The sequence below is a fragment of the Pinus tabuliformis genome, chromosome 7 (genome assembly GCF_031772625.1).
Source record: "Pinus tabuliformis cultivar Carrire ecotype Pingquan chromosome 7, CPIR1, whole genome shotgun sequence".
Taxonomy (NCBI): Eukaryota; Viridiplantae; Streptophyta; class Pinopsida; order Pinales; family Pinaceae; genus Pinus; species Pinus tabuliformis.
The window spans coordinates 357,191,012-357,335,190 of NC_142293.1; positions in this window are offsets into that span (position 1 = coordinate 357,191,012).

Here is a 144,179-nt window from a genome sequence, read left to right on the forward strand (position 1 = left end):
ATCTGATTAGAAACATCTAAAGCACTTGATCAAGGTTTTTGACAGGTGTAGAAAATTTGGGATATCGTTGAACCCTAAAAAGACTTTGTTTGTTATCAAAGAAGGAAAATTGTTTGGCCATATAATTTCAAAGGAAGGAGTGGTGATTGATCCCAAGCATGTGTCTGCCATTGAAACATTGATGTTACCTAGAAATAAGAAAGAAATTCAAGCTTTTCTAGGCAAGATTAATTTTTTAAGGAGATTCATCCTAAATTATGCGGAGATTGTAAAATATATAACTGACATGCTCTGAAAGGATCATGAAGTTAAATGGACTGTCTCTTCCAGGCTTTCATTTGATCAAATCAAGAAAGCTATCTCTGAAGCTCCCACCTTGGCCAGCCTAGATTATTCTAAACCATTCAGTATCTTTTCTTTTGCCTCAGAAACAACCCTTGCTATTGTTCTATTACAAAAGAATGAATATTCCCATGACCAGCCCATAGCCTTTTTTAGTAAGGTTATGAGAGATGTTGAGCTTAAGTATGACATAATCGAGAAGCAAACCTATGCCCTCATTCAAGCCTTGAAATTTTTCAAGATGTATGTCCTACATTCACCTATTACTACTTATGTTCCTAATGGTGCCGTAATTTTTTTTTTAACTCAACCTCACACTGATGGGAAAAGAGGTAGGTGGATCACTCAAATACTTGAGTTTTATCTAACTATTGAAACTACAAATCTACTAAAAGGCTAAGGATTAGCCAAGCTTCTAGTAGAATCCAATTGCAAAGTGCTTGGAATCAATTCTATTTTAGAAGTACAAGGGAAGAACGCACATGAACCTTCTGCCGTTGCACAAGGGAAGAATCCACAAGAACCTTCTGTCCTTGTAGAAGGGGAGAATCCACAAGAACCTTCTCTTCAACTTGAAGGAAAGAATCCACAAGGACCTTTACGTTTAGATCAGATCATCCCTTTACATATTGATGACAAATTTCTATTATCAGATTCGTATCAAGACATTGTAAATTTTCTTCTCCATTTTGAATGACCAACATCATTCTCCAAAGCCCAGTGTAAAACTCTTAAGTTGCAAGCAATCAATTACTGCATCTTAAATGCAAATTTGTACTGGAAATATCCACTTAATGGTTTTTTATTGTGTTTAACAGAATTAGAAACTGAAGGAATCATTGATTAGTTTCATACAAGATTTTGTGGAGGAAATTATGCTTGGAGAATAAAACTATACAAGATTTTAAGGGAAGGATTTTATTGGCCAACATTGTTCTTGCAGGTAGGGGAAAAAATCAGAGATTTTGTTCCTTGTCAAATGTTCACTAGTAAGATAAAACTAGTAACTCTTCCACTAGTACCATCAATAATCTCAGCACCTTTCCTTCAATGGGGATTAGATTTTGTTGGGGATATCCATCCCACATCAAGTAATCAACACAAATGGATCCTCACAACAACATAATACTTCACTAAATGGGTGGAAGCAATTCCAGTAAGAAATGCTACCCATTCAGTAGTAATTAAATTCATTGAAGAAAGCATCTTGTCTAGGTTTGGTTGCCTAACTAAAATTGTCACAGATAATGGAACAACATTCTCTAGTGTTAAAATGCTTGAGTTTTGCCAGAAACATCAGATTCTATTACATCATTCAACTCCATACTACCCTCAAGGTAATGGCTTCAAGGAATCCTCAAATAAAAGTCTGGTGAAGGTAATCAAAAAGACCCTAGCAGATCATAAAAAGAGCTGGGATTCTCATTTAGTTTATGCAGTATCGACAAACATAATAACTTCAAAAAGATCTATTGGAAAATCTCCTTCTCAGTTAGTCTATGGGAAAGATGCAATTTTTCCCACTAATTTGGCTTTCCCAGTTTTAAAGTTCTTGCAGGACTAAACAGATGAACCTGGTGATTTTTAAAGAAGGATAAATCAAATTATTGAACTAAATGAAAATAGAGATTAAGTTCAATACAAATTGAAGAAATATCAAAATAGGGTGAAAAGATTGTTTGACAGAAGAGCCAGGGAAAGGGACTTCAGGGAAGGTGACCTAGTTCTAAGATGGGACTCCAGGAGGGAGGAAAAGGGAAAGCATGGTAAGTTTGATAACCTATGGTTTGGTCCTTTAGAAATTGCTAAAGTGGAGGACAACAACACCTTTGTTCTACAAAATCTCGAGGGACTATATTCCACTTATCCTGTAAATGGAAGGTTTCTTAAACATTTCTTTCAATACTAAGAAGTTGGAATACATTTCATTGTAAAATCTCTGGCTTCTTTTAATTTTCAAGCTGTCAGTGAGATTTTTTACAGTAAAGGATTCCATAGCCCAAGGAGAAGGCACATGGATTTGCAGGTTCTCTGCATTCTATAGGAGAAAGCAGTCCCGAGTTGGAGCCAATGTTGTAGCATTTTTTTGGTTTTGACAAGTTATTATAAATTAGACAAAAAATGAAAATATATTTACAAAATGTTAAGATAGGATGTGGACAAAAAGAATATTGAATAAAAAATGTTAGGAAAATATTTTGATAAATATGTCCATATCAAAGAAAATGTTAGGGTAGATGCTCTAAAAAATGAAGGCAAAAATAAAATGTTAGGTTAGGCATAAAAGAAAAAGAAAACAACTCTGAAAGTGTTGCACATCTAAATGCCACTACTTTGTCCTAAATTTAGTTTGAAAAATAATAGTTGTGTGCAGTTTGTTTAGATGCCACACTAGGTTATTTAATCCAACTATACAGTTGCATCATAATTGGATTTGTTTTAAATTATTTCTCATAGGTAGAAAATAAATTGGCTCAACAATTTAATCTGAGCCAATGGAGGGAATAAGGTATAGAGATAGATTGTTCATAAAAAGAAAACATTGGGTTGCTAGTTTAAATGCACTCTGAAAGGATAAGTAAAATTGTTAGGAATAGAAGGGAAGGTAGAAATGTGAAAGTTTGAGATGTTGAAATGGTTATTTCATAAAGATCAACACATTAGGTAACATATTGATGATGGGAGTTCAAATAACCAAAGTTTTGACTTTATGTTATTTTATTCATATGTTTCACTCCATTCATTAAAACACCCGGACCCATAGTTGCCGCATCCTCCTATCATATCGCAACCCATCATTCATTCCCCACTCACATGTTAAACCCCCTCCACCCCACTTCTCATCTCGCACACTCCTCCACAATCATACCACCCACACTCCCTTTCGGCCCTCATTCGCCGTCCGAAGTTTATCGGCAGGGGGGACGAAATGGGCAATCATTAATACCACCCACATAAACCACAAGAAGTACCGTTTAGTCTTTTAAGACTAAAAATCCTAAAACCACAAACTGCTTCCTCTTACCCCTGAATGCGTTATCCTTCATAGCCGTTACCACTGCCCCATGTCACCTCCACGTCACGTTTCACTTCATATCTCCCGTCCAATCATCTGTCACCTATCCATTTCCCATTCATTTATGCTCCCAAGCGTTTATAGCCAAATGTCTGTTAATCAACGTGTTAGATAATTAATGAATTTTCAAACATTCAGCGCCACCCTCCCACTCCATTTTCCTTTATAAAAACTGTGTCATTCATTTCAAAGGTTACACAGTTAACTTCTGTGACCAATATTATTCTTCAAGCCGACGTTCCAATACAACTCAACCACTTGTCCTATTAGCAAGCACATCTTCTAGGTCCACTTGTTAGTTGCTTGTCTCCACTCTGGTAACTCTTTTTACCATTTTTTCATTTACAGTCCACAGTTTCGTCTGAAAAAATGCATCCCAATGGAAAAACAGTTGTAGAAATTTCAAATCCTCTAATTCACCCATAGGTTGATTTCCACCATACTTCATTAGTTGATAAGGATTGCAAAATCATTGACACTTCTTCTCAATTTGACTTATTTGAAATTTATTTCTGGTGGGAAGAGCAGCTAATTGACCAGAGTGATGAAATTGGGCTCTGGGAATCCCAGTTTCCCCACTATATTCTTCCACAAATACACAGAGCCCCAAAGTTTGTGAGAAAATGCCATGAATCCTATGATCCCAACCAAAGAGCAATTATCTCACCTACTGTAGAAATCCTCTATCCCATGAACACTGATTCAATTGAGAAAATTTTGCAGGCCCTTGCCACTCCACCAACACATCATTTTTCTCATGAAAAATTGATAGAAGCTTATAACAAACTGGAATTTACCAAGAGATCCTAGATCCTAGAACTGATTTTAGAAATTGGTAGTCCTCTACCAAAGAGAAATCCCCCTTATGATTCATCTATGTTTCCTAATAGAACCAGGCATATTACCACTATCCTGTCCTATTTCTTGGTTATCACTCTGATCAGTCTGTCAATGAAGCCATCCTTGGTTTCTTATCAATGTTTTCTTCTGATTCTAGGCCTACTGTTATTTATGATTTCAGTCATTTCATAGCTGAAACCATACATTAGCAGTTTGTCAAATTTAACACTAAAGAAGTATTCAAGTATGCTTCAGTACTTATGTATCTTTTTATATATTTTGTTAGGCTAGGAGGTAACTCCTCAAATGTGATTGTTTTATTCATTCAGGTTGTTCATTATTATATACAAGAGGGAGAGATTGTTTAGTTCATCTCCCCATGACTCTCATTTCCACTATTATTTATTTACACTAATTACAGCTGTTCACCCAATCCCTATGATTAGGTGTCAACATTCCCCCGCTTAATTCTGAAGATGTCTGCAATCTGTTCATTAGTGGAACAATGGCAGAGATGGATTGTTTTGGCCTCAACATGAAGTCGAATTAGATGATATTTTGTATTGATGTGCTTCGTTCAATCATGGAACTTTGGATTCTTGGCTAGCTTTATTGCCAAGGTATTTCAATCATGAGTGGAGCCGATTATACTTGTTTTACCTACAAATATTCAAGAATTTTCCTGAGCCACACAATCTCTTTTGTTGCCTCAACTGCTGCAACATATTCTGCCTCTATTGTGGAATCCGTTGGAACTGATTATTTTTGTGATCTCTAGGAGACAACTCCTGATCCAAGACTCATATCATAAAGTGAAGTAGATACCCTAGTTTCTTTGTATCCATCAAAGTTTGAATCAGAGTATCCAATCAAGCTGAAGTCTCCCATCTGTGTATACTTGATTCCAGAGTCTCTAGTTCCATTCAAGTGCTTTAGAACTCTTTTTGTAGCAGACCAATGTCCCTCACAAGGCTTTTTCATAAACCTAGAAAGGATTCCAACAATAAATGAAATGTATGGTATGGGAGTAGTTAGGTAATTGAGACTTCCTACAAGTTGTCTATACTTTGTTGCATCCTCAAATTCGTTTCCCTGAATGGATGTGAGCTTTAAGTTTTGTTCCATTGGAGTAGTCAGAGGATTGCACTCAGTCATGCCAAATCAATTCAAAAGATGTCTAGCATACTTCTTTTGAGAAAGGAATATGGACTTTGGATATTGAGTTACTTCAATACCAAGATAGTAATGAACATAGCCCAAATCCGTCATTTCAAAACCTTTCCTCAATTCCTTCTTTATGGATGCAATGTAGCTCTCATTGTTCCATGTCATCAAAAGATCATATACATATACCACAAAATATACAACTGTTTTTCCAACCTTCTTGACAAATAAAGTTGCATCATGAAGATCATAATGTTTGAAATTGAGTTTCAGAAGATGCTCAGTTAGTTTTTCATACTAGGCTCGCGGTGCTTATTTGAGGCCATACAAGGATTTCACAGGTTTGCATACTTTGTGTTCATGTCCTTTTATAGCAAATCCTTCAGGCTGGGACATAGAAACATTCTCTTTTAGATCTCCATTCAATAAATCGGTTTCTACATCCATTTTATTGACTTTCCAACCGTTCTAAGCTGTTAGGGAAAAGAGTGTCCGAATGGTAGCCCATTTTGCTGTGGGGGAAAAAGTCTCCTCATAATCGACCCCTTCCTTCTATGCAAAACCTTTTGCCACAAGCCTGGCTTTGTGCTTGTCAAGTGAGGCATCAGCTTTATACTTGTTCTTGTAGACCCACTTGCATCCAATTGGATTGGTTCCCAATGGAGGATCAACTAGCTTCCAAGTGCCATTCTTTATTAAGGCATCATACTCATTTTGCATTGCTTCTTTCCATTCATCATGAAAGGTAGCTTCTTGGAAGGAAGTTGGTTCAAAATTTGTAGACAAATTCAATTCACAATCATAAGAAACATCCATATGAACAGGTGAATCAGAGTCATCTACATCACCTCCATCTGGCCAGTTTGAATTTCTAGCTCCTATCTTTCCAACCTCATCAGGATGAACACTTTCAAGTGTCTTTGTTAGCCACTTTGGGGCACCTTTCTTAGATGGTCTAGGCTACTCCGTTGATTTAGTTGGGGCTGAATCAAGATCGAGTCTAACATTTCAGTCAATCACATCACTCAAAGTATAATTCGTTGTTGGAGTTTCATGTGGGGGAGAGAGTGCTTCAGAAGAACATTCCACATGTTGATCTAGTATAGGAATCCCCCCTTCAGGATGTGGAATTTTATTATCAAATTCTTGAAATGATTTTGCATTTGTGAATCTATCCAAGCGATCAAGTTGCCGCTCAACAACATTGTCAGTTTTGGATGATTCAATAAAGATTACATCTCTAGATACAACAAAATTTTTATTGACTTCATCATAGAGGCAGTATGCTTTGGAGGTGTTTGAATACCCTAGGAAGATACACTTACAACTTCTTGCACCAAGTTTGTTTCTATGTACCTTTGGTATCAAGGCATGACATGTGGAACCAAAGACCCTGAGATGCTTTACCGAAGGAATGTGCCCATACCACATTTCATAAGGAGTCTTCTTTCTAATAGTATTAGATGGACATCTATTCTTTACATATACAATACATAGAACTGTATCAGCCCAAAACATGAATTTTACATTTTTGAAAAACATCATGGAGTGCACCATATTTAAGATTGTCCTATTCACTCTTTCAGCTACTCCATTATATTGGGGATTATAAGGCACAATTGTTTGATGTTTGATCCCATGTTGGCAAAGATAGTTTTCAAATTCATTTGAAGTGTATTCTTTTCCATTATCAATGTGAATAGAGCCAATATGATATTGTGCATCATTTTCAATCCATGTAAGAAAGTTCTTGACTGTTTGAAAGGCATTAGATTTGTTCTTCAATAAATAAACCCAACACATTCTGGTGTAGTCATCAATAAATGTCATCATATATTTATTTCCATTTGCATAAGGAACATGCATTGAACAACATAAATTTGAATGACTGAGTTCAAGTTTTATATGTGCTCTGGAATGTGAATCATGAAAAGACTATTTGCTATGCTTTCCTAGAAGGCAAGCATCACATTGCTTAAGTTTCCTAGGAATTGTAGGCAAACCAGTAACACCATTTTCTTCAACAAGTAGAGGCTTTCATAGTTCAAGTGTCCAAATCTAGAATGCCATAATAAACTTGATGGAACTGTACGTTCTTCATAATGATAATTGTATGAGAAATTTTGTGCACGAGCAAAGGTACCCTGCAGCCTGAGAAGCCTTTCTTCTTCTATCTCCATCATGACAAGTGAGTGGTCTGACGCTTTTCTCACCTCAAGCTTGCCATCAAACATATGAATGGAGTGTCCTTGCTAGTGGATATGGACCAAGGAAAACAAGTTTCTCCTCAGCTGTGGGAGATATAGAACATGATGCAGAAGAAAGTCTGGAAGACCTAGGCAATTTAAGCCTGATTGTGCCAAGCCCTGATGGCTTGCGTTTTGATTTGTCTGCAAAGTATATTGCTCCATCAACATTGTCAGTAAATTCTTCAAAAAAATCTCTTCTAAAATTCATGTGGCAAGTTGCTCCTGAATCAAGCAACCAATCATTTTTCCAAGAAGCAAGTGAAGCATTAAATAATCCTTCATTTACTCCAATATTACAGTGTGCCACAACATAGTGAGAGAATTCAGGTACTTTACCTTTCTCTTTGTCATTAGTTTTACCTTTGGGTTGGTTTCTTTCTTGCTCAATTCTGTCCCAAGGTAATTTGCGTGTGGATGCATCATGTGATCCATCTCTTTTGCAGTGTATGCAGTGAAATTCTAACTTTTCTCCTTGAGAGTGTCTGCCCCCCCTGCCTCTAAAATTTCTTCCTCTTCCTCTGCGACCACCTCTTCCTCTATAAGAATCTTGAGAAAGATTCTTTTCTCTATGAGAAAGGCACAAAGCCTCTTCAAAATACTGAGGAACTATCTTCTTCCTAAAGTATTTTTCTCTTTCAACAATTTTTTTCACAAGGGAGTCAAAGGTAATATCTTTGAGGTTTCCATTTGCTTGCAATGACTCAAGATGATTTGAGTAAGTGGGATAAATTGCCTTGAGAAATGCTACCAAAGGAATATCGAGTTCAACATTAATGACTTTGATATCATGCATAATATATTTTACTTCTGATGCTGGAGCAAGAGGATCATTATTTTGTAATTCAAGGTGAAGATTTTAATCATGAGTTGAACAACTTCAAGTGCAGAGTGTGAGTCATAGAGTTCCTTCAATTTTTGTAAGGCTTCAAAAGCATTTGAAAATGGCGAAATACGGCAACTCACCTCTTCATTTACTGATGCTGCAATCAATGCATAAGCCTTGCTGTTCTTATTTTCCCGAATGGCGAATTGCTTGTCTGAGGTAGGTTGTTCTAGCTCTTTGTCTTTGTTTCCAACACACACTCCTTTCCACAGCTCATTAAAAATGAGTGTGTGTTTGATTTTCAATGAAAATTATAGATAGTTCTCCTTCCCAATGAGAACCACTCCCACAATAGATATCAATGAATGCATTTTTTTAAAAAAATGTACCTTGCTGCCAATATAAAAAAATGCACTTTTGATGGTTAAAAATTGCACTTTGATATATTAAAAACAAAAGTATTATTTTGGGGAGGTAATATATGGGGAAGAGAATATTTAGGGAAGGTGGTATATGGGGAAGGGAGAATTTTGGGGGAGGTGGTATATGGGGGACATCGTAGGAGCCAAACACAACGATGAAATAAGCGTTATATATGAAACAATGTTATATAGAATTGGGAGATAGTGTTATATATATACCAAAATTATATATATGGAACAACGTGTTTAGGTAAACGTTGTGTGGGATATGAAGCGTATTAGTTGAGTGGTATTCGAGTTTGGTGGAGCGGTGTGATGCCACACCATAATATCGCAACATGGGAGGTGCTATACCACATACCACATGACTGTGTATTCTCAGATGGGTTGGAAACCAAGTCTCGTTGTTTGCAGAGTTTGGTATGGCGGGTGATACCATATGGCTCTGTTGTGCAGTGGAGAGGAGTCCGTAGAGGTCATTTAATACATTGCAACAGAAGGAGAGCGAGGGGACTACGGGATAGTGAATACACTTGTGGGAGCCGAGGGGAATGCGTACATAGTCACTCTAGTGTACAATGCCATTCAACCGACTATAAAATTCATGCATTCAGGGGGGACAAATTCCCATTTTCTTTGCAGAAACTTGATGAAGAAGGACAACCGTAGTCAGTGATTTTCTGGAGTTCAATAGGGATGAAGGAGAAAGAAGAATTCACATATGATCAATAAATAGAATTGTTTATTCATCCAGCCCTCAGCCTTATGAGCAACACTCCATTACCAAGGGCCAGTGAAAACATTTTCAAAGAACTTCAGTTCATAGATCAAGCTGGACTAGGAGACTGATATTGCTACCAAAACTACATAGAAATCAGGGTTTTTGGCTGTGAGCTTCCACCCTACAAACTGCCAAAGTATCTCCCTATTAGAATCTTTGCACTAGAGTACTTGAGGCAAATATTGAATGCAGATGAAGTACATTTTGTAGCTGCCAAAACGAAATTGCAATTTAAGCTCAAAGCTCAAGTTGGTCCCTTCATTTGTAATACTAGGGAAGCAAGGGAGGAAGTTGATAAGATGTTAAAAGAAATGAAATTTTCTCTCAGTTTCTCTTGGTCATATGACCCATTGGGAGTCATCTCCAAACTCAGGGTGGAAAATAAGTTCACACCATATCATCATACAGCTAGGCCTGAGATAGAACACTTAAGGAATCAGTTGGAATGGATAGAGAATACCCTCTAAGAGGTAAGGAGTAGGTAGTCTCTACATCAAATATGCAAACTCCAATTGCACAGGAAAAGACAACCAAGAGAGGGAGGGAAGAACAATCTTCACCTGCAATAGAGGCAATAAGCCAAGGCTTCAAGGTCTTTCACAGGAAAAAGAAACAAAGGGTCTCTATGAATATTGATCCATAGTCTGGTCAACAGTCTATACAATCTCCAACTCAGTCTACCACTTCTCATGAACAACATATAGTTCAATCTGTTGGAGGCATTCGAGAGAATAAAGAAGAAGACATTTTCCATGTCTTTAGTGAAATCAAAAGAAATAATGAATAATTGAAGTTGAATACTTACACCCAGTTCTGGAAGCATTCTTCCAACTCTCAAGCCAGGCTTCTTTTAGTCTTTGAATCTGAGAAGGGGAAGATGCAATTGGCTTTCTTGCAGGCCCAAGTTCCTCAACCCAAACTACAGCAAAATACCAGAAACACACTTCTTTTGAGTTCAATGTCAACGATGTGCATCCAATTGATCAAATTGAGATGCACAAATAAACTGGATAGATGATTACTTCAACTTTGAAAAATACTGCTATGAGTTTGTCAAAAATTCAAGTTACATTTGCCAACATTCAGTCACAACTAAAGTTGGAGAAGGTCTCCTCATTAGCAAAGGATACCAAGATTCAATCCTTGGAAAATCTAGTGCTAAGGATGGGATATGATCCCACAAATATAAATGCTGCAGAGGAGCACATTAAGAAAAAGAACAATGAGGTTGAAACATTAAAGAAACAATTGAAGCTACTAGCATCGAGGATCCAATTGCCAAAGAAATCGAGGAGACAAAGACTCAAAAGTCAGAGCTGATGAAGCTCATCATAGAACATAATTTGAAAATAAAACAAATGGAGGAGCAGATGGAGAAATTGGTTAAGGAGAAGGAGGAAGCTATCAAGAATATTCAAACTTCAATGGATGTAATCTCACTTGTAGCAGTTCCCATCACCATAGTTTATATTTCAGCCACTACATCAGCAACAGGTACAATAGAAGGAGCTGAACAACTTACTGAAGTTGTTCAGAACTTTTCTATCAAGACAAGAGAAATCAATAAACTAAAGGATGAACTCAAGGAATTACTGCTTATGAAGTCTATATCAAACAGTTCACTTGCAACTGAAACAAACAGACTCAAGGGCCAAGTGGAAATGTTGAAGAAAGAGCTAACAAATTCCTTCATAGGAAACAAGTTGGGTTTAGAAAAAGAAATTCTGTGGGAAGAAATCACAGAAGAAATCAAGGAGATTTTTCACTCCATTAAGATAATATTCAATCATAAAGATTTCTTGGAAAAATCTCAGGAAGAAGTGGAATCCATAACTAAGTAGCTGGAGGATATGCTAGAGACTACCTTAGATATAATCAAGTTTCTAAATTCCATGGATGATTATGAGCTTGAGGAGTTAAGAATAAGTGACAGAACTGCAACAATATTAGAGGTAAAGAAGATTATCACTAAGAAAAATCTCACCCTTCAGCTACAAGAAAAGTGCAACAATGTTAACAATATAGTTCAGATATTTTTCAACAAGATTGAACCATTGGTCAGAAAATGTTTACCTTCTATGATGGTTATTAATGATAAATTGATGCCAATTGAGGATTATGTCAAAACGTTAACAGAGATGGGCACCCATGCAGCTTCAGTAGCTAATATCAAAAGATCAACAACACCATCTCTCATAGTAAAAACACTCAGGGATTCTTTCTTCATCCTGGATGAGATTAAGCATATATTTTTGGTAAAACCCACTTTTACTAAATACACCGAGATGGATGAAATCTACAGGAGGGTAACAAAGATTCTATCCCAGATAAGAAACCCTGGAAATAATTAACATATTTACTTGATTAAGGACAATTGAACAACATTCAATTTTTGAGGGAACAGTCACCCAAATTCAACTATTTTTCAACTTTTTCAGCAATAGTCATCAAACAGCGCAGCACCAAAATAGTGCTAGATCATTAGACAATTTTATTTTTGATTGTGTAAATAGTCTATTTTTGTAAAATAAGTCTAGGATATTTTTTATCCTATTGTTGTATAAATAACTCTCCTCACGAGTTATTAGGGGTTGCACCCTTGAAGAGGCATTTATAGACATCTGATGTAATTAATATTTTTGGATCATTAATACGAAGCAAAGGATTCTGAATTCTGTTTCACATAGTTTGTGTGTTATGAAACCAGCTCAAGAAAAGATAGAAAAGATAGATCAACGCCTTAGAATTCAGCCTCTTCGAGGGGGCAACCTCCTTTACATTACATAAATGAACAATTATTCGATGATACAAATGAAAAGACCTCCTTTCTATATATAGGAGTCTAAGGGGTCATAACATAATCAGAGCCGACATAACAATAATAATGTAAGGGCACAATAATAACAATAGTGGGCTTCTATGTGGCACAATAGTAACAATATGGGCACTACATGGGTACATCAATATAATAAGTGGGTTGTACTAATAACAATAAGGGGTTACACTAGTAGTATAGGGGCCTAACATGCCCCTCTCCTTCAAAAAGCGTTGTCCTCAACGCTTGAGTAGTTCTTGATGCTTTTGTATAAAATTATTGTCCTCCCATGTGGAATCTTCAGCGGATAAGTTCTTCCACTTGATGAGATACTCTGAAATTGATCAATTTCTTAGCTGTCGGGTTCTTTTTTCTATGACTGCTCCAGGTTCCAATATGATTTTTCCTTCCTTTTCAATTTCTGGCAATATTGTTTGAATTGGGATCTTTTGCAACTTTTGAATAAGTGGCCATACTTCTTCCTCCTTCTTCCATTCATACCTTGCTTCGTTTATCCAGTCTGGTTGGATAATAGAAATGGCACAAAACAATGCTTCCACATCCTCATCTTTGAAGAGTCTTCCCATTCGGTAAGGTCACCATTTTTTAAGTGCATGTAGTATTGCCAATATTTCCTTCTCATAAATAGCTTGCTTGAGATGTAGCAGTAAAAATACCTTTCGTTTGATTTTGCACTGAAGTGGTGTTATCCTTTAAAAGTTGGAGAACTTGTTGTTGATGCTCGATGTGATATTTCACTGCTTGAACCTTTTTCTTCTTGATATGTCCTTCTATCTCTAAAGTTTGAGGAGTGGTAAATTCTTCCAATCCTTTACAAGATATGGTCAGATTCATTTCTTGATGCTCGATGTGATCTTTCACTTCTTAAACATTTTTCTTATTGATATGTCCTTCTATCTTGATAGTTTGAGGAGTGGTAATTTCAAACAATGAATTATAAGATATGGTTGGATTCATTTCTTCTTTCTTGATGTGATCTTTCACTTCTTGCACATTTTTCTTCTTGACATGTCCTTCTATCTTGAGAGTTTGAGGAGTGGTAATTCTTGCCAATGTTTTACAAGATATGGTTTGATTCATTTCTTCTTTCTCTGGGTGGGATCCTGGCGTATATCTTCTTCTTTTGATGTTTCTTGATCCTTTTCTTCCTCCTCTTCATATTCTATGTAAAATAATTTCTTCTCAGCACACTTATGACCTTTAGTGCATTTGCTATCACAATTGTAACAAAGCCCTTTTTCTCTTTTTTCTTCCAATTGTTGTGGTGTAACCCTTATAAGTTGTGGAAGGCTAGGAGAAACAACACTTCCATCTTTATAGTTGTGAGGGGTATGCTTCCCGGTTTCCATAATTTTTCTTTCCACTATGTCACAAATCCCTTTTACTCTTTCCAATTGTTGTGATGCTGCTCTAAAGAAGGTGTTGCTCTTTGTATCCTCATAATCTGCTATCATTTCCTCTGTGAAAATTGACCACGTAACAAGTTTTTTCCGAGAACAAAGCCCTTTGTACCATAAAAATTGATCTGGTTCTAAATATGAAGATGCAATACATACCTTTTGTAACAGTTGTACACCATGTAGATCAAAATATTGCTCCATATGAAGTATCCAATTTACTGGATCCTTGCCATCAAACTTCCTCATCTTGATTTTTTTTTATTTTAGGAGCTCGACCTTTAAACGACTATAACTCTGTACTTTCAGATCTTTAAGTTCTGAAATTACGACCTATAGTAGCCCTCTGTGTCCTCTTTCCAATGCCACCAGTCCGATCCAAATTGGATTCTCTAAGAAAGAGTTATGCACAATCTCCCAAGATGACCTGATTATAGACCTTTCCAGAAGAGCGAACTTGTATGAAGTGCCACGTGTCACTGTTTCGATCTTTGGATCTAAAAAGGATATACAAAAAACTACAATCCGTCCTCTTTATGTACCTTCTTACGAAATTTCAATTCGATCCCTAGAGAGAAAGTTATGACGATTTTCCCAGGTCACCTGTTTTGAATGTAATTCAGGAGTCTGCAAAAAGACCTACTTCCTCAGATCATATCTCCGCAAATATCACGCAAAAAGCTCTGAAATTCGGACCCAAGGTTCATCGTGATTTATTCTCAAAAGGGTTCTTTTGGTGACTTCTAAAACGTCACAGAAAAAAGTTATAGCGAAAATGCCATGATGACCTGTTTGGAGCAGCGAAACCCTAGAATCCAAAGCTCTGGTACCAAATGTTATGAAACTAGCTCAAGAAAAGATAGAAAAGATAGATCAATGCCTTAGAATTCAGCCTCTTCGAGGGGGCAACCTCATTTACATTACATAAATGAACAATTATTCGATGATACAAATGAAAAGACCTCCTTTCTATATATAGGAGTCTAAGGGGTCAGAACATAATCAGAGCCGACATAACAATAATAATGTAAGGGCACAATAATAACAATAGTGGGCTTCTATGTGGCACAATAGTAACAATATGGGCACTACGTGGGTACATCAATATAATGAGTGGGTTGTACTAATAACAATAAGGGGTTACACTAGTAGTATAGGGGCCTAACATTGTGTTTCCTGTAAGTGTTTCCAGTGTCATTCATTATGTTTTTTTTCTTCATATACTTGTGTCTTGTAGAGATAACTAGGTAGGAATAATTGTATTTCAATCTATTCCTATAAGCTTTCTAAAGTGATAATTTATAAAGAGAATGAATTAATGTACTGTTTGTTTAATTAATTCCCTCAAAATTAATAAATCATCAAAAGCTTTTGTAAGCTCATGTGTATTTTCTCAAACCTTTATACATAGTTTAAAGGTTTTCATACTTATGATTATTTAGCTTTCAATTTGAAAACTGTGGCAATCATATTACTTTTCAGTTTCTACTCATCATCATAAAATCTATTTTACTGTGTAAATATTTATAGCAACCCTCTGCTGAGATGTTGATATTATTCAAGAGGTTAGGCACATCAGTTCTATATATGTTTCATCCATTGGTCTCCTAAATTAAAACAAAAATCCCAAAATAATTACCGTAGATGCTTTGGCATAATAGCTGACCATCATTATATCAGAGATACAATAGGACTAAGTGCTATTGGTACATCACATGGACTAAGAATCTCTCTGATTAGTCACTTATTTATCAATTCTTGTACTTGTCTTACAACTTCTGCATTCTCTTGAGGAGTTAATCTGTATGCTGCTTTGTTTGGAAAACTTTCTCCAGGTATTAGATCATTGTGATGACTAATACTCCTGATTGGTGGAAATACATTTGACAACTCATCCATAATAATATCAACAAAGTCATTCAACAGAGTTTTGATTTCTTCAGGTAAATCATCTAAGTTTGTGGAAGTTAAAATTACCTTAGGTATCCCTACGACAGAAAAATGCATTTCTTCACATTTTCCAACTTCTTGCAGCAATTCTTTCCCACTCATCAGCATAACACTGTTTCCACGTGCTTCTTTGCCTACTTCATCCTTCAATGGAAGCAGTGTGTATTTATTTCCATCCTTCTCAAAAGTGTAAGTATTTCTTCTCCCATCATGAATAGCTTTTCGATCAAACTACCAAGGTCTTCCCAACAACACATGGCATACATCCATTGGCATTAAATCACACAATATCACATCCTTATAAGTACCAATATGCATCTCTACCATGCATTGTTATGTCACAATAATCTGATGTCCTTTTTGTAGCCATGATACTTTGTAAGGAGTAGGGTGTGCTACTTTCACTAGTCCTAACTTGTCCACCATTTTTGTAGAAACAAGGTTATCAGTGCTTCTAATGTTAATTATCACTTTGCAGCATTTTCCCTTGGACTTGCACTTAGTTCTGAATAAACGTTTTCTCTGAGTTGGTTCTCTTGTCTCTTTCTCTACCTTAAGCAATACCCCTTTCAACAACAAAGATTCTCCTTCTTCAGGTGATTCTTCCTTGTTTGTAATTTGACGTTTTTCTTCCTTTGCCTTAGCCACATTCACATTCCTCTGACTTGTTACTTTATTATGAAGGTAGTCCCATGATCCATGTCCCCATTCTCCACATGTATAACATCGAATATCTCTTCCTCGACCTCTTCCTCTGGGTGCAAATCTTCCTCTATTAAAGTCTCCTATCTGTGGTGGTCTACTACTTAAACTTCCTGCTTCAGTCTGATGATGCTGAAATCTTGGTCTGGTAGTTCCTCTACCTCTTGTTGGAATCTTCCCTCTGTTCCTTTGATTTTTCTTCCTCAACATCTTCTCTTCTGCCTTCAAAGCTGATAGATAGGGATCTTCAATTGTCTTCAGACTAAACAACCTGATCTCATCCTGTATGTCATACCATTAGCCATTGATATACCTAGCTACCTTCTCTTCATCATCCTTTGCATGTCCTACTCTAATGTTCAGTTTATAAAACTCTTCTATATATTCTTTGACAGTCATCCCTTTTTGTCTCAAGTTTCGTAATTGTCTAAAAATATTTAACTAATAATATTTTGGCATAAATTTGGCTTTCAATTTGCTTACCCTTTTATCCAATTGTTTGACCTTGGACTTTTGTTTTCTTCCTTTGGATGTTTGTAGTTCATCCCACCAGATAGCTAAATGACCCTTCAATCTGGTAACTACAAATTTCACCTTCTTTTTGTCATAAACCTCCTCCTCATAGTCAAAATACTTGTCCAATGAACTGATCTAGTCCATCAACTCTTCTACATTAAGATTCCCATAATACAAAGGTATTTCCATACTTGGTCTTCCACTTGCTTTGGCCAACACTTTGAGAACTTTGGCAGCTACACTTTCAACCTCTTATTCTTCCTCAGAAGATTCTTCTATTGCACTGCCATCTCCTTCATTAGTTGCTCTCATCTGAGCAGTCTCCATTGTCTCCTTCCTTGTATGCAAACTCCGGATCTCATCCAGCAGAACTATATTTGCTACATGTCTCCCTTGATCTATGCCATCTCTTCTTCTCGGTGGAATGTTTTCTGTAGCAAAACTTAATCTCTGCGCTCTGATACCAAAATGACGTAGGAGGTTGACAAAATGACATGGTAGTCTGAAAATAGACTAATGGTTAACTTTATAACCAATCAGCTGTGCTTAAACAAATGTTCTTTACGTGGATTTTCCCTTGAGTGTCCCGCTTTTCTATACTATCATCGTCGATCCCACTTTAACTCTTCCTCTGACCGAGTGCTTTAATCTGAATTGTCAGTTTCGCTCCTTCAGATCCAACGACTATCGCGTTGTATCATGCACTAACTAGCTGAGCAATCACCACCGTCAATGGGCCCCACTTGATCTAACAGTCATCGCGCAATCTCACGCAGACTCTAGCACGATCATTATCATTTCGGAAGCATGCGATAAAAGTAGTTTTGGCATGCTACGTGTCCACCTTTAAGGCTAGTCGCGCGGACTTGTAACAGTACCACTTACCACTTCTTAAGCGCACGATATACCACTTCCCACTTATCAAATACTAACCATGTGTTTAAATCAAACCTTTTAATAAAGGTTCTTAAGGAAAGTTTAACACTTAACCACAATATTAACGCTTAAGCACAATATTAACCTTTAACACTTAATTAACTATGATTTATGAATAAAATGTTTAAACAGAGGAAAATACCCGATTAAGTCCAGAATGTCGGTACACGGATATGAATGAACTTCTGCACCAAGATTAACACACAACACCACACTTAATCATTTATTCAACAAAATATAAATTATAGAGTCTTGGCCCTCTCGGATCATTTACAACAATTTGTCTAACCTCTGTTCAATCTCAAACCCTATCTCTGTCACACAAACTCTCACTTACTCTGTTCTCTCAATCCCTCTCATCATTACATTCTTTTTCGCTTTTATGAATTGAATCCTATCCTAACTACATTAACAACTCGATCCTATTTTAATCAATCTAACAATTAAATCTCTATTCTCAAGCTCTGTTACACACCTATACTAACAACTTATCTCTTAGTCTAAAAATAACGCAATATTCTAAGTATTACAATAGTGAAGTAAAGATCATTTTCGAGAGGTCCAACCCTCTCTACTAAAACTGACTTTGACCACTCAGGTCAATGAAATTCGTGTCTTGTTAGCCACAACATGTGAACATATAATCACATTTCTGGCTACGTCTAGATGCTCCTGCATCATGATACAAGCTTCACACATAGCAACATTCCTTTAGAAATGGGGAAATCCTTTAACCATTTCATCTACATTAAGTTTGCTAGGGCTATCAAAATTCAAGTGGCCAAATCTATAATACCATAATATTAGAGAATTAGATGATGAATCCATTGATGATACTAATTATTGTTTATGTTCCTCTTAACCTTAAAATTTTTTCATTTTCATATGCCTTCATTATTGTTTTGAAGCTTTACTTTTCTAGTTAATAAAATTACATATCTCAAGACACTTTTGTTTATATATATATATATATATATATATATATATATATATATATATAGATATGATTTCTTTCATTAAACTAATATAAAACACTTAGTATCAAAAATCCTTTTTTTCAGGTCTACCACTTTGGAAACCATACCAATTGAAAAAGTTAATGTCATTTATTCCTCATGTCTGTATACTAACAAGATACATGCAAAAAAATTACTTACCAATACTTTGTTATCAAATGTATTATGCCAAAATACTCATAAATTCAAAGTGAAGTAGAACAACCATAAGTTAATTGAAATCATCAAGAAAACATGGAAATATCAATAGTGCGCGAAATGACTAGATTGACTAGAAATACATGATTTGATTTTTTACAGAATTGCTTTTCGAAACTATTGTGTTCTTCGTGCTCTTCCCCTAATAATATATATATAGATATATATATATATATATAATATATCGCAATGTTTTATTTTTTAATATTGCTTCATTAAAATTATATATATAATATATATTAATGATTAATATATAATTAATAATCTATTATGATTTATCGTAAATAGATACTATTAATCTAAATTAATTAAGTTTAACTATATAATAATTTTGTTTAACTATATTAAATGTCATTATGATTGACTAAAATTGGAGACTTTTTAGTTTTAAAAATGAGTTAATCTACTTTTATCGAGATATAATGTCAAAGTTAGAACAATTAGCAAATGCACGTTTAATAATAAATTGATTCTATAGTGAGACTAATAAAACATATTATCTGAACTATGAAAGAACCACCTTAATTTAATTTATTCCTAAGTTTGAAAAGTTTTATAATTATATGTCATTGTGATTGACTAAAATTGGAGACTTTTGGTTTTAAAAATTAGTTAATCCACTTTTATCGAGGCATAAAGTCAGAAAAGTTAGAACACTTAGCCAATGCAAGTTTAATTTAATAATTGATTCTATAGTGAGATTAATAAAACATATTATCTAAACTATAAAATATTCACTTTAATTTAATTTATACCTAAGTTTGTTAACTAAAATTGATTTTTTTTGAAATTATATTGGTTACTAAACCAAATTATTATTATATTGATAAAAAACAACACTCTTTTGTTATTATGTACATTGATATCATGATCAATATTTATTAAAATTTGTATATATTGGGAGTTATTTATTTTAAATAATGTGAGTTAATAAGTTTTATATAAAAAATATTTATATTATAAAAATAATTTCTGAAGGTATAAAAGCGAGGTATATCTGAATTAGTAATGGACATTTTTAAACAAAGGAACGACCAAGATTGCAACAATAAAATTTATAGTAGAGGTATAGATGTATCGATGTTTGTTCTATTGTGATGATTCATGTAGGTAGATGTGATTGATATTTTGCAATTTTTTTGTCATTGATGATGGATGGTTGGTAAACATTATCAATTGAGGATTTAGTTTTGGTTTTTTTCTATAAAGGTTTTTTTTTTGCAATCAGTTTTTACAAACATAGTTCTTATTATTTTAAAATATAAATATAACATTATTTTAAAATATAAATATATAATAAAATTAAATAATGGAAAATAGAAAATCAAAATATGGAATATGAAAAATATGGATAACAGGATAAGAAATTTCATTTTTTTCATTTGTTTAGTAAAAAAATTTTATAAATTAAGTTTTCATAACATAAATTTGATAATTACATGAATATTATTTTAAAATATAAATATAACATTATTTTAAAATATAAATATATAATAAAATTAAATAATGGAAAATAGAAAATCAAAATATGGAATATGAAAAATATGGATAACAGGATAAGAAATTTCATTTTTTTCATTTGTTTAGTAAATAAATTTTATAAATTAAGTTTTCATAATATAAATGTGATAATTACATGAAAAGTCATTTGTCGATGTTTTTGGAACTATTTAGTGTGGTTCATCGTCAGGATTACATTGGATTGTCCGAAACGTGTGTGGTTCACTACATAGTTCGAAACTCCTGTGGTTTACTCAATAGTTCGAAACATGTGTGGTTCATCCCCAGGACTACATTGGATAGTTTGAAACGTATCGTCGACAAATGACCAAAAACATGTCTCAGAAACTTGATATAGTTCACAAAGACCTAAATTCAATAATATAAATGTAGACTACACTGGATAGTTAGAAACACGTCGTTGACAAATGAATTTTGATGTGATTATCACCGAAAACATGTCTCAAAAACTTGATATAGATCACAGAAACCTAAATTCAATAATATAAATGTATTTAAACTTAATTAGCCTTTTCCTATAATACTACCAAGACCACATTAATAAATGTGATTGATATACACCATAGACGTCAACTTAATATATAATATATTATAAATCTAATATGCTAAATTAATATATTAAATATTGTTAATTATATTTATTAATATAAATATAGTTAATTATTTAAATAAATAATACAAGATTATCTACATAACTATTGCTTAATGTATATAACGCCTTAATTTAACAATTTCTCCCAACTATACTAAATATTATAATAACTTATATTAAATATTATAATAACTTAATTTAATAATTTGTTAAAAATATATCATTATATAATATTACAACTTGATGTGTATAACACCTTAATTTAATAATTTCTTGAAAATATACCATATATTATAACAATACAATTTAATAATTTCTCAAAAATATATAATTATATATTATTACAGAGATAATCTTCATATACATAAAGTCAAGCATTCACATTCAAAATTTGGACCTCCTTAGAGAAGAGAACAGTCATCTCATCTTTAGCATCTTAAAATGGATCACATGGTCTACAAAATCTGTGAAAAAATCGATTATATCACATTCAGATCTAATATTTGGATGACATCTCAAGATTGACAAAGTGTTCAAAGAAAATCTCAAAAAACATCTATTATGTCATATTCATATTTAATATTTAAAGTCCTTACAAATAATAAAACAAAACACGACATATCTCATCTTGGGCATCCGATGATGGACGAAGGGTTTCCAAAATCTAAATAATATACATACACATAAACATAATGGTTCTCCTTTTCATTTGCCTTTTTAAGATATGAATATATGGCTTGCACACAAAGTGATCGAATCATTATACATATCTCTCAACTTCCACTTTTTGTCCCTCGTCACATCGTTAGTGACACTGAACGGAACCTTCTCCACTCCCTAAGAACACTAGCAATGGTGATGGTTCATTAGCGAATTTTTTATTATTTTAATATACAGAGATGATCATACATTTTAAAGTTAATTATTATTTAAATTTAATTTTCTCCTTTTAATTTTTATCAATATCTCTGTTCATATTAAATAATATTAATATATTTAATGTTTGCGGGGTATTTTAATTGGTAATCTAAATGATATGAAATTATAAAAATTATAAAATTTGAGATTTACTTTCCGGAAATAATTCAGTCCAACAGATTATAGAGCCTAAAAGTATACCAATAGAAACTACTAACCCAATTATAAATTATTTTAATTATAAAAAATAAAAACCCAATTATAAATTATTTTAATTATAAAAAATAAAAATATTTAATTGTTAAATATAAATATAAAAATCATATAAAAAATTTAATTTAAATAATAAATATTTTAAATTATATCTAAAAAATAATTATTTGATCTTTTAAATTATCTTTTTATTACACATTTTAATTTGTTTATATTTATATAAGTACAAAATCAAATATATCCAAAATCTTCATTCAAGTTAAATAATGAAAAACCATTAATATTATGGAAATTTATAATAAATAATTAAAATCAATTTGCATTTATATCTTATTCCTATAAAATAAAACATAATATAATTAATGATAATAAATATCCAACGTCTACTTATAGAATTATGTTTTACTTGTATTAAAGTAAGTGCGATATTTTAGCCTACTTATATTTTAAGTGAACTATAGTTTACTTATATAAAAATAAGTTTGATATTGTAGTTTAATATTTATTTAGAGGTTAAAAAGATATAATGAATAGTTAAATTTAATATAATTAAGTGTATTTTGTCAAAAGTTAATTATTATGTTAGTGTTTGTGCAATGATATTTATGATTGGTTAAGTTTTATTAGTTTGTTTATATTGCAAATAAATTCCATTTTTGTATAGTTAACATTATCTTTTTCCTTGAATTTTTCAATTGACGTCGTTGCATCTGTGGTTACAAGTTTTGAAGGTGGATGTCATCACAACAACGAACAATTCAGTCTAAGTACAATACAATTATGTCGAACGTCATCTCACATTAAATGAGTCATCTCGTCTTTCCGCCATTCTGTACTTTTCCAAATTATGTTTTGAGTGGCGACCAACAATGTTTATACTTTTTTCTGCATTATTAAAGACTCTCTTGCACACCCTAAGCTCATTATTTTTGGAAAGATTATTTATGAAATGATAATGTACAAATGATCTGAAAATGCGTGATTGTCCTTTGACACTTTGCAAGATTTTAGAATTATGTCTTTAGTTCATAATTTGTCCACTTATGAATAATCGAATTTTAATGAACTTAAAGATGGAAAATATTCAAAGGATATAAAAGACAATAAAAGAGTAGACACAACCATTTGATGACTGAGTTCACCCCTCCTAGGCTACGTCTCCGGGGCGTGCTCAAAGGCTAGGCCGCTTTATTGATCTGACATGGAAAGTGAGTACATCAATAATCTTTGTCTCTTTAGAGTCAGACTGTCAATAGAGAGGCAATGTTTTCCTTTAGGAAACATCCTCCTACAGAGAAATCTCACCCTTGAGTGTCTCAATTCTACAAAGTGATCCAAATGGGATCATTATATTATTTTTCATCCATATTGATGCATTTCAAGTGGACAAAGTGGAGGAATCAGCTCACGGGACCGTTTTTACTGGCGGGATCCAGTTTTGGAAAGTAGGTTCTGAAACCTTTTGAGAGAGTTTTGAGGCATCAAACGACATTTTTTGGGGGTAAAAATTTGCCACTCCTATATATCACCTTTTCATTTTATTCTATACACGAAGAGATTCCCAACGGCACAAGAATCACATCAATCAGAGTCCTCATGCAAAAGTTATGCCACTCAGAAGTTGACCTTCTTGTTTTCACACCTATAGTTTGGGAGGATGTCGCGTTAGCCCCCATTATTCATGGAAAAGTGGCTAACCACATGTTTGTGATGGAAAATAATCTAGAAGAGTTTATTTTGTAACTCTAGTGAAGAGTTGATGTAGTCAAACTTAACCACTAGTAGGTTATCAGATTCTGTTATAACCAAGCCACTAGGAGGAGGCATTCCATTCTTTTGGAAGCATTTTGTTCTATAGACGATCATAGATATCCATGAGAGATAGGAGGTAGACAACACCGAGGGGATGTGTGCATTGTAGCATCCCACATGCCGCAAACATTACTTCTTTATATCTGTAGCCATATTTCTAGACAGAGAAAGAGAGTGAAGGGGCCTCACCTTCTAGTTGGGTTTTCTCTAAAAAGGGTTTCCTAGAGAGCATATCTTGTGTATTATGTGTGTATGAGATTTTTTTTTTCTTCTATTCTTCTTTATTTACTTTTACATGCATGCACTAATTACAATTACTTTTACAGATCTAGAAATTAAATAAAACTGTAATAGTGCAGAATCTCATATTTTAAATATAATATTATTAGATATATTGTGATGAGCTTTCCAGTGGAATATCCATGAAATTTTACAGATCAGAAAGAGGCGATTATGCCTTTACAAGGAGGACTACACAACAATGGTCCTCGTACTGAACTGAAGATCATAAAGAAATATGTTATCTTTAGAAAGTCTCTCTCATCAAATTCACCATTCTTGAATGCAATTGCAGGCATCAATGGCTATGGTCAGAAGGTAGGCCTCAATCTTAGCTTCCCAATGCAACTGAAAGATCTCAAAAAGGTCCAATATTGGCAAAAATATGCCTCAAAAGGCATTTACACGCACAATATGAATTAGAGTTTCTCTCCTCACAACTCTTCTCTGACCTCAATCTATAAATATCTCCTACTGCAAATGACAAAAAAACTCTACCAGTGTGTCCGAGGCACAACGAAGCCCCAGTTTTGGTTCTTAAACTTCTCAATTTGTCTTCCCTATGACCCTAAAAAGCCAATTACAATTTATGCTCCAAAGCTAGCTCACAACCCACTTCTCACTTGCCTTGCTCTGTTGCATTGTCAATATATTTATATGGTTTTTGAAACTTTAACTTTAGAGTTCGGTTGCATCAACATTGCAAGCATAGCAATATGTTTTAATTCATGGAAAATTGGTTACAACTTCTGCACTAGTTATATATTGTTTTAACTATATTCATACCATATATATTATATGGTTGAAACTTTAGTGTATCAGCAGATAAAAATATCGTATGTATAACATATTGTTTAAACCATAAAACTTCCACACCATATGAAACAATACATCTGACATATGGTTAACAACAATGTTGCTTGGGAGCAGGAGTGAGAGCGACCATTTTCAGAAGCTCCCAATTTGGGAGTGAATCCGGGAGATATATATATATATATATATATATATATATATATATTATATTTTTTAATTTTTGATACATATATGTCAACAAAAACATGTAGAATGATGAATTAGACATTAAAAACATAAAAAAACATAGATTAATCATTGAACCATATCACATCAATAATCTAGAAATTATAATCGTCATCAACCATGTCCACAAGTTAGTAAAATACATATTACAACTGCAACATATTGAGTCTCATGAATCATGATTCATCAAATTCAATCTTAAAGTTTCAACTTCAAGCTTTCAAAATTGAGAATTCAATAACATTTATCATCATTGATCACCAAAGTTGTACTTGTAAGCTATGTTTAACCATTACAAGAAGTAATATCTTAGATATTTCTAAGTCCTAACTTCTAACTGTTAACATGAAATGAAATGTTATAAATTTATAAAATGAAACATGAATAATGAAATGAAATGAAACAACTTTAGTCTTTCACGAATCATCATATTCATAATTCACAATCATTACCAATGAGTTATAATTGCCAAGGCCCACCTTCAAACTTCAGATTTTCATTGTCATAGTGATATATTGTTTACAAAAAATATCATTACGATATGAAAGAGTCAAGAGTCAAGAGTTAAGGACTCAAAACTCAACAGTTATGAAAACTAAAGTCTAATAGAAACTAAAAAAGATAAGTAAACTATAAATCTACATGTGGCCCTTGCCACGAGAGTCTCCATGAGTATAAGTAGGTTGTGGGGGTCTTCTAGGAGTCTCCCGCACAGACTGACGACCAGAACTAGAACCTCCACGTGAGGGTGTAGATGGAGGTGGCGACAGCAAAAGAACAAGACTCGGAACTCGAGCACTGCAACTGGATGGTGGAGGTTCAGGTGGCATGTCTGCTGCAGCTGCTTCATCTTCATCCCTTACAAGTTCCTCTTCCAGTTCTTCAAGATGTACAATGCCATCCTCCAAGTTGTCATCCTTTGGGTGATTGTCCAAAATTTTATATGTGGGATCCTCATAAGCCCGATCACAGTAATGACTCAACAACCTCAAGTTGTAGTGCACATAAACCAAGCTTTCTGCTAAGTTTTCATTGAGTCTGTTTCTTTTCACATTATGTATGTAGCTGTAGGTGCTCCAACACCTCTCTGCAGAAGAAGTATTTACAACCTGTGAAAGAAATTTTTTTGCCAATTTTGGAAAAAGTCCCTGGCCACCATATGTTTCCCACCATGTGAGAGTATCAAATCTATCTCTGTCATCCATTGCATGGAAGTTACCATACAATCTAGTGCCACTGAAGTATTTTCCTATTTCAAGGCGCATAGCTACACATTCCTCCCTGTCAGGTATCAAATTTTCTAATGCTTGCAAATATCCACTAGTTACCTCTCGATCTAAATGGGGTTTGGTCCTAATCCCACACCCTGGTGCAGGTTGGCGCAACCAAGATGTAGAGTATTATTTTGGCGTAAGGATATATGCCAAGCAATGTAGTGGAAGATTAAGTCTGTTCCACCATTCACACACACAATCGTGAATCAATTTGTACAAGTCATGATCTCTGTTATGAACAATATCTTTTATTTGCCCCAACATGGTATCCATCCGCTCATACACCTCGCCAATCATTGGTTTGTCTGTATCTGTAAACAGAATCATGTGATAAATGGGCTTGCTGAAATCCAATACTTGCCTCACACTTGTCCAAAACTGCCATCAAGAGCGGCCTCCTCCAGGTCTAGTTCAAAACCTTGCCTGTCAGCTGCATTTGTAGCCCTTTCCTTTAATACCTGCCAATTTGGACTTGATACCATGCTAGCCAATGAATCTCTTACCTTCAAAAGGCGCCTGAAGGTGAGGTAATAGCTACCAAATCTGGTCTTTGCAATCTTCAACAACTCCAATCTCGAGTGACTACGGAAAAGGCCATGGGTATTGCTGTGATTTGTAATACATTTTATCATTTGTTTGCGTTTCTTGTACAAATCAAGAATCCATTTGTATTGTGCATTTTTGTTCTTGAAAACATCATGCATCAGAAGGTTCAATGTGTGAACCAAACATTTAGACCAAAATATGTTGGGGTATTTATCCTCAATAATTGCTCCTGCTTCCTTACAATTAGGAGCATTATTAGTGATGACCTGGATGACATTGTATGGCCCAATACAATCAATTGTTTCAAGTAATGCTTCTGCAATGTTGATGGCAGTCTAAACTTTCTAACTAATCATCTGCAATTAGAAAGATGGGACAACTAATAGACATAGCAAGAACACTTATCAATGGCTTGCCTTTTACATTTGTCCATCCATCAGATATAATGGACACCCCATGGTCAGTCCAAGAACCTGTCATTCTATTCAAAGAATGTGATATTTTTGCTTTTTCATGATCAAGGCCAACAGTTCTTGCCTTGTCATACCCAGGGCTCTTGTATCCTTTAGGGGCATCATTTATGGTAGAAACCATTTCGTTCAAATAAGGTGAGCAAAGAACATTGAATGGTATCCCACATGCATAGAGAAACTTATAAACCTTTGAATCCACATCATTCCTACACCCCTCATCAAGGAAATCTGGTATGGTTCTATGCCTTAAAGCTGATGACCATGTGCCTCCATATCCACTGCCTTGGGAGGATGTTGAAGGAGTTCATTGTGATTGTGAGCTTGGTTCAAAGAAACCCCTTGATTTTTTTGATTTGTATTGGGCTTCCTCCTCTTCCCTTATGTATTTGGCTCTATCTGTTGCTGACACCGGTGGACAAGCTTTGATTCCTATTTGTTTGTCTCCATCCCATGGCCTTTTCCCACATAGGTTTCTTCTAGCACAGGTGTATGAACCTATGTAATCATTGTTGCAATGGGGGCAATGAAATTTAGTGGTTCCACCCCCTCTCCCTATTTTAGCCTTGTTAACATATTTCCACAATGGGGTTTGGTCTTGTTTAGTTTTTTGAGGGTCATGTTCACCCTCCTCCAGCTCCTCCTCACTCAGGTTTTCATCAATTCGACTTTCTCCAGCTTCTTCATCCCCCTCTTCAGTTTGGCCCCTCTGTTTCCTACTCTCCAGCACCATAATAACCATAAAAGGGACCAAGAAGAGGAAAATGCCAAGAAATATAGCTAGGTCCATGGTGTTTGATATTTGTAGGCTTTTGAATCTACAAATTAATTTAATTTATTTAGATGAATAAATTTAATTTATTAATTTAATTTAGATTCATGATTTTTAAACTAAATAAGGTTAATAAACTAAATAAATTAAATTAAACTAATTGAATTACTACCTAACTAAATTAAACTAACTAAACTAACTAAATTACTAAGTTACTTACCTCTTTGCAGGCTTGCTCTTTGCTCCTCGCTTCTTCTCGCTCCTTTGCTCTTGCTCTCTAGCTCTTCTCAACTCATTCAAGTGATAATGAATTTTTTTTTGGCCCATTGGGATTTTAAAACAATTTTTATTTTTATTTTTAAAATCGAAAATATTTTGGGGTGCGCGGATTTTTTTTCCATCAAAATGCTCCCGGTGTTGCCCGATTCACTCCCAGAGCAATTTTTTAAAGGTCGAGAGTGGTCGGGAGCGATTGTTGTGCGATCACTCCTGGTTTTTAAATTTCGCTCCGGGAGCGATGGGAGTGACGCTCCCAACAATGCTCGCAAAATTGGCAGGGAGCGAAATTTTTTTTGTCAGAAGCTTGCTCCCGACCCGCTCCCGAGCCGCTCCCGCCTGGAGCATGGATTGGGAGTGGGTTCGGGGGGGGGGGGGGCGCTCTGGTTAACAACGTTATTTAGTGGAAATACCCTGTGGAATATGACATGGCTCTGTGGTGTCTTTCTGTTGGATCTAGCACAACAAATCGTTAGAAACCATGGTGTCTGATCCCATGGAATGAGTTGTAACCCCTCCACGCCAACTGTGGTGACATAACACAATAATTCCACAATGATACCTATGGAAATATTTGGCATATCACATAGGACTGCAACAACTCTTGTGCGGTTATGACAAACATTGACGACAATACATAAATGTCAACCTGTGGCTTATATTGTAACCTCTGCATACTGTCTAACATACTCTGGTGTTGTGGCAACATAGAACCTCGTCCCGTGGCATATCACCATTCCACCTTCGCGCCAACTTAGTGCTTCCCTGCAACTGCGGTCATGTGGCTCTCGTATGCCTTGCGGCTTAAAAAATCCACTCGTTATCATTTTTCCATTGTCGTTGTTCTCATGAACATGCACATGCCTTGTTGGCTAGACCCTTAGGGGCTGACCCCCTTCACCAATAATGCATGCCTTTTTATATAGTTTCTTCACTCTATGAAACAAGGAACAATGGGTGGCATCATGGTAGAGAGGTTAGATGTTGATAGTTGGTTCATGGTTAGAATCTTCCAGAGACCCTGCAGGCTCATACAAAACTTTTAATATACCATGAGGAGGCCACATGGCATCTAGTCATTGGCCCACGTGGTGCTCCATTATTGGTCAAATTCAAAATCGAATCAACCAATCACAAACACAAGAATTTTGATAAACTAGGAGAAGACACTTGGCTGAATCTAGACGTGCCATGTATCGATTGGAACCATGAGTTTTGACTAGAAGAACCAGGCATTGACCGTCGACCTTAACCAGTGGACTTTTACTTTTTACTGAGCCTGAAATCGACTTTGACTTTCCATAACTCCTTCATACGAAGTCCATTTTATAAACTGAACATACCACTGAATCAGCACGGCGCACTCTTCGACTTGGCACTAGTTTGATGAGCATCTGAGACTATGAAATTCTAATCATGTCAATAACTCATGATATCGATGACCATATTGGTCTCAAACCTTACATAGCCAACATGACTAGACTCAATCAAAATCCATCTTGGATCAATAAAGTGATTGTATATCTTCATAGCTGTCAGAAACCCAATTGATTCAGAAAACACAGTTGATTTTGCAAAACTTAAGAATGAATTAGAAATTTTGTTCGGTGTTATCATTTCTCCTTGCATGGACGATGTGGCTACCACATTGATTGTATCCTTGAGGATTCTTTTCTGCATCCCGTGGGCTCCATTAGACCAGGTCGGGGTCAAAGTTGATCTCTTCCTGTGAGCTGTTAATTGAAACTTAGTCGCTATCGACTAGTTGGGGTTGGAGAATTTTTCGCATTATTTTTAGTGGCCTTCGGTGCTAACCCTCCAACACTATATATGTATATTTAATGTGACTATGACTCAACGAGACTTCAAGTTAGAGGTTGGTATTTTCTTTCCATAACAACTATCGATTCCATTGGCTTGGGCTTGACCTTGACCTTTCGACCTCTCAGAACACATATAAAGTCACATTGTTCTCCACACTCAAAAATTAAAAATAATATAACAAGCATTTAAAAATATTTGGTCTTAGAAACTTTTTGATGTTGATGTTTCATCTTAAAATATGTGCTCGATAGAAAAGAAAAATACAATGGAATACTAAAAGCAAGATGGATACAAAAAAAAATGATTATTTCTTTATTTAATGCACTTATAATGCAAGCAACTTGTGATAATTTGATAGATTGCAAAATAAATTGATTCACAATGATATATCTAGGCTTCACCACGTCCAATAACAATTCCAATATATAGCCTTGCAATATATAGACTAGGTCAGGGTTAGAGTTGATCTCTTCCTGTAAGCTATCAAGTGAAACTCAGTCCTGACATCTGACAACTAGGGTCGGGCCCAATCTCATAGTCGGGCTGACATTCTAATTGCTACCAGTGGGACCTGCAATCTGGAAATTTACAAAGGGCCACAATATCTCTTTGTTTCCATATACCCAATTTCAAATGAGATAACTATAAATAATTTTAGGTATCAATTTGAATGGTTTCTTCTGTTAACTGCACAGGAATGATTTATTTTACATTTTTATTTTGGAAAATTATTCTTTCTATCAATATAAAACAAACATATATCTTCTTAGAATCCCTTTCTCTTTTGAACTTTGAGGGGTGTTGAAAAATTCCACAATACAAACCTCATTTGGAATGGAAACATCTTGCTTATCAAAATCTACAAAGGCCTTCCCAAGCAACTTATCCAGAATACACTCTTGTGTTTCTTTGTTGGCATTGCTTCTTGCCTCATCTTCTCTAGTTCTCTTTGAATATAGAATATTATCAAGTCCTCGACTTCAACCATCATGTTCACTTTCTTGTAGGTCGACAATTTTATCATATTACATTAAGTTAGGAGCTACATCTAACTGTGAGTGGCTTGATAACAATCGACACTTCTTGACACCTATAGTTGACCCCTATTATCTTCATCAACTCCTGATAAACAAAAAATATCCTTACCTCACACATGTGGTTATTTCTTACTGGTAATCATGGATGATTTGTTTAACTGCCCCTCCTTCATTTGGTTTGATTTACCATCCAAAGGGGTATTGATTTTCGTAGAATCACTAAAAACTTTAGTCATTTGAGTATCAAAAAACCTAAGAAAAAATTATAGGGTTAAAATTAAACACCATTCGAGCAATGTAATATCTACAGAAACAGATAATGGTTCAAAGAAACAAATAGAGTCCACATATATAGAGAAATATGAAACAATATATCAATATCACGATTCTTTCAAAATAATCTTTTGAAGGGGGGAATCAAGTATTAGTAGAAAATCACATAAGGTACCTCTGATGCAACTTCTTTAATGGCATCTTTCATAGTGATGGATTTTTCAAGAAAATTTTTGGAAAATCCTAGAGGTACCAAAGATGTTGGTGTTGTAGACATTGAAATTATAGGAAAAGTAGTTTTGGCAGATGCAACATATCTCAACTCATCAGGTAAAGGGAGAATAGCTGAGTGATCTTCAAATTTTTCCCCATCCTCTAAAAGAAAATTTTCATCATACTTCATATTAGAAGTATTTCCCAATTGACATGCATGATGTTCAACTTACTTCTGGGCATTAAGTTTCTGTTTCTCCTGAAGCACCTTTTGTTGTTCCTTCCACAACGTCTCGAAAGAATATTACAAAAATAATTGAAAATTAAATTAGCAAAGTGCAGAATATTCAAAATTTCATCAACATATCAGATAAATTTATAGAAACAAACACAAAATGATGAGCATGAAAATAATCTAAAATATAAATATAAAATTCACTTACAAAGACCAAATTAATTATAACATTTTCACTGAGAATGGAAGTTACACTAAACATATTATAGGTTTGTGATTTCTCATAAATGAGGAAAATTGTAGCACACCTCTTCACCTTCTCTCTTGCTCAATTTGTTCTTGATTGGATATCTCATCAGTGCCAAAAGTTTCATCATTATATAAGTATACTATTTCTTATCGTTAATGGATACCAACATGGAAACAAGAAAAAAAGTTATAGATAAGATTTCCTTCTTTAAAGAACTATACATGGTATTATTTATGATTGTAAATGACTACCAAACTTGAAACAAGACAAAAAGTTATAGATAACCTTTCATTCTTCAAAAAACTATACATGGTACATCTAGAGTGACTAGCGTTACAAACCTTAGATGAATGAAGCAATTGATATGCATCATTTCCATGATTGGTTCAACCAGAATGATGTCGATCATGTCCCTCATTATTATCTAGGATGATGGATCCTCCTGTTGACCTTGACGATCATGGGCCAGTCCACCTTCATAAAATGACATCATGTTCAGAAGGAATTCCATGTGGGGTGATATGGTCACTGCCATGAAGTTTCCTTGCAGATTCTGCATCATAGGTCCAAAACTCCAAAATGAAAAGTCACAACTTGATATGCTACATCTAAGAGCATTGCTACTATTTTGTCAGGCATTTTCACGTGTTTAAAAAGGACAAATGTGAAATGAAATAAACCAATGTGTGTATATTTAATAAAGAATGCTATAACTTCACAACGATATTTCTATACTGAACCATGCCCACTAGAAATTGCAATATATAGACCAGGTTGGGTCAAAGTTGATCTATTCATGTGGTTTGACAAGTGAAACTCAATCCCAACCTTCGACTATTAGGGTCGGGGCCGATCTCATAATCAGATTTGATCCCTTCGTGTGGGTTGTTAAGGGAAACTCAATCCCAACTTCTAACTACTAGGGTCAGGGCTGATCTCATAGTCGGGATAGAGTTTTATTAGATACGTTTCCAACACCTTCTGCCACTTAGAAGTTATTGGGTGCACTATTAAGTTATTGAAACGCAGTAAATTTGGTCTCAAATATAGTCTAAATCATTCAAATGAATTTCCATTTCCATAATTCAAAAATAAAGGCAAAACACATATTTTCCAAATATATATATATATATATATATATATATATATATTCATTGCGAGTAGGAGAGGTAAGAGTAAACTTATACTTTTAAATTGCAAAATAAAATTTAAATTGTTTTTAACAATTAGAATTTTTAAATTGTTTAAAATAATTTTAATGACACGGTCTGACTAATAAATAAAATGATTTTTTCACTAGTTATATAGTTTCAAGTAAGATTGTGATTTCTCGTTATTTAAAATACATTTTTTAAACTCCAAGCTTTTAAAAATATTTGCTAAATATTTAAATAAAAGTGATAGATTTAGGAAAAAGTTATTTCATCCATTAGTTAGTTAGACTATATTATTTTTTATTGGTTAAAAGTTTTTTTTTAACACATAATATTTAAAAAAATACTAATAATCTAAAAATTTTACTACAAAATTATCTTAAATAGTTTTTTTTTTTTTATAAATAATATATATATATATATATATATATATATATATATATATATATATATAAGTTTGGAAAGACTAAATTTTCAAAATGTCCAATATATCATCTCTTTTAGGTGGGGATTGAACCAATAACTTCACATGAAGAAGTGCTTTCACAAAACACCGAATCACCATCTATCTAAAACCTTTTGAACATTAATTAATAAGAATTATACTTACTAACATTTATAATTAAATTTAAAATTATAATAAATTTTATTACCTAAAAATAAATAACAAAAAACATTATATAAACACATAGAAATAAGAAAATAAAATTTAATAAAAAACATGAAAATAAGAAACCTCTCGAATAATGTTTATTTTAATGTAAAAATATGGAAGTAGAAATTAATATATTTAGCAACATTACTTGCAAATGAAAAAATAAAAATTGATGAATATTTTTCTTTGTATTGTTTAATATGGAGATGAAAATTTCTATGAATAAAGTTTATATCAATACGAAAAATAAGAAAATAAAAATAATGAGAATTTATGTTTATATGAATGTGAAAAATAAGAAAATAAAAACAATGAGAATTTATGTAGAATCACAAAAATATATAAAATTAATGTTTCAAAAATATCTAGTGAAAAATTGGAGAAGACTTTTTTGGAGATATCAAATTTAATTAAATATATTAAATTTACAGTTTGAATTTTGAAAAATAAGAAAACTTTTGGTAAAAATCATATCAGCATAGTTCTAATGTGGTTCCAATGTGGCATCAAGTTAAATAGATTAAGATAAAAAAATTTAGCCCTTAGATTTGACTAAATAAATAATATTTTAATATAAAGAGATAAGTGTTAGAATATATTTTTTTGGTTAAATTTTATTTTTTTAATGTATAAATTATTTCAACATCAAGGAATTTTTTTAAACTATATTCATTACTCAACCGAAATATATAAATTTCCCAAATCTGTATTAAATTTAGTCAAAATGACCAAAAAAAAAAGTTGTAAAAAAAATCCTAAAATATCAAAAAGTAAAAGTAATTGCAAATTTAATAAATTTCACAAATCCCTATTCTTTTTTGTCAAAATTGATTCAAATAATAATAATAATAATAATATTTGTTGGCCCAAAAACAAGACGATTAAAACATCAAAAAGTAAAACGAATTGCAAATTTTAATTAAATTCACATCCTGACCCATATGTTATTTGGTCATGACATACAAAATTCAAATTAATCTTATTCGTTCCACTTTTAAGTGTTTAATGATGTTCATATTTTTAACATGAAATTACAAATATAAATGGCAAAGTTTACATTTTATTTGATATAATTTATTTAATACATATAAATATATTTTTTTATTTGTTTTAAATTTAAATTATCTTTATATATGTATCATACTATTAAATCTATGAACTAACTTATATTGGTAATTGAAGTTCAAACAATTAAATGGAAGAAACTTGGACTTGTTAATTGTGATTTATGTCTTTCAATATGTCACACTTTACTTCTGTTTTCTTGGATTTGAACAATCAAATTGAATAAAAATTCACCAAATTTATGAGACTACATTCACAAAATCCACTTATATAAATCCACTTATATAAAGAAACAGTGATATGTGTTTACATATAATTGAAAAAAAAAACAAAAAATCTTATAAAATTAAATTTTTTTAAACATTTATCAATTTTAAATTAGATATTGACACCATTATAATAATTAAAACTATTCATAATATTCCATATATATTATCTATTAATATGGTATAACTAGAAATGGTTACATCAATTTGTTCTCTTACATCAAAAAAATTGGTCCGTTGCAAACCAAACTCGACGGGCTACCAGTGGAATATGATATATTAAACATCAAGTTTGAGAGGCTGGATCCCTCGACTAAGGCATCGATAAGTGAGGCGGCCAAGGAAATGTTTGCAGAGCTTCTTGTGCATGGCTCCAGAACAACAGGTGACAACAATTGTGGAGGCGTCGATGGAGTTAGTTTCTGCTTCCAGTCAGCCAATGCTAAGAAATGACGGCGCAGAAGTTAATCGTCGTCTTAGGGAGAGTAATGAAATCTAGTTTAATTTTTAAAATGTAATTTATGTTTTGCAAATATGTATTTATATCAGGAGTTAAAAGCTTAATTTTTCTTTGGGTCATTTCTTAATAGTGGAAGAAGATCATTTAGTAATGTACATGGTTTTGGCCTCAAACCATATCGAATCAATAGAAAAATCCCTCTCCGGTTCGTTTTAAAAAAATTAATTAACTATATAATATAACATATATAATTATTAAAAATTATAGTATAATAATTATTAATACATCTGTATATTATTATATTATAACTATTATAGTATATGTTTGTCATATAGTTAGAGTAATATTAAATATAATTTAAATTTTTATGAAGTAAAAATAAATATATTTATAATAAATATAATAATATTATTAATTTTATATAGCTTTGAGGGTTAGTTCAATTGATTGAATCTTTGTCCTTAAATCACTTTTGTTATTGAGAGGTCACAAATTCAATTGTCTTGACACTATCAGTGTCACACTCCATGGTTGAGCTAGCGAGAAGTGATCCCTTAAGGTGGATCTCCCTAGTACAAATATTTCATGGACATACCAGTCACCAATCTCCAATCTCTCTGGGGTTTGTGAACCACATAATTGCCTTTTTGTTATATATATATATATATATATATATATATATATATATATATATAGAGCGAGAGAGCGAGAGAGAGAGAGAGAGAGAGAGAGAGAGAGAGAGGTGTTTTTATACATATAGTTTTATTAATTAGAACAATAAGTCTTACATAAGGGGTGAGAGTTATGGCATATATATAACCTTTCTAGCCTTATCTCACCATGCCATGTGTCCCTGGTTGGAAATTCAAGGAGAATCACTATAGAAAGTCTGTGATAAGGCCAATCTATCTCCGAGAAAATGTAACACTTTTATAATTCACTTTATTATTCTAGAATAACTTTATTTCTATAGATAAACTAATTAAATAATTAGCTAAAGAAATTTAGGATTAGGAGGTTAGCATTCCCTCCTTTAATCCTGAAGTTTATTTTGAAAAATTCCAAGTTCTTCTCTAAACGTGGTGAATTTAATTTTCCCTGATGTTTTAGTAAAAATATCTCAAGTTTAATATTTAGATAGACAATATTTTGGCTTGATGATGTCATTGTTGATGATAGTTCTACTGAAGTGACGCTTGGTTTTCACATTCTTTGTTTTATTATGAAGAAGTGGATTTTTGGACATTTTGATTTCAAATTGATTATCAATGAATAATGTAGTCGAGGATTTCTGAATAACACCAATATCTTTCAAGATTCGACTTAGCCAATAATTTCACATGTTGCTTCCAAAGATGAGATTGGTTCTATCTATGATGAAGAATTTTCCACTATTGCTTTGTTTTTACAAATCTAAGAGATAGTTATCCAACATCCATATTCATTAGATAACCTGATGTTGATGTTTTATTATCAATATATCCTACAAAATCTACATCAATATGCAACAATGTAAAATTGTTGTTCTTCTTATAGAGAAGCCCAACATATTTCGTTCCTTGTATGTATTCGAGGACCCTTTTTGTTGCATTTCAGTGACTTTCTCTAGGTGTTTTCATAAATATAGAAATGATACTTAGCACATATGATAAATATGTGTGAGTGGTTGTCCAATAAATGAGACTCCCAATTAATTTTTGATATGTAGTAATGTTTACCTATTCCCCCCCTTCAAATTTTCAAAGTCTGAGGTTTTTCTCCATAGAAGTAAGAGAGGGTTTGTAGTCTATCATGCCAAATTTCTTCAACAATTTTATAACGTACTTAGTTTTCCAGTAAGGAATATTTGATAATTTTGTTGTGAACCTTTCGCTCCAAGATAGTACCGAAGTGGTCCCAAATATGTCATTTTGAACCCCCTATGACTTTTCTATTTCACCTGCTTAATGTGATTTTCATTATTTCTTGTAATAATTAAGTCATCAACATAAGGAAAAATGATTACGCTAAATACAAATGCCTAAGGTGTTCATCCATTTTAGCATACCATGAGCTCGGTGCTTAAGACATATTACAAACGTTATTCTACCTTCTTTCAAATTCAAATACAAGTGCTTGAGTCATGCATAATTAATTCAAATCGCCATTTAGAAAAGAACTTTTCACATCCATTTAATGAAGTTTCCAATCATACTTTGCAACCAAATTTATCTCCATTGTTATTGTGTTCCACTATGTTGTTGCGTCAAATGTTTCTTCATAGTTGATCCCTTACTTTTGAGGAAAGCCATTAACCATAAGTCATGCTTTATATTTTTGTACTTCACCATTTTCTTTATAGTTAATGCAATAAAGTCATTTGCATCCAATTGGTTTAACATTTACTGAAAAATATGCAAGTTTCCATGTCTCATCTATAATTACAGAGTCATATTCATCCACCATTGCATATTTCCATTCGTTATGCTTCACCGCATTTGATAAATTTGTTCGTTCAATAGAGTTATGAGTGACTAAGGAATTTTTTTATTGAGTGAAACTTCTTATATTTGTCTTGCATTTTTCACCTTCCTGAACATTTTTTAATAATTGTGTGAGCCATTTTGGTCTACTATGTTATTCCTATGGAGAAGTTAGTGTAGTAGTTTTGTCGTATGTAAGAGAATCTTCATATGAAAAAGATTGATATATATCATGAATATACATATTAGGGGCTAAGTAATTCTCAATCCCATTTGATCTTTATTGAGGAATTCATGTGTTTGCTCTATATTCCAAGTGACTAGGGTGATTATTGTTGGAAATAATACTGAGAGGGGGGTGAATCAGTATTATCAAATTCTTTTCAATATATTTATACTTTGAATTATTCTTCAGATATTGTATGTCAGTACCATAAAATAATGAGCATGAACAAGAAAAATAGATAGTCACACCAAAGAACACCAGATATAAGGTGGAAACCCAATGTGGGTGAAAACCACCTCCTGCAATATGTCTCTATATTCTTTCAATTAGAAACTCCTTTTACAATGATTTTGTACTGGTGCAGTCCTTTACCAGTACGCAGGTTGCAACCTGCAGCGAGCTACAACTCTCTCTCGTTTTCCAGTCTCTCCTAGAAGGGAGCTACAACCCCCTACTTCTTTTCTTTCAAGGACCACTTTTCATTAATTTTCAGACTGGGTCCAAGAGCATCAAATAAACATCAAGTACATGTGAATTAACCAATCTCCTTATACAATCAAACCAATGAGCCACCTAAACTTCTCAGAATGCTGTAAACAGAAAACCAACACCAGTAACCTAAACCTAGAACACAGCAGCAAATGGAAAACCGACAACCAACAAATATTTCAAAACAGGTCCGCAACTTCACCAATATAAGCCTGCGGATACCCGCACTTCACCTTCAGCTATGCTGCGTATACCCGCACTTGGCCTTCTTCTGTACTGCGTACCCCGCATTGTGCCTTCAACTACGCTGCGTATACCCGCACTGTGCCTTCCTCTGTACTGGGTACCCCGCATTGCACCTTCAGCTGCGCTGCGTATACCCACACTGCGCCTTCTTCTGTAGTGCATACCCCCGCACTAACACTGTAGATCGCCTGTGAACCTCTGATTAGGGCCAAATTAACAGTCCTCCAAATTACCACAGACAGTTAGATCCACAGATCTGATCATGCGCCCGAGAGATCACGACTTAGCAATAGATTCGCCCTTAAATTTTACCTTGATTTAGATCTAGCTTTTAGAAATGATAACCCAAAATTCAGATCTTAAGATCTTCAACTTTCAAAGATATTTCAGCCAAGTGATCTCCTTCCCTATTTATAGTCAAGCCCTTATTCACACCATGGGACAAAACCATCAATAACCAATACAAGGGATCCAAACCGGGGTTAAATTAGATCCTATACCACGGGCCAAAACCATAGGATCATGAACGACGGGCTAAATACCATGGGCCAAAACCATAAGATCATGAACGACGGGCTAAATACCACGGGCCAAACATAACAAACCCCACGTGAGCGCACTTCTCTGCCTTGAAGTGAGTGAACTCTGGGACCCCACTTTCTAAACGGGTAACCTGCGAGTATGACCGCACTTCATAAACGATGAACCTACGGGTCCGCACCTTTTGAACCATTCACCTGCGAACCTTGTAATTTTCATCATTTTGAGAGCTTGAACAGAGTTTTACCACTTGAGTGAGTTGCCATCAAGTACAACACCTGTACCATAGGGCCAAACCAGAATCATAATGTCAACAATTATCAAACTCTTGCACTATTTGACTTTCCATTTCATCAAAGACAACATCATGACTAATAATATACTTAGTATTAAATTATAACATGTATCCTTTCTATTCATCTGAATAGATCAGAATAATGCATTTTATGGTGTGATTTTATAACTTATTCATTTTTTCCTTAGGAACTAAAGTATATCAAATGGAGCGAAAAAGTTGAAGATTACTCACTAAAATATTAGAACCATACCAAGTTTTATATGGGGTGATTCCATCTAAGGATAATGTGGGGGATCAATTCCTTAGATAAAGTTTTATATGAATTGCTTCTCGTTGATACTTTGTGCTTATAAATTTTATGTGCATCATACATCTGGCCATTCCCATTAGTATGTGATTCATTATTTTGGTGACTCCATTATGCTATGAAGTATAAGATTTATTTAACTATTTTTTTATTCCATTACTTTGGCAACGATCACTAAATTCACTTGAAGTGAATTTACCCGCTTACATGTTCTAGAAGTGGAAATATTCTTCTTGTTGGAAACTTTCAACTAATAATTGAAATTGTAAGAATTTGTCAAATGCCTTCGAATTCTACTTGAGAAAATACACCCAAGTTCTCATTGAAAAATCGTTTATGAAATGAATAAGGTATTTATATCCACCATCATAGGATTCCATAACACCACATAAGTCATTGTGGATTAGTAATACGTATGTGTTTTCTCACCATCTATTCATGGGAAAGGATTTATCTTTTTTTTCCTAATGATACAAGCTTCACACATAGCAAACTTCCTTTAGAAATGGGGAAATCCTTTAACCATATCATCTACATTAAGTTTTCTAAGGTTATCAAAATTCAAGTAGCAAAATCAATAAGACCATAATATTAGAGAGTTAGATGTTGAATCCATTTATGATACCAATTATTATTTATGTTCCTTTAAGCATTAAATTTTTTCCATTTTCATATCCCCTAACTATTGTTTTGAAGCTTTATTTTTCTAGTTAATAAAGTTACATATCTGAGGACAAAAGAGACACTTTTGTTATATATATATATAGTTTATTCCATTAAACTGATACTAAAATACTTAATGTTATTGAGGTTAATTTCTATAATTTTAGTATATTTTTACTTAATAATATGATATATAAATAAATATGTTTAAAATTATAATAATGTATTTTAGATAGGGAATCAATTAATTAATTATCATTTAGGTTTATTCCTTGTCGTTCCCTTAATATATTCTAATTAGACTAAAAGAACTAACAAATTTATTTAGTAAATAATAATCCTTTATTTATAAATTTATTCTAGTTAATATCATAGTACCTTATAGGATGGAAGTATCATGAGTTTATATATTTTTAATAAACGTTATTCATATTTGGTTATATAAAAATAGGTTTAGTAATAAAATTAACTAATTAGAATAAACATAATATACTATATTATTATGAGTTATTCTTTTTATTAGTAAAGATAATGAGGGTAATCAAAATATTTTTAAATTAGATTTATTTAGATTGATATGAATTAAAAATGATTATTTTTGGAAAACTAATAATATTTTGATTATAGTTCCTAGGTTAAAAAATATTTTTTAATTAGATTTATTTAGGTTAATATGAATTAAAAATGATTATATTTAACAAATTAATTAATGAATTAACTAACTCTTGGACCAGTCAAATATAGATGTTTGCTTGTCCCTGTGGTCAATTATAGTTGTTTCTTTCTAACTGTTTGAATGATCTCTCTCTATTTAAGCTATGCCTGGATCTGGTTCTTCATCTTGTCCTCATGATGAACCACATTTGTTGGTTCGAAATGCGTCGAAAAATGAATTTTGATGTGATTATCGCCAAAAACCTGTCTCAAAAATTGGATATGGATCACAGTAGCCTCAATTCAATTATCAGAATCCTTTTTTCGGGTCTACCACATTGGAAACCATACCAAATCAAAAAGTTAATGTCATTTATTGGAGATGTCTATATACTAATAAAATACATGTAAAAAAGAATTACTTACCAATACTTTGTTATCAAATGTGTTATGGCACAATACTCATAAATTGAAAGCGAAATAGAACAACCACAAGTTAATTGAAATCATTAAAAAGACATGGAAATATTAGTAGTGTCTGAAATGACTAAATTGATTCGAGATGCATAATTTGATTTTTTGCAAAATTACTCCTCAAAGCTATTATGTTTTTCATACTCTCCCCTAATGATGAGCTTTTATATATATATATATATATATATATATATATATATATATAAAATTAACAATATTATACTTAATATTGTAATATATAGCAATGTTTTATTTTTTTAGTATTAATTAATTAAAATTATATATGAAATATATGTATTAATAATTAATATATAGTGACTAATTTATTATGATTTATCATAAATATGTAATATCAATGTAGATTAATTAAATTTAACTATATTATATTAAATGTCATTGTGATTGCTAAAATTGAAGACATTTTGGTTTTAAAAATGAGTTAGTCCACTTTTATCGAGACATAAAGTCAAACTTAGAACACTTCGCAAATGCAAGTATAATAATAAATTGATTCTATAGTGAGACTAATAAAACATATTATCTAAACTATAAAATAACCACTTTAATTTAATAAAACATATTACCTAAACTATAAAATAACCACTTTAATTTAATTTATTCGTGAGTTTGAAAATTTTTAAAATTATATGTCATTGTGATGGACTAAAATTTGAGACTTTTTAGTTTTAAAAATGAGTTAATCCACTTTTATCAAGACATAAAGTCAGAAAAGTTAAGAACACTTAGCAAATGCAAGTTTAATAATAAATTGATTCTATAGTAAGACTAATAAAACATATTATCTAAACTATAAAATATTCACTCTAATTTCATTTATTCATAAGTTTCTTAAACATATTATCTAAACTATAAAATATTCACTCTAATTTCATTTATTCGTAAGTTTCTTAACTAAAATTGAAAAGTTTTAAAATTATATTGGTTACTAAACCAACTTATTATTATATTAATAAAAAATAGTCTTTTGTTATTATGTACATTGATATCCTGATCAATACCTATTAAATTTTGTATATATTGTGAATTATTTATTTTAAATAATGCGAGTTAACAAGTTTTATATATAAAAAAACCTAGAATTGAAAAGTTTTAAAATTATATTGGTTACTAAACCAAGTTATTATTATATTGATTGAAAACAACACTCTTTTGTTATTATTTACATTGATATCAGGATTAATGCTTATTAAAATTGGTATATATTGTGAATTATTTATTTTAAATAATGCGAGTTAATAAGTTTTATATAAAAGATAATTTATATTATAAAAATAATTTGACAAGGTATAAAAGTGAGGCATACATGAATTAGTGTTGGACATTTTTAAACAAAGGAATGACCAAGATTGCAACAATAAAATACATGAATTAGTGTTGGACATTTTTAAACAAAGGAATGACCAAGATTGCAACAATAAAATTTATGGTAGAGGTATGGATCTATCGATGCTTGCTCTATTTTGATGATTCATGTAGGTAGAGGTGACATTGATATTTTGCATTTTTTTTTTACTTGTCATTGATGATTGCTGGTAAACATTATCCTTTGAGGATTTTTTTTTTTCTTTTTTTGTTTTAATACAGTTATTTTTTTCAATTAGGTTTAACAAACATGGTTGTCATTAATTTTAAATATAAATATAGCAATATTTTAAGATATACATATAAATATATAATAAAATTAAATAATGGAGAGTAGAAAATCAAAATTGGAAATATCAAAAATATGGATAGTGGGATAAGAAATTTCACTTTTTTATTAGTTTTGTGAATAAATTTTATAAATTTAGTTTTTATAATATAAGTGTGATAATCACATCAAGATTTATTTGTTGATGTGTTTCGAAACATTCAGTGTGGTTCATCGTAGGATCATACTCGATGGTTCGAAACGCGACAAATAAATTTTGAAATGATTATCGCTAAAAATATGTATCAAAAACTTGATATAGATCACAGAAGCCTAAATTCAATAATATAAATGTGTTTAAACGTAATTAGTCTCTTTCTATAATAATAGCACAACCACATTAATAAATATAATTGATATACACAACAAACATCAACTTAATATATGCTATATTATAAATCTAATATGCTAAATTAATATATTAATATTAATATTACACAATTACAATTAAAGTTAAAGTTAAAGTTAAAGTTAAAATTAAAATTAATATAAATATAAATATAAATATTCATATTCATATTCATATTAATATTAATATAAATATAAATATTATAAATCTAATATGCTAAAATAATATATTCATAAAAAATTAATATATTAAATATTGTTATTAATATTGTTAATTATGTTTATTAATATAAATATGGTTAATTATTTAAATAATAAATAATTTATTTAATTATTAAATAGTTAATTTATTTATTATTAATAATTAAATATAAATAAATAATTCATTAATTATTAATAATAAATTCAAAATTAAACACTAAAATAGTTATGGTTGATTATGATTGACAATGGTTGGCTATGATTGACCATGGTTAACCATGACTGATATTATAAACCCAAGGGAATAATAAACCCAAGGGATTGGACCCTGGTTGACCATGATTGGCGATGGTTGATTTTCATATTAAGACAATGCGTGTCAGAATGTCACGTTGGACCAAGTTTGACCATGGTTGCCATAATGTGACATTCGACCATGAGACAATCTTTGACACAATGTCACCATGGTTATTGACCATGTTTGACCATGGTTGATTTTCATATTTAGATAATCTTTGTGGAAATGCAACATTTGACGATGGTTGACCATTGTTGGTTATGATTGACCATGGTTGACTATAAGAGATATTATAAAACAAAGGGAATAATAAACCCAAGGGATTGATATTATAAACCAAAGGGAATAATACACCCAAAGGATTAATATTAAAACCCCAAGAGATTATGAACCCACATGAATAGTATTAAACCCAAGGGGCTAATATTATAAACCCAAGGTATATAAACCCTAAGATAAATATTGTAAACGCTAAAATAAACATGGTTAACCATGATTCACCATGGTTGACCATGATTGATATTATAAACCCAAGGGATTCGTATTATGAACCTGTTAGCTACCTATACCAATAGGTTTCATTTTTCATGATTGGCAGGGGAAGTGCTAATATGATCTACTTTGATGGTGAAGAGATCTCATATTTGTGTGGAAAACACCTATCTGCAGTTGTTTGATGCTGTCCTACTCCTGAATGGGTGATCCAACAGTCTAAGCTGGTTCATGCCATATCTCAATTTTTTGTTGTAGACTAGAGAAAGAAATTTGTCCAAACTATTCAATCTTGGCAGATAAGTAGTTAGGTAGAGAATGAGGGTTCCCAACTGTTTAATCTGGGGCCTTGGAAGCAATAAGGCTAGCCTTAGATAGAAAATCAAAAGGAAATGCCAAAGGAAAAGAAAAGGCACATGGGGGTTTGCAAGTCTAAGTGCACCCTCCTTGAAGTAACAAAAAATGCTAGGCAATTGAATGGGTAGGTAGATGGGGTTGCAGAAGCATGAATTCTTTCATAACACTGGCCTAAGCAAAGGAAACACATGGTGGCCAGTGCAGATCTTCCTATTCAGCAGCTTTGTAGCAACAAAGTGAAGCATGTCTAACTCCCCAGTCATCCCCATCAAAATCCTTGCTAACACCCCAATACCACCTTTGTTCATTGTAGAAGTCAAACTCATTTTATTGATCCTTGTAGCATAAAGAGCCACATTTCTGGTGTAAAAATCTTTTCATTTTGATCTACTCTCCTAACTAAGTCTGTTCCCTAACAACTTAGTCTTTGCCTCCTCTCTTCCACATTCCCCTCCAATACTAACTATTAACTCTATCTACACTTAACTCCCTATGTTCCCCTTTCCCTATTACTATAGCACTATTGTGTATAAAAACCCCAAAATATGTATATATCCCTCCCCTTTGGCATTATAGCCATATGTTCAAATCTTGGAAAACCATGCAGAAGCAAAGTCTTGTTGTAGGTGGTTTGTTTAAAGTCGGGGATTAAACTAACCCCTGGTTGGTTTAATAACCTAAATCCTACCCTTATCCCCTTACAAACCCCTTCACAAATGCTTTACCCGCACTATTTGCAAAAACCTTATTAAAAACCCACTTTTGCCGCCTATCCAAAGTTTTTGTTACGATGCGCATTTCACAAAAAACAAAAGAAATTATTAAAATAATACCGCCGGGTCCCGCCGTATTGTCCTATCACCTTTGCGCCCCGTCAACCGTCGGATCTGGGCTTTCCCATCCGACGGCCCACATTGATATCGGACCGCCCCCGATGGCGGTACGTTACCTCCCGAAAAGTGTCAGACCATGACGTCAGGGCAGTGCCACGCGTCATCCCTGCATTGTATCGGGAGGCCGCCTGCCAAAACCGCTCCCGTACTATAAGCGGTCCGATGGAACCACTTACCGCTTTTGTTTACCGCATGCCCACGTCATGCCCACGTCATGCCACGTCGACCCCGCATCAGCGCCTGGCCCGCCATTGCTCCACGTTGTCCGCCACCTCATCAGTCCCCATGGACCACTCACAGGCCACCACGTCACCTTTCTGTACCCGACCCCACCCGATGACGTCATCCAAAAAACGCACTAGAAGCCCAAAATTTCCAATATTTTCGCCAAATCTCATTTGTTCACCAAAAGACTATTGTGCTCCTGCATGAAATATAACGACGTTCTTGCCGCCAACCTGCAGAAATTGATTTTAGAGACCGTGGGTGCCCTCAATTCGCCTCCATTGCCACCATTGCCCGAGTTTACCAGGTATTTATCAAAGCTTCCCCTCCGCGCCTGGTTTTTCCCATAGTTCCCTGAGCAAATTAAGAAAAGGAAAAAACACTGTAAGTTCAGCAAATCTTCAGGGACCATTGGTCTTTCTCCACACTGTAAACTCAATTTTACTTGCAGAAGTCCCCATTGTGTCCAATCTCCACAAGTTTACAGTCTGTTTGCGCATTCGCAAACTAAAACCTTTGCTACACAAGTCCACCGGGAAAACAGCTCTTAAGTCCCAGCATTTGCTCATTAAACCTTTTTCAGGAGCATTTCAACTTGTTTTCACCATAATTCACCCTGTTTCCTCTGTAAATTGCCCTGCTACTGCAAAATTCATTGCGTTGTATCGATGTGCCCAGAAAAACAAGTTCAAATACAATTCAAAGTACCAAAAGCATGGAAACCCCAGTGGCATTGAATGTAACACCTCTAAATGCCCCACAAAGAGAGCTAGAGTGGCTGCCCTTGGCTGACAGAGACTACCAAATGGCAGAGGGAATCCCAGACTACAACAAATACCACATTCATGTACTCAATGACCTTAAAGCCAAGCATCTCAGTGGAAATGATATCCTAGGGATTTGGGACTCCAATTTTCCCATTTTCAATCTCCCTCAAGTTAATATCCTCCCAGACTTGATACATAGATGCAGTGCCAACTATGACCCATGTCAGAGAGCTGTCCTCAATTCCTCAGGCTCAGTTTTGTTCCATGTCACCCCTGAGGCCATAAATGAAATGCTGCACTTTCATACTAGAAAACCATTGACTCCTCTCTCCATGATAGACTTGCTAAAGAAAGGAGACAAACTGTCTAGTGCCCAAATTTTAAAGATCAATCAATTATTCATTCAATCAGGCTCTGAAACTGTGAGGACTCCTCCCATAGGAAATGTATATTTCAATGAGTTGGGCAGGATGCTTGTGGATATGATCAGTTATGTCCTGGGTTACAGGTCATCTGAGGATGCTGATGAAACCATTCTGGCAATGTTGTCCATCTTCTCCCCTGGAAAGCCTCCTGCTGTTCACTATGATTATGCTGCCTACATTGCCAATAAGATTCATGAGCAATTGATGAATCTAGAGAGGGAAAGGATATTCATATACACTTCTTACATCTATCACCTGTTTCTATTCTATCAGCCTGATAGCTTCCCTATTACTCTCAAGAAACTTGATGCCCAAGGGAACCAAAGGTCTGTAGTATTTTGGTCTTCAGTTTTCCATCACATATCTTTTTCACCATATAACTACTGTGAATTCATAGACCTGTTTATCCATCCAGCCATGTCCTTGCTGTTGAGTGCCCCTCCTCCAAGATTAACAGATGAGATGCAAAGGATCCTCCAGCTCTCAAAGGCCTACGGCATTGGGGATTGGTACTTTTACCAACACCATAGAGTAATCAGAATATATGGTTGTGAGTTAGCCCCATATAGGCTACCAAGATATGTCCCTATGAGACTCTTTGCCTTAGAGTATTTCATACAGTTTGGAAATGCAGACATGGTCCATTTCCACAACAAAAATAAGAAGGTGCAACTAAAAGTCAGAAATCAGCTAGGCCCATTCATTTATAATAAAAGAGAAGAGGCATGGCAAGAGGCAGATAAGATCCTGCAGCACCTTGGGTTGCAAACTAGTTTCCTCTGGATACCCTATGATCCCAATCATTTCATTAGCCTTAGAAGGGTCAAGTATAAGTTGGCTAGCTATGATCATGTCAGGCTGCCTCATATTGAAAAATATGCAAATCTGTTAAGATGGAAAGAGGGCACATTAGAAGAGGCAAGTACTAAAGAGGAAATACTACAAAAAGAAGCAAAGAATATTGAGAAGGAAGCTGACTTGGAAAATTGTGGGCAGGTTTCCTCTCCTTATCAAATTCAACTTGGAGCAGCTGCCTCATCCTCCACAGCCCCCCAGCAGGCAGCTCAAACTACTCCTCAGGCAGCCAGCACAGGTAAAGGAAAAGAGATGGAACAGGAGCAGCCACCCCCAACAACAGAACAACAGAAAGAGCAGCCCAAACAACAAGAGGAAATGGCTGAGGCCCCAATATCTATAGAGCAGTAGGCTCAAGAAAGTGTGCCTCCAAGGCAGGAAACAGTAGTGGATGCCTCTGTGGTCCAAACTCCATTAAATGAAGAGAGAACCAGGAAGAGGGATAGAGAGCAGGAAACTCCCCTCACTACATCAACAAGTCAACAAGGGGAAAAAAGGCAAAGATTAAATCCTCTTTTTGAAGAAGAGATGCCTATTGGGCCATCCATGGGTATGGGCCCCCCTAGCATGGAAGCATCTACCAGCTCCTTCCAACAGGAACAAGAAAGAACACTTGGAGGAGAGGTCAGCTCCTCAAGCCAGCAAAGGAGGGCAGAATCTGGCATAAAGCAGCAATTCATTGACATTAAGAAGAGGAATGAGCCGGTTAGACTCCAGCTATACAATCATTTACTCAAAATGGCTCCCACAAACCAGCAGAGGCTTATGTCAGCATATGACATAACAGAGGGGATGATGACTATGATTCATTTCATGCCTACTATGCTGCAGCCACAGTCAGCTGCAGATTATATAAGGACCAACCTTGAGGTATTTGCAAACGACATCCACCCAATGGACCAGATAGAGCTTCATAAGCAAACGGGTGAGATGGTCTATTCCACTCTTGCAGACAAAACCTTTCTTGCACACAAATTGCAAAATAGTCTCCATAATACCACTGCCCAATTAGAATTGGAGAAAGCATCCTCTCAAGCCAAAGACAACAGGATTAGGTCTTTGGAAGACATCATTATAGAGCTTGGGCACGACCCAAGTGATCCCAAAGCTGTACAGGCATTGCTAAAGGTAAAAGAGGCAGATATAGCAGCTTTGAGGAATATGGTCAAGATTCCAGCAACCCTTCACCCTCAAACAGAAGATGTTGCTCAGCAGAGAAAGGACCAAGATGTAGCAGCCATGCTGCTAACTCTACACAAACAATTGGTGGAAATAGAAGGGAAATTGGTAGAAACAGAGGGTGCACTACAAGCAACCCTGAAACAAAAAGAAGTAGGCCAGACATCTCAACCCCCTTAGCTAGTGATTAATCTTGAGGAACCTCCTCAAATTATCAGTCCTCCCACAGAACAAATAGCTGGGACAGGCCCATCAACATCAGCACCAGCAACAACATCAGAACAGGCACCGAGCCTTGATATGCAGAAGATGATGAAGGAGATTCAAGTTCTAGAGGCCCAGATGGCAGAACTAAATGAAGCCAAGGAAAAATTGGCTACAATTAATGAAAAGTATGATAAATCAAAGCAAACTGTAGCTGGAAAAACAAGAGAGGTGAAGGCTCTTGAGAAAAGCATAAAAGAGCTGGAGAAAGAGCTCTCTCTTGACAAAGTGGTGGCAGAAATCAAGAAAGTCCTGTGGACCAATATTGGTCAATCCATAAAAGATCAATCGCAGTATATAGAAACCATTCATGAGCACATGGATCTCATAGGCAGGGCCCACAAGGAAAGTCAGAGAGCAAGGGCATCTCTAGGCAATATGCCTGAGATAGCCAATAGGATGATCAATGTCCTGAACAACCGCACAGGCCCTCAGCTGGCAGCAATAGGAATCCCCAACAGAACTGACACCATCTTACTGGTGAAAAGGGTGCTCACTTTAAGAAGTCTTGTGCAAACATTAGATAGAAGATGTCAGGAAATGCAGACAGAGGTGAACAAGTTCACAGAGAAATTCACAGCATTACATAACAGAGGCCTTCCCAGCTTACTGAATAGCGCAGGAAGGCTACTATCCCATGAAAACTATGCCAAAAGGGTAAATACATTTGCCACCAATCAGATCACTGCAGCATCAAGTACCCCAGAGGAAACAGGGCCTGCATCTGGGCAGAGCCTCTATGACAGAATATAAAATTTGTTTTTTATCATGAATGAGATCAGACATCTGTTTGAAGTGCCTCCTAATTACTACAAATATACTGAGACAGATGAAACATTAGGCACAATTTTGAGACATCAGTTGCCTACTCAGGAATGGTGGACAAGCATGATACAGACATTGCTGTGAAAAAACAGATTTTCATCAAAACTTGTGTCATCATGTTCAGAAAATTGATACATTCATTTACGACTGGAGAGGACTAGACAGAGCCAACTCAGAAAATAAATTTGGGCACTAAAGCAACACTGACAGATGCAGATGACAAGGCCGAGAAAGCTATAACACGATAAAGCAATAAAGAGCTTATCATTCAGAATTAATACAAAGTGCCCAACCGACTCAGTGGCCTCCAAAAGTCAAAAAAGTTTCTGACAAACTGAAGGGTACTCATTGTATATTGAAGATGGCAATAACTTTCTTATCTGTTATTTTGAAAGTTGGTGAACGCAGTTATTGAGCAAATGACTCAGCGTTTAGATATTTTTTAAAACTGATTGTATATATATCCCCTCGCATAAGCTTGCTGGGGTTGTTGATTTTCTCTTCTGGAGAACTTATGCTGTAAATTTCAGACTTTTAATACAGGGAGCTGGTGGAATTTCTAAAGTTCTGAGTTGTTTTGATGTGTTGTGGTGTGATTGCTTACTGCTACAGGATTCCTGCGTATTTCATGGCACAATAAGTTTCCTGAACCTTCTTGTTATGTATTTCATTCTATCATAATCCGCTCATGCTCTATATTTCACAGTTTAATAGCACAGAAAAAGAATAGTTTCAGGATTTGTTCATTAAACACCCTGAACTCAATCTATGTTGTTATGAATGTTTTCTTCAGTATTAGCTATGAAAGTGTATTTCTTAGTTGCTTCACCTTCATACTAAAACTTTCACAGTGAGTATTATTATGGAATTCAAAGCTGTTCCTGAGTGATATATCCTTTTCCCACACCACCAGCTTAGTGAAAGAATCTTAGTTGCCTCTCACTGGCTAGACATATTTCATCTTTCACAAATTTTAAGTTTGTTTCATGGTATATCAATCTGGCCCTGCATTTTTAGCAATCTTACTCACTATCTCAAACAACCCATAATCACAGACTCCATTGCCCAATGGACTGAACCTTCTGAAGATCTCATCTCAGCTACTGGAAGACATCATTCAACCAAAACTCTCACCTCACAACTAGCCTAAAATCTTCAAAAAACAAAGTTAAAACTAAAAGAGAGAGCCCTCTCTGATTACAGGTAGGCTAGAACCTGTAATCCAAAGCTTGGTTAGTGGTTACCCCGACTGTATTCCCTCAGGAGTCAAAGGGAACAACCTGGGTGTTAACAGAACCCAAGGGAATATTATTAAACCCAAGGGACTAATATTATAAACTCAAGGTATATAAACCATAAGATAAATATTGTAAACACTAAAATAAACATGGTTGACCATGCTTGACCAGGGCTGACCATGATGGACCATCATTGACCATGATTATCATATTGAGACTTTCTTTATCATAACACAACATTGGATCATCGTTGAGATAATGATTGATTTTCATATTAAAACAATATTTGTCACAATACAACATTAACCAATGATTGACCCTAATTAACCATGGTTAAACACAATTATCTTTTTCTTAGAATACAATCAGAGAAAAATATTAAACTAAAATGCCTCAAAAGAATAAGCAAGATAAAAATGTTAAACTAAAATGCCTCAAAACAATAAACAATATTAAAATCCTAATGAATATTGATTCCAACATAAAGTTAAGTTAAAATAACTCAAGGACATTATATTATGTTAACCCCGCTTTCAAGCATAAACTTTGAATTTTTTAAGCTTATGAAAAGCAAGAGATTTTTTAAGGTTATGAAAAGAAAGAAATAAGTTATATGTTTTCTTCGCTATTATTGAGGCCTATGATTATTTTTACTTTGTAGTAATAGTTATATGAACTTGAAAGAAATAATTTGACTAATGGGTTTTTAGAGTTAGAAAATAAGATATTAATTTTTCGGATTGTAGGTTGGCTGGTTTGTTTGTTTTAATTATTCATTAATAGTTAGAATGATAAATATTTTATGATAATCAATAGCATGTTAATATTTATCGTATTTAGTGATGTTGGCAAGTGTGAAGAAATGGAATTGAAATTAGTGAATGGATTGTCTGACATCTATGGATTATATGGTTTGCATTTGAGGACAAGGATTTCTCAAGATGTGACAAATATTTTTTTTGAATTCAGGTTTCTGTGATCCATATTACATTAAGAAGATTTTTTTTTGGTTGAAATCACATATGAGAAAGTTTTGCTGACGCGTTTCAAACCAACTAGTGTGGTTCATCATCAGGACCAGATAATATTTCTTAGGAAATTGAACAAGATCTATTGCACATCTTTTCCCTATACTTAACAATGATATATGATACATGTTAGTTTAAGTAAACTTTGATTTTTCAAGAAACTATTTATCAAATATACCAAATAGCATAAAAATAGAAAGAATAGATAATTTCTTGCCTTGAGAATGCCTATTCAAAATCATAATGGTGAGAATTATCCCTAAGAAGGATCATACCCCCATTGAGAAGGATGCTAATGAGAATGGTCCCCATGAACTCTAGACTCCACATAGCGTAGAAATAGAAAGAATGCACCCTGAGAACCTTATTGAGTTAATGAATATTTAGCATGTTTAAGGGGGCAACCTCCTTTTACAATATTTCAAACACACAAGAAAATATGCATGTTCAAATACATCTTCTTATTTAGAAATAGGATTCCATCTTAACACAAAATATATCATGCACTAAGAGGTATCGAATCCTTAGAGATGTAAACTTTTCCTCAAACTTTGATCCTTTATATATCATGATAAATTTGTAGTTAAGATGGATCTACATATGTTCATAATATGTCAAATGTTAATTCCCCATTGAGCACAAAAATAATTACACGTCTCCTTGATATTAACCAACACACTATTGAAATGTCTTAACCACCATGCACTGTGAATGACCAAATCCTTAGAAGTGAACCTTTATCCTTAAATTTTGATTCTTGTGGGTGATGATAAATCTTGAGTTAAGATGAATCTATGTTAGTTCGTAATATGCTATGTGTCAAATCCATGTTGATAGTGGAAGGAGTTACACATCTTTCTTATAGTGAGAAACATATTATTCGTTGGAAGCTTGACAATAATAAGAGGGGGGATGGGGGTGGGCGGGGGTTGTGAATTAGTATTGTCCTAGATGGATTACTTTTTCCAGTTTTTTCCTTTTCTTACAATTAATTGATCGTTTATTGATTAAAAAAATATAATAGATTTGTCGATATAACATGCACATATCATAACGAACATATAAAACATCAGAGTAGATAAACAAAAGAGCAACCATTGACACATGAACATTGGATATAAGGTGGAAACCATTTCAAATAAAAATACACCATATGCTTTAGTGTTCGTTGTCTTCTTATTATCAAAGTATTGCTTTTATGTCATGCACTATCCATCACAAATGTGAAATCCCTGACTTGCGATGCATGCAATCAACCACCCGCTCCAGCCAAGTACCTAATGGAAGCCATCACTTCCTCAACTATGTAGGCCATTACCTGCTATAAGCTCCAACCTCCTGGAGACACCCACCTCCAGTAGTTTCTTTTCCACCACTTGAATGAAGCCACCACTCCTTGAGCAAGCCAGCACTTGCATCAACGAAGGCCCCAACCTTCAACCCTTGTGGACCACCTTTCAAGCATTTTTCAAACTAGGCCCATGAATTCTACACTCAAAACACTTTAGGCATTATTTCATAAATTTTCATGTTGGACTCACAAAAAATATATTCTCATCAACAACAAAATCTCAAATTCTTCAATCCCTCTGCAACACAACTCTACTAGAAACCCTAACAACATACAAAAACGCTCTAACTCATCAACCAAAAGAACACAAAAACTCGTTGCTCATCATATGCACATAATGAAAAACCCTCTACTCAACACAATCAGTCACAACCTGTTATGAAACCAGCTGAAGAAAATATAGAAAGGAAAGATCAATGCCTTAGAATTCAGCCTCTTCGAGGGGGCAACCTCCTTTACATTACATAAATGAACAATTCTTGGATGATACAAATGACAAAACCTCCTTTCTATATATAGGAGTCTAAGGAGTCACAATATAATCTAGCCGACCTAACAATAATAATATAAAGCCACAAAAATAACAATAGAGGGATTCTATGGGGCACAGAAATAACAATATGGGGGTAATAGGGGCACAACAATATAAATAAGGGGTATAACTACAATAGTAATGGGGTAATCACTAGTATTATAGTGACCCAACATGCCCCTCTCCTTCAAAAAAGTGTTGTCCTCAGCGCTTGAGCAGTTCTGGATACTTCTGCATAAAATTCTCATCCTCCCATGTGGAATCTTCAGCGGATAAGTTCTTCCACTTGATAAGATACTCTGAAATTGATCGATTTCATAGCTGTCAAGTTCTTGTTTCTGTGACTGCTTCCGGTTCCAATATAATTTTTCCTTCCTCGTCAAGTTCTGGCAATATTGTTTGAACTGGGAGCTTGTCGCCTATAACCTTCTTTAAACATGAAACATGGAAAACTGGGTGCAATCGAGAAGCTGCAGGAAGCTCCAATTTGTATGCCATAGTCCCAATCTTTTCCAACACCTTGTACAGACCATAATACTTTGGTGATAATTTATTATCCTTCTTAGCTTGCTTTAGGGACATTTGCTTATATGGTTGTAGCCGTAGGAATACCCAATCACCTACATCAAAACTTCTTTCACTGTGATGTTGATCTGCCTGTTGTTTCATTCTATTTTGTGCCAACACGAGGTTATCCTTTAAGAGTTGGAGGACTTGTTGTTTATGTTCGATGTGATGTTCCACTGCCTGAACCTTAGAATTTTCTCTTAAATATGATGTGATTGATGGTGGTTGGTACCCATAAAGTGCCATAAATGGGGTCATTTTTGTTGCTGTATGGAAGGAAGTGTTATACCACCATTCAGCCAGAGGCAACCATTTGACCCATTGTATCTGTTTATCAGATACAAAGCAACGAAGATATCCTTCCAAACATTTGTTTACTATCTCAGTTTGCCCATCAGATTGAGGATGATAAGATGAACTATCAGCTAACTGAGTACCAAGACAAGAAAATAATTCTGTCCAAAAATTTCCAGTGAAAATGGGATCTCTGTCACTTACAATAATCTTTGGATCTCCATGTAGCTTTTGAACTGTTTCCATAAATGCAGTAGAAATTGTACTGGCTTTAAATGGATGTGATAATGCACAAAAGTGTGCATACTTGGTAAGTCTATCAACTACCACCATGATGACACTCTTTCCTTCAGACTTGGGTAAACCTATGATAAAATCCATTGAAACCTCCTCCCAACATTGGCTTGGAATGGATAAAGGTTGTAATAGACCCGGTGTCTTAATTGTTTCAACTTTATTTTGTTGGCAAACCAAAAATTCCGCCACAAACTTTTGAATATCTGATTTAAGGCCATCCCAAAAAAATTCCTTCTTAACCCTATGGTAAGTTTTTAAAAATCCTGAGTGCCCTCCTAAGGGAGAAGTGTGCAATTCCATAAGAATCTTTTGTTTTAGCTGGGAATTCTTACAGAGGTATAAGCGATCTTTGTACCATAACAAATCATTTTTCCAGCTAAATGTATCAGAAGTACTGGAATCTTGTTGTAGCTTTCGAATAAGTGCCCACACTTCTTCGTCATTCTTCCAGTCCTCCTTTGCTTCATTTATCCAATCTAGTTGGATAATAGAAATGGCACACAACAATGCTTCCATATCCTCATCCTTTCTTGAGAGTGCATCTGCCACCACATTTTGCTTCCCTTTTTTGTAGATGATTTCAAAGGCATAACCCAACATCTTTGTGACCCACTTTTGTTGCTCTTCAAAGGATAATCTTTGTTCTAAAAAGTATTTAAGGCTATCATGATCCGTTTTTACCTTGAAGTGTCTTCCCATTAGGTAGGGTCGCCATTTCTTAAGTGCATGGAGTATTGCCAACATTTCCTTATCATAAATAGCTTTTCTTAAAAACTTTCCCTTGATTGGACGACTTTCAAAAGCAATGGGTCTTTCATCTTGCATTAGAACAACACCAATTCCATTTCCTGAAGCATCACATTCCACAATAAAGGTTTTTGTGAAGTCCGGTGTAGCTAAGACCGGTGCTTGGCACATTGCCTCTTTAAGATGTTTAAAGGCCTTTGTTGCTTCCGGAGTCCATGAAAATGAATCTTTCTTCAATAATGTTGTTAGAGGTGCTGCTATTCTCCCATAATTCTTAACGAACTTGCGATAATACCCTGTCAACCCAAGAAATCCTCGCAGATGCTTTATGGATGTGGGGATTTTCCATTCCTTAATGGCTTTAATTTTGCTAGGGTCTACCTTAACTCCTTCATGAGATACAATATGACCCAAATATTCCACCTCCTGGACTCCAAAGAAACATTTGGATCTTTTTGCATATAATTGTTTCTCCTCCAATAGTTGTAGCACCTTGTCAACATGTTCAACATGATCCTTCCAAGACTTGTTGTAGATTAGTATATCATCAAAAAATACCAACACAAATTTTCTAAGGAATGGTTTGAAAATTGAATTCATCAAACCTTGAAATGTTGAAGGTGCATTGGTAAGGCCAAAAGGCATGACCAAAAATTCATAATGACCCTCATGAGTTCTAAATGTCGTTTTCGGAATGTCTTCAATCTTCATTATGATTTGATGATATCCCGAATGAAGATCCAACTTGGTGAAGTAAATTGATCCATGCAATTCATCCAGTAATTCATCAATGACAGGAATGGGGAACTTATCTTTAATAGTGAGCTTGTTGAGCTCCCTATAATCTAGACACATGCACCATGATCCATCCTTCTTGTGCACCAATACTACTGGAGCTGAGAAAGAACTTTGACTCGGTTGAATTATACCAGCCTCTAGCATTTCTGCAACCATACGTTCAATTTCACTTTTTTGGACATATGGATATCTGTACGGCCTGATGTTTGGAGGAACACTTCCTGGAATCAGATGAATAGCATGATCATGATCACGCATAGGTGGGAGACCTTTGGGAGTCTCAAATACCTTGGAATGATTGTCCAGGACTTTTTGGAGATCTGGAGAAATAGATGATTACAATGTGGAAACATCTAGCGAACATAATTGTGCAATTACACCTCTTTGCTCCTTTTTTAGAAGCTTTGTCATGCCATTAGAGCTGATTATATTTCCTGGTTTCCCTGCAATACCCCTTAATTCAAATTCCTTTCCTTCCACAGAAAATTTCATGAAAAGTTCTTGAAAATTAAAAGCTATTGTACCCAAGGATTGTAGCCATTGGACTCCTAGTACAACATCAGCACCTCCCATTGGAATGGAAAGCATTGGGCTAGTCAATACATATTCTCCCATGGATAGCTTGATATTATGGCACTTTCCAGAACAATTTATTGTTCCTCCATTTGAAATCATCACTTGACACTCTGGTGCTGGATATAAGAAGCAATTCAATTCTTTTTCTACCCTACAATGAATAAAATTGTGGGTGCTTCCTGAATCAATCAACACTATTACCTTTTTCTTCTTGATTTTTCCTTCTATCTTGATGGTTTGAGGAGTGGTAATTCCCGCCAATGCATTACAAGATATGGTCAGATTTATTTGTTCTTCATCTAGGCTTTGTTCCTGGAATATATCCTCTTCTTTTGACCTTTCTTGCTCCTTTTCTTCTTCCTCTTCACAATCTATGTAGAATAATTTCTTCTCAGCACACTTATGACCTTTTGTGTATTTTCTATCACAATTGTAGCAAATCCCTTTTGCTCTTTTTTCTTCCAATTGGTGTGGTGTCAACCTTGTAGGTTGTGGAAGACTATGTGCAACAACACTTCCGTCTTTATAGTTGTGAATGGTATGCTTCCTAGTTGCCATAATTTTGCTTTCCATTTTTCTTGCTAACCTAAATGCCTTCTCTAATGAATCAAGTTCCCAAAGGCACACATCATGTTGGATATTATCCTTTAAAGACCCTATGAACACATCAATCCTATGCTCCTCTGGAATATCTTTTACCCTTATGTTCAATTTTTGGAACTCCTCAATGTGCTCCATTATTGAACCCTTTTGTTTGAGACTTATCAATTGGCTAAAAAAAGTGTTGCTTTTTGTGTCCTCATAATGTGCTATCAATTCTTCCGTAAAAATTGCCCAAGTGATAAATTGTTTACGAGAACAAAGCCATTGATACCATACAAACTGATTTGGTTCCAAATATAAAGTTGCCATACGTACCTTTTGTGTGTTTTTCACATTATTGAGATCGAAGAATTTCTCCATCTGTAATATCCATGTGGCGGGATCCTTTCCATCAAACTTCCTCATATCGATTTTTGGAACATGGTGAGTCTTTGATCCAACATTAGAGTCTATGGAATCATGATTAACATTTCTTTTGTTCTCATCATGAGTTTCCTTTAGTACTCTTTCACCCTTAGTGACCATTTCTTGTAGCAACTTATTCATATTTATCTTCAATTCTTCCATCTTATCATCCATGCCATCAATTTTAGCGTCCATGCCATTCACCTTAGCTTCCATGCCATCCATCTTAGCTTCTACACCTTTCTTTAAACAGTCCATCTTAGCTTCTACACCTTTCTTTAAACCATCCATCTTAGCTTCTACATCTTTCTTTAAACCATCCATCTTAGATTCTGTTCCTTTTTGTGCAAGGGACAGTTGTTGCACTTGGTCTTGTAATTTTGATATATCATGTTGCATTTCTTCCTCTTCTTCATGAGTCATGCTAGAGCTTTCAGGTTCCTTACTAGGTGTTTGCATTCTCTTTCCTTGGGGCATCAGTTACCGATAATAATTCTCTACTATGCCCTTTGAATTCCTTCAAAATAAATTTTCAAACCAAGCTTAAGCAAAAATTTAAAAAAATCTACACACCTTTTTTCACTTTGTAGGAGCTTGATATTGCCTCTGATGTATCTCTGTACTTTCCAATCATCTAGTTCTGAAATTGTGACCTGTAGTAGCTCTCTGTGTCCTCTTTCCAATGCCACCAGTCTGATTCAAATTGGATTCTCCAAGAAAGAGTTATGCACAATCTCCCAAGATGACCTGATTATAGACCTTTCCAGAAGAGTGAACTTGTATGAAGTGCCACGTGTACAATTTTTGACCTTTCATTCTGAAAAAAGATATACAAGAAACTACAGTCCGTCCTCTTTCTGTACCTTCTTACGAAATTTCAATCCGATCCCCGGAGAGAAAGTTATGACAATTTTTCCTAGGTCACCTGTTTTGAATGTAATTCAGGAGTCTGCAAAAAGACCAACTTCCTCAGAGCATATCTCTACAAATATGATGTGACAAGATCTGAAATTTGGACCCAAGGTTCAGCGCGATTTCTTCTCACATGGGTTTTTTTTGCGACTTCTGAAATGTCACAGAATAAATTTATAGCGAAAATGCCACGATGCCCTGTTTGGAGTAGCGAAACCCTAGAATCCAAAGCTCTGATACCAAATGTTATGAAACCAGCTCAAGAAAAGATAGAAAAGAAAGATCAACGCCTTAGAATTCAGCCTCTTCGAGGGGGCAACCTCCTTTACATTACATAAATGAACAATTCTTGGATGATACAAATGACAAAACCTCCTTTCTATATATAGGAGTCTAAGGAGTCACAATATAATCTAGCCGACCTAACAATAATAATATAAAGCCACAAAAATAACAATAGAGGGATTCTATGGGGCACAGAAATAACAATATGGGGGTAATAGGGGCACAACAATATAAATAAGGGGTATAACTACAATAGTAATGGGGTAATCACTAGTATTATAGGGACCTAACACAACCTCTCTCACACTCAGTTGAACAATAAATAACACGGCATCATAGATAACAACACACTCTAACTCTAAACACTTAGTCATGTGCTCACTGATGTAACCTCATAACAACTTACATGTACATAATGACACTGACCATCAACTTACACTTTCAGTGATATATACCCATGGATAGACCGAAGTAGAATTACATACACCAACCAAAACTAAAGAATACATTAATAAAAAATACACAATAGAACTCTCACTGCAATCACATCAGCTAGTATACTCAACAATCAAATCAACCCTACAACGTTGACACAATATACTTCAAACAATTTGATTTTCTATCACATTGAGATGTCAACTATCTTTACTCTGTGCATATTCCCAAGAACACAAGTCTCCTTATCATATTGCTTTCATGGTACTGATCCAACTCTATCATATCCACTATACCATATAAACAACATACATACAATCTATTCACATCATAAAGGGTATGCATTCCATACAAGGGATGTACCATGCACATGTTCTGCAACTAAACTCTCATCAGTCCCTTCTTTAAATCAACACATTGAAACCATGTTCACTGTTATCCATCACAAGCCATGCACATAGGTATGTGAGAAAACACTTCTGCCTTTTCATTGTAGTCTCTAGGACATAGACATTATCTCAACTGGTAAATGTGTACACTCTTTAACTTTTGTTTGGATCCAAGGCTTGTATATTAATTTAGATCCCAACACATTATAAATCAATCACCTCAATGCATTTCATGAGCATACCTATTAAAACGATAACACACACTCAACGAATTGATAAAACATGATGGGATCAATAGGACCACAATCAGCCAAATATACTTCATTAACATTCTCCACTACTTGTACCAAATCGATTGCTTATACTTTCAATGCATTCACACATCACCTTAGAGGAATGGATCAACCAACATTGACCATCAAGACAAGATTAAACGAACCATTCACAACAAATTCCTTAGGAAAATGTACTGGTATATTATATGTTTTTATTTTCTCTACCCATAGGTAGTGTCAGGGACATATGATGGCAAGCCTAAGAATATTCTTGTAGGCTTAGATAGGCAAGAGTGCAACAGTGTGGTAGTGCCACTAAGAGACTATGGAAATCTTGCAACAGTCTATGTAAAGTTGGAGAACTCAAATCTCCTCTACCCATATCTACAATTGCAATATAAAACCATATTTAAATGATCATTCATTGATTAACACAATATAATAGATTTGTAGATATAACATGGACATATCATAAGGAACATATAAAACATCAGAGTAGATAAACAAGAGAGCAACCATTGACACATGAACATTGGATATAAGGTGGAAACCATTTCAAAGAAAAATACACCATATGATTTATTGTTCGTTGTCTTCTTATTATCAAAGTATTGCTTTGATGTCATGCACTGTCCACCACAAATGTCAAATCCCCGACTTGCAATGCATGCAATCAACCACCCGCTCCAGCCAACTACCTAATGGAAGCCATCACTTCCTCAAATATGTAGGCGATTACCTGCTATAATCTCCAACCTCCTGGAGGCACCCACCTCCAGTAGTTTTTTTTCCACCACTTGAATGAAGCCACCACTCCTTGAGCAAGCCAGCACTTGCAACAATGAAGTCTCCAACCTTCAACCCTTGTGGACCACCTTTCAAGCATTTTTCAAACTAGGCCCATGAATTCTACACTCAAAACACTTTACGCATTATTTCATAAATTTTCATGTTGGACTCACAAAAAATATATTCTCATCAACAACAAAATCTCAAATTCTTCAATCCCTCTGCAACACAACTCTACTAGAAACCCTAACAGCATACAAAAACGCTCTAACTCATCAACCAAAAGAACACAAAAACTCGTTGCTCATCATATGCACATAATGAAAAACCCTCTACTCAACACAATCAGTCACAACCTCTGTCACACTCAGCTGAAAAATAAATAACACGACATCATAGATAACAACACACTCTATCTCTAAACACTCAGTCATGTGCTCACTTATGTAACCTCATAACAACTTACATGTACATAATGACACTGACCATCAACTTACACTTTTAGTGATATATACCCATGGATATACCGGAGTAGAATTACATACACCAACCAAAACTAAACAATACATTAATAAAAAACAAACAATATAACTCTCGTTGCAATCACATCAGCTAGTATACTCAACAATCAAATCAACCCTACAATGTTGACACAATATACTTCAAACATTTTGATTTTCTGTCACATTCAGATGTCAACTATGTTTACTCTCTATGCATATTCCCAAGAACACAAGTCTCCTTATCATATTGTTTTCATGGTACTGATCCAACTCTATCATATGCACTATACTATATAAAAAACATACATACAATCTATTCGCATCATAAAGGGTATGCACTCCATACATGGGATGTACCATGCACATGTTCTGCAACTCAACTCTCATCAGTCCCTTCTGAAAGTCAACACATTGAAACCATGCTCACTGTTATCCATCACAAGCCATGCACATAGGTATGTGAGAACACACTTCTGCCTTTTCATTGTAGTCTCTAGGACATAGACATTATCTCAATTGGTAAATGCGTACACTCTTTAACTTTTGTTTGGATCCAAGGCTTGTATATTAATTTAGATTCCAACACATTATAAATCAATCACCTCAATGCATTTCATGAGCACACCTATTCAAACGATAATCCACACTCAATGAGTTGATAAAACGTGATGGGACCAATAGGACCACAATCAGCCAAATATACTTCATTAAAATTCTCCACTACTTGTACCAAATCGATTGCTTATACTTTCAATGCATTCACACATCACCTTAGAGGAATGGATCAACCATCATTGACCATCAAGACAAGATTAAATGAACCATTCATGACAAATTCCTTAGGAGAATGTAGTGGTATATAATATGTTTTTATTTTCAATACCCACAGGTAGTGTCACGGACATATGATGGCAAGCCTAAGCATATTCGTGTAAGCTTATAAAGGCAAGAGTGCAACAGTGTGGCAGTGTGACTAAAAGACTATGGAAATCTTGCAACAGTCTATGTAAAATTGGAGAACTCAAATCTCCTCTACCCATATCTCTAATTGCAATATAAAACCATATTTAAATGATCATTCATTGATTAACACAATATAATAGATTTGTAGATATAACATGCACATATCATAAGGAACATATAAAACATCAGAGTAGATAAACAAAAGAGCAACAATTGAGACATGAACATTGGATATAAGGTGGAAACCATTTTGAAGAAAAATACGCCATATTTTTTAGCGTTCGTTGTCTTCTTATTATCAAAGTATTGCTTTTATGTCATGCACTGTCCACCACAAATGTGAAATCCCCGACTTACGACACATGCAATCAACCACCCGCTCCAGCCAACTACCTAATGGAAGCCATCACTTCCTCAACTATGTAGGCCAGTACTTGCTATAAGCTCCAACCTCCTGGAGGTTCCCACCTCCAGTAGTTTTTTTTCTACCACTTGAACAAAGCCACCACTCCTTGAGCAAGAGAACACTTGCAACAATGAAGGCCCCAACCTTCAACCCTTATGGACCACCTTTCAAGCATTTTCAAACTAGGCCCATGAATTCTACACTCAATACACTTTAGGCCTTGTTTCATCAATTTTCATGTCAGACCCACAAAAAATATATTCTCATCAACAACAAAATCTCAAATGCCTCAATCCCTCTGCAATACAACTCTACCAGAAACCCTATCAACATACAAAAATGCTCTAACTCATCAACCAAAAGCACACAAAAACTCGTTTTATCATATGCACTTAATGAAAAACCCTCTACTCAACACAATGAGTCGCAACCTCTCCCACACTCAGTTGAACAATAAATAACACGACATCATAGATAACAACATACTCTATCTCTAAACACTCAGTCATGTGCTCACTGATGTAACCTCATAACGACTTACATGTACATAATGACACTGACCATCAACTTACACTTTCAGTGATATATATCCACTGATAGACTGGAGTAGAATTACATACACCAACCAAAACTAAAGAATACATTAATAAAAAATACACAATAGAACTCTTGCTATAATCACATCAGCTAGTATACTCAACAGTCAAATCAACCCCTACAACGTTGACACAATATACTTCAAACATTTTGATTCTCTGTCACATTGAGATGTCAACTATGTTTACTCTCTATGCATATTCCCAATAACACAAGTCTCCTTATCATATTGTTTTCATGGTACTGATCAAACTCTAGCATATGCACTATACGATATAAACAACATACATACAATCTATTCGCATCATAAAGGGTATGCACTCCATACAAGGGATGTACCATGCACATGTTCTACAACTCTACTCTCATCAATCCCTTATTTAAATAAACACATTGAAACCATGCTCACTGTTATCCATCACAAGCCATGCACATAGGTATGTGAGAACACACTTCTGCCTTTTCATTGTAGTCTCTAGGACATAGACATTATCTCAACTGGTAAATGCGTAGACTCTTTAACTTTTGTTTGGATCCAAGGCTTGTATATTAATTTAGATCCCAACACATTATAAATCAATCGCCTCAATGCATTTCATGAGCACACCTATTCAAATGATAACCCACACTCAATGAATTAATAAAACGTGATGGGATCAATAGGACCATAATCAGCCAAATATACTTCATTAGCATTCTCCACTACTTGTACCAAATCGATTGCTTATACTTTCAATGCATTCAAACATCACCTTAGAGGAATGGATGAACCAAAATTGACCATAAAGACAAGATTAAATGAACCATTCATGACAAATTCCTTAAGAAAATGTAGTGGTATATTATCTGTTTTTATTTTCTCTACCCACAAGTAGTGTCACAGACATATGATGGCAAGCCTAAGAATGTTCTTGTAGGCTTAGATAGGCAAGAGTGCAACAGTGTGGTAGTGTCACTAAGAGACTATAGAAATCTTGCAATAGTCTATGTAAAATTGGAGAACTCAAATCTCCTCTACCGATATCTGTAATTGCAATACAAAACCATATTTAAACAAGATGCCAAGCAATTGTAGACTTCCAGAAGATCAAAACATCTTTATGAAGCATCAAATCATTATGCAATCCTTCTTTCAGCTAGTGGTCATCAATTCCCATCTAGAAAATTCCATGGTTGACATAAATGCCAACTTTCACCCCCTTTGGCATTAATGGAAACCTACAACAACCTCACAAATATGATCTTCATTCAACTTTGGTTGGTTAGTTGCACTCTCTGCTAGTTTCTGGTCACTCTGCCCTTTTGACATTAATTGCAATGGGTGTTTCAATATCATTGAGACATGTTGCAGACACAAATATGTTTATACCAAATGGTTTTTTGATGAAAAATTATCCATTACAACATTCTTTCAAGATAGACATTAAAACCAAGGAAACGTTTCTACCTCCTACAACCAACAAACATCAATGACAACGAGTCCAACAACGACCTTCTTCTTATTGAAGCATGCTCCAATTTAACATGTTTTATGGTTGTAAACTTGTTATCCAAGTTGTTGGACACATGAATTTTCTATTATTCTACTTGTCCTCTTAGAGCCCATACATTCTTCCAACATGCAAGAGGTTTCATAAGCTAGAACAAGGAATCACAAGCAAACCCATGACCAATGATATAAAATGATATGCAATGCAAGTGAAAGGCTATATCATGATGATACATGACTTAATCGATGACATAACTAGCTATAAAAGTGACTCCAACGGGCCCATACATGGCTAAAACATGGTTACAATGACTCACCTATACAATGCGTAACTCACACAAAGGTAGTCTAGTACACATGAATGAACCAAATGATAAGAAAGTGCATGCACATATACTCAATTCGTACAAAATTTCTTACATGGAAGAAATATATAGCCCACTAATATGGATGCCAAATAATGGTCTTTCTCTAATACATGACTAATACTAGGACTACTTAACCAAATTGATAAATGATAATCATGATAAGTACATACAAGGATAATTCTTGGATTCCAAATCATGATGATAACCATATAGATCTTCTACAAAATAACGAGTGAAAGAAATGTGAAAAGTAGTATGCAGGCCTTGAAACCCTATATGCATACACAACTCCCCCTAAGCTCAATACCTTCTAAACTGCATGTCGATCTTACTTACCTGATTATGCATGAGGGATATTGAACATGCACCATGCACCTATTTCTACTCATACTCAAGCCTTCTCATGTTATTTCCATGCACTTCCCTTGAGCTAATGCAGGCCTAACACTCTTCTTCTATAGTCTTTTTTTAGTAAGTCTGAGGATACTGGACTGCAGTGGGGAATAGCTTCTCCTACTTCATTTGGTTTTGCTCCTTCTTCCATACTTTGGTAGGATAATTTTTGATATGTTCATTCTCTTATGGTTTTCTTCTAGGCCTACTCTGGGAAACTTGTTCCTTTGACCTATTTTTCCTTGATGAACTGAATAACTTGCAATCTCTAACCATGCGACCAAGATTATGACATGCATATCATCTCACATGACCAAGATATAAGGCAAGATGATCAAACATCCTCCTAATCACATCATATCTCTATGTTCTAATATTTATACCTCTTCTCCATGCATGAGATATGTAATCAACTGCCTTGTGGCCAAATATGTTACAGGAAAAAAAATGACCATAAATTGACTTTGTATACTTTATGGCTATTGATCCTCTCTATTGTCCCTATTTCTCATACTATTTCATACTTTTTTTATTATACATGAAGATTTTTCTTCTATAGTTGGTTGCAACATGTCCATAGTTGTGGTAGATGTAACATTCAACCTCATCCATCAAAGGCGAAAAAGGATTATTGTTCTTCCTTTAAAATATGATAACATCAACTATAGTAGTGAATGATCTTCTTAACAAAGGTTCTCTTCTTAGCTACTTGATTTACTGCTTCTTTCCTTGTTTGCTACACTTGTTGCTATTATTTTCTACCATAGGCTTCTTAGGTTCTACATTGTTGTTTTCATGAGCCTGTGAGCTAAATTACCGCTTGTGAAAACCAATACCAGTTCTAATCATAGGAGATATTTGGTTGTTGAGGACATTATGCAAGATCTTGTTTCTCTTTTATTGCTTCAATTAGTTTTCCTTCTATTCAAGCTTTTTTCTCATGGATACCACTTCAGCTTCCAGTTTTTCAACTTGAATCTCTCCCTCTCTTAGATAATTGTTTTTCACATCCTCAACTCTCCTTGCTTCTTCCAAATGGATCCTCAAGCTGATAAGTTCTTCCTTTAGCTCAACCTCCTTGTCATCATAGATATGCAATAATATATTCTGATCTTTATTCTCATGTGTTAGCTTTCATATTTTAACAATGATTTTTTCAATAAAAACTAGGGTTTGATCAATTTGAGCTTGAATAGGCATCAATCTATCACCTTCATCATAATATTGATCATTCAACTCAGAATGGCTAACATTATATCCATCTAAAAAATAACTAAGAAAAATATCATCTTTATTAATACCTTCAAATTTACTTTTCTAGAATGCACCTGGTTTCGTTGAGCTCTCATTTTCTATTTTCTCCACTTGATGATCAATATAAATCACACTAGGGGGATTGATCTCATTGGGATGAGGTTCTAGTTTCTGAGATCCCTTCTTATTGTTCTTCCTTTTGTTATTCTTTTTCTTTCCATGGATGCTACTAATATCTCCTCCATATACGATTTGCAATCTATCCCATATGTCCTTTGTTGATGTCATATCTATTATCTTCTCCAGATATGCATTGTTAAGATTGTCATATATCACACATTTTACTTGGGAATTTTTCTGCATCACTTCCGCTAAGTGGGAATCTTTTCCATAACCTTCACAAACCATATTACACAAATTATATCCATAATAGAAAAAATCAAATTTAACCTTTTATTCACATACCTAGACATTTGTAGCATTGATCAGGGACACTCCTTGATGATCCATTAGATATATATTTTTTAAAATCTATCAGATATGATTTCCACTAGTCAATCTGCACTTTAATACACCTACTCTAATACCAATTTTTGGAAGCTTCACAATAATGAGAGGCACTAGTGTGAGGGTGAATTGGTATTTTCCTAGATGGATCACCTTTTCCATTTTTTTCTTTCTCCTATAATAAATTAACCATTCATCGGTTAGCATAATATAATAGATTCTTAGATATCAAAAGCACATATCATAAGGAAAATATAAAAAATTAGATTAGATAAACATAACATAAACCATAAACACATCAACATTGGATATAAGGTAGAAACCCTTCTGAGAGAAACCACAATACGCTTTTGTCCTCATCTTCTTCTTATTATCAAAATATTTCTTTTACATCATGTATAGGGCACCAACAATGTGCAAGCCCCAACTTGTGATGAGTGTAAGAACCCACTTGCTCCAGGACACTACCTGATCAAAACCACCACTTCCTCAACTATGTAGGACACTAATTGTTGTAGGCCCCAACTTGTTAGAGGCCCCTACCTCCAATAGTTTTCTGTCCACCACTGGAAGGAAGATAACACGCCCTAAGAATGTCACCACTTGCAACAATGAATGAACCAACCTTCAAACCATTGTGGAACACCTTTCATGCATTTCCAAGCTAGGCCCATGAACTCTATGCTCAAAACCCTGGAGGCCTCATTTCATCAATTTTCATACTAGACCCAAAAAAATCTATGTTCATCAACAACAAAATTCCAACTGTCTCAAGCCCTCTACAACACAACTCTGCCACAAACCCTAGAAGCATAAAACAACACTCCAATTCATCAACCAAAAGCACACAAAAACTCTCTACTCATCATATGCACTCAATGATAGACCCTTTTCTCAACACAATTAGCTGCAACCTCTCTCACAATTAGTTGGATAATAAGTATCACCACATCCTAGAAAAATACATACTCTATTATCTAAACAATCATCCATGTTCTCACTGATATAATCACATAGAAACTTACATGCACATAGTGAAATTTACTAGTAGCATATACTCCAAGTAACATATATCCATTGTCTTCCCTGAGCAACATTACGTACACCAACCATAACTCAAGAGTTCGTTAATGACAAATACAAAATAAAACTCTCACTGTCATCACATCAACTAGCATACTCAACAATCAAGTCAACCCTACAACAATGACATTATAATTCAAACATTATGATGTTTTGGCACATTGATATGTCAATTGTGTTGGTGAATATGTAATTGATATGAAAGGGTGTTGAAGATATGCTTGTTGAAGGTTCACCCGACTGGCTAATATGATTCTACTTTGTGTATGTTGATGTCATGTACTGGATTTTTGTTTGTATTTATACCAGTACTCTTATGTAAAGCAATGAGTTACTATGAAGTTTTTAATTACTTTTCAGAGGTGTGGTCACCATTACTTTCATATGTTATGTTTTAAACAATTGAAATTGTTGAGATGATGATGTTGATAGAGTGTATTGTTGTGAAGTAAGGTATGTTGTAAAGGTTGTTGATGTATTAATGAGCATCAAGGTATGTTGCAGAGGTTGTGATGTAAATGATTCAATAAATGATGGAATAATTTGTGCTGTGAATGGTTATAGTTCTAGAGAAATAATTTTAGGTTTTTCCCTAATTCAAGGGATGGACACATATTAGAGCTTGAATATCCACATCTAAAACCCATATTGATAGTGGATTATTTATGTCCACAATGAATATTTGTAGTGGGTAACCAATGTCCATGTTATGTAGCATGGATATAAAAAATATCATGTTATCCCAATAAAGTTACATGGTCTTGAAATTATTATGGCATATCCAATGAATATAGTCGACTGATGTTTCTCCTTTAAATAAATTTTCGTGGACTATTAATTTTTCTTAGATATTCAAAACTATGAAAGAGTGTGTACTGAATAGGTGGAATACAAAGAGTCAAGATTTTCACTTGAGATTCATAAATGGAATACTAATTGTCAAAAAACTATGTTTCTAAAGAGATGTGATTTTAAAAGGAAAATTTGGTTGGTGGCTTATGAGTTGGAAGAGTTGTTGTGAGATCTTTTCCATGCATTTCCTCATAAAGAGAGAAATAATAAGACGATATGCAAATCATATTTGAGGAAGAGAAGGTAGAGACATAGCGATGGAGGTATGTAGCGTTGAAGATAGAGTAAACCAAAACATTGAATCTTTTATGTATTAGGGGATTGTAGTGTCCTTTTAGATAGTGGACTAAAAAAGAACAGGTTGAAGCTTATAAGTGGAAGTAGGAGCTTCCTAGCAACTTGTAGCTTGAAAAGGTAGGAGCCTCACGTAGGTAGAAGCCTGCAAAGAATTGATTTAAGTGGGAGTGCGAGCTTCCAACAAGTTGTAGCTTGCAAAATAGAAGAGAGGTTGGAGCCTCCAAAAGTTGATGTAATAGAGGAAGTAGGAGCTTTCCTTTACATCACAATAACAAAAAATTCATGGTTTTCTCCCTTTATGAGTGTCCATATGTGTTGTGTTTATGTGTTGATTTGTATGTTGTGATTTTCATGTTAAATTGTTTATTACATGTTAAATATTCTATTCATATGATGTATTGTTGTTCATTTAATAGTTCAGATAACCATTGAAAAGAAAAGTAAAAGTTAATAAATTTTTGTCTATGAATCCACTATATTGATTCAACCCCGTATCTCAGTATCTTCATGTTTCCAAAAATTTGTATTACAGTTCGCTCCTTCTGTAGCAACTTAACTGTTGGAAAGTATACCTAGTTGAATCATGGATTATCAAAGTGTCCTTATGCTTAGTACTGCAAACATTCAGGAATGGAGAGAGAAGGTAAAAGATGAATTGATAGCTTCTGGACCTAATGCATATAAGCTACTATCTGATGGATATAGTAAATATTCCCCCTGAAAGCAAGAACAACACTGGAATACTTAAGCTAAATGTGAAATTTACAACAATCTTCACAATTTGGATCTTGAGATGGTAATAGATATCAAATATGCAAAAGGACATTTGGGGTAGTTTGTAGGTCCTATGTGAAGGAGATACCAGTTGAAACATTGGAGAAAAGGAGAAGAGAAAAAGGAAGAAGAAAAATGCCTCTAAAAAAGAATATGTTTAGTCAAATGAAACCTGTTTTGGTAGTGTGAAAGTACCTAATTATCACGAGGAGAAGATACATGAAGGCTAGGCCAATTGACTCAACCTTGATTGAAATAAAAAGAATTGCAAATGGAAACAAAGATCAAAATAAATTATTTTGGATAGGTGATGAGAAAGAGCATGAGTACAAGGAATAAAGCATTAGCCTAAGTGATCCGGATTTAAACAGGAACGCAACAAATTACAGAGATAACCATATACACAAAGATGCAGCGAAATATTACTTCATTTCATTAATGGAAAATACTGAAATATGCTTACAACCGGAAATGGAAATAAACTAGCTAGGGCGATGGTAGCTTTTCTCTGAGAAGAGATGTGATGGCTACATGCCTCTGAACTGTGTTACAATGAGGCTCGAAGGCCTATTTATTGTTGAGAAACAATGGAAAACCCTTAACATTCCAAAACCTAACCCTAGGAGATGAAACGCCAAACTGTGGGCCCCGTTTGGGGTAAATTGGTACATCAACTTCCCGGGGTTGTAACTTTGGCATATGATCTCCGTTTGACGTGTACAATAGCTCATTAGAATGATCTATCCGAGCACTATCATTGTTGGAACGGGCAACATCGGTCCATTCCATGGACCCATGTTGCCCCCGGATTCCCCAAAAAACGTCGTTTAGGGCCTCAAAATGGCTCCGGAAGTTCAGGACCCAAAAAACTGCTAAAAATAGTAAGTTGTGCTACAATTAAGGAAACTGAAAATGCTGAGAAAGACAATGGTGGGGGTCCAGGTGGACTTGGCAGGTGGCCACCAATATCCACCTGGATCATTCCTCCCCCCTTAGGAAGCAATGGTCCCCATAGCGTTGAGCTCCTCCATGAGATGAGGAAACTTCTGCTGAACTTGTTCCCTGGTGAGCCACTTGCCCTGCTGAAGGAGTTGGCCTGCTTTGACAACTCGATACAGTTGGATATTCTGTTGGCGAGTGTTTTTGATCTGTGTGTCCATGATCCGATCAGTTGCAGCTTGTTCCATGCAATCTGGATTTAATTTTGTGGGTTTGAGTTGTTCTGCAATATCGGATGTGTCTAGCAATGGTGGAAAGTATGGCCGAAGGTGGTCCACATTGAACACTGGGTGTAGGCCAAGGAATGGGGGAATGCTGAGCTCAAATGCATTGTCTCCCATAGCCTTAGTAATGGTGTAAGGACCATATCGGAGTGGTCTCAATTTCCGATAGGCTCCAGTAAGGCGTTCCTTTTGCAAATGCAACCAGACTTTGTCGCCCACCTGAAACTTGTGTGGCACCTGATGTTGATCATGTCGCTGCTTGTACTTGGCATTTGATTTCTCAAGAATGTCATGGACCTGCTGGCGAATATGTTGGATGCGCTCAATGAAGCTGGTGGCTTTATCTATTTCGGACTGGACATGAGCTGAATTCATGTGAGTAGCTGCAAGTGGCATGGCCACATCAATGGGGCATAGTGGCTGGAATCCCAAACCCACCTGGAAAGGGCTATGGCCAGTGGAGCTGTGAAGAGCTCGGTTGTAGCTGTGCTGAACATAGGGGAGGCTCTCGTCCCATGTGTGTGGATGCTTTGAGTTATACATGCGCAGAATGTGCACAATCATCCTATTGACAACCTCTGTCTGGCCATCAGTTTGAGGATGGAAGGCTGTGGACCTCATGAGTTTGGTGTCCAGCAATGACCAGAGACTGGACCAAAATGTGCTGAGAAACCGACTGTCCCGATCTGAGATGATAGACTGTGGGATCCCAAAGTGCACCCACACTCGTTCAAAGAAGAGTTTAGCAGTGGCTTTTGCTGTGATATTCTTCTTGCAGGCCACCATAATGGCCATCTTCAAGAACCTGTCGACGACCCCAAAAACACAGTCATTTCCATGCTTAGTGGAAGGAAGGCCTGACATGTAATCCATGGAGATGGATTCCCAAGGTCGGCTAGGGGTAGGCAACGGGGTATAGAGGTTGTGTTTCTTAATGGTCGGTTTGGCAATGGCACAGGCAGTACATGATCGGATGTACTTCCCAACATCCTGTCGAAGATTCGGCCACTAAAAATAATTTTGCAGTACTGCCACTGTTTTCTCAACCCCGAAATGCCCAACAGCCCGACTGTAGTGTGCTTCCCAAATCATCTTGGCACGCTCGCTTGAAGGAACACAAAGGTGACCGAGGTGGCATAATAGGGCATCCTGGAGGTGAAAATCTGCAACATGCCGACCCTCCAAGAGTGTCTGGTATGTGTGGCCGAATTCTGGGTCGCTTTTGTAGAGAAGTGGCCAATCAGAAGTCTCGTGCCCACAAGAGTTGAGCACGGTGGTTAGCGCCATGATCGGTGGTCGACTGAGGCAATCTGCAACATTATTGGTGCTGCCCTTCTTATACTTGATATTCAAGTGAAACTGTTGCAGGTATGTAGACCACTTCTGATGGCGATCATTCTGCAATTTCCCTTGGGTCTGTATGAACTGCAGGGGTCGGTGGTCTGTGTGGATGACCGTTTCCTTCCCCAAAATGTAATTCTTCCATTGTCGGTAGGCCTGTACAATGGAATACATCTCTTTATTATAAGTGGGGTACTTCCGGACTGTGTCTGAAAGTGTTTCACTGTGATATGCCGCTGGATGTCCATGTTGAGTAAGGACTGCCCCAATAGCATAGTCAGAGGCATCTGTCTCGACCTCAAATGGTTGTTGTAAATCTGGTAACGCGAGCACTGGTGCCGTGCAGAGGCGATCCTTCAACTCCCTGAATGCTTTCTGTTGAGATTCAGACCAGAAGAATTTTGCTTTCGCCCCTCCCTTGGTGACATGACTTAAGGGCCAAGAAATATGAGAAAACCCCAACAGAAACCTGCGGTAGAAGTTGGCCAGACCTAGAAAGCTATGGAGCTCTGTTAGAGTGGTTAGAGAGGGCCAATCCCGAATGACTTGGCCCTTGGCTGGATCGACATGCACCCCCTGTTCATCAATGATGTATCCCAGATACTGAACCTAGTTCATGCCAAAAGTGCATTTCTCCAAATTGGCACATAGCTTGTGTTGCCGCAGTGTTTGGAGAACCTGTCGGATGTGGTGGAGGTGCTCTTCCCAACTCTGGCTGAAGATCAGAATGTCACCCAAGTATACTACTACAAAGGAGTTGGTGAATGGCGACAAGATGTCATCCATTAGCCTCATAAAGGTTGCGGGAGCATTCGTCAATCCGAAAGGCATGACCAACCATTCGAAGAGGCCCTCCTTGGATTTGAAGGCAGTCTTCCACACATCGGAGGGTTCGATTGGTACCTGGTGATATCCTAACTTCAGATCGATCTTGCTGAAATATTTCGCCCCCTTTAGTTGGTCTAGGAGGTCATCAATCCGCGCGATCGGGTACCTGTTATGGACAGTATCTTGTTCAGCGCCCGATAGTCAATACAGAGTCTCCACGTCCCATCCTTCTTCTGTACCAACACGATCGGGCTCCCACAGGGCGATGAACTCGGACGGATGTGACCTTTCTGCAGGAGCTCCTGAATCTGCCTCTTGATTTCATTGTTCTCCAGAACGGAGCACTGATAAATTGGTCCATTGGGTAGCGGCGCACCTGGGGTCAGATCGATGGAGTGCTTGACTTGACAGTGCAGAGGAACCCCTGCCGAGGAGGTGAAGATGTCCTCGTACTCCTCCACAATCTTGTCCATCTGTAGTTGTCATGCAGAGGGACCCCGTTTGGAGGCCGCGGCCACTGTCTTCTTCTTTCCTTGAGGGCGTATCATCAGGAAAACAAATTTCCTGGTTTTGGAAATGATCTTACTGCATTGTTTTGCAGTAATCAAAGAGATGGCGGCAGGTGGTGCTACCTCTGGTATCGTGAACAACTTATTTCCCAATGTAATAATAATAGCACGGGGCCTTGATTCATACACAGCATGTCGCTTCCACAAGTATGGTTGTCCTAGTAATACATCACAAACTTCAAGGGGAGCAATGTCACACAATACCTCATCCGTGAAGGGCTTGATGTTGTATGGAAGGCGACACTTCTGGCTCACGCGAAGATCTCGTCCTTGGTGAAGCCACCCAATGGTGTATGGTTGTGGATGTGCTATGGTCGATAAGCCCAACCGCTTCACGACCTCTGCCGAAATGAGGTTCTTTTGACTCCCGCTATCAACAATGAACTGTATCGGGGAACCCTTTACCCACATCTGGGAGTGGAAGAGATGCTCCTCCTCCTCTGGATCTTCGGGTTCATTTTTCTGCATCTTTGCGGTAGCAACAGTGGCGCTGGGATCCGCATCAATGATCTTCTTCCCTTTTTCATACCCCTTATCGAGTTCTGACTCAGAGTCGGAACATGCATCTGATTCTGAAACCTTTAGCTCAGCCACCAGTGACTGCTTGGCCCGACACTCACTTGTGTTGTGAGTGGAGCTCTTATGGAACTCGCACCATTTTCCAGTGTCCTTTCTCGGCTTCGCGGTGCTGTTCTTTGCTTGTAGCTTCGGCTGGTTGTCTTGGGCTGTCCCGCCTTCGCTTTGTCCTTTGTTCTGTGGTTTAGGGTCACCTTTCCCCTGCTTTGGATTCGCAGATCCAAAGTCTCGCTTCTTTTGTTTAAACTTCTGCTCGACCTTGACGGCATATCGGTATGCTGTGCCGAGCGAGGGGATGTTTAGGAATTGTATTTCTTCTTGGATGTACTTGTGCAGGCAGCCACGATATTTGAGTATCAAATGTTGCTCCGAATCCTTGATACCCAACTTTTTGCGAAGGGTATGGAAAGGATTGGTGAACTCCGGCACGTCTTGGTCCCTTCCCTGCCGCAGCGTGGTCCACTTTATGTATTCATCCTCATAGCTTCCGACAGGGTAGTACTACTCCTTGATGGCATTGTGGAATGAATCCTAGGTGGGTGCGGCTGAAAATAGTGAGCCAGTACTTTCATCCTTCTGCTCGCAGTAGGTTTCCCACCAGTCCTTGACGTGGGGGGCTGCTTTGAGAAGAGCAAAAACAATCGTTTCCCGACTCGAAAATTCATGAACAGAAAAATAACCCTCTAGCAGATTTAACCATTTATCTACGGCATCTGTGTCTATCTGACCCTCGAATATGGGGATTTCAAAATTAACTTGTACCTTAAAGGGTGTGGTGTTTCCAGAGTAGCTGCTGGAAGCCGATGCGTCACTTCTGGGTAGCCGCTGAAGGATGTGGGCAAAGCTGTCAATCATCGCGTTCCGTTTTCGCTCGAGGGCTTCTTCGAGCAAAATTTTGATGGGATCTCCTACCCCCTCATCTTTCTTCTCGTCCGCCATGGGAGGCTGTCTGGATTTGCGAGGCTGGTCTTGCAAAGGTTCAACCAGTTCAAGCCCTAACTCCTTATATCCCGAACTTTTTGGGGACATGCAAAGAAAAACAGAGAAAAAGCAGACCGCTCTGATACAACTGATCCGGATTTAAACAGGAACGCAACAAATTACAGAGATAACCATATACACAAAGATGCAGCGAAATAATACTTCATTTCATTAATGGAAAATACTGAAATATGCTTACAACCGGAAATGGAAATAAACCAGCTAGGGCGATGGTAGCTTATCACTGAGAAGAGATGTGATGGCTACATGCCTCTGAACTGTGTTACAATGAGGCTCGAAGGCCTATTTATTGTTGAGAAACAATGGAAAACCCTTAACATTCCAAAACCTAACCCTAGGAGATGAAACGCCAAACTGTGGGCCCCGTTTGGGGTAAATTGGTACATCAACTTCCCGGGGTCGTAACTTTGGCATATGATCTCTGTTTGACACGTACAATAGCTCATTAGAAAGATCTATCCGAGCACTATCATTGTTGGAACGAGCAACATCAAACCCATGTTGCCCCCGGATTCCCCAAAAAACGTCGTTTAGGGCCTCAAAACGGCTCCGGAAGTTCATGACCCGAAAAACTGCTAAAAATAGTAAGTTGTGCTACAATTAAGGAAACTGAAAATGCTGAGAAAGACAATGGTGGGGGTCCATGTGGACTTGGCAGGTAGCCACCAATATCCACCTGGATCACTAAGGAAATTGTTGGAAGAAGCTAGAAGAATGTAAGAGGTGATGAGTATTCGATTGAAGGAAAGAGAGGAACAATGTGAAAGATTAGAAGTTGAGGTCCTTTTAGCAAGAAATGAGCTAGATAGAAAGAATTAACAATATGGAATGTTAGAATAGCAGGTTGTCTCCATAAAAAATAAGTCTGAAAATAGTAGTAGCTCAAAGAAAACCACAAAAGATAAAAATTTTCTCCAAAAATACCTATAGAAGAAGTTGTGAACAACATGATTGGCAAGGAAGAAAATAAGAAAAAGAGTAGAACCAACAGTAAAGGATTGCGTCAAAGAAAGTGTATTTTGAAAAAATACAATTTGTTTCTAGACATGAGTTTAGGAACCTTGTAATATTTCAAATCAGGAATAAAAACTCCTTTTATCCCCTACTGGAAAATTTCACATTCTTCAATTGCCATAAACTTGGGAATGGAACAACTAATTATAGGAGTAATAAAATAAAGGTTCATTTGTCAAATATGTATAAAAAATGCAAGTATCCTTCAACAAACAATCAAATAAGAAATTTCCCTACAAAAAGAACATCATCTACTAGGTACACAAATTCTTTCTATGACTACTATTATTTGTGTAATGATTTTTTCCATAAGGCTATTGATTGCAAAATATATGTAAAGAAGAGTATGAGTGAATTAGGAAAGTCACATGAGAATAAAAACACAAGAAGACATAGAATTTTCCTCCCTTTGTATTGAAGCCTCGAAAATCATTACTACAACATGGGGGAAAGCCACCTGGTTCGGACCTTGGTTGGCAGCTCCTTTTCCGTTTGGTGTAGTGGCTCTGACTGGGGATAATGGGACCAGTTTCCCAAAAAGAGATTTTGGTAGTGTTGATGGGGTGATATATGATGTAACGGGGGAATGATTAACTAAGTGTAATCTAATATAAACTATTAATCACATGCATATATCCTAGTTTTAAACAATGTCTAACTATAAGTATAGCTGGGAATAAAAGCAAGATATGTGATCTACAATAATGTCCTATAGCAATGGGTAATAAAGATCATTCAACTGTAATAAGAGATCAAATCGTTTTAACAATAATCGTTTTGGATAAATAGTTTTCCAAAACGATTGTGAGAGATATATCGCATTTAGAATTGTTCACATATTCAATAGGAAATTAAAGCCAACACCATACAAAAGTGAAATAATGCTAACCGAAGTTCAAACTTTCATACATAAAGCAATTGAAGAAAAGTTATTGCGTGATACATAAATAAAACAAAATCACAAGATAAAAGTACCATTTGTGATAAGTTATGCTCATGTGTTTCAAAAATATCGATTTAATTCCAACCAATCCAACATCATCTAAGAGTGAAAAAGTGCAATTTCAGTAGAACATGCCAGATATAAAAGAAAATAGATCATGTTCCATTCATTCTACCAGAACCTCCTCAAAGGTACATAAGTGCATGTTTTTAAGAATGTTTCTGATAAAATTTATGGACCCCTCTCTAAATGCATGAGAGGTGTTTAAATACTAAAACTATAGGTCCTAAAACAGATTATTACAAAAATAGCAGAGGAGGTTTAAACGAACTTCCTTATATTATGCAAAATGAAACTAAAATAGAAATAAAACAAGGTGACTAACTCCTTTGAATATGGTCCTTAAGATTGAAAATATCCGTCATTGGTTTGAGCTATGTCAGTTGGCCGATCACAGATTTCAGTTGTTCAGTAAATACGACATCCATTAGTGCTGGCACCATTTTTTGTGTGGAAGTGGTTAGGCAACGTAGGGTCATCCACTAGCTATATGGCTTGACTAAGAATTTCTAGTATGCTTTCCAGTTCAACTTGCTTTTTTATCTGATCAACTCCTCCCTTTCCTTTGCTGCTTGTCTCCATGCTGCTCCAGTTGATTGGAATCTGGAAGAAATCCTGGTATAGATTCAGCAACCAGGTTGTCACCATGTAGATTTTCGTTAATGGCTTCAATGATGTTGTTTGTTGTTGCTGCCATGATCGTTGTTGCTCTTTCTACTTGATTGAGTCGAGAATCCCAATCTGCAAATAGAATTTCTTTATGTGACTCCTCCAGTTTTGGAAAACCAGCCTTTCTCCCATCTTCTGATTCTTGCAAGGTGAAAAAGTCAGAAATCATTTTTATGGATTTCGTCATACTCAAGCCTCATGTCAATGACTTGGCTTGTTAGCTTCTCATTGATATTGTAGTAAGGATTTACTTGCGAGATTTCTTGGCACAAAAGTTCCTTTTGTTGAATCAGTTTGGCGTTAAGGCTGAGTGCTTCTTTTACAAACTGATTGATTTGTGGACTGTATTTATACTTCTCTATCATAGCTTGAATCCGTGCATCTTTTCTACTAGCCTGGCTTGATGTTGTGTTTGCATCTGTTCAAAGTCCTGTTGTAGTTTGGCAATTTGTAACTCTGCTTGTTGGTTACATTTCTCTTTCTCTAATTGTCGTTCCAAAAGCAGGATCCTTTGTTCTTTTTCTTTTAATAAAATTTGAACCTTTGTTTCTTTATCTATAGTTGTCGTAGCATAGGTTCCAACAAACTACAACAGTCTCGTAAGGTTCTCAGATGGGTCCATGGGTGAATCTCTCGAGACAATATCCGTTGGTTCATTGTCAGGAGAGGTAACAGTTGCAACATCCAACTTTCCTTTCTTCCTCTGCCTTTTGATGAAAGCTTTATGGGTAGGGATATAAAATAAATCGAAGTGAGGAATTTCTTCAACTCTTAAAACAATGTTAGAAGTGGGGGTGGTAGGAATGAGCTCTATATCTTGAGTACTTACAATTTTCTCCACTATAACCTCTTGAGTTGATCTGTGTTGTGTAGTCTGTACTTCATATGTTTGTTCTTCTATATGGAGATTTTTATTAAAATTCTCCCATTCTTTTTCTTCATCAACAACTAGAGGTTTTTCCGACTGGGTGGAGGCAGAGTGAATTTCATCTTGTTTCTTCGCCAAGGTTTACTCAGCTGCTTTTTCTATAGTTCCGGTTGTGTCTCTCTTGGACTCTTTGTTTTTACTAACCCCATTCTGGGACTATTATTCTGAGTGTTGTGACTCATGGGTAGACTTCTCCTGGGACTTTGCTCTGAAATTATCCTTAGAATTTTCTCTAGAGCTTTCCTCTAAGCTTACACTAGGAGTTGCCTCCCTTATTGGTTCAATCTATAGCAGGTCCAATGGGACCTGTGATAATCTTGTCTCTCTGTATTCGTGGAAGGCCTTAATATCGTCTAGGGAAAAAAGTAGTGAAGCCATATGCTTTACTTCCGAAAATGTTTCTTTTTGTAGGAAGAGGTCATCGAATGCGTCTTCCTCCTGGGTGAATATTTTCACTTTCATCATAGTAGTGAAGTCTCGGCGGTGCCATTTGGGTCATACTATCTTCCTAGAAATGTTGCCAATTTCATAGATTTCATAATATCTTCTTCTCTCCATGCATGTCCAAAATTGCGTAGTGAAAACGCGCCACATTACAATGGAAATGTAGGCCAGATGGCCTTTTTCTATTCCTTCAATCCTTTGCTCAGCCCACATTCTCCTTATGTTTGGTGGGCTATCTCCCTAGTTGTTAACTTATCAAGGACATAGTATGGAAGGACATGAGGTGAATAAATGCTCCTGAATACTCTGATATATGTAAATGTATCCTCCCCAAACCATCTGGCTACAGGTAGGATATTTACATCAGCTTCTCTAGAAAATCTAGGGGCATTCCTCTTGTAGACCTGTTTATGAATAGGAAGCATAACTCCTTAACAAATTCTATAAAAATGGGTGTGAAACTGAGACTCCCACATATTCTTATGATATATACGAATGGGAAGTGGGTCTTTCACAGTCCACTTCCATCTCATGATAGGAAATTTGGAACCAAAACAGATAACATCCATTATATAGGCACTAATGAAAGATGGAGGGTAAACCCTAGAAGAGATAGTCCTCTTTCTCTTATACTTTATTATGGATTTATCCAAATTATCAAAAAAAAATTGGGGCTAATTCATTATTGTTGCATTTATTTCTGCATATATTAATGGCAACCATTCTTGGAAAAATATGATACTATAGGGCTTGCCGAAAATTCTACATAGAATGGCTACTGAAAAACTATGAGGGGGAGATATAGATGCTGTAGAATACATACCTGATTTATCCTTTTCTATTTTGCCTTCATTTTGTGTTGAGGTTCATGTAACGTCTACTGGGTCATCATTCTCCTTAACAAATTTCTCGAGGAACTATTTTTTGTAGAACGTCTGTGGCTCTCGCAGATTGTACATAAGTTACAAGTTGTCTCGTGAAAAAGATACCATAACCTCCTACCTGCTATTCTTAAATTCTCTGTCTGAGACATCCACCTAATCAATTATCCACTTGACCATATTTGTATACGGAATTATCTTTGGTCTTGCGGCTATGCGATGCAGAAATGAGCACGCCGTCTCGAAGATAGAGGCGTCTAAGGAAGCATGACCATTGGTTGTGGCCTTTGTTACCAGAGGTTTTGGTTGCTCTTCTTCTAATAAATCATACATGGTTTCCCATGTAGAGGTTCCTCTGCCTCTGTTGCATGTAGTATCAGAGAATAAAGGAGTCATTTATGATTTCTCAGATGGGGCTAACTTGCCCCTGTTTTCCATTGCTCCCAATGACTCTTTCTATGGATTTTTCCAGAAAATGGAGCAAAACATAAGCTATCGGATATAAAGAAATAAGAATGAACCTAAGAATGAATAATGCAGATAACTTTGAAAATGTGACAAGAAAGGAGTTTTTATTTGAATGCAGGTGAGAAGATATCATATCACGTTGAACTATATTTCAAACTTATATGCTATTAACTCTTGCTAAATGCCCACTAATTATCCCCAACTTTATTTCTCATTAATGCACTGCATCGTAAGTCGGGGAAGAACTTTTTAGGGTGGTGATCCTTTAAACTATGAAAATGGAAAATTTGCGATTGTGATGCAATATTGAAAATCGCATTATCACATTGTGATTATCGTGCTTTCCTTAACGTTTCTTTAGTTTATGCAGAATGCGAAATGTGGGCTGCTCACTATTGGTTTCAAAGTATAGCTTATTTGTTATGATTTTTTATGTAAATCCCTTTTTCCTTAAGTAACAGACTTGAGTGCTTGTTTATAACATATTTTGGAATTGGGTCCGGGTCTTCAATCACATTTCGCAATCTCGCATGATGATAAGGTCTCAGTGGTTGAAGGGAAAGTACCCCTAGAGTCCTTTGGGCTGAGACTCTACCAGACTGAAAATTGCTTATACAAAGAAACACACACACACAGCCATCTTTTTTACTTTTAAGCAAATTCTAATGTTTAGGGTACATACCTAAGGTCCTACGTCCGAGAAGACCGTTAGGGTACAAACCCTTCTTGGAGTTCCCTTCTTCTTTCTCTGACCTGCAAGACAAACAAATCAAAGAACACAACAGTACATGTATAGAAGTTTATGTATAAATCATCTTTATGCTATAAAGTTAGTTATAAATAATCTTTAAGTAACTACTTTCATAAGAATTCAACACAAGAATCTCATAAGCATAAAGAAAGATTATTCGGGAACAAAGACGTGTTTCTTTATGTATAAAGGCAAATAAAGTACATATATCGGAAAGATATCACCTGAACACCTTCAGCAGGCTCCAAGCAAGCTTCCTCCCGGATTCGTTCCAGCCTCCAGCCTTCAACAAGAGCTCCTTCCAAGTCTTACTCAATGATGATGTCAAGGATGAATGATCACCAATACACATGGAAACAAGGGTTTCCTATGCAAAATGGGGGAAGTGCAGGATGCACCAAGGACTTCAGACCTGGTCTAAGGGAAAAATCTCAGCATAATAATCTTGCTCTCCTTTCTCTCTCCTTGGCCTTCCCTTTGATGTCTTTTTATACCCTCTCCAAAGTAGTTTTTTAGTTAGGAGTTGGTTGGGAACAGTTGGGCCACGGGCACTAACAGGTGATCCAGCAGGTAAACCCGCGATCACCGCCCGAAAAAGAGGAAATTATATTTTTTTAAGTGTTTTAATAGATACACGCGGGTTGGGTATGACAGACCCGCGTGTACACGCGTTTAACACAGGGCAAAGTCGCGTACAGGGAATAAAACACTGTTTTTTAAATTTTTGGACCAGGTCTGGAAGGAGGGGTTGCCCTAGGCCATAAGTGCAGCATCACAAACCATAAGAGTGAGATTTGGAGCTATAACAGATGCCCCCTAATGTATGAGGTCAGAAGGGGAACATGATGGCCGAAATACATTAAGTAAGTACAAGGAAAGGAACTCTGCCGAAAAACCGAGGAGGACTTCACCAGAATTCAGCCTGCCAAGCCACCGAAAGGAGATCAGAAAGAAACACTGTCTGAGGCGGGCATACCCATGCTCAGGAAAAGTAAAGCATGTCCGCATATCAAGTACAAGCGGATCCACTAAGTATACAAGTATAAATGACTGTAAAAATACATAATGGATCATCTGATCATAATGAGTAAGTACATGTCTGAATATCACATATAAAACTGTCAATGATGCTGAAAGATGCAACGGATCACTGAAATCAAAGACTGATCCCATAAGGTACCAACTGAACATGATGGAATAGGATGGTACTACACTGCAAACTCAGGTGCCAGCATATAGAATGTCGCCATGACTGACTGCAACATATAAGGTGGAATGGTATCAACTAGCAGTAACAGGAGCAACTGTCAAGTGAACCAATGAATGCTGATACAACCTGAGGTCTTCACCGACCGCTGTGGTACATTTCTACACCATGGGAATAAATGATCTGAAGTCGACCATGTGAGAAATCGTTTGATTACCGGTCATTGATGTATACCGTTAACAAACGCGAGACTACTCACCGATAATGATAATGAGCGTCAAGGTACCCAGTACAATCTAACAAGTGTGAATAGATGAGCTGAAGTCGAACACCTGTAAGAATCTATCAATCAGGAGACAATGATGGTTTCCCACTGTCGATAGCGAGGAATCTGCCACTAATGAATGCAAACCCCAAGGTACTGCCAAATGGACTCTAGATCTTTGCCCCAGAGCAATGAGTCGGAGTCGATAGGGAAAGATCCGCTAGAAGGAAGGCATTAAGGCATCCTCCATCAATCTAGCGCGAGTGTAACCCGTAGGCCAATAATGTGGAAGGAATCGGACGAAAAAGATGTAGTAACCCAACCGAAAGTACGTTTCCGGCGTACACAAGATGTGGCTAGCGCACGGCAGAAACCCTCTGAACCAACCAATAATGAAAGCTGACACAGAGGCGAGGTATCCACCAATAGGGTCAAATGGAAACCAAGGTACTGCACGAATCCCAATGTGTGATAATGTATGCTGATGTCGAACACAAGGGAAACCACTCAGTCAAAGACCCATGATACTGATCGATGCTGAGCACAAGGTGACCTATCAATAATGAAAATAGGGCCAGGGTGCGGTCTCTAGGTCTGCCCTCAGAGCAATGTGTCGTCGTCGATAAGGACAAGACCCGCCAGCAAGAAGTCAATGGGGACCTTCTCAAACCGGCACGAGTGAAGGACCAATATAACTGATGTGATGATAGACATGACACTGACAACCAGGGATGGCCGACTGAAAAATGAGTCAAGAGACACCGCGGAAAGGCCGACTCAGGCTAACTTCCCTTGAACAAAAGCACGACTCAATGTGACTATGTGGCAGCATATAATGAATCTGTATAAGTTCGTCATGCAGGAGGCACGAGCGAACCCTCCATATGATTGGAAGAGATAACCAATCGGGGGAGAACTGACTCGATAACAAGGTTATGGCTTACCTAAGTCAAACTAAATCCCACCCATGCGGAGGAGACTTTGTTTTGAGTGCTTTGTTCAAGGGCGACACGACTGACTCTAGCTGCCAACAATAAATGGAAATAATGTCCCTGTTCCCGCTCTTTTTGGAATATTTAATTTTTTTGTCTTTTTCTGATAAGCCGGAAAAAGAATAAAAGAATGCTATGGTACAGTGGAAAGAACGAGTGTCGGTGAAACAGATGCTCTAGTTCCTGGGAAAGGAACGTTCCTATGCTCAATGCAGGGAGGTGAAAAACTGGTCAGTGACACTCAGAGGTATGTCCCTTCCACGGATCTGGGTATCTCAAGCTGCAGAGGTCAAGGGTATGCAAGGTTGATTTTTGCAGACGTCATGGTCAAAAGTGGGCTTAAACACGAGTCCAAGTGAAGCCGGCTATAGGCCAAAAGGTGCAAATGGTCAACATGCAATGCAGAAGTACAACTCAACACACATAGGAGCCTCTAGGGTATAAGGCCAGAACGAAGCGAAGAAGCAAGGAAGAATGAGTCTTCAACGCATAAGTCATGGCGGGACTACAGAGGACTCCCGAGCCTACTCAAAACGAAGCAGCATGGGCAACAAATGTCAGTGAGGTGCTAACTAGGATGCCCATGTAAAAGGATGGCTCTACCATCATGTCATGATTTAAAGAATCGGCGAGTGAAAATGGCTTGCGAACCATAACATGATGGGATCGACCCTACGGCAGATGTATCGGTCAAATGGAGGCTAGTATGCATAATGCAACGGAAAAATGGTGTCCCTAACCTATATGCCAGTGAGAACACGATACCTGCCATGACGGGTCAGCAGTCATGGAACCGCCTCGAACCGTCGAAAAATGTCCAAAATGTCCTGAAAAACAACTCAATCTCGACATTCCAAGCTCCCAAGTTAAAAGTGACATGAAACCAAACAAAATAAAATTTTGAAAAAATTTTGCATTTTCAAAACTTATAAAAAGAAATTTTGGACTTACCATTTTCACCGTTTGACTTGGAGAGCAAATTGTGGAGCAAAAGGAGCAAACTTTCCCCGTGACTTATTCAACCGTTCAAACTTGCCGAAAACTTCCAGGTAAGCACTAAACTTGTCTTGCAATCAATTGTGATAGTTTTTAGGAAGTTTAATTAATGTTTCACCGTTAGATTTTTGCAAAAAATTGCTCTGCGGCGTACACGCGGGTTGGATGTATATAAATCGCGTATACGACGGCCCTACACGCGACTGCGTACAGGGTAAACCGCGTGTGCGCAGCGAAAAATTTTTATACGAAAAACTAATGGATGAAATTGATTTTTTCTTCCAGGATGACTCTCACGTGGCGTGAAAGAGAGCACTCAGCTGTAGATAATGAAGTTATGGAGAATGATGAGGCATTAGATGCCTTACGGGGATGCGGATTGTTAAAATTCTTTAAGTTGCCGAATATGAAAGCAAATGTGCGTCTGCTCGAGAGACTTATTGATTACTGGGATGTCGAGGAAGAAGCTTTTATGATTGATCAAATGCCACTCAGGATAGAAGTGGAAGATATATATTTCATCACGGGCCTTTCCCGAAGGGGAGAGGTAGTCCACTCCCGGGGCAGGACCCGGAATAGTCTCAGCGTAGACGACTATGTACAACTTTACTGCCCAGGTCATCGGAAGGTCGGGAGTCAGATCTCGATCCCACACGTGGCGAGTTTGTCACTGCGGATAATCCTGTTCACCATAGCTCGAGTGAACGGGTCATCTTCGCTACATCAGGCATCACGAGTAAACATGAGCGTAGCAGTGGACTGTCTCACCACGGTGTTTGACTGGTGTACTCCCCTACTTGCCAACATGAAGGAGCAGCTTGCTTCTATCAGGAAGGGACAGACCAAGAACTTTGGGTATGGAACCATTTTATGCACATTTTTCTTCGAGAAGGTTCCTGCACTCCGCCCCAGGGTAGCAGTTCCCATCAGTAGTCCACGTGATCCACGTATGGGCCGGTGGGCTGACTTGATGAAACGTCTGGGGGGTGGGGAAGTGCCCAGGAATGCATTCGACGACGACTTTTTTGCTTGGTGGGAGCAACAGATCATCGCCATAGACGACTACCCCTATGCTGGACTGGATTTCCGAGGAGATCCTGACCTAGTGCTGCCACCAGATGCAGCATGGGGCGAGATCGGTAAGATTTTTTTGATTTTTATGATTTTATGATTTTTAGGATTTTTCAAGCATAATGATGAACTTTGAAAAATATATTTTTTTTTTGATGAGATTCAAATGACTGATATGATGATCATGTTTCAGACATTGGGCCTGTGCGACCAGATGGATTCCCACGGCACGGACGGCGTGGCCGAGGAGCCGAAGAGGCGGCTGCGGATGCGGAAAGGACCCTCGCCAACGTCCAGCGACACTTGGCGAGATTGAGCTATCAAGTACCGATGGCCGAGATAGAGGACCTTCCTCCAGATATGCAGCGTCATGTGGTTGGGATGCCACGTGACTGGGTTCGCGTTTTTCGGCGCGTGGCCAATGCTATAGTTAGTTATTTAGCTGCTCATCCAGAGCCGAGGCATTAGATATGCCTGACATGATTATGGGCATTTGAGTCCCAATTTTGTATATTTTTGGACACACATATGTACACTCGAGACGCTTTGTGATATATATATATATACAGTTTGACTTTTTGATGCATGATTTTATGATGATGAATGATTGATATGCCAGTCTAATGCTTGATTAGCGATAGAATCAGCTAACCAATTTTGAGATCTTGGAATGTGCAAATAATTAATGTAAATAAATGATCTTTGCAACAACCTCACCCTTAAATATTGGCGATATAATGATGGATCTCTAACCCGATAAATGTTATTTAACTGAGACACTATCAATTGAGAATCAAGATACACTACCAACGAGTCGATCCCGTAAGAGATTGCCTCGGATAATAAATTGATAACAGCTGTATACTCGGCCATATTGTTTGAAGCAGGACCGATACACACGCCTCTCGATGTCATCAACTGACCAGTTGGGTAATAAAGTACCCAAGCTGCGGAAGCAAGATTCCGAGTGTGCCGACTAGCACCATCGGCGAATCCAAAATAAACCAAATCATCCATCAACACCTGCCAAAGCAGACCAAAAGTGCTGATATCAGAAAAACGCTCGATAAGATATGTACAAATATACATAAAATACAAAGAAGCCATTGCCTGGTAAAACTAAGCAAAATACTTCTTTAAATAGAGCCCATTTCGGGGCTCCGCCAGCTTGTTTCCTTCGAAATCAATTAACTCATACGATCCTTTTTCTAAGACTCGTTTGATAATGAAAGGACCGTACCACATAGGCTTGAATTTGCCTGCCCCCAAGGCGTCCTTATCTTGGTCATAGACCAAGACAAGGTCACCTTCAGAAAAAACACGAGGTCTGACAGACTTATCATACTGAGTTTTGACCCTTTTCTTATGGGCCTCATTCGTCGTGGCGGCATCTCGACGCTGCTCATCGAGATGTTCCAGATGAACTAGGCGCTCCTCGAGACTCGAAGTCTCAGGAAGAAGCTCGACAGCCAATTTCAGAGATGGAATTTCACATTCGACCGGAAAGATAGATTCCACCCCGTAAACTAACTGAAAAGGAGTAAAACCAGTAGCCGTTTTAACGGAGGTTCGGTATGCCCAAAGAGCCGGATACAACATAATGTGCCAATTGGACCGATTTTTATCGATTGTCCGTTGGAGTATCGTCTTAAGAGTTTTATTGACCGCCTCGACCTGTCCATTGGCCTGAGGATAGTAAGGAGACGAATGCTCTTGACGGAAACCTAATTTAAAAGCCAATTCGGACATTAGCTGATTTTGGAAATGACTGCCATGGTCAGTGACAATCTCTCTTGGGATACCGAATCTTGAGATAACTTGATTGAAAAGAAACAAAGCTGCCGTGTCACTGTCGTTCTTATAAGTAGGCATGGCTTCAGCCCACTTCGTGAAGTAGTCTACAGCCACGATAATGTACTTGTGATTTGCCGCTGAAGGCGGATTACAAGTCGTAAAATCAATACCCCACTTAGTAAAGGGACCGACGGTGACAACGGGAAAAAGGGGAGCTGGATGCGCGCGCATCTTGCGAGTAAAAATTTGACACGGGTGACAGCGTTTTACCGCTTCCACACAGTCCTTAAAGAGTGAAGGCCAAAAGTAGCCGGCACGTAAGATGCGCTGGGCTGTAGCAAGCCCGGATAGATGACCACCACAAGCTCCACTGTGGCAATCATTAAGAACAGACTCTGCTTCCTCTAAGGTTAAACAACGTCGAAGAATTGAATCAACCCCTCGACGGTATAAAGTGTCACCAATGATAACATAGTTTTTAGCCAGGTGACGTAACTTGCGACGTTCATCCTTGGAGGAAGTAGAGGGAAACTTCGAAGTCTGGAGATAAACAATGATATCTCCATACCAAGGGTCTTGTGAAGAGATGAGGAATATATGTTCGTCGGGTAAACTTTCCTCATAAACAACATCCTCTCCACAAGGAAGCTCAGAAATTAGCTCCGCGAAGACCATAGATTTCTTAGACTTGGCGGACAAGAACTCGAGGTCGAATTCTTGTAAAATGACTATCCATCTATTATATTTGCCCCCAATCACTCGCCTACTGAGGACAAATTGGAATGGATTGACCGCCGCTAAGACAAAAGTTTTGCGTAGCAAAATGTAATGACGGAGCCTCTGGACAGCATGGACTGCTGCCAAGGCCAACTTCTCAACAGGAGAATAGCGGAGTTCAGGGCCTATCAAGCCTCGGCTCAAATAATAAATCACGTGCTCGACAAGAGCATCGTCTTCCTGAACTAGAACCATACCAATGGTAGATTCTGCTGCAGCGAGATATAAAAGGAAGTCTCTACCGTAATCCGGTGGACTCAAAAGCGGGGCAGAGACTAATGCCTTTTTCAAAGCATCAAACGACCGCTGCGCAAAGTCGTCCCACAGGAATGGAACTCCTTTCCGTAGCAAACGCATGAACCCTTTAGTGATCTCGGCATAGTTTGCTATAAACCTTCTTAAGAAATTGGCCTTCCCTTGAAGACTTTGAAGTTGACGAATTGAAGACGGGGGAGGCAACTGAACTATTGCCTCAACCTTGAAGGGATCAACCCGTATCCCTTCATTGGAAACTATAAACCCTAACAACCGACCTGATGTAACCGCGAAAACGCACTTATTAGGATTCAACCGGATTTTGTAAAAACGACATCGCTCAAAGACTAATCGAAGATGACTAGGATGATCAGTTCTCTTTCGAGAACGAGCAGCGAGATCATCTAAGTATGCCTCGATGATATGTTTGATGTCGTGGAAAGCGTAAGACATGGCCCGCTGGAAGGTGGCTCCAGCATTTTTAAGACCGAAGGGCATCTTTCGATATGCAAAGGTACCCCAGGGACATATGAAGGCAGTCTTATGCTGATCCTCAGGACGAATAGAGATTTGATTATAACCTGAGAAACCATCCATAAAGGAGAAAATCGCATTACCCGCACACTCGTCAATAATTTGATCAATAAATGGCGTGGGGTAATTGTCTTTTGGACAAGCCTTGTTTAAGTCCCTAAAATCGATGCATACGCGGATTGTTCCTTGCTTTTTGTCCACAGGGACTGGATTCGAAACCCAATCCGTAAGAGGAACAGGGTATATAAAACTTGCCCTTAGCAGCTTCTCAACCTCAGCTTTGATAGCCGCTGCTTTCCTAGGGTTAACCGGCCGAAGCCTTTGACGAATCGGTTTTGCGTTTTCGTACGTCTTGATCTCATGTTGGACTATAGAAGGATCAATGCCGGGCATTTCCTCATAAGACCAAGCAAATACATCACGATATTCCTTGAATAGGTCGGTGTAAATTTGAATTTCTTCAGGGGAACACTCACTTCCGATGAAGATATTCTCGATGATGTTAGGATTTTTAGAGATGTTTATAGGTATCGTTTTTGAGATTACCGACATATTACCTTCAGCACGTGTGTGTGTTGGAGCCAAAGGGTTCGATACCGTACAAACATCACTACCAACGAGCTCGGAGAATCTAGATTCTACTTCCTGCAATGGAGGAAGAAAATATGAGCGATGGTGTAAGTCTTCCCAAGGTCGATCTATACCCATCATAATTTCGAGGATTGCTTCTTCAGAAGGTAGAACCGAATCTAAGCAGTCCAAGGCAGAGTTAGAATCAAAGCTCCAAGCGGGGGCCACATGACCATCTAGCTCCTCTTCGGAAAAGGGAGTAGAATGGTTATCTGCAGAGTCTACGATAGCCTGATATCTAAGCTCAGCTGCAGATATAGGAAACGCCATTCCATTAACTTGCCCTTCAACTAATGTGGTCGTAGGTGAAGGCAAGGTCCAAGGATCGGAAAAATGATGAGTTCGGAAGAACCCCTCTCGAGAGGATTCCTTGGATGATGAAATAGCATTGATTCTTGCAAAAGGAGAGGGAAGATCAAACGTACCCATCAATGAGGAATACATCCCTACTCCTAAATTCTCAGTCGGCGGGCGAGGGTTATCCACCAAAGGAACAGTAGAGTCGGAGGTTGCTTGAGGATCGATTGGAGCATAGTCCAATTGATCAACCTTAACGATTTTCCCCTCATGAGGAAAGCAAATGACACGAAACAAAGTCGAAACAACGGCTTCCATCTCGTACACCCAGTTCCTTCCTAATAGGAGATTATAGTCTAGGTTAGCATCTACGACTTCAACTTCGATATTAACGACCTTCCCTCCAACACATATAGGAAAGGCCGGGATAATCCCATGCGGCTTGTGAGAATGGCCATCAAATGCAGTTAAGACGGTTGGTGAAGGAACAGCCGAAGGTGAACCGATAGCCTTCCAACAAGACATGGACATGACGCATGTGGAAGCTCCTTCATCTATAACGGTGCGAAAAATATTGATTTTCCGGTATGTTGACTTTACTTGAAAAGCCATATGATGAGGGAGTCTCTTTTTGACATTTGACATGTCAAAAGAGAGCACTAGAGAGTTAGCTGAATCGACTGCTCCAATGGCGGAGAGTAAAGCACTTCTCTGAGACGGACACGACTGGAGAACTTCCAAAGCGGACATAGCACATGGGCTTTGAGCCAAATCCTCCACAATGGAGTAATTTTGAGCAGCTCTAGCATTGGGGTTAATTGTCGCGCGTTTGGCGGAACCTTTCGGTATCCTAGGTACAGTCTCAACAGGAGGTCGCTCAATATGAAGGTCATTACTTCCGGGAACCGTTTTATCCTTAGATGTTTCGGCTTCACCATAATCACGTGACCGAGTAGTCATGTTAACGTTTGAACCCATCATAAAAACATTTGATGCTTTTTCCCCTTCCTGGTTGCCCCCTGAGGAGGTCCCAGGATTCGAATTCGCGCCAGCAAGAAGTTGCTGCCCTTGGGGAAACGGGTTAGTCAACACAGCTTGCGAACTAGAAGTCCCTTGCTGTGCTAACAAGCGCTGAGCGTCTTCGATTTTAGGGCAAAGATGAGTTAGATGGTCTCCACTGCATAACTTGCAAGGAAACTTGACTTTCTTTCTCGACTCACCCTTACCACCACCAGCGTTGTTGCCGGATTTATTTGCATCGGGCTTCCCATCCGAGTTCTTCTTTTTACCACGTCCTTTCTTTTTCCCATCGGAATTTTGATTTCCTTTGGGGTTATTGGATTGGACGGCGTTAATGGAAGAATTTTGGGAAGCAGGAGGATTAGACATTGTGACTTGGTTGTTAGGAGCAGTTTGTAATGACAACTGCTGCAATTGATTCAGCAAGTTCACTGTAGTTGAGTCTACAGACCCCACGATACCATCCGCATGCGGACCTGGCTTTGGCTTAGCTAAATCAACCTTAGATCCAGGAGCATATGGCAAGTACTTTTGGAGGATCCCAGACTGAGAGTAGATCAGTTCTAACTGCTGGGCCCTGAAAATGGCTTGCTCCTCAGAATAGACCCCAGACATGGAGACATCCTTGGAGATCTCAGGTTGCAAAGACTTCAAAAACCACTCTAGACGGTACTCCGGAGGGATTTCGGCTTTAATGAGCCTTTTTCTCTGTCTCCATTCCTGTATGTGATCAGAAATGTGGGTTGCCTTATCCTGACGAAAGGTAGCTAGAAGTTCAGTTCCGGCATCATAGCGGACAGGCAACTGAAAGTGATTCAAGAAGATATTAGCTAAGTCTGCGAACGATGTAAAGCTGCCCCCTGGCAACTCTATGTACCATTTAGCCGCATTACCAGTCAAGGTGCGCTGAAAAAGTCTCAACCTAACCGAATCTTCGATGAGGGAGTTAGATGAGCACCACAAATGGAATGTGGTTACATGATCGCCCGGATCTTCACCACTCTTCCCTTCGAATTTTGGGATGTCCGAAGGGAGTTTGGTTGGGACCGGAGGCCAGGATGGATTGTATCTGATAGGGTCATTCGTTAGCTTAGTGAGATCTGGCAAGTTTAACGTTGCCAGAAATGGAAGCCTAGGAGGACCTAGGGGATTCCACCCAGACTGGGCAGAACTCCCCAAGTTCTGAAAAGATTGTCCTGGGATTTGAGAGGCACCAGGCTGCCCCAAGTGACCAGTAGAACCAGCTGAACCAAAGGGCAAGCCTTGTGGTCCAGCAAAATTCGGAGTTTGACCAACTCCTGCCGTATAAGCTCCATAGCTTGCAAAGTTTCCTCCTATAGAATTGTAAGGAGTCGATAACCCCTGATATGGGTTCCAAGCCGAAGCGAGGGGAGGAATACTTTGAAACATGCTAACCGTGGAATACGGCCTACTTCCTTGTTGACCGATGAATGGATTCGCAGTTCCTGCGTTACTAGCCCCAGGGTTATTCCAACCTTGGAAAGGATTGCTGCTTTGTCCTATTGAAGAAAAAGGCATGGATCCTACCGTTGGGTTGGAATGTGGAATATGACCACTTCCAAAAGGAAAACCCTGAAATGAAGCCGATCCGCCCATCATGGACGTAGCGGCATTGAACGGAACTGACGGAATACCCTGTGATTGGGTGCCAAAAAGGAAGGAACCAGTACTAAAAGCATTGGTTTGGGCATTTCCACTCGTGGACGGAATGGAGGTAGACCCAACCAAAGATGTGCTAGCAAACGATCCGAACAAGGAAGCGGAGGGGATGGAAATGGTTCCTCCCCCTTGTACCGATGTTGGGGTTTGCATAGTCGCAGCACTCGTGGAAGCCATGCTTCCAGTAGTGATCATAAATGGTAAGCGCGTAGCGTAACCTGGACTTGCTGGTCTATATAATGGAGGCCCAACGTATTGCAATACGTCTGGGTAACTAGATGGTAGTGGAGAATTTGGAATCACTAATGATTCTGAAAGTTCTTCTACCTCTACGTTATCCTCCGCTTGAAAGCGAACTTGAGAAAAGACTGGAGCGTCCCTCTCTTGTTCAAAAGTACCAGGCCTTGCTTGGCCGCTAATATCCCCGAGAGGAGGATCAATCCCCGATGCGTCAGCCGGCGTGGGACGGACCCCACCGGTAGTATTCCCTCTGCGCCTTCTAGGAGAAGGCTCTAAACTAGGTGGCGAGAGACCACGAAGTCTTCGAGACCGTCTTGGAGACCGGTCAGCCACTTTGAATTTTTTGTTATGATCTTATCTAAAGACTCAAAAAATTAAAAGCTAGGCCAACTAGGAGCACAGAGCACACACTAAAAGTTCCTAAAGATACAGCCAGTCAAACAACTTTCAAGTATTTCCGCTCCGGGTGATTGAGACCGGACACCAAAATACGAGAAAGTGAATCAAAGGGCCTTCCGAGGATAGTCTGGGATGATGAGGGCCCAGTCCTATCAGCGAAGGTATCAGAGGAAGTTACGCTGACCTCCTAACAACAGTCTGCGCCGGTGCAAGCCCCCAAGCTTCGCAAGGGTGCCCTCCGGAAGTACTGTCGAGAGTGATACAACGTCGACCTCAGGTGCCACGGGATTCCCCTCCGCAGCCACCTATGCAGATCCCTAGGAGAGGCAACTATGGGTACCAACTCGTCGCAGAAGCCAGGCGGAACAGTCGTGAGGTAAGTTCGGACAAGTAGGAGAGGGGGTATCTCTCTTCCCTGTCTTCACAGACCCTCGTGCTTAACTCCCAGATCCGGAGTCTTCCTGGTCTCCCTAACGCTATTGGATTTACTCTCTTTAATCAGACTCTTATGTTTGACGTTTTGTGTGGCCTTGGAGAGTTAACTCTCCACTCGCCTAATCCAAGGCCCTAAAATCCTAAACTTGTTGGTGTAATAACTAAAACAAAAAGTTCTAGTGGATTTTAATTAAGCGCTTGATTTTATTAGGCTGTTCTTTAAGTCAAAGGTAATGGAGGTGAAACTTGTGGTGTTTTATGGACGCAAAAGAAATTAATAAAACCTAGCTACATGCACATGCACTTTTGTTTTCGATGAATAGCAATTTCTATGAGGTTCAGAAGGCACTTGTAATATAAACAAAAAATTTTCCTTTTTCTTTTCAGACTCCACACTCACAAAAACTAACAAAACTAAATATGCCTAAAAAGAGATGCAAATCTTTCCCTAATGCAAGAACTAAATGTGGATGCACAATTCAAAGACTACTCTAAAAACAAAGAAGGAAAGTTGCTGCTTTACCAAATTTTGTCTTGCCACTGAAATGCTTAGATAGAAGATGATTTGTTACTAATCATTTCGTCCAAACAATAAAAACAAGTTTTAAGATAAAAAACAAAGCACTTTCACTTCGCAAAAAAAGGAAATCAGATGAGAAGCAAGTTTAAGAAAGCGAAACTCAAAAACTTTCAAAAGATTTTCTTTCAATCAAACCAAAAAGTCTTTTTCAAAGGAAAAACTCTCAAAAATACTGACACCAATGATTGATAAACAAGCAACCAAACACTTTTGTGAATTGACACCAATGAAATGATGAGAACTCAACAAAAATAAAATGTGTTCGAAGTCGCTTTTGACAATCAAAAGCAGCAATGAAAGTCCAAGAAATCAAAAGACAAGTTTCAAGGAAATGGTAACAAACAACTTTCCCGAAACGAAGGAGCAAATGGTCATAAAAATGATTTCGTTAAGCAAACACAAATGTCATGAAAACAAAATGGACACAAAGATTTTAAGACAATCTTCCCACTCTGCCGAAACAGAGCAATCAAGATTCTTAAACAGAAACCTTGTGTGTCAAAAATCAATGACGCTTGCAATCAACGAAAAACAAGACTAGCACTCCTAGAGAGAGTTCGAAACAAGATGCCCCCTGTTAAACAGAGAACTGTCACTGGGAATTGACTGCTTTAAACTGACCCAAACCACCAGACAGACATTCAGCCAAAAGAAAAATTATAAATCTTGAAAATTATGGAATATACGCGCCTGCAATTACTTGCAGAATGCGTGTATACGCGACTGTAACTAAGGAAACCTGCGTATACGCGGGTTTACTTAGTGCAACTTGCGTATATACGCTTCTGTAATCCAGAAAAAGTGCGTATATGAAGTGTTTCAAGAAAAATAAAAAACACAAACTGAAAAACTGGAACAGCTTGGAGTTCAAGAAAATATCAAACAGTCAGAACCAACAAACAGAGGGACTGAGCCTAGATTGGCTTGAGGACTACCCAAACTAGGAACAACAAGAATGTTGTCCCCAGCGGAGTCGCCAATTCTGGTTGAAGGGAAAGTACCCCTAGAGTCCTTTGGGCTGAGACTCTACCAGACTGAAAATTGCTTATACAAAGAAACACACACACACAGCCATCTTTTTTACTTTTAAGCAAATTCTAATGTTTAGGGTACATACCTAAGGTCCTACGTCCGAGAAGACCGTTAGGGTACAAACCCTTCTTGGAGTTCCCTTCTTCTTTCTCTGACCTGCAAGACAAACAAATCAAAGAACACAACAGTACATGTATAGAAGTTTATGTATAAATCATCTTTATGCTATAAAGTTAGTTATAAATAATCTTTAAGTAACTACTTTCATAAGAATTCAACACAAGAATCTCATAAGCATAAAGAAAGATTATTCGGGAACAAAGACGTGTTTCTTTATATATAAAGGCAAATAAAGTACATATATCGGAAAGATATCACCTGAACACCTTCAGCAGGCTCCAAGCAAGCTTCCTCCCGGATTCGTTCCAGCCTCCAGCCTTCAACAAGAGCTCCTTCCAAGTCTTACTCAATGATGATGTCAAGGATGAATGATCACCAATACACATGGAAACAAGGGTTTCCTATGCAAAATGGGGGAAGTGCAGGATGCACCAAGGACTTCAGACCTGGTCTAAGGGAAAAATCTCAGCATAATAATCTTGCTCTCCTTTCTCTCTCCTTGGCCTTCCCTTTGATGTCTTTTTATACCCTCTCCAAAGTAGTTTTTTAGTTAGGAGTTGGTTGGGAACAGTTGGGCCACGGGCACTAACAGGTGATCCAGCAGGTAAACCCGCGATCACCGCCCGAAAAAGAGGAAATTATATTTTTTTAAGTGTTTTAATAGATACACGCGGGTTGGGTATGACAGACCCGCGTGTACACACGTTTAACACAGGGCAAAGTCGCGTACAGGGAATAAAACACTGTTTTTTAAATTTTTGGACCAGGTCTGGAAGGAGGGGTTGCCCTAGGCCATAAGTGCAGCATCACAAACCATAAGAGTGAGATTTGGAGCTATAACACTCAGGTTCCTCTTAAGCTTTCTTAATGCGATGCAATAAGGGAGATTGCATCATCGGAATCTCGTATATAGAATGGTTTAAGATACTTTGTTAAGGCACACCCTTTGTAAGTAGTGATTTGCGACGTGGACCTTATTTTATTAAGAAATGCTGTAGAACTTAGTTCACTTGGGAAATCAAATAGTTTCGAGGTTTAGCACGACGTTCTTTTTTTATTGTGTTTCGCTAGTTTCGGTAGGTAGCAAGGCTTTTGACATGCTTGATCGTGCGATATGTGAAAAGGCGAAGATTTTCTAGCTTTTTCAAAAGGTTTTATCTTGATGTCTTGATTTATTCCAAAAATTAACAAGAAAAATGCCTAAATGCTAAACTTATTTTTGGAAGGATTTTTTAAAGGGTCCCCATTTATTAATATAATATGGACTATCACTATTAGTAAATAGGGGGGTTTTTGAATAGCACAACACTTTCTAAGTCACATAAAGTGCTATATATGAGACAATATTTTCCACATGACCAAAGACTACAAGCTTCCCTCTACCTTAAAGAAATATTGATAGAAGAAGGAGGTCACTCAAAGAATACCATACAATAAGCTAGAAGAAGATTCATAATGCAGAAGGAAATCCATTAAAGTTTGTGAAAAGAAGAAATAGATGCATGTGACCATTGAAAAATTAAAGTTAGCATGGCCTTAGGGGGAGTTTCTCAAGCTAACAATGAAGAATCCAGTGAGTGTTTAGCACCTCAAGGGGAGAGAAGCCCAATAGTAGTTTTATGATATACCAGATATGTTTGAGTCTTTGTAATGAGAATTTGATGGAAAATGTTGACCATGATTAGTTGGAATACCTCAATGAGAGGTGTTTGAAGGAACTTGTTAAGAAGCATTCAGAGTTCATCAACTATCCTATATCTCTCTAGACTGGGAAGATTACAATTATTAGAAAAGGAAAGATGTTGTGACATTTGAAGAAGGAAGAAGTACATAAAATAATATGTATGTCTCTATACTTTGTGACACTATATGTAAGTGATACAAATAGCATAAAAAATGCAGTAAAGGCTAGAGGTATCTTTTCCAAATTAGAAATGTATCAAATAACAATGCAAAATGAGGGTTCTTTTGTGATTGGTGTAATTATAACAATAAAAATAAGTGATAATGAATATTTCATGTACATGGACGGAAAGAGTTAATCTATTGAAAAATTTAAGATTTTCATACATGAAAAGAAGTTTTCATAATATCTATGGCATATTGCATGTCTTCTTTATTGTCAAACATCATTCAGTTTGTCAATTTACTTGTCATTAAAAAATCCATAGAGGAGAAAAATTAATTGTAAATGAGTTGTTAGTATCTAAAGTGAATATGATTTTACAATAGAACCAAACATGTGCAATATTAGAAGCAATAAATTCTTCTAAACCTACATATGTTGAAAGTAAAACAACCGAATCTCTAGAAACACTACAAAGAGTAAAGAATAAGGAAAGGATTCTTGGCACGTCATTTGTGGAATTTTGAAAAGTGCAGAGGCAATTGGTTAAAGAATAAAATAGAGGTTATTTACATGGGAGAGGCAGTCTAGATAATACAAATAAGTTGAGGAAAATGTTGAATGAATTCACCAAAGGAAAGAGAAACATGTTTTTGCAACCTTTAAGAGAGAAACAATTTTAGTTGATTCTTCTCCTCCAATATCTTTTCCACTTCGAGTTGAGCCAGAGACTAAGATTGGTATTTTGAAATAGGTGCTTCTAAAGAACATGTTGGAGATAAAACCTAAGAGACAATGTATCTTTGGTATTTCATTTTTCTTTCCAGATGGAATTTGAATAGAGGAAATAAGTGCCATGTCAGGTCACTCAACAATTATTTCAAAAATAATTCAAACTGTAGAATCAATAGGTGGCATTTAAAATATGGATATTGAAATCCATATTTTAGAAGAAGATTCATAAAAAAAGATAGTGCAATGGAGAAAAGAAAGAAGGCTATGGTAATTTGTTAGGTTTGGTTTATGAAAGATCTGATCAAGATTAAATTAAGAACACAATATTGTGATATGCAATGTCATTGAGAAGCACTTGCCAATGCTGATATGGAGAAGAATACATAGGATAATGTTAATATTTTCATCACAAACTTTGGAAAATTTCATAATAGAATGGACCAAAGGAAGAGAAAAAAATTGGAAGTAAAATTTTCATTTGAAATAAACAATAGATATTTGAATCATGATGTGAATAGAACCAACCACAAAGATAAATAATCCTATGAATTTGATCATTAGATGTGGATTCAACCTTGAACGAGATATTGAAGCTTAATGATTAGGTGTCTAGGTGGACCTTGACAAAGAAATTGAAGTGTAATGATTACATTATAGGTCGACAAAGACGAAGAGCTATGCTAGAAAACATGAGGTAGACATATATGACAATGCATTTTTACCAGGTCCAAGAGATAAGTGTTAAAGAAAGGTTGAAAGGTTGAAAAGTTATAATGCCTACAAAATCAAGAGTTTTATGAGGAAACCTATGCTACGTTACATTGATGATAAAGTAGATGGAAAAGATGAAAGTGTACAATATGCCAAAGGTACATTATGGCTAGAGTATCTCTCACACAAATAATCCACACTTCCAAATATTTTTGTTAAGTTGTCTTCATTATGCTAGAAATATGTGTTGAAGGTGCCAAAGGAATGACAGACATTATCAAACAATTCCATAGAATTCATAATGTGTTCCTTACATCGGATGTGTGGAAATTCAAACTCAGGTGTAAAGGGGTAATAGATTTGGAACTTCACAACACTTCCTTTGGTATGTTTTTGACAGGAAGAATGTCTTTCCCTCTCTTTGCCTGACTCTATGGTCAAAACATCAAAGATGTATTTATACATTAGTAATCTTCCTCAATCCCTTAACTTATTCATTTCTAAAATAAATTTTACATAAACTGCATTCAAGTTTCTATCAATTGGTCAAGTTACTTATGTGGAAAGAGAGAAATATTTTGGCATATAAATATCATATAAATACTATTGTGAGATACAAAGTCAGTTATGTTTATCTAGAGGACATTAGAGAACTGGTGGGTGTTTTTCAATAAAGGATGTTTTTGGACTGGTGGGTGTTCGATGTATGAAGGGACGTAGAATGAATTTCAACAATGATAAAGTTTGACATCAACATTTGGTGGACACACATAATTTTCCCATAACATTTGAACTCCATTGAAGATGGAATTATTCATGCATGTGGTTGAAAAATTGGTATTATTCTTGATGATGTCAGCTACACAATTCCAATATATGCTCTTCCAAATGCTACTTGATGGGCCTCCAAATTAGACACAAATTAAAGCCCATCTAACCTTTCTTAGGAACATAAAGGCTATATTAAATCTCTCCTTCTACACTTAATAATGTTTTTTTAGCTTTAATATGTTCATAGGAAGGTTTAGAGATAATTGCATATTATGTGCCTAATATTATTTATTTTTGCATAATATTGAGAGAATATGGAGTAAATTATGAATGAGATAATATAGGGACTTGCTCCCTGCTACAAGATGGACCATGATTGGATAATAAATGATCTAAATATCATTAAATTACTCATAAATTCTGGAGCTCCATTGATTTAGAAAATGTAGGAATATGTTCCCTGTCATTTAATGAAGATTCCTAGTGTTGAGAACCAAATCCACTTTTTGAAGGATTTTTGAGGGGAAAGTTTCCTCCTTTCAAGGACAATTCTTCCTCATCTATTTTTATAAGTACCAATTCAAATTTTCATCTAGGGGCATGTATTTATTAATCTTCTTGTGGAGAAAACGTGTTATTTCGTAGCTCCTCTTTCATTTCTAGCAAGGATATACTTGGATTGATTCAAATAATGAAGTTTGGCGCCTTTTTTAGCTTTTAAAGATTGGTTCCCTCCATAGTACTTTTTTTTACTTGGGCTTGGCCATCCCAAGAGCCTCATATCCCTCTTGTACAATTTCTTTATTTCCTTTGAATGTATTTTTCACTTACATCTCTTATTTTTGCATTTACTATTTATGCTTCTTTTGTTGCAAGTCATATTGGTTAAATGAATGAAGTTGGTTGTTTTGAAGGTTATTTACCAATTCACAATCATTATGCATCATTATAAAAAAAATTAAAAGTTATATTCATCATTGAGATACTTGGATGGTTTTACTAGTTCACAAATCTAGAATTTTTGGAAGTCCCTTGTAGCAAAATAGTAGTAATTTCTACTATTTTTTAGAACATGTTAATAAGATTCATTTGAGTTGATTAAAATTCTATTGGGTCATAAAAAAATTCAATTTAATAACAAAATTTACCACATATAATTTTGACATGACTAGGTTGGGTATTTGGCAAGCTAACTAGCTCACTAGTTCTTGGATTCCCTGTTTTTAAAGTAGTAAATTTTTACTATTTTTTAGCACATGTTAACTAGAGTATTTTGGAGTGATTCCAATTTGAACAGAGTCCTAGGAAAACCCGATTAATAAAAAAAATCATCTCATTTGTTTTTTATTTACTTGGGCATTTGACAAGTTATCTCACTCCTATAGCAAAATAGGGCTTCCTGTAGCACCTTATGTAACACACCTATAGCATGTGTAAACTTGACTAGATCTGCTCCAAAAATTACCTTATCCCTTAGGATTGAATAATTACCCCTAGGCTCCAAAACCATGATTGAGTAAGAGAAAAACCTCTTAAGCCTTGCCTCTTCTCCATTGCAATTCACCTCTGCAATTATGGTTAGTGGACAAATTCATGACTTGAAGAGAATAATGATGAATTTCATGATTACTTTATGAAGAACCTTATGAAATTTGTTGAAAAAATATATCTTGAATGTAGTGATTGAAGAACAATTTCATTTTGTTTCATACATATAAAACTATGGTTTCCATTTCCAACATTGTTATTTCTATTTCATAGACTAGGCTTCCTTTTGACGTATAATTTACACTTTGCAAATAGGTTAATATTTACATTTCTAAAAATAGGATTAAAATTTACATTCATGCAAAGAACAATAGACTTTCATTTTTGCAAAAGTAACTAGGAGTTCCTCTTTTCAAAAGTAATTATGTTTCCTTTATGAAGAAAGAGTAGCATTTCAATTTCTTCAATTAGTTTAGGCTTGGATTTCATGACGTTCACTTCATTACATCAGATCAACAAAAGAAGGACACATTGCATGTTGGGAATATAGTTTCAAATCCTCTTAAGTTTGTATGAACATTGGGTTGATGATTTAAGTTGGTAGCCTTGGGAGTTGTATAATTCTTGCTCCAATATTGGGGCTCATCACTTTTGTCGCCATTGTCGGGAAGGTGTCAAAGTGTGCATTTTTTTCTTCCTTAGTTGATCCATTTAAAAAAATAAAATCATTGGGAATATTTCATTTCAAAAACTTTCATTTCATTAGAATTATTATTCAATTTTTTTATAAAAACATAAAAAAAATACTTCACCAACACCAAACCCCCCCATTTGATCACGTGGTGCAGTAGGAACCATATCACCATCCACTTTTGTAGGTAGAAGAAGAAGAGGTGGAAGATAAGGTACAAGAAATGGATGGATATAATGACAATAAGGAAGATCCTCTTGTATTTTCCATTCAAGATACCAATATCGGTGTTCATATGAAGAACATCCCTTCATATTTCCTTTGCAACTTCCATGGTATGAGGTTAGAGGATCCAAAAGCCTTTCTCTTTGATTTTTAAATCATTCGTAGATCTTATGGTTACTTACTAAACACTCAAAAATTGAGTTTTTTTCCAAAAAAATTGAAGGATAGAGCTCTTAAATGGCTTATTATTTTAGGGGCTAATTCAATAAGATCATCGAATGATATGAAAAAGATATTTGTAGAAAAATAGATATTTCTAGAAAACTATAAAGATCATTACCTTAAAGAGGAAATATTTAGAATTTCTAAAAAAGAACATGAGAGCCTTGAGGATGTAATATAGAGGTTCATGTATAATGTTGAGAGGGAAAAATTACATCATTTAGTATTTGGAACACTAAAAACCCTCTTACTTAGAACAATTAGATATGAGTATATTGATCTCCTTAACATCATGAGTAGAGGTGATGTGTACCAATTATCATTTGAATAATTTTTTTAAATATGCAAGTGCATATCAAGAGGAAGGGAAAGAGTAAGTAAATTAGCATCAAGATTGGTAAGTCAATCTGAACTTGGAAATTTTCTTGATAACTTTAAAGACAAAAATTCTTAGCAATCTAAGTCAACAAGTAGAAATGTTAAGAATGAAAAATCACAAAAAATAATATGTTGATATTTGTGTTATCAATGAATAATCACATGTTACTAAATATTTTCCATCATTACCAAGGAGCAAGTCAATCACCAAAGATGCTCTATTATGTAGCTCCAAGAAGACCATGGCAACTTAGTCAACCTTCTTTGATGCAAGAACCTAATTCACAATTTCAAAATTATGCACATCCATCTCAAAGTAATTGGAACACACCCTTTCCTTGGCAACCTTGGCCATCTCAACCCCAAAACCAATATTTCCAATAAGGTTGGGAAGGACCTTATCCGAGAAATCCACAATCTCCTCAATATCTTCCTCAATATCCTCCATACCCAACTCAATTCTATCCTTACCATCCACATCCACCACAACCACAACCTCAACCACATCTATCTCAAAGATCCACTCCCACTCAACTACCTATACCACCATTCCCAAACCCACACAAGGAAGTAGCTCAACCCACTTACAATGCTGAGGTACAATAATTCCAAACAACGCATCTTAATCTAAATAGTATTCATCATAGCTCAGGAAGAGTATTGCAGAAAATGGATTTTCTTGATGTCATTGAAGGACACCATTCATAAAAAGAAGATTCAAATGAGGAGACCAAAGAATCATGGGCTTCCCTGGATGAAGAGTGGAAATCGAAATCTGAGATTGAGAAATTTCCCTTATGTTTACCATCAGATCCTCCATGTGTTCAAGAGAAAAATCAACAAAAAAAGAAATATTTGAATATCATGGTGGAAGAGGAAAAAGAAAGAGATCCAAAAGTGCAAGTGGACCAACGACATCACAACTATATTAAAATATGGTTCTAGACAATCATAAAGTTTCAACAACACACTCTTCTTCACAACTCCTGATATCATATTAGTCAAAGCATTTAGTCTCTCATATTTAGGTACATGTCAAAGCATATCTTTCAGCCCCACACACAATTTTATCTGTCATCTTGATGTGAGCATGGCTCCATTGGAAATATTCCTATACTTGAAAGATATTTTTATTTTTTTTGAGGTAGAGTAGGATAGAAAAAAGAAATAAAAAATGGAAAAACGAGGAAAATGAGGAAAAGTAAAATCTCAGGTGAAAGCCTCCTTTGAGGTGCCTAAGATTGGCTTACTGATTGAAAACCTCCTTGAGACGATTAGTGGGTTGGAAAGAAAAAAATAAAAAAAAGGAAAATATCCTAAGTGAAAATGTCCTTTGAGGAACCTAGGAAGACCTGCTAGTTGAAAAAATCTTTGAGGCAACTAGTAGGCCTAAAGAAAAAATGAAAAAAGAGAATAAAAATGGAAAAAGGATGAAAAAATAAAAATAAAAAATAAATGAGCAATTAGGCAAGCAAAAAGTAAGAAACAATCAATGTTGGGCTTCTTATCTTCTGTGAAAATGGGTCAAGAAGGGCCAAGGACATGTCAATCCATCACCCTCATCCATTTCAAACATCCACCCATCATTTCCAAGCCTCTCCCATTCGTTTTCCTCGTTGCCCTAAAACGATATAGGAAGGTTCTATTTTACTACATTGGGCCAAAATACATAGGGATTTTTTTGTTTTACCATATCTAAAAATCCATACACCCATTGGCCGATTCATTTCATGGGGAGATGAATATTGATGATGGTAACATACTCAAGGAATTTCAACAAATTCCAATGCACACTTTTCAAGAAATCAGACTCTATCACCTACAACTATTTTTACATCTTCTCGATACTCATGCATCCATTGGCCAATTTTTCTATGGGGAGATGAATAAGGATGATGTCAACATTCTCACAAAGTTTCAGGTCGGTCCAATCTACCATTTGAGAGATATGGATAAACAAATGTTTCTATAGGAGTGTTCCAAAATTGCTATAGGAGTGACCATAATTGCTATAGGAATGTGATCAACATAAAGATAGGGGTCATATCATATTCTTCCTTTGGGGGGATGAATAAATTATTCTACCACACTTCCATGATCATGCATCCTCCACACTGTGTAGTCACTTATCCATAAAAAAATCCATCTTTGTCCATGCAAAATACCCATTTTCACCCATTTTTCATTACTTTCACAACAACCAATATTTTTCATCCTTTTCCATATATTAATAATGAATTATTAGTGATATTAGAGGCATTATGTAACGAGTAATGTGATATTAGAAATTTTTGTATGACTTCTACAAGGAGACACACAGTCCTATAAAAGTTTGCAATTACCTTATAAAACCACAATTGAGAGTAAGAACCAATCATCATGAAGACATTCGAAAGATATTTCCTCAATTTTGGGCAGCTATAAGACCTGTGAAAAGCTACTAAAAAATCATTGTTCATCTCCGACAATAGCCTTTGATCCATGGTGGTACCTATAATTTGATCACTTGAATCATGGAACTTCAATCAACAATGAAAACATTGATGAAAGTGATATTTTGTACATTAGAGGGAATTCCAACAGTCACATTAGCCTTCCAACCACTACTTCTAGGTTCTAGCAATCATATTATTGTTCCAATGGTCACATCAACAGATCCATCAATCACATCATCTACTACAACATCTCCCACAAAAACACACCTAGGGTAAGGCTTAGGTATGTAATCCTCTAAAACTTTCCTATGAACTTATTTTAGCTTGAAAAACATTGAAATTATATAAAGGATTTTTTTTTATAGCCAAAATTAGTAATAGAGGAACGTCAACCTTATCTTTCATTTAACTTCACTTTTCCACCAAGGCAGCCACATATGTGGGAGAGGAACATGACAGAAGTGAAAAACATTTGAGAAATTGGGTTGTTATCATTTAGTCATGATAGAATACAAGAAGTGCAAAGGGGGAGGTGGGGCCAACTCACTTAACTCTGAGTTTATTTTGCATGCAATGGATTTTTTTGTTTCAAAAAACTATATAAAAATAATAAAATAATAAATAAACAAACATAAAAAATAAAAGGTGGACCAAAACCTCTTGGCATGAAAATATTACTTTCTATAGGATTCAGGTTGTGTGCTATAGGAAGGAACATAAATGCTACAAGAAGAACAAAGTTGCTACAGGAAGGAACATCACTGCTATAAGAAGAACATATTTTCTATAGGAAGCTAATAAAGTGATACAGGAAGGAAAATTTATAACTAAAGCCTTGGGAAGAAAATAAATATTCAAAGGAAATGGGAAGGGTTAAAACAAAGATGCTACAAAAGAAAACAAAGCTGCTTTATGAAGTAAATAAATTGCTATAGAAAAGAACATAACTGCTAGAAGAGTAACATTAGTGCTGGAAGAGTAGCAACGATGCTACAAGAGAGCTACTTTATTAAAATTTTGTTACTGGAGTGTTTGACAATGATTAATTAATTGCTAAAAGGTACAAAGAAACATAATAGAGTTGCAAAGGATTTTCTATAGGCAATATGGGCTTCATAATGGTAAATTACCCAAGGGTGAAAGGTATCCAAGTTAGTAGGTCGGTCATCACATCGTTCCTTTCTTTTTCCTTAGGTTATTTACCATGATTTCTCTATCTATAAGAATAAAGAGATGTGTTTCAAGTGTTTTCAATTCCATAATTTAATAAGCAAAGTAAAAGTCAGATTGCTAGTCAAGGGTGTTCATGCAAATTTGATGGATAGGACGCTGTGTCATGGCCAAGAATAATAGAAATAAAGGTTGAGCCAAATCTAAAGGAAGAAATTGAAGAGCATGCATGGTTCCATTCAATAGAATAAGCTATATCCACATTGGTGTGGGACATCACAAAAGTCATTTAAGGCACAAATGAAGAATCACAGGGCAATAATATGGATAGGTTGCTCATAAGATGAGAAATAGTTTCAGTGGGTGGGTATGATGGGCCTCCAAACTAGACATAAATTAAGTCCCATCTAACCTTTCCTAGGCACATAAAGGCTATATTAAATCTCTCCTTCTACACTAGTTATTACAACCATATATGGGCTTGTGGATATAATTGTATCAATCCTATATTGGTCATGTATAGAGGTGAGCCATGGTGTTTGGCATGAATTGTGGCATATCATCTCGGTTAAACCATTTAAAGCACTATTGTGAATTTGAGAAATTTTTTATCACCATTGCTTCATCATTTAGTGTATTGGTTGACAGTTGTGAGAGTCATTGGTCTTAGTCATGCATGGGAGAGAGTTACTTGTTATCATGTTACAAAGATGCATGAAGTGTTGGGTATGATTTTTGTAACCATGTACTATCATAATATAGTCTTGTAACATTGTTATCTTTGTCATATCACTAGTACAAAATGGTCAATTCATTACTAAAATAATGATTAAACTTTGCATATAAATGACCATTTTTTAGTTACTGATCAATAGTGGCTAATTTATAGTATATTATAACATGAAAAACTTTTAGTCATATTTAGTTAATCATTAATTGGTTGTCTTAATTTTATCATTTATTAGTATATTTAGCCATAAATTTGGCCATTGTTTTAGTCATTTATTTAGTCATTATTTGTCAAAACTAATCACCAAATACACAACAAAATATACTACTACATGATCACTCGAGAAAACCAATATATGAACAAAGAAATATGACCAAAATGTTGGTCACATTATAATATATGATAAATTAGCTACACATACTCATATATATGTAAATTTTAGTCATCATTTGATACCAATTAATTACCATACAAATATGACTAAATTTTGGTCGTGTTATAAGATATTCTAAATTAGCTACTAATAGTCACATATATGCAAAATTTATTCATCATTTTTAGTAAAACATTTACCATTTACAATATAAATTTATCATTTTTTGGTAGTTTCATATTCATTATATAAAGGAGTGATGTAATAGTTTATATTCATTTCATTTATTTTCATTAGTAATTATTATAAATGACTAATTTAGTCATTGTAAATTCATTTTGTTTATGTTCATCATTAATCAATATAAACTATTAATTTATTAGTGTTAGATTTATTTTGTGTTCATTATTAATCAACATAATTAATTAGTATGATTTTGTGACTAAATTAAAAAATTCCATACAATGTGCATACTCATCGAATATGAAAATGCAAAGTTACATATGTTAATTCCAATACCAAATAATATAAAGTACAACTATAAATAATTTCAGCCACATAAATTATATTATATGAAATGTCAAGTATTACAATATGAGTTTCCAACTTAATATTGGTTGGGCTACAATTTACAAATGAAATATTGTTTCATCACTTCAAAACATTATTGTTGTGTTGTCAAGGCATTGCAGTTGAATTCATCACCTCTAAGGGCTTGAATAAAAGTCTATATGTGTGTGTATCATGCAATATATTTACTTTAAGGGTATCACTTGATCGATTCTCTTATCTCTCTCTTTCTACATTTTTCGCCCCAATGTTATTTTTCTCATCTTTCTTCAATTCCAGCTGCTTACCATCAATACTCAGTTCCTCTTTTGAAAATGAAAGAAGATATAATGTAGAGTATAATAAATGAAAGATGATGAACACTAGAATATAAACTCAAGTATAATATAAAGGATTTATATGACATATACCTCAACATTAGAAATGCCAATGCCATTTTCCCCCAAAAAAGAAAGAAACGGTTTGAACAAGTTTTTTTCAGTTGAGTGATAGTGGCCACTATGTGGCCAGATGATTTGTATAAAGAAATAGAATAAAATGTCACGATAGAAAATAACACCTTAGGAACTTAATATTAAACCTTCAGGAAAATATTAGGCATAATCATGCCAACTAAGTTACATGCTAAAATTCTCAGGTTGCAGATAACCTGTAGAAATCAAATTAATCTCAAATAAGAAAACTATCCTCCAAATAATAAAACATAACCACGTGAGTGTTAGGTCCCTATATGACTAGTGTAACCCCTTATTGTTACTAGTACAACCCACTTATTATATTGTTGTGCCCATGTAGTCCCCATATTGTTATTATTGTGCCCCATAGAAGCCCACTATTATTATTATTGTGCCCTTACATTATTATTGTTATGTCAGCTTTGATTATATTATGACCCCTTAGACTCCTATATATAGAAAGGAGGTCTTTTCATTTGTATCATCCAAGAATTTTTCATTTGTGTCATGTAAAGGAGGTTGCCCCCTCAAAGAGGATTATTTTGAAGGTGTTTATCTATCTTTTCTATCTTTTGTGAGTTGGTTTCATAACGTTTGGTATTAGAGCTTTGGATTTTAGGGTTTCGCTGCTCCAAACAGGTCATCGTGGAATTTTCGCTATAACGTTTTTTCTGCGATGTTTCAGAAGAGAAAAAAAAACTATTTGAGAGGTAATCTTGTTGAACCTCGGGTCGAAATTTCATATCACGTTTCGCTATATTTTCGGAGCTATGATCTGAGGAAGTTAGGGTTTTGGCAAACTCCAGAATTTCATCTAAAACAGGTTATCGTGGAATGTTCGTTATAAAGCTTTATCTACAAATTTGCAAAATCTTAAAAAAAAACCCCTTTGAGAAGAAATCAGTCTGAACCTCGACTCCAAATTTCAGATCCTGTCTCACTATATTTTTGAAGATATAATCTGAGGAAGTTAGGGTTTTTGTGGACCCCTGAATTACATTCCAAACAGCTAACCTTGGGAAAATCGTCATAACTTTCTCTCTGAGCATCAAATTAAATTTTCATTAGAAGCTATAGAAAGAGGACAAACTGTAGTTTTTTGGGTACCATTTTCAGAACCTAAGTTTGAAATAGTGACCCACATCACATCGTACAAGTTCTCTCTATAGAATAAGTCTATACTCAAGTCATCATGGGAGATTGTACATAACGCTTTCTTGGAGAATCCAATTTCGATCAGACTGGTGGAAATGGTAAGAGGACACAGAGGGCTGCTGCAGGTCACGATTTCAGAACTGGAAAATCCAAATTTACAGAGTTACAGTCATTTCAAGATTGAGCTCCTAAAACTAAGAAAAGCCAATATGAGGAAGTTTGATGGCAAGGATCCGGTAAGTTGTATAGTACAGATGGATCAATATTTTGATCTACATGAGGTGCAATTGTTACAAAAAGTACGTATTGCATCTTCATATTTAGAACCGAATCAATTTTTATGGTATAAAGGGTTGTGTTCTCATAAAGCACTTGTCACTTGGTCAATTTTCATAGAAGAAATGATAGTACATTATGAGGATACAAAGAGTAACACCTTATTTAGCCAATTGATAAATCTCAAACAAAAGGGTTCAATGGCAGAGCACATTGAGTATTTCAAAAAATTGAATATAAGGGTAAATGATATTCCAGAGAAGAAAAGGATTGATGTCTTCATAGGGACTTTAAAGGATAACATTCAACATGAGGTTTGTCTTTGGGAGCCTAATTCATTAGAGAAGGAATTCAGGCTGGCAAGAAAAATTGAAAGAAAAATTATGGAAACAAGGAATCCTACCACTCACAACTATAAATATGGAAGTGTTTTTTCTTCTAGCCTTCCATAACCTACAAGGTTTACATGACAACAATTGGAAAAAAAAAGAGAAAAATGACTTTGTTACATTTGTGATAGCAAATACATGAAAGGTCATAAGTGTGCTGAGAAGAAATTATTTTACATAGATTGTGAAGAGGAGGAAGAAAAGGATCAAGAAACATCAAAAGAAGAGGATATACACCAGGAAACAACCCCAGAGAAAGAAGAAATGAATCCTAACATATCTTGTAAGGCATTGGAAAGAATTACAACTCCACAGATGCTCAAGATAGAAGGGCATATGAAGAAGAAAAAGTTTCAAGAAGTGAAAGATCACGTCGAGAAATAAGAAATGAATCTGACCATGTCTTGTAATGCATTGCCCGGAATTACCACTCCTAAAACTATCAAAATAGAAGGACATATCAAGAAGAAAAATGTTCAAAAAGTGAAAGATCACGTCGAGCATCAAGAAATGAATCCGACCATATCTTGTAATGCATTGGAAGAAATTACCACTCATAAAACTCTCAATATAGAAGGACATATTAAGAACAAAAATGTTCAAGAAGTGAAGCATCACATCGAGCATCAAGTAATGAATCCAACAATATCTTTTAATTCATTGGAATAAATTACCACTCCTCAAACTCTCAAGATAGAAGGACATATCAAGAAGAAAACAGTTCAAGCATTGAAAGATCACATCGAGTATCAAAAAATAGTTCTCCAACTTTTGAAGGATAATGCCACTTTGGTGTAGAATCGAATGAAACAGCAGGCATATCAAGATCACAGTGAAAGAGGTTTTGATGTAGGCGATTGGTTATTTTTACATCTACATCTCAAGCAATCTATTTATGAGAAGGAAATGTTTGCAATACTACATGAACTTAAGAAATGGTGACCTTACCTAATGGGAAGACACCTCAAGGTAAGAATGGATCATGATAGTCTAAGACAATTTTTAGAACAAATATTATCTTTAGAAGAATAGAAAAAATTGGTCACAAATATGTTGGGTTATGACTTTCAAATCATCTACAAAAAAGGGAAGCAAAATGTTGCTGCAGATGCACTCTCAAGAAAGGATGAGGATGTGGAAGCATTTTTTTATGCTATTTCTATTATCTAACCAAATTGGATAAACGAAGCAAGGGATGAATGGAATAAGGATGAAGAAGTGTGCCCACTCATTCAAAAGTTACAGAAAATCCCAATTCAAACAATATTGCTAGAACTTGATGAGGAAGGAAAAATCATATTGGAACCTGGAGCAGTCATAGAAACAAGAACCTGACAGCTATGAAATCAATCAATTTCAAAGTATCTCATCAAGTGGAAGAACTTACCCACTGAAGATTCCACATGGGAGGACAAGAATTTTATACAGAAGCATCAAGACTACTCAAGCATTCAAGACAACACTTTTTGAAGGAGAGGGGTTGTTAGGTCCCTATACTACTAGTGTAACCCTTTATTGTTATTAACACAACCCCCTTATTATATTGGTGTGCCCATGTAGTCCCCATATTTTTATTATTGTGCCCCATAGAAGCCCACTATTGTTATTACTGTGCCCTTACATTATTATTACTATGTCAGCTCTGATTATGTTATGAGCCCTTAGACTCCTATATATAGAAAGGAGGTCTTGTCATTTGTATCGTCCAAGAATTGTTCATTTCTGTAATGTAAAGTATGTCGCCCCATTGAAGAGGCTTATTTTGAAGGTGTTTATCTATATTTTCTATCTTTTGTGAGCTGGTTTCATAACAGTGACAATATTTGTAATAATGCGATAAGAAATATCCCATCTAAAAATAATAATATTTCATACCTTCCAAACGGAATTCAAGGAATAAGGTTATCTTCAGATTGAAGTGAAATTTCCTTCAAAAAAAAATCAATAAGAAATTTGTTGGAAATCCTCTCCTGTGTTCCAAAAGGTAGGGACAACGAAGGTTAAGTTAAATAAGTACAAGTTCAAGAACACTAACAAAATGATACATGGACCAAAATCACCTATATGGACATCATTTTTTAAATAATTTAGTGAGATGCTTGGGTTATCTTCAATATGTTTTTGTAACAAATGACAATGGATTACTAAATAAAGATTTGGGCAGTAATCATTTACAAATTATTCTAGCCTATTTGAAGTTAATTTCCTTCTAAGGAATTATGTATTTCATTATGTGATTTCACTGCCTTCCATGATTTATACATTTAAAGTTGTTTTCTTGCAAATAGTGAACATATTTTTCAGTAATTAGCCATTTTTTGATCCAATTCAGTTGGTGGATATGGTCACAATATAGACTACCCATTCTTCATTGTCCTTATATTCCTCCTTCAAAATCAAGGTAATTATTCATGACAGACTGGACTCCTAATAAAAATATCCAATTCCTTCATAGAACATGTCAACTATCATTAAAACAAACATGTAAGTCCTTTCAAGTAATGTTTCTAACTGTGAAGCATTATAGAAAGGCTTGAAAAGATATTATATACCTGACATATACTACAAAGTTCATCCTCTGACTACTTATTGAATGCTTCATATTCAAAGGAATCTATGCTAGAGAAATATGCACTTCTCTTCAAACACTTAGAAACTATCTCTTCACTTAATCCTATACTCACATTTCGTATTTCTTCCTCCAAATCCAACAATTCCTCTTATCATGGAAAAAATGATTTGGCTAGCTCACTATTTTAGGACATAAAAAGAGATCACAAAACATGCCAGCTAAACCATCTTATTGTGAGGTAGGATAATCCTACTAATATGAAATATTTTCACCTAATAACATGTTATCGAGATTTAATCAAATATCTCTACGTTGATCATGTGCAATGGGAACAACGTAAACTGTTGATTGGTATAAAATAAATATATCCTATAATTAAGAATGGTAAGTTTTCAAGAACATGAGTATAATATTTTTAGTAGACACAACACTATGTAAATTACCTAAAAAAAAAATAGAGATTTTGAAAAAGACAACTAAGATATGCAAAATCTTGAGATATTAATTGCTACAAAATTGCAAAACCTTTTAATACACACACAAAAACTAGTCCTCAATGGCAAAAGATTGCAATGAGTAAATTAAATTATTATTGTAGTGTTGTTTTAATCAATCCTAATTGACCGAGGCTACAACATTTAATTGTCAACCCAGGGTAGGTCATGATGTTTTAAAGGAGTTCGCACTATCTATGTCGATAGACTACAACCAGGAATGATAAATAGAAAGAAGTAGTAAAGGATGTCGCTGAATCAATTGCAGAAATTAAATTAGTCATGTGTAAATTAAAACACTCCACAAAATTGAAATCACACTTCACAATTACCAGAGAAAGGGCGTGCCACACAATAAGCTAATGACTACACCAGCCCATCATTATCATTTTGTTTAATCAAACCAGTGTAACAACATAATATAATTCAGAACAGAAGTAGATTTATTTCACAATTTATACAACAACAACATAAAACCATACGAAAATAAAAGAAACAATAATATACAACTACTTCTATCGTTGCAGTCCCTGCTAAAGAGGAGGGCCCTTCCTCCATAACAGATGCGCATGAATAACACGAGATTAGTTAATGAAACAGATGAAGAGTCATAACAACATCACCGTAGTGACTTTAATAATAAAAGTAATTCCAAGTTACAAGATTAGAGTAATAGCGCTTTTCTATATGCTCTCCTTTTACATGAGAATCGAGTTTCTTTTATAATTATTACTTACATGAAATCAGGAATAGATCAGTCATGAGAATCTCATGATTCTAATGTTGATCATAAAATCGAAGTAGTTATAACCTATTTCTAAATAAAAATACTTCTCAGATACATTGGTTAAGATTGCAACCACTTGGCTATGTTGCTTCTAAATAAACAATTCAGAACACTCGACAACTGTTATGTGGAATAGTACCCATGACTTTGCCAGCTACGGTGCAACAACATCCTATGGTTGAACAGTGGTTCAGGATGTAACAAAAATCATTGGGTGAAAACACCCTTGGTGTAACAATGGTCTTCTGTATCAGCATGTGGTGTAACAGTAGCCTGTAACGTCATATAGTGTGTAACAACAGCTTGTAACATCGTTCAGGGTGTAACAACAATATGCTCTACCCTGCTCTAAAACCAATCAATGTGACATGTTTACTCTATAACCTTGTCCCCGTAAGAAACACCTGGAAAAGAGAAGAGCATCCAAAATACTCCTCCAATGATCATCTGAGTTAGCCACAAAAAGGGATATAGTATCATAATGTTCAACAAAACATGGAAAAATAACATGACAGTGGAATAGGTTGTATAAATGAGAAAAGTAGTGATTAACATGTGAATTTTCATGGGCCTAGAGGAAAAGAAGATAAAAAATGGGGAAAGAAAGTGTAGGAAACAGGTATAAAAGTCACATGCAACATCTCCCCCCAACTAAAGCAATTGCATGTCCCCATGCACCTCACCTTCTCCTGCTATACCCCCAATGCAAGTCTGCAAAACTGTAAGCACCAACAGTGTCTTCACCCGGAGCTCTGTACCCCTGAGTAGCCATCAACTATCGTGGAAAAGATTCTCCTTCATAGTTGCATAGGTGGTAATCCAACTGATATTCTTTTATTAGTAACCAAATCAAAAGAAATTTACATCTCAGTCTGATCTAGGATGCCCCCAATGTCTGCACTACCTGAGAAAATTCGAGAACCCGTGTAACATCATCCACAAAATTTGTGTATTCAAAAGGATCTCCTTCTTTCAACTTAGCGCTATAGGCCTAGGTGTGTTTAAGGCAACCTGATAGCACTCGACTTTTCATCTGTGCTTACAAATTGAGGCAAATCCTCACAATCCTCTTTCTGTAGGTGGCTAATTGTTCCCTAACCCTTGGGTTGCTCAAGAACAACTTAAAATCATGCCTAAGTTCATAAACCATCCTTGTGTTGTAGCGGCTAAAACCGCCCTCCAAAATTTTGCCTTAGCTTTGTTTTGGAGCCTCCCTACCAACCTTTCATAGAAGCATGTCTTGCCTTGTCAAGTACACAAGCTTTAGTGATTTTCTTGCAGAATGATAGCCTGTCCATCAAAGCTTGTTGCATACCCCTCACAGGTTGTTTCTCCAGACTTGGTCCAGTTGTAGGCCGAACAAATCCGTTAAGAAATCACACAATTCTAGAAGGGAACTAGCCTTCCCTCTCAAAACTATGCAATTCTGTCAGGTAGCCTGATCGGTACTAGAATTGTGCAAATATATCTGTCACTTTTCACTAAGAAAATTGTGCAATTCCTCTTAGCAGGCCTGCTCAGCCTAGAAATTACACAATTATGGGTAACATTCAGCTACTATGCCCAGAAATTGTGCAATCCCTTTGGGTAGCCAGAACAGCTCCCTCCCAGAAATGTGCAATTTTTCCCCTCAACTAAGCAGAGTGTTGCATGTGAATTTGGTTTGACTGGTTCCCTCCGGTACCAAGAAAAACTGATTTTCATGCATGGACTGCTTCTCCCAAGGTAGCATGCAAAGGCATCCCTTGATTTAGGGATCTCTTTTTAGCAGTTGTAGGTTAGATGCATGGATCATTTCAGAAACCTCCCACCAAGTGTCACTTTTCCTAGATTTGTGGCATGTGCGTCACAACCTCGATTTTATCAAAACTCATCAACTAGATGCTGCAGAGCTCATTCCTTACATTGACCTTGCAGTCTTGACATCCCACATTGCATCTAGGAGTCGCCAGCACATTTAGCTCAACTTTTTTGGGGTAAGCCCACCTTTCATGACTTGCGTTGTGTTTCTATCACTTTTTGTGTTTCGCTTTGTGTGAGTTTTGTCTTCTTGATTTTAGTGATTGCTTGCTCTCATTTTGATGTATGCTAGCTTGTAGAAGCATTGTTTCGGTTTTCATTTGCATCTCACTATTTTCCCATGCATGACACTGTGTTTCACAAATGGTCGTCGTTGCAATGACTCACTTCACACACATGCATGCTTTCCTATTTTCTGAATCCTACACTTGTTGTTTCCATAAATGATCATTCACTCTTGTTTGCACTCATCTCATCATGCATTCAAACTTCTCATGTTTTCAGTCACCCGTTGGCCGGACTGGGTTGCCTTGGCCTGAAACCTGCCTTGCCCGGCTCGAACTGCACATTTCCAGAAGCGAAGGCTCTCCCTTCCCTCTAGAAATTATGCAAGCCTAGCCAAGAACTGACCTCTAGGCTTGTATTGTGAAATTCTTAGAGGTGGTGTCCTATTGGCCCTAGAAATTGTGCAATGCAGTTTGCTAGTTGCATATTACTGCTCATTGAAATTGTGCATTGCATAGTTTCAATACTCACTAGGCCAGGATGGACTATGCATTGTGTAGTTCCATCAGTCAGTTAGCCTCATGATAGCCCAGACTGTGTCTTGTGCAGTTTTGGCAGTTAGTCTCCCGACCTCCCCATGGAAATTGCGCAACCTTCATGATCAATCACACAGGTATGTTGCAAGTCAGTTCTCAAGTTCACTTTGGTTTTCGACTGATAGATTGCCTGCCGTGAGTGTTGACATGTCTCCAGGTATCACAGGTGCTCATCTACCCCATAGCAACACATGTAAATGGTTTCCAGGAGAGTAGAGTGGAAGACACCATTTAGAGCACACTTGCGGATGCAGTCGAACAAGTGTCTATGAACTTGCCTGCCCACAAAGACATCAAGTTGTTCGTAGATAAGGACATGAAGATATGATGGCAGCAACATGACAACAAGAAGCACCATCAACAGCAGTTGAAGCGTACCAGATGCAACGAACGCAAGAGGAAGGTTGTTGACAATAGAGAGGTGGAACACGCAAATCTACTTGTGATGAAAGTAACTTTGGAGACTCAAGCTATGAGGTGATGACACGACATGATGATTGTGTGAAGGTAGAGAATGAAACAAATAAGTAGTTGTACGTGCTGAAGAAACAACCCAAGGAATAATAGGAGCTGCATAGATGAGGGAATGAGTTGCAGCAGGAACAAGTACAGTAGGGGGTGCAACATGCACTCATGGATGAAACTATGCCCATACAAGTTATAGATCCATCCTACAAGTTGGCATGAAGTAGACAAGGTGAGAAGTGTTGTTGATTGCATGCAAGGGAATGCAACAGCATGCATTTCATTATGCACACGCATGCGATCCCACCCATTTGGCACTCTCACCAAGGCGAAGACAAGAAGCAATTCCAACTATATCTAAACATGTATTTTGACAAATCAATGCACACGACCACCAATACATGCTTGGAGATTAGCACAGAAACTATGCATTGACATGTTTCCAGTCTGATCGCACCCAGGATGACCATGCACATGTTATCAGATGAATTGGATGGAGGAGCCATATTAGTGTACCTGGTTGCAACAGTAGAAATAATTCGCTTCAGCAAGATGTCACCATTAAGTGCACGGACACCATCATGGATGACCAAACTTGGGATCAGTTCGCCACCATCGACCATCAGAAGGATGCCAAAGAGTTGGTCTCACCATAATGGTCCGAGTGTTGGTGATGTCTTGCATGGGTTGTGCCATTCTATCACACATGGGTACATGTGCATATTGTATGTAACATCTTGTCAAGTGTAAGTTCAAGTGTTGATAGCTGGAGGTAATAGTCATAGAGTAGATGAAGAGTCATGAGGGTAGATGAACTATCACAAAGAGGAATGTCAAGAGCCACCCCACCCTTTGCTATAAATAGAACCTCATAACTCATTGTAAAGGCTTTTGGTCAGCCAAGCTTCGATAGGAGTATCTTAGAGAAATATTGGACAATATTGTAATGCGCCTTCACTTCTCCACTGCGCAGAGCTAGTATATCTATTTGGAGGAGAAGGTGGTCGTGGCTGTAACATTCCAATATCAGAATTAGTGGTTGGACATGGATGTATTGTATGACTGGAACTGGCACTTCTTTATATAACAGAACCAGCATATTTCATGCATATGTTGTATTTTAATCTAGCTATCTAGTTTACTCTAAATGATATATGTATTTGTTTGCTTATGCATGCATTTATGGACTATTTTGTATAAGTATATATGAATCTTTCTGAATTGTGTTGTTGGTTTAACCATCACTTTGGATTGCTCACTAACTTTCTTTCCATGTTGTGATGCATCTTTGCTCATGTGTTCCCTTTCAAGCCATGTACTATTACAGGTTTCCAAGGGGCGCACTCACCTCACCCTCAGTGTGTTAGAACCTCTCATGCACCTTCCTTGAATTACTGTAGCTGTCACACCATTGGTACCAACAAGGACATCTTACTTGCCTCTGTGTGAAACCATGGTTAAGACATTACCGTACGACCCACTGCTGGGACTCCTACGCCAAATGGTCTGAGGTTTAATTGAGAATTCTTACCTGGGAGATCCCTTGACATGTTGGCGAGTCCAACACCGTCAACATTTCTGGAACTAGAAGGAGGGCCAGATGACAAGATGAGCCCTCATCATCTATTTTATTTTTTTTCACATCTATCATGGAATTTTTTTATAGGTCACCCTCTGAAATGTCTACCTAACAGACATATCTTTCACATCGAGAGGGAGATTTGGGATCACTTGTCACAAATCACATATGATGGTGAAGGCAATGTGGCCTAGCCTAAGCACTTAGATGACTTCCATGCTATGTGGAGGGCATGGAAGATTTTAATGAGACAAAGGTCTGTTAGTTGGTCGCGCACACACTTTGTGACCACCCATCAAAATGGCGTGACACACTACCTCATAACTCTATGCACTCATTCAAGCAATTCATCAATCTAATTGGATCTTTTTTCCACCATTTTGATCCTGAAGTACTCGATAAAAAATTGTTAAAACAATGGAAGGCCCGACATGACACCTATGGATTTTTCAGAGCGCTTTTGTCTATTCATGTTTGAAGCCATGAAGAGTCAAATGAAATTTTAGTATCTCATGACAGATTTGAATAATTCCTTATCCAATGTGTCAATCCCTAGAAGAAGTTCAAGCTCAAACTGCACTCAACATACTTTGATGATGGAGTTGCGCAATCACAGATGGACATGGTCGTTGTCACAAGTGACTATCCGTCGTCCCCACATCAAATAGTTCCACCATTATAGAGTGATGTGGGAGAGCATGAAAATACATCTGTTCAATCATCAAATCCTCCTAACATCCCTCCTTCTGATTTTTGCCCAACATTGGCTGGGAATCCCATGGGTTATCACATCTATTTCGTACCTCAACCACTGTCCTCATATTTTGATCATCCTCTGGATTTCATTGTCTTGTGTTCTTCCATTCTAGACTCTACACTTGTTTTGAATAAGGATCGATCGATCAACGAAATTGATGTTGCACAACCAACATGCGCTCTCATTCAAGAAGAGTATGACTAGGATCTTGAACATCCAACAATAGGAGAGGACCATCCATGTTTGTCCGTACCTCCTCCGTTTTTTCCTGACCTCCTTGATGATCCTGCCATCCCGAATTTTTCATGTGCATCTCCATCCACGAAAGAACCAATTGTTGATCATTTGCAGGACACACCAAATGTCATTCCATCATCTAACAATGGAGAGTACCAATCATTCTTCGAACATCCACTTGATTTTTCATCTATCTTTTCTAGAAATGTAGAGGATGAACATTCTTGCTTCTCATCTAGCCCTTTGTGTGATTCATCAAATCATGAGGATGCCGACCAACATCCTAAGTTTTCTGATCTTAGTTTTCGTGATCTCTTTACCTCATCATCCAATCATGATGTTGATTCACTCATTGTTAATCCATCTAAGCCACTGGTCTACCATCATCCATCTGTCAACAAAGTCAAAACCCTACAGACTGTCAAGGCACTTTAGCCAGAGCTAATAGCTATGTTAGGCCCTCGCTAGCCTAAGGTTGGTTTCACTTCTAATCAGGAAATTATTCAAACATGCAAGGAACCTCATCACTCATCTGTATGCATTGAAGATCATTATAACACTCAAATTTCACTTTCTCCACTCAAACTACACGATCCCTTCGCTTATGCATTGGAGGAATCTTACTCAACAAGCAGGCTTGCACAACGCAAGTGATCTACCTTCCTCACATGTGCTTGCATGTCACAGTCAAGCATGTGCATATGCTTAACATCTACAAGTTGTGTCACACAACATCATGGTAAGTCCACATAGTATATGTCATGCGCTTTCACTCATTTTTGTTCTTTGGACGCTTGTAAGCTTGGAGTGTGTCTGTCTTCATTGTTGTATCTTTCATGTCTATTGGTTCACATAGGTGTGTTGTTCACGAACCATGCCTTCATCGACATGGGTCAGCCAATCCGCCGGTGGCTACATTGGAAGTATCACTTCATGTGAGATGACCCATGCACTGTTAGCTTAGGAGTAGGAGTAGTGTTTGATTTTTGAGTTGTTTACTTGCATGCATGCTTGTTTCTTTCTTTGTGTGTTTTTTTTCTTGTTTGTTTGCTTACTCGTTTGGATTTGACATTCTCTTATGCTTCTTGCTTTGCTTTTGATTTGTTTTCTTGTTATTGTCCGTAGGTTAGTTTCACATGTACCATGTGTGACTCTTGAAACAAGATGGGTAAAGTACAAGAGGACTTGTACAAATATCAACATTTGGTTATCTGTTGTCTACTCTCTTATGTAAGAACTTTTTGTCTTCAGTTCACGATACAACAATGGAAAATACATATTGTTTGAAGTGAACCCTGGTGAAAACACAACGACACGTGTATGCTAACTAGTATCACCTACTCTAGTCGGTTCTTTTTGGGTTAATCCTTGTCAACTCTGTCAAGTAAAGTAAGGTGAGGGGGGAAACCTTAGCAAGCATGTCATAGGTATATATAAACTACTTCTCTAAAGGAAAAACCTGTTCTTCTCTTAATAAGTCAGGATCCCTCTTCCACCTCTGAAATGAATAAATACTATGCACAGTTATGAAAACAAAAAATTAAAAAGTGAAAAGTGAAAATTTTCAAGAAAAATGAAAAATGAATAAGGTGAAAGAAGAGAAAGGCTTCCTACATAGATAGGTGATGCAAGTAACTCTGTTGGGGTACTAACAAGGCTCCCTCACAGTGGAGAAATGTTTGTGTTCTTATGTGACTCATTCGGGGTACTGTCCAGGCCTGCTGGCAACAGAGCAACACCAGAGATGAAACTAAAACTCTGACGTCTATACTACTCATGCACCAATCGAAAAAACTGTGTTGACTTGTCTTGGAATGTGTGTGAATCGACCAAGAGCTTGGCAGATGCTACATATTACAATCAAGCAAGTGTGAAAACTAAGACAAATTGATACCTGAACAATACTTCCGGAGGCGTTAGACTTTCTTTTCACGAACAAGGTCCATTTAGAGAGCTAGAGTTCTACTAGTGTGTTGCCAAGTGTTGTAGTGACTACAACCACCCTCCAAAATTTTTACTTAGCTTCGTTTTGGAGCCTCCTTACCAACCTTTCACAACAACATGTCTTGCCTTGTCATGTACACAAGCTTCAGTGATTTTCTTGTAGAATGACAGCCTGTCCATCAAAGCTTGTTCCATCCCCCTCACAAGATGTTTCTCCGGAAATTCTCCAGCTACAGCCTGAAAAAATCCCTCAAGAAATTGCATAATTCTAGAGGGGAACTACCTGTAACCCTTCCCTCCAAAAATTGCACAATTCTATTTGGCAACCTCTTGGATTCTAGAATTGCGCAAATTTGCCTATCACTGTTCATTGAGAAAATTACGAAATTCCTCCTAGCAGGGATGCTCAACCCATAAATTGTGTAATTCTAGGTAACAGTCAATTACTTTGCCTAGAAATTGCATAATCCCTCTAGGTAGCCAGCCCAACACCCTCCCAGAAATGTGCATTTTTTCCCCTCAGCTGAACAGACTGTTGCATGTGCAGTTGGGTTGACCGGTTCCCTCTGGGACTGAGAAAAACTTATTTTCATGCATGGACTGCTTCTCCCAAGCTAGCATTCAAGGGCATCCCTTGATTCAGGGATTTATTTTTAGCAGTTGGAGGTTGCATGCATATATCATTTCAGAAACCTCCTGCCAAGTGTCGCTTTTCCTAGATTTGTGGCATGCGCATCACAACCTCAATTTTATCAAAACTCATCAACCAGACACTGTAGAGCTCATTCCTCACATCGACCTTGCAGCTCTGACATCCCACATTGCATCTAGGAGTCATTGGCACATTCATCTCAGTTGTCTTGGGGTTTGCCCACCTTTCATGACTTGCATTGCATTTCTGTTTCTTTTTTTGTTTCGTTTTGTGTGAGTGCTATCTACTTGATTTCAATGAGCACTCACTGTCATTTTGATGTATGTTAGCTTGTAGAAGCATTGTTTGAGTTTTTGGTTGCATCTCACTATTGTCGCATGCATGACACTGTTTTGAACGGACAGTCGTAGTTGCAGTGACTCGATTCACACACATGTATGCTTTCTCATTTTTTGAATATTGCACTTGCTTTTTGCATGAATGATCGTTCACTCTTGTTTGCACTCATCTCATCATGCATTCAGACTTCTCATGTTTTCAGTCGCTCGTCGACCAGACTGGGTTGCCTTGGCTTAGACCATGTCTTACCTGGCTAGCAGTGTGAATTTTTGGAAGTGAAGGCTCTCCCTTCCCTCCAGAAGTTCCGTAATCCTAGCCAAGCACTAGCCTCTAGGCTTGCATTGCACAATTCTTGGAAGCAGTGTCATGTTGGACCCAGAAACTCTGAAATGTAGTTTGCTAGTTGCATCTCATTGCTGGTTGAAATTGCGCATTACACAGTTTCTATGCTCAATAGGCCAAGATGGACTGTGCATTGCACAATTTCAAAAGTTAGCAAGCCTCCTGATAGCTCAGACTATGCCTTGTGCAATTTTGGCAGTTAGTCTGCCAAAATCCTGGCAGAAATTGCGCAACCTTCATGATCAGTGACACAGGTATCTTGAAAGATAGTTCTCAAGTTCATTTTGGTTCTCAACTCACAAATTTCTTACCATGAGTGCTGCCATGTCTCCAGGAATGACAAGTTTTCATGTGCCCCATGGCAGCACAGGTACAATGGTTTCCAGGAGATCAGAGTTGAAGACACCATTCAGAGCACACTTAGGGATACAGTCAACCAATGTTCTATGAACTTTCCTACCCACGAAGACATCAAGTTGTTCGTAAACTAGGACATCAAGATATGACAACAACAATGTCACAGCAAGAAGCACCATCTACATCAGCTGAAGGTAGCATACCAGATGCAACGAACATAAGGGGAAGGTTGTTAAAAACATAGAGGCGGAATAAAGTTGCAAGCTCAAGCAGATCCACTTGTGATGAAAGAAACTTTGGAGACTCAGGCTATGAGGTGATGGCACGACATGAAGATCACGCGAAGGAAGAGAACGGAACAGAGAAGGAGTTTCATGTGCTGAAGCAGCAATTTAAGGAATAACATGATATGCATAGATGAGAGAATGAGTTCTAGCAGGAATAGGTATAGCAAGGGGTGCAACACGCACTCACAGATGAAACTGCACTCATACAAGTTATAGATCCATCTCAACAGCTGGAACGGAGTAGACAAGGTGAGTAGTGTTGTTGATCACATGCAAGGGAATCAAACAACATGCAGTTCAATATGCACATGCATGCGATCCCACCCATTCAGCACACTCACCGAGTTAAAGACAAGAAGCAAGTCCAACTGGAGTTGAACGTGTATTTTGACAAGTCGATGTACATGGCCACCAGAACATGCTTGGAGATCAGCGCAGACACTATGCATCAACATGTTGCAAGTCCGGTCGCACCCACGATGACCATGCACATGTTATAAGATGAGTTGGATGAAGGAGGCATATCAGCGTACCCATATGCAACAGAGGCAAGAGTTCTCTTCAACAAGATGTCACCGTTGAGTGCACGGACACCCTCACAGATGACCAAGATTGGCATCAGTTCGCTAGCATCGACGATCAAAATGATGTCAAAGAGTTGGTCTCACCACAATGGTCTGAGTGTTAGTGATGCCTTGCATTGTTTCCTGAAGCCATTCTATCTCACATGGTTACATGTGTAGATTGTATGTGACGTCTTGTCAAGTGTAAGTTCAAGTGTCTACAATTGGATGTAATAGTCATAGAGTAGATGAAGAGTCATAAGGGTAGATGAACTATCACAAAGGGAAATGTCAAGGGCCACCCCACCCTTTGCTATGAATATTACTTCATAACTCATTCTAAAGGCTTTCGATCAGCCAAGCATCGATAGGAGTATTTTAAGGAAATCTTGGACAGTTTTGTAATGTGGCTTGGCTTCTCCATTGCGCAGAGCAAGTATATCTCTTTGGAGGAGCAGGCGGTTATGGCTGTAAAATTAAGCTATCAGAATTAGTGATTGGACATGGATGTATTGTATGACTTGAACTTAGACTTCTTTATGTAATAGAGGCATCAGATTTCATGCATATTTTGTATTCTATTCTAGCTATCTGGTTTACTCTAAATGATATATATATTTGTTTTCTTACGCATGCATGTATGGACTATTTTGTGTAAGTATGTATGATTGTTTTTAAAATTTGTTGTTGGTTTAACCATCACTTTGGATTGCTCACTAACTCTCTTTCCATGTTGTGATGCATCTTCGCTCGTGTGTTCCCTTCCAAGCCGCGTACTATTACAGGTTTCCAAGGGGTGCACTAACCTCACCCTCAGTGTGTTAGTATCTCTCATGCACCTTCCTTGACTTACTACAGTTGTCACACCCTTGCTACCAACATGGACATCTTACTTGCTTCTGTGTGAAACTGCAGTCAATGCATTAATGTACGACCCACTACTCAAACTCCTACACCAAATGGTTTGAGGTCTAATTGGGACTTCTTACTGGGGAGATCCCCTGACATGTCGCCGGGTCTAGAATTGTCAACACCCTGGTTCTACTCTGACCCATAACACTACCCTTTCTTCATTAGTTTCGGCTGATTTCATGGCCAGATGCCATTCAATTTGGTTTCTCATAAACAAAAGAAAAGCCCACAACTGCAAATATCCCATATAGGAGAAGACACTTGCTACCATTTTTGTGCTGACATACTCACACATTATGTTATGCAAAAATAGCTTGCAAGGCAAGCTATGTTCATCAAAATCGCAAGTGCGAAAAATTTCAAGAAAAGTTCAGGTAGAAGAATCCAAATAACACCTATTCTCAAAGGCTGCTTTTAACTAAAATAAACAATAATGTTCTTAGAGGAACATTAGATATGGTGGGGAAGGCGAACTGCATGCTAGTAGGTTTAAGGTAAGATCACAAAGCTTTGTCTTGTCATCTGTCAAATCTAGAACCTGTTATTGTAACAACTATAGTTCATCCTTTTTCTTCATGGCTTCCTTATGTCTCTATGCTTCCCATTCTCTCTCCCACTCTTCCTTTAACCATTTCTCGCTGGGTGAATCGATAATCCTTTTGTGTGCCTTGGGTGAGATCACCCCCCCCTTGTAGAGAGAGCACCTGGTGCTTCCATTCTTGTAGCTTTGGTAACAACAACATTCTTTTAGAACGCCATCCTTTGTCAGAACCTGGTGTTCTCCCATATGCACTAACAATCGAGAGTTTAACATCCTCCCAAGGGTGAAACTACTCCATTTTGGCTGCTAGTTCTTGTGTAATATCAACGTCATCAATGGATTTTTGTGTAACCATTTCTTTCTCTCCCTGATCAACTTCCATTTCCACTATTGGTTCTTGTGTAACATCAATGTCATCCATAGTTTCTTGTGTATCATTTTTCCCTTGGTAAGTTTCTACCTCCACTACTGGTTCTTGTGTAACAACAGTGTAAATGATAGGTTCATGGATATCAACTTCTTCTTCTTTCCCTTGGTTGACTTCAGTCTCCACCTTTAGTTCTAGTGTAACAATAGTGTTAACCAAGGGTTCCTATGTATCAGCTACCCAATTGCTTTCTGTGGACTGTGCCATCTCGACTGTTGGCTCTTGTGTAACAACAACATATTCAATGTATTTTTGTGTGTTAGCTTCCCAAAATTGGCGTTTCCTTGAGATGGTGTCCGCTGCACAAACTCTATACCCTGCTGCCACTAGCTTCTTAGCAAAATCCATGAAAATAGCACCCGGGACATCTCCCTTCTTGGCCCTGTCTACATCCTCGGCCAAAGCTTCTAACCCCGGCTATCTTGCCTCTACCTTCTCCTCTATTAATTGTTTCCTTAGCTTTTCATTCTCCTTTTCTAAATTTTCAATTTTTAACAGCAAGGATTGAGTTTCCTTCTTACCAGGTGAAGAAGGTTCCTCCAGCTTAGCTTGCTCTTCATCCTTCTGCTCTACTGCCTGCTCATTCTTCTTAGATAGGAATGGGGAATCTCAGTGCCCACTAACCCTTATTCTCTGTTTCGGCTCCCTATCACCAATTGGCTTGTCAACTAGCCTCTTTCCAACCCTTAATTTCGAGGGTTGCGACTGCTCCTTGCTTGCCGCCGAAGCTTCCTTAGACGTCCCAGTATGTTTCCTGCAGGTAGTTTTTTCCTTCCTCCTCATGAGTTCCTCCCAAATCCTCCCTTGGTGACTTACGGTGTCCAACATAATATTCTTGATGAGGCCATGGTTTGTGATGCATTTTTATGGATCCACAACTATTTTTACGGCTGTTGCCATAGGCTTGATGTTTTCCAGCAAAAAGTAGGGAATATTTATTAGTTGTCGATGTTGAAGGTTGTTTAGCAATGGAAAGTGTAACTGAATACGAATGTTTCCCTTCCCTCACAGGTGATATACTTGATGAGGTATTGGGAAACATTGTCCCATTGGTGGGTAAGTGACAACATGTCAATCTCCCTCCCTTTCTTCACTAGTTGTTCCTCCCCTTGGAGGAAATCCTCCTTCAAGGAGGGGTCATTAACTTTCCTGTTAAACTAGATTTCTCCTTCCACTGGTAATGTCGTCACTCAAGGAATTACCCCTTCTATAACATCCAATTTTAATTACCTAACCTCCATCTAATTTCTCTCTAAATTCTTCATGAACTCCATGGCAATTCCCCCGTCTGATCCTTCCAGCCTTTGGAAGAGATCAAACGAACCTGCGTCTTTAAAATTTTGACATGATTCGGGGAAGTTATCAAAGCCTCTCGTGACCTTGGTTCATGCCAAATTTCTGCTCCACCCATCGCTACACAAATTCAATGTTGTTCTCCTCTCTTTTTCCCTCCTTTAGAAGTTTCAGAGCATTCAACACGCTACTGAGTTGTTTTAGCCTTGCTACTATTATTTTCCACTTCTCTGAGCACTCTGAATGGGGATGCAATGCTCCAGTAGGGGGTAAATGGTAGGGTTATGTAGGCGTGAATTTCAAATTAAGATTTTCAATCATGATTCATACTATGCAGTAATGTTTCCTTATTAATGCTAGGTTATGGGACATCTAGTTGGAGGTACAATTCCCTTTTTTGGTATGATCAATCATCAAGTGACAATGATTACCAGATCACCATGCTTTAGTTGTGGTTCTTAAATACTCACAGGTCATGCAAAGGTCATGTTTCCATATAATTCACCCCCCCCAAAGCTTAAATGTGACAACCGACCTTGGCTGTCAAAACAAATATTGTGTTAAATTGCCATAATTACTGAATAAAAAGTGGATAACGATATTACCTTTGTATGACATACTTGGGTGACATGGGGAGAAGACACTGGTGGTTGGGCGTGTGAACTTAACTCTGGTAGTCAAGTCAACTTCTTTCCCAACCACCATCATGCATGCTGTCTAGTACAATAAATAATTTACTCAGATTATTTCTAGAAGTCATCGGCTGTTACAAATGTAACAACCAAGATGACTGTAATGTATCATTGATTTTGACAAAATATAAAAACAAAAAAAAGGTCATGTAACAACATTATTATAGAGTATGCTTGAAATAAAAAATGTTATTACAGAGTGTCTAACAGCTGCCACAAAGTGGTTTTCAACTGGTACAAAAATTGCCCATCTGCGCCCGAAAAGGGTTTTCACAGGAAGATTGTTTCTTATTATGTGTTTTTTTTTCAGAAGGTGTAACAGATTCCAACAGTGGTTGGTTTTCAGATGTTACACTTATTGAAAAATTAGAATTTTGGCAACAAAGGGGCTTTCCCTTATTCTTGTAATCTAAAGATTTGAATTTGTGACAATGTTGACAAATGAATCCCTTGAAGCAGGTTTGTGATATAACCAAATACAGTGCCCATTTGCAAGCAATGGTGTCCTCGCACTGTCAATGGTAACCAAATTTATAGTCACATTGTTAAATATTGCATCTACCTCATAGGGACCTACTCATTTGGTGCAGATCTTACCCTTGAAGTCCTTTAATCTTGAGTTGTATAAGAGAGCCCAATATCCTTTATGGAACTTCTTCTTCTTGATGAATCTCTCATGCCACTTAGATCTATGTTGTTGGATAATCTCTATTTTCTAGATAGAAGCTAGCCATTTCTCCTCCAATTTTTTGAGTTGGTTCAACCTCTACTTTTTTGCTATAGCTAGATCCAAATTTACCTACAATGTTGTTATCAATGTCTTGATTTCAAACTCAATAGGGAATAAGGGATTTTTACCATATAGAAGATCATATGGTGAGAATCTCGTGGTATTCCTCCATGTAGTCCTATATGCCCATAACACTTCTGGAAGTTTGTCAGCCCAATTCCTTCGGTGACTGGTCACGATATTGGTAAGAATTCCCTCAATGACATTGTCAGTTTTTTCCACTTGGCCATTCACTTTTGGATGATAAAATGTTGTGATTCTATGATGGATTTTGTATTTTTCAACCAACTTCTAGATCATATGGGATGTAAACTTGAGCCCTCCACCTGTTACTATCTCCCTAGGTATACCAAAATGGACAAATATGTCTTCAAATAGAAAGTATGAAGCAACCTTCTTCGTGGCTCTAGTTAGTGTTTTTGCCTCAACCCATTTTGTGACATAGTCATTGTAGACCAAGATGTACTATTTCTTTCTAGATGAAGGATTAATTGGTCCCACAAAATCCAAGGCCCATTTCTCAAAAGGTTGTAAGACGATTTGGGGCTGTAACGACATCTCATCTGATTGCAGTGGTTGGACCATTCTTTGGCAACTATCACATCCTTTGAAAAAATTCTTGGCATCCTAAAATATTGTTGGCCAATAATACCGTGTTGAAAGGACTTTGTATCCTATCTGCTTGTATGCGAAGCGCCCTAAACAAGGTTCCTCTTGACAAGCCTTAAGGATGTCAAAGATCTCATCTTCTCGAACACAACGTCTGATATGGAAATCTGGTCCAGTGTGATAGAGACTCCCATCTATCCAGTTATAGGTAGCACTTTGTTGCATGATCTTTCTCTTCTCCTTGGTGGAAAAATACTGTAGAAACTTCCTTGCAACAAGACAAATGGCTATATCTGCATACCAGGGTGAGTAAGTAGAAATAACAAAGAGATATTCATAAGGAAACAAATCCTTAATAGGAGTACAATTGTCATCAATAGTTAACTTAGGAAGGAAATCAGCTACTATATTATGTTTTCCAGGTTTATCGATAATTGTGATATCAAATTCCTATAACAGTAGTAACCATCATGTAATTCTACCATTGTTAATTGGCTTATTCATTAAAAGATGAATGGCAGAATGGTTAGTGTGTACAAATACTTGATACTCGATGATATAATGTCAAAATTTATTGATGACATGTATTACTTGTTGGAAATAATACTGAGAGGGGGGGGGTGAATCAGTATTATTTAGTTCTTTTAAGAAATCTTCCTTATTTTCACTTTGAATTATTTTTGCATATCAATACCATAAAATAATGTGCGTGAACAAGAAAAACAGATAGTCACACCAAAGAACACCAGATATAAGGTGGAAACCCAATGTGGGTGAAAACCACCTGCTGCAATATGTCTCTATCTTCTTTCAAATTAGAAACTCCTTTTACAATGATTTTGTACTGGTGCAGTCCTTTACCAGTACGCAGGCTTCAACCTGCAGAGAGCTACAACTCTCTCTCGTTTTCCAGTCTCTCCTGGAAGGGAGCTACAACCCCCTACTTCTTTTCTTTCAAGGACCACTTTTCATGAATTTTCAAACTGGATCCATAAACATCAAATGATCATCAAGTACATGTAAATTACACAGTCAACTGTAGTAACCAGATCAACAATAACAGAACTAAACCCAGAACACCTTATCAACAGAAAAGTTCAGTCGACAGAAGATCTTAAGATAGATACGCAGTTTTTCTTTCTCTGGCCTGCGTCACTATGCACTTCACCTTCTGCTTCCCTGCGTATACCCGCAGAGAGCCTTCTGCTGCACGGCGTACCCATGCACTGCTCCTTCAATCGCGCTACGTACTGTTGCTGTAGGTACGCACCCAGAGACACTATCGCACCGCGTACTTTTACTGTGCGTACGCACCTAAACCTCTGTCGCGCTGCATACCCACGCAGTTCTGCTTCTTCTGCTCTGCATACCCACGCAGCTCTCCTGTTTCTCCTCTGCGTACCCATGCAGTTCTGCTTCTTCTGCTCTGCATACCCACGCACTTGCACCTTTAATCACCTGCGTACTTCTGATTAGGGCCGAATTGGCAGTTCACCAGTGTGCCATAGTTAGTCGGATGCCCAGATCTAATCATGCGCTCGAGAGATCACCCTTCACAGATTCTCTTTCAACTTCACTTTCATATAGATCAAGCTTTTAAGACAATAACCCAATATTTCAGATCTTAAGATAGTCAATTTTTCAAAATATACTTAGCCAAGTGATCTCCTTTGCTTTATATAGGCAAGCTCCTCCTAAAATCATGGATCAATACCATAGATAACCAATACCAGGGGCCCAAAAACATGGGGCTCAATAATAATAATAATAATATAAAACAATACCACGGGCCAAAACCATAGAATCAAGAGCAGCGGGCTAAATACCACAGGCAAAACATAGGAAACCCCACGTGGATGCGCTTCTCTGCCTTGAAGTAAGTGAAACTGGGGGTATGCATCTTCTGAACGGGTGCCCTGCGTTACTGGCCACGGTTCCTTCACGGTGTACCTGCATGTACGCATCTTCTGAACTGTTCTCTTGCGTACTTCTTAATTTTCAACATTTTGAGAGCCTCATCAGAGCATTGCCACTTGAGGGTGTTGCCATCAAGTACAACATCCGTAACATAAAGCCATACCAGAATCATAATGCCAACAATCTCCCCCTTTGGACTTGATGGCAACCTCAAAATGTTCAGCTTCATTCTCCCCCTTTGACATCAAGGGCAAAGGGTTATGCTCCCCCTAAGAGCATGCTCCCCCCTGAATATGAACCAGATCTGCAAAGAAGAACCATAATCCACCAAACACCATAAATGACCATGAAAGAGATAGAGACATATAGCAGTTATATTCAGACCAGCTTCCATGATCTCCTTCTGTACATCCTCCATAATGCCAACAATGCATTATATGCTCCCCTTGAACCTATGCCATTCAATCAGCCACCCAGCACATGTACGCATATACCCCAGATGAACCATGCGTACAACCATCAATCAGAAGAGATTCAACAATAAGATGATGCATCAACAACCCCCAGCTTTTGCCTGAGGTATTCAAAAGTCTCCCTGGGCAATGGTTTGGTGAGTATATCAGAAACGTGTTCCTTAGAAGGAACATACTCCAACTTGACCTTCTGTTCAAGCACTTGTTCTCGGAGAAAATGATACTTGATTGGTATGTGCTTGGTTTTTGAATGCATGACTGGTTTATTTGAGATGCTGATTGCACTTGTGTTATCACATAAGATGGAGATAGGTGGTGTACAAGTGATTTGAAAATCCTGCAATGTCTGCATCATCCAAAGGAGTTGAGTGCAGCAAGATGCAGCAGCAACATATTCCGCTTCAGCTGTAGACAAGGCAATCGAACTCTGTTTCTTGCTGAACCAAGATACTAGTCTGGAACCCATAAAGAACGCACCACCACTTGTGCTCTTCCTGTTATCCACGCTTCCGGCCCAATCTGCATCTGTATAAGCATGAAGTGTGAGATCTGTATCTCTAGGATACCATAAGCCATAATTTTGAGTCCCTTGAAGATATTTGAAAATTCTCTTCACTGCCTGAAGATGAGTCTCCTTCGGATTTGCCTGAAATCTTCCAACTATTCCAACTGCATGCATGATGTCCGGTTGGGTACCTGTCAAATAAAGTAAACTTCCAATCATAGATCTGTAGGTTGGTTGATGGACTGCTGCAGATTCATCATTTGCACTGAGGCTACATCCTGTGACCATGGGTGTACATACTGGTTTTGCATCTTCCATGCCATATTTCTTCAAAATCTGTTTGAGATACTTGGTTTGAGATAGTAAGATCCCTCCTTCTTTTTGTTGGATTTGCAAACCAAGAAAATATGTCAGTTCTCCCAGCAAGGACATTTCGAATTCTTTCTGCATCACTAAGGCAAAGCTTTGACTCATAGCTTCTTCATTTCTACCAAAGATAATGTCGTCTACATACACAACAAGTATTAGCAATTTGTCATTTTCAACTTTTATATAAATATTGCTATCTGCTGATCCTTTTGAAAAACCTTGTTGATGAAGATATTTGTCCAAACGATAGTACCAAGCCCTTGGAGCTTGTTTGAGACCATAGAGAGCCTTTTCAATCTGCATACAAGATTTGGATCATTTCCAAGAATGAACCCATCTGGCTCCTCAATGTATACTTCTTCTTCCAAGTCTCCATTCAGAAAGGCTGATTTCACGTCCATTTGAAATACTTTGAAGTTTTGAAAGCTTGAGAGAGCAAGGAACATTCGGATGGCCTCAAGTCTTGCAACAGGAGCAAAGGTTTCTTCAAAGTCTATTCCTTCTTGCTGCACATACCCTTTACAAACAAGTATGTCCTTGTTTCTAATTACTTCTCCATTTTCATTCAATTTATTTTTGAAGACCCATTTTGTTCCGATAACATTCTTATCCTTTGGTCTAGGGACCAGCTCCCAAGTGTTGTTCTTTTCGATCTGCTCAAGTTCTTCATCCATTGCTTTCACCCAACATTCATCTTTGCATGCCTCTTTCACATTTTGTGGTTCAGTGGAGGAGAGTAATGCCAAATAGCTTGAAGCTTCTGCAACTGTTCTTCTTGTTTGTACACCTGCTTCTTTCTGCCTCACAATCTGAGATTCTGGATGATTCTTCTAAACATATCTGGATGGAGTCTTCTCTTCTATTCTTGTTTTCTCCTCTGGTTCTTCTTGAGGTTCTTCTTCTTCATCATTCTGTCTTTGAGGGTAGCCTTCATCTTCTTCGATGTCTTCATAATGTACTTGCCTAGGAATGTATCCCTTCTCATCAACCACTACATCAATGCTGTCAACAATTCTACCAAGTCTTTTATTGTATCATTTGTATGCTTTGCTATGTGGAGAATAACCAAGAAGAATGCCTTCATCTGCTTTAGGTTCAAGTTTGCCAAGTTGCTCATCAGTATTCTTAATATAACATTTGCTCCCAAAGATTTTGAAGTGCTTTACCGAAGGAGTCTCACCACACCAGAGCTCATGAGGGGTTTGAGTGTTGTTCACCCAGACATTTGTTTTGTTGAGAATAACAACCGCAGCATGTGCAGCTTCACCCCAGAAAATTGCGGGAGTTCCTGACTCATCAAGCATAGCATGAGCCATTTGTTGGACTGTTCTGTTCATTCTTTCCACAACTCCATTTTGCTGAGGAGTTCTAGCTGTAGAGAATTCTCTTCTTATCCCATGTTCTTCACAGAAATCGAAAAATTCATTTGAGGTAAACTCCCCACCTCTGTCGGATCTGAGGCACTTAATTTTGTATCCTGATTCATTTTCAACCAAGGCTTTGAAGGATTTGAATTTTTCGAATGCTTCATCTTTGTGCTTCATAAGTCCTAACCAGACAAACCTGGAGAAATTATCAATGAATAATATCAAGTATTCTTCTCCTCGAGGTGTCTTTTTCCTGAATGTACCACATGTATCTGTATGAACTAGCTCAAGAGGCATGCTAGCCGATCCTTCCTTCTCTGGAAAGTTAGTTCTGGTTTTCTTTCCAAACTGACATGATTTTCATATGGTGTTGTCTGGAATTTTGATATCTGGAAGATCGTGAACTGCCTGATATCTGCATGCCTTCCTTATTTGTGAAAAGCTTAGATGCCCCAACCTCCAATGCCATAACTAGTGTTCATCATCCTTGCTTAGATAGCATTTGTGTTGTCCTTCTTCAAATATGTATAGATTATTTGGAGTTCTTTTACCTTTGATCACCATTTTACCTGTATCAAGATCACGAACAAGACATCCATTTGTTCTAAATATCACCTCGGTTCCTTGATCACACATTTGGCTGACACTTAGAAGATTATGTTTCAATCCATCAACATACAAAACATTTCCAGCCTTGACCTTTTCTTTTAACTGAGCAATGCCTTTTCCTTTTATAGTTGCAGGAGTATCATTTCCAAAAGAAACTTTCTTTCCCTTTTCTAGAGCAGAATATGACTCAAGTTTTTCTTTATCACCTATCATATGCTTCGAATATCCATTGTCAATGTACCATAGATTTTCCTGTCCCTCTGCATAAAATGCTATCCCACATCTTTCTGTTTGTGGTTCCTTTATTCTCCATGTTTTGGTGCTTGAGGCTTGTTCCTTTGTCTGCTGAAACCTGCTCCTGCATTCAGAATCTTCACGACCAAAGTTATTACAAATAGAACATTCAACTTCATTTTCAAGAGCCGAAAAGTTGTTGTAGGTCCTTTTTGTAATCCCGGTCATACTTATTTGTTTTTGAGCTTCTCTAGTCATGATTGTTTTATATGCAACACATTGAGCTGCTTTGTGACCAAAGTTATGGCAAGAGAAACATTGTCCATTGAAGAAACTTCTGCGGTTATCAAATCTACTGGCCAAATGATTGTAATTTCTATTGTCATCCATTCTTGAACCAAATTGAGAAGATTTTACCTGTGGCTGGTTGTGGCTTTTGTTCACCCTTAAGACGGATTTCCCCTGATAGTCTCTGTTTGCAATTCATCCCTGCTTTACCTGATGGTCTCCATTGTGCTTTTTCTCATTCCTTCTTGCTGCATCAAGATAGCTTTTTGAGGTGGATGCTTGAGAAGTTTCTCCATTATAGCCCAAACCTGTCTTGTTTAGTGGAGAACGCTGTACATTGATAATCTCATCCAAAGTTTCAGATCCTTTGACAAACTTAAGATTAATAGCTTTTGTTTTCTCAATCTCTTTTCTAAGACCAACAATTTCACCTTCTAATTTTTCAAGATGTTTTTCCTTTACATCAATTTGAAATTGTAGAGTATCAATGATCATATTCTTTTCTTCTATACATCTCTTGAGTCTAGTAATTTATTCACAAAGGCTATCCACATCTATATCATCCATATAATCATCATCTTCAAATGCCATTAACAGTTTATAGTCATTACCTCGTTCATCTTCATCACTATTTGATAGACCATCACTATCTTCATGAGTGTAGTAGCTTTTCTTATTTGCACTCTGTTTTTTGTTCCATCTAGCAGGTTCCTTTCCTTTATCCTTATAAGGACATTTTTCAGCATAATGACCTACTCTTCCACAAGCAAAGCATTTAAAAGGTAACTTACCTCTGAACCTTCCAGAACCCCTTTGAAGATTTCTGACAAAATTTGATTCTTCTTCTTCTTCTTCTGGCACGTGACTTGCTTCATAATAATCTCCTTTGCCTGAAGCCTTGAAAGCAGCTTCTCTTCTGTCTGATGGACCTCCCTTTCTCATTTCATAAGCAGTTAGAATTCCGTGTAGCTGAGACATAGTAAGAATTCGTAGATTTTCCTTTTCTTCTATTGCAGATACTTTAGATTCAAACTTGGGGGACAATGATCTTAGAACTTTTTCAACCACAATAGCCTCTTTTATTTCTTCACCCAAGTTTTTCATGCAATTAACAATCTCATCTACCCAAAGAAAATAGTTAGCCACACTTTCATCATATACATCCTGAGATTCTCATACTGAATCCTGAGAGTTTGAAGTTTAGCACGCTTTACCTGTTCATCTCCTTCGTAGCTCAAGACAATCTTGTCCCATATTTCTTTTGCGGATTTATATTGCATAACCTTTATGAATTTTGTTTGAGATAAGCATCCCAACAAAGTATTGACTGCTTTGGCATTTGTTTCATATTTCTTCTTTTTGGCCGTATCTGTAGGAGTACCTGAAGGAAAAGTGTAGCCTGTATATATGATATCCCAAAATTCTGTACCAAGAGATTGAAGATAGGCAGTAACTCTTACCTTCCAATAATTGAAGTTTGTCCCATCAAAGATTGGTGGCCTGATTGATGCTTCCCTCTCGTAGTTGCTCATGATGAATGATCTTCCTTCAAGCGATCAAGCTTCTCCGAAGGACCTGCTGTGATACCAATTGTTGGAAATAATACTGAGAGGGGGGGGTGAATCAGTATTATTTAGTTCTTTTAACAAATCTTCCTTATTTTCACTTTGAATTATTTTTGCATATCAGTACCATAAAATAATGAGCATGAACAAGAAAAACAGATAGTCACACCAAAGAACACCAGATATAAGGTGGAAACCCAATGTGGGTGAAAACCACCTGCTGCAATATGTCTCTATCTTCTTTCAAATTAGAAACTCCTTTTACAATGATTTTGTACTGGTGCAGTCCTTTACCAGTACGCAAGCTCCAACCTGCAGAGAGCTACAACTCTCTCTCGTTTTCTAGTCTCTCCTGGAAGGGAGCTACAACCCCCTACTTCTTTTCTTTCAAGGACCACTTTTCATAAATTTTCAAACTGGATCCATAAACATCAAATGATCATCAAGTACATGTAAATTACACAATCAACTGTAGTCACCAGATCAACAATAACAGAACTAAACCCAGAACACCTTATCAACAGAAAAGTTCAGTCGACAGAAGATCTTAAGACAGATACGTAGTTTTTCTTTCTCTAGCCTGCGTCGCTATGTACTTCACCTTCTGCTTCCCTGCGTATACCCGCAGAGAGCCTTCTGCTGGACGGCTTAGCCACACACTTCTCCTTCAATTGCGCTGCGTACTGTTACTGTAGGTACGCACCCAGAGACACTATCGCGCCGCGTACTTTTATTGTGCGTACACACCTGAACCTCTGTCGCGCTGTGTACCCACGTAGTTCTGCTTCTTCTGCTCTGCGTACCCACACAGCTCTCCTGTTTCTCCTCTGCGTACCCATGCAGTTCTGCTTCTTCTGCTCTGCGTACCCACACACTTGCACCATTAATCACCTGCGTACTTCTGATTGGGGCAGAATTGGCAGTTCACCAGTGTGCCACAGTTAGTCGGATGCCCAGATCTGATCATGCGCTCAAGAGATCACCCTTCACAGATTCGCTTTCAACTTCACTTTCATATAGATCAAGCTTTTAAGACAATAACCCAATATTTCAGATCTTAAGATATTCAATTTTTCAAAAGATACTTAGCTAAGTGATCTCCTTTGCTTTATATAGGCAAGCTCCTCCTAAAATCATGGATCAATACCATAGATAACCAATACCAGGGGCCCAAAAACATGGGGTTCAATAATAATAATAATATAAAACAATACCACGGGCCAAAACCATAGAATCAAGAGTAGCGGACTAAATACCACAGGCCAAACATAGGAAACCCCATGTGGATGCACTTCTCTGCCTTGAAGTAAGTGAAACTGGGGGTACGCATCTTCTGAACGGGTGCCCTGCGTGTCTAGCCGCGGTTCCTTCACGGTGTACCTGCGTGTACGCATCTTCTGAACTATTCTCCTGCGTAATTCTTAATTTTCAACATTTTGAGAGCCTGATCAAAGCATTGCCACTTGACGGTGTTGCCATCAAGTACAACATCTGTAACATAGAGCCATACCAGAATCATAATGCCAACATTACTGCTAATAATTCCTTCTCGGTCACTGTGTAATTGAGCTCAGCCAGAGTCAATTTTTTGCTTATGTATTAAATAGCATAAGGTTTCTTGTCCTCCAATTTGGCCAAGAAAACACCTACAACAATATCACATGCATGTGTAGCTATGTCAAATGACAGTTCCCAATTAGGTCCACGTAAAACTAGAGCTGCTAATAGACAACATTTCAACTTCAAAAAGGCATGCTCACACTTCCTTGTCCACAAGAAGTCAACATCCTTCATCAGAAAAGAAAATAATGGTGATAAATTTTTTTAATTTTTTTCTATAATATTCTGTAATACCCTCCATGCCCCAAGAATCTACATACCTCTTTTTGCATCTTGGAAGTTGGAATTTTCAGAATTACCTCTATTTTATCAAGGTCTACCTTTGATCCCGTCAGCAGAAATGTAGTGTCCTAGCACAATCCCTTCAGTCATCATCATGTGACATTTTTCAGTGCTCAAAGCAACATTAGTCTGTACACAACGTCACAACATTTTTCTAAATTAGCTAATGCTGTTTCAAAAGCATATCCATAAGGTTTAAAATCGTCCATGAAGATTTCAAGGCAGTCGTTCAACAAATCAAAACAAATTCCCAGTATTTCCCTCTCAAAGGTTACTGGCGCATTACAAAGTCCAAAAGGGAGTACTCTGTATGCAAAAGTTCCCCAAGGGCAAGTAAAGGTTGTTTTATCTTGATCCTACGAGGAAATCTGTATGTGGTTGTAGCCACTAAACCTATCTAGAAATGAAAAGATTTTTTTTCTAGAAAGGGTGTCAAGGACCTGATCTATAAATGGTAAAGGAAAATAGTCCTTTTGAGTTCCCTTATTGAGTTCTCTATAATCCACATAGACTCTCTTCTTTCCATTCTTCTTAGGAACGGTGACAAGTGGAGACACCCACTAACTGTCAGATATCAGATAAATAAATTTAACCCTTAGGAATTTTTGTAATTCTTCCTTCACTATCTCCTTCAGTGCTGGGTTCATGCAGTGTTGCAGTTGTCTAACTGGTTTCCAACCATCCCTCAAATAAATGTAGTGAGTGGACAGGTTGGGATGGATCCCTTTCATATCCGTATAGTCACATGCAAATGCCTTTTTTAAATTTTTGTAGTAACTATCACACCAGTTGGTTTTGCTCAGTAGTCAAGTTGGAGTTAATGTTCAGAAACTTTCCTGGTTCTATTTCAATTGGATTGCTGTCAGTATTTAGAGTGGTTCTCATTTGTTCAAAATCTATATCTTCTACCTCCTCTTCCTGATATCAATTTTTAATGGAAGCAACATAAAGCGAGTTACTAATAAAACCATTAATGATATCATCTTCTGTGTCATTCTTGAAATACTAGGATTTTCCAAGAGTGAGGAGGGTAGGGAAAGATCTGATTCAGGCTCAAACTCATCCCACCAGGGGTTATATAAATCAACATTTGGTTTTGGTGGGTAAATATTAATATTCGTCGTAGCCTGGCCATCCGAGATCACCATAGATCTAGATCAAAGGATGTCCCCCCAAGTTGGATTTGGGCCGTAAGATAAGAAAGTCAACCAGATACCTCAAGGAGGCTATTGTGATTACTATGTCCTCTAACACCCCCTTGGGTTTAACACGAGACCTGTCTTCTAATTTAGGTAGAGTAGGAGTATCTCTAAGCCCATGTAGCCCCAGGGTGCTAAATAGGTCCTTTGTCATCACATTAATGGAAGCCCCAAGATCAATGAATGTGTTATTTATGGGCTGGTCATTAATGTAGACAGTAACCGTAGGGCTTCCTGGATCATTATACTTGGTTAAAAGAGGCTGAGAAGAAATTAATTAAGACAATTTCCCCATCACATGTACGGTAGCAGGTTCTTTAGGCTTCCTGAAAGGTTTCTTGATGCAAAAATATCATACAATTTTAGTGTAAAGATGTATTTATTTAAGAGCTTGCAGCAAAGGAATTTGTACATGAAAATTTGCAACTCCCTAAGAAAATCAAATTTGGGCTATGAGACCATTCCAGGCTTAGCTAATCTCTGATGATACGGAGGATTTTGAGTTATAGTAGTCGATTCGACTATTACAGGAGTATCAGCCTTACCCGAGTTGGCTGTTACAGGAGTAACAATCCTTTGCGTGCTAGTTGTTACAGATGTAAAAATTTGCTCTATATCGATTGTTATTGGTTTAACAGATGCCTCAGGATCTACGACACCTCCTCTTGAAGGTTCACATTCCTGCTCAGTAATGATGGGGAGTAATTTGGTTTAATTACCTTACCCGACCATAATTGAATTTCATTAAGCCCCACAGGGGTACTAAGGTAGGTCTACAAGGAAGTCAGAGCCTTTATTCCCTAGGCTTATTTATTGTTCAACATAGGGTTAGGTTGCACAGGTAGTTGGGGTGGCACAGGTGGCGTAGGAGTAGGAGTTTGGAAAGGAGGTAATTGTAGCTATTGCTACAATGGTAATCGAGGTAAAGCTATGTTCTAGTCATTCCCCATCTAGTTCTGGTTCCAAGGGTATGGTTGATATGGATGATATTGGATAGAGGGAGAGGGGGACCACTGGTTCCAGGGTGAAGGAAACTGTGCTAAATAAAGAGCAAGATATTGCCATGGATATTATTGATTATTATATGCATTGCTCCACGAATTGAAATAAGAAAAATCTTGGGACATACCTTGAGGTCATGGCTGCCATGGTCTCCCAGGTGCGATGAAATAAGATGACTACAATTCTTCGATTGATTCTCTAAGTAATTCATTTTGCATTCCCTCAAGGGATACTTGTTCTCATAATTCAGG